The 144,179-nt window shown below is 45.5% G+C and overlaps 1 protein-coding gene across 1 annotated transcript; it reads left to right on the top strand.

The window, feature by feature from the left end:
• The first annotated feature begins 26,108 nt into the window (after positions 1 to 26,108).
• BRINP1 (BMP/retinoic acid inducible neural specific 1) lies at positions 26,109 to 91,916 on the top strand. Its single transcript, XM_077836064.1, has 7 exons — positions 26,109 to 26,326; positions 57,189 to 57,379; positions 66,814 to 66,983; positions 68,386 to 68,491; positions 79,143 to 79,379; positions 83,722 to 83,944; positions 90,776 to 91,916. The coding sequence occupies exons 1-7, from the start codon at positions 26,109 to 26,111 to the stop codon at positions 91,914 to 91,916; spliced, it is 2,286 nt and encodes a 761-aa protein (XP_077692190.1).
• Positions 91,917 to 144,179: the final 52,263 nt, after the last annotated feature.

Genomic DNA, 144,179 nt, shown 5'->3' with positions numbered 1-144,179 from the left:
GTCTGTATGTGCGGGGGGAGAGGACCATAGATCTGGGGAGGGTTTTGTCCGTCCCGTCGTCTCCCCGCCCCGGGCTGGGGATTTTTTATGTATTGATGAGCCGCTCAGTTGTGAAGGCTGCTTGCACTTCTGCCTGGTAAAGGAGCATAAGTTTGCTTTTCCCAGGCCATAGGGGATCTGGGGAGGTCAAGTGAGAGAGCACTTCCACACCATTACATCATCATCGCCGACAGGTCCCTCACCGATTCCATGTTTTGGAGGAGCCATGAAGAGTCTGGGGGCGTGGGAGGTGTCCCTCGATACAATACTGGGTGGGGGGGGGGGGGGCCGCAGGAGCCCTGGAGAAGAGAAAAGAAACTGCAGACCAAATGTTGACGATCTTCATGGATGAATTTAGCCTTGTGATTGGCATCTGGAGTCGATGCTCTGGATATTAGCCTGGCTTTCCATCTGGGTTTATTGTAATAATTCCTTAATGGGAGTTAAGCTGCTTTCAGGAGAGTTACAGAGGAGGGGGGGGGGGGTTGGCAAGTGGAAAGAAGATAATCAAGGTTTTGGAGCAAGAAATATGCAGGTCTTTTTTTTAAATATCTGGCCTAGTTTCTAGTGATTCTCTCTCTCAAACGCCTCCCCCCCCACACACACACCTCACAAAACTTGGTCTCTTTCCCTCCCTCTTACTTGTACACAAACCACACACCATCTTGGACGCACACAACTCCCCACCCCATGCACACGCATACAATCTTGGTCTCTCTCTCTCTCTCACAAACACACAGACAATCTTGGAGTCACACAATCTCCCACCCCCATTCTTGGTCTCCTGCACCCATCTACACACACATCACTTTCTCTGTGTTGCCATTCACACTGTCTGTGCAAATCAAATCTCCAGGCAGGTTTGGTGTCCCCTTCCTCTGCGCCGCCCTCCCCCCCCCCCCCCGCCTTTGCACATCTCTTGGTAAGCAACTCCCTTTGAAAGCACACTGTTCTGCTTTGGATTATCTTCCAGGCATTGATTTGGGGGTTGTCTGCCTCCACAGCCCATGGCCACTCAGCAGAAAATGCTTTGCATGACTTGTTGTGTTTTACTGCTCTTTGCATGGCCCCGGGACTTGGTGATTACTTCACCCGAGCAAAGACAGACAGGCTTCAGCCAAGGTGGGTGCAGCATGAATTGTCTCCCAGGAGAGGGAACCATCTGCACCCTTCAGACTTCGGGCTAGAGACTGTCGGGATAGTTTGCAGAAATCACACATGCCCTGTTATAGTTGTGTATATCGCTTTGTGTGTGTGTGTGTGTGTGTGTGTGTGTGTGAGTGAGTGAGTGAGTGTGAGTGAGAGAGAGAGAGAGAGAGAGAGAATATCTCTGTGTATGTCCACAAGACACACATAGTTTTCAAAGGTCCCACTTTACTCTAGTTCTACTTATTGGGGTCAGAGCAAAACCCTCCAGTCTTTGCAGCACAATCCCTCACCAACAGTCCTTTGCTTTGCTGCCCCCCTGGTTCAGGGATGAACACACTGGTATGGTGCTTGAGGGGAAGATGTCGTCACTGGTTTAAGATGCACTAACCACACCACCCCTCCTCCCTCCTCTCTCTTCCAAGGGCCTAGTTAGGAGATTGTGTAATCTCCCTAAGGGCAGGACTCTAATGAGGCCAGCTGACTGTCCTGGTAAAACTTCTGATTTCAGGGACACATTGAGAGGGTACTGTTACTTCTAAAAGCTGGTTCCAAGCGGGATTGTGAAAGGTTTATCCATGATCTCCCCTCCTGCCTGCCTCCCCCACATGTTTAATATCTTGGAAGTATGTATCGGGCCAAATAGAACAGAGATGGCATTCTGCTTCTGGTGAATGTTATGTGGAACTGACCATGACCACTGTGGGTTATTACTGAGATGGTCTTTATAACACAAATCTTGCTGTCCGCACTCAGTCAAAACTCCCATTGCCTTCCCCGAGAACATGGCTCCGAAGAATTGGGCTCAGAGAAAAACTGTCTGTGTTGTTGTGTCTCTCTGCCCTACTGAGACATCCGTTTGGATTTCCAGATGTGACCCAGACATATACACTTGTATAGTCACATATGATGCAAAGGCATGAAAAATCAGATTTGGGGTTGAGAAAATCAAAACTCCTAGATTTATGTCAAATATCAGCAAATAAATTTAAAAAGAAACTCTGAAGGGATGGGAGGGTAAATAAATAAACAAACAAACAAGTAAACCAATACAAGTCCCTCGATGAGAAATTAGAGAAGCGCATCAATGTTTCGGGGGGGGGGGGGGGAAGCATGCAGCAACGTACGTGTATGATATCTAATGTCCTTTGTGTGTGTATGTGAGAAACAAATGCATATACAATTTAAAACCTTTCTGGTAACACTGATATTTCCTAGCTCAGAGACTCTGCACTAGTATCTTCATTTACACAGGGAATCAGTGTCACAGGATGGAATTGTGGCTCCCAGAAGGGGGCGCTCTGACTCCATTTCAGTTGTGGGAATGCTTTGCAAAGCAGGAGGTCAGCTGGATCCACAGCAGCTAGGTTCCCAGACAGGTTAGGTGTACAGCATTTGCCTAGAATAGGTTTGGTGGGATGCACGCAAAGACCTGCATGTACTGCCCTTCTCGGTGACATTTTCGCTCCTCACACAGTTGTAGCCAGTAGCTAATAATAATAGCAGGTGATAATAATAAATCACGACATATACACTGTCTTTAGTCTGAAAGGATCCCAGGTGCACTACCAGGCTCTGGGCCAAACCCTTTGTTGGTGTAAATCAGCAGCCCTCAGCTGAAATCAATGGGGTTATGATGAGGATCCGGCCCTGTGCATAAAGGAATCCCTTACCCAGTGCTGAAATGCAGCCACTTCTGGGATGGAGGCCAACAGCCAATCTGGGCCAGAAACACTACAGCTTTTAAGAGGGGGAGTGAAAAAAAAATAGCTTCTCACATTGAAAGGGCAGGGGCGAATTTAGGGATACGGAATATAATCACCCATAGCTGGGAATGTCCAGGACCCTGGGGACTGGTTAACAGCTCTATTCTTGCAAAACTGGGGTAGGATCTTAATTACATTAAGCAGTAAGGACCTTGTGTCAGATCATCCCAGACCATGCAGCGGCTCCTGGGCATTCAGAAGTTGAGCTGGCTTTCTTTTCGGAGGGGGGAAGATCATGGTAGGGAAGGTCCTGTCCGGGAGTGGTTCATGGTGCAAAACCTGGTCCACTGGTTTTATTTATCATCTGAAAGATGGCTTCTCCCATGAGCACCATAGCGATGCACTGATTGGTTCAGAGTTGGCTCAGAGAAAAGGGCACGTCCTATTGAGTCCCACATGCCACTTCCTGCCGTGTCCTGAGTTTTCTGTGGAGGTCTCCAGTGTGGCTATTTATGGGCCCAGCGTTGCTTTGCTTATGAGATCTAAGAAGAACACATCCCTGTTTGGCATGGCTGCCGGTTGTAACTTTGGTGGTGGGGACCCTTGGGGTTCCCCTGTTGAGATTGAATCTAGTTTATATTTTGCCCTTGTGTGCGGGGTTAGAGTGAGTTAATCTGATGACTTCAGTTTGGTATATGAGAGTGAGAAATAGCCACTGACATCATCTTTAGACACGACAGTCTGGGCTCTTCCCTTTTAATCAGGGAAGAGAGTCAATATAATTAGAAAAAAGAAAGAAAGAAGGTCCTGATTCACTGCCCACTGAAGTCAGGGGAAGGACTCCCATTGACTTCAGTGGGCACTGGATCAGAGCCTAAGTGAGGACAGAATAATCTGTGACACGTTTCTGTGAACAGTGGCTGGGGCTACAGACTGGGATCTCCTTGCTGCATGGTTGGAGGGGTTTTAATACAACGTATCTGCCCCTTTGCACCTTCCCTTTACAATAAACAGCTTTTCATGCACTGACGAAGCAAGTGATGGAGCAGAAATCTCATGAAGCAGAACCAAAGGACGGGGGGGGGCACATTTTTTATTTGTTCAAATGGAGCACGTGCAGTAGACAGAACTTAGTGTTGTCTATCAGGTGTAGCGGGCAGGTGATTGGGCTTAGATATGGAACAGTTTTATTGAGGGATCTAGACCTCTGATCCTTCTGAGAAAGATGTTGAGTGATGATGCCAGGTCAGTGTCTGCAGCACAACTGTGCTGACAGGGCGATGTTGACTAGAGCAGTGGTTCTCAAAGCCGGTCTGCTGCGTGTTCAGGGAAAGCCCCTGGCGCACCGGGCTGGTTTGTTTACCTGCCACGTCCGCATGTTCGGCCGATCGTGGCTCCCACTGGCCGCAGGTCGCTGCTCCAGGCCAATGGGGGCTGCAGAAAGGGAGGCCAGCACATCCCTCGCCCCACACTGCTTCCCGCAGCCCCCCTTGGCCTGGAGTGGCGAACTGCAGCCAGCGGGAGCCGCGATTGGCCGAACCTGCAGACGTGGCAGGTAAACAAACCAGCCCGGTGCGCCAAGGGCTTTCCCTGAACAAGCAGCGGACTGGCTTTGAGAACCACTGGACTAGAGCACTGCTCCAGTCGGATCACACAGAAAATGGAGCCCTGGCAGGTGTTGATTCTAAGGCCCCAGTACTTCAATTCTTATTCACAGGGTTGGTTCCATTGACTTCAAAGAAACAACTAATTTAAGAGCTGCTGGATTGACCTTATGATAGTAATGGGAGTGGTAGTTGGTGCTGGCTGCAGGACACTGTCCAGACCAGCTCTGACGGCTGGTCTCCAGACAATGAATGGTTAGATGGGGTTCAGGCTGTGTGCTCTTGTTCAGACATGTATCATTGTTGCATACGGTTTATAATGGTGAGATAAATACTCTACAGAGTACAGAAGCCCAGACATTAAGAGGACTGTTACTGCTTCCTACTGCCAGGCAAACGCTGGGTGCTGTTGTCTGGACAGGCTGTAGTGTCGGGCACTGGTTACTGCAGCACGAATGTTAATAGTGACCCTCGTGTATTGATGCAGCGTCTTTCATCTCAAAGGGTCACAGGATGCTCTACAAATCATGGCACCCACCCCTGGATTATTGCGAAGCCAACCTGGGGTGAAACGTAGCAGCTGTTTAGCAGCTCCCCAACAGCCTGAGAGCAGAAGTAAAAGAGGGCCCTGTGCCTAAATGAAACTCGAGAAATACAAGAGAGTAATTTCATCTGGCTTTTTTTGTTTAAAAGTGAAACATAATATGTGAGCGGAGAAAGAAACATCGTTCATACTCGCATGCTGACCTGCACTCTCCAGCTGGGATGCTCAGTCTCTGCTTTGCAGAGAGCCTCCCATGCCATGCAGCTCGCACAAAACCGGCGGATCTTATCAGCGCTAGGCCAACTCCGCTTTGAAATCAGGCAGAGTAAGAGCAGCACTGGCCATCAGGTAACAACATTCAATGCTCTCCCTTAGAGCTTGTGATGTGTTTGGTGCGGTTCCGAGGACAAAGCGTCCTCTTTTGCATGCTGTTTCATCGGAACTAGTGCAAGCTGAAGCCTTGTAGGTCTGACAAGTATTAGTGTTGGTTGCACTTTTATAAGTAGGCCCAGTACAGCCAATAGGTGTAGCATAGAGAATATACAGTACAGGGCTAGAATCTTAGCTGGTGTCATGGAGCCACAGGACAGGGCTAGCCTTAGGAGCAGGCCATTAGGGTAGCCACTCAAGAAATCCCTGTTTTTGGCTGGAGTGAGAGTTATGCCTGATAGGTCAGTTCTATTTATTTATTGCATCTTTTGGTTGGGTGGGGGTGGGTCACTGAAAACTCTTTTTGCTCCCTGGTTAACAAAATCTCTAGTGCTGGCCCAGCCAGGGGAGCATTGCCAACTTACACCAGCTGACGATCTGTCCCTTAGGGTTTGATTTGGACTGAGTATCACTCTGACCCCCCATTCTGAAATCTGCAATTGTGTTGGACCTTAATGATTCCGGGTGAAGTTATGCGTGAGCCCAAGTGATGTCATTGAGATGTCTACATACCCGCACTGGGACTGCATGTGAGGTTGGAAGACATACCACTGACATCAGGTACTGACCTCTGCAGCTGTATGGCCCTGCACACTGTGGGTGCTCACCATGGTGGGGAGGCTGGGTTTTAAAAACCTTACCCTAAATGTGCTGTAATTACAAGGGCAGCCAGTGTGCGTCAATCACGCTTGCAGAGGGACAGAAGAACAAACCAAGGCAGCTCGTAGAGTATTTCAGAGTCAGGGCTAGAAAGGTGTAAGGAATGGAAACGAGTCTAAGAAGTAGGCAAAGAGATTAATTGTAATGCAGGTTGAGTATTGAGATTGCAGGGCAGGTATGGACACTGGGAGAAGCAGGTACGAATGATGCCACCTTAGGACAGAAACAGCAGTGGGAAGGCTGTGAGTGCTGGTATTGCAGCATCATTATCAACACATTACTTCTCTTTAGAGCATGTAACAACGCTGAGAAAGTAAGTGAAACAGCAGAAGCAAGAGAGATCCATATGTGGAATGTAGAAAGAGGTGCTGACGATGTGTAGAAATTCCATTGATTCTTTGCATCAGTCTGTACTGTGAGAGACTTGTAAATATCGAGGGGGGCACTTTTTTACTGGCAATTGTGGGGTAACTAGCGGCTGAAGTATACATGAAATGCCCTGAGACAATGAAGGGCAGTAGCTTGCAACAATTGGATAGTAGTCATGGTAAAATTGTAAAAAGAAATAAAATATGAAATCACAGCAATGCTGCGGAGTGTGTATAATGTATCCTTCAGAGCACAGCTGTTCCTGGAGCTGCTGGCATGGAGTCAAATCCTACCTCTGATTTGCTTAAACAAATATATATATATATATATATATCCCGTTGGTTTCACCATTTCTATGCCCAGAAACCGTGATAACATGTGGCCCTGGGCGTGCATCTTCCTAAAGACAGTCTAGGAAATTACAGAGTGATGAGTTACACCCAAGTTCCAGGCAAACTGACTGAGGATATTTTTTAAGGAGAAAATAACCCAGCACTTGGATAAGTCATAAGGTTTTGGGTCTAACTAGCACCTCTGGTTAAAGGGTAAATGGTGCCTTTCAACCCTTTTAGAAAATTTTGACAATGTTCATAAAATAGTGGATAAAAAGGGACCTGCTGATTATAATTTATCGGATTTCCTCTCAGATGTCTTTTGAAAAGGTCCCTCTTTAGAGAAGTGAATCCCTCCTGTGAATTAAAAGGTAGGCAATTATTAAGGAGAATTAAGGGGTCATCAGGAACAGTTGCTGCTCAGAAGGATGGAAGTTAATAATGGGGAAACCCATTGGTCGATATTGGATATTGGATATTGGTCGATATCAGTACCTTTGTCTGTGATTTGGAGGAGGACGTGAGTAGCAAGTGGGTGATGATGGAAAAGGCTAGTTAAAAGCAAGGACGTTGCGGGGCAATTTATGAAGAATCTGATCAAACCAAAGGATTAATATGACATTTTACTTGGAGGAATATAAAGTTAATGGACTTTGGGGAAAATAATCTTAACTTGCAGGATCCTCTGAGGAAAAAAGACTTTTGTCCTAGCTTAAAGGGAGCCTCTTAAACTGAGGCACTGAAACTGCATAGTAGAGTGCACAATGATAAGTATTGCTCACTGCACGGGTATTCAGACAGGCCCTGATTCAGCAAAGTACTTATGCAGCTGCTCTGTCCCCATGCATCAAAGGTCCACCTTTAGGGATGAACTTAAGTCCCACTGACTTGAACAGGTGCTTCAGTGCTTTCCTGAACCCGGAACCCCGTGCTGACTAAAGGTGCAGTGCTGCAGACAGATCCATGCAGGCAGACCTCTGGCTCCTATGCAGAGCCCAACAGACTTCACGAGGAGTTGATTGCAGGGTCAAGGCCCAGAGAAAGTCCCCATGCCCTAGCATGTGCTAGGTTCAATGTCAACCCTGTAGAAGAGCCACTGGAGTTCCGTTTCTTTGGTTGTTCCAAAATCCTGGTCAGGAAGGGGGAAAGGAAATTCCCCAGGGCATTATAAAGACCTGCACATCCTCATTGATAGAATCAATGGAGATGGATGGCAGCTTATAGGAGGATACTGAGGCATTAAAAGAAAGGGTAGAAAATAACAGAAAATATATTACAACTGAATGATACTAATGTGTTTTCAAACTGCTTTACAAATATTAACCAATTAAAAAGGAAAGAGACTGAACATAATGGGTTATTTAGTCTGGAAAAAGAATGGCATTGAGGTACATGATATACAGTTATTTGAAGGACGCGGCAGAAAGCAATCAGAAATATTTGTACTCTGTGATGCGACAAGAATTAGGGGACATATATCAAAGAGCACAAGATTTAAAACAAATAAAAAGGAAATATATTTTTTCAGTGAATAGTTGAGCTACATAATGCTCTGCTGCAGGGGGTCATTGTGTGTGGCTAGATTTGAAATGTAAAGGTTGGGTTATGGCAATTAATAGCATTTGCAACTCTGCAATCGAAGAGAATGATAATCAAATCTCATGTTTCAGAGCATGAACTGATCATCTTCTGGGGTTAGGAAGGAATTTGTCTCTTTGCACAGAGCATTCCACAGCTGGTAAGGGACTTGATACTGCTCCCATTGAAGTCAAAGGGAGATTAGGAATCAACATCTCTGAGTAAATGCTCTGTGCATTATAGGAAGGTTTCAGCCACTGAAACAGGCAGGATACCAGGCCGCATGGACCAGCAGTCTGATCTGATGTGACCGCTCCCATGTTACTATGTGAGACACGCTCATTGATTTCAATGGGGATTGGAGCAGGTCCTAAAATGGGAGCTCCTAAGTAGCTGTAATGAGCCTGAGCTGCAAATTTCAAATCCATGGTATCATTATTATTATTTGTATCACGGTAAAGACCTCAGAGGTGGGCACGGTACCTACACATGCTGCTGGACACATACACATAGAAACAGACAGCCCCTGCCATGAAGAGGTTACAGCCTGAACAGACAAGACAGACAAGAAATGGGGGAAAGGGTCTGCTGCCACCCTTCTTTTACAAATGAGGACGGACATAAGAGAGAGCTCAAGGGCTTGATCAAACTCCCTTTCAAGTTCAATAAAAGTCTTTCCACTGACTTTAATGGGCATTGGATCTGGCTGCCTGGGACAGATTTTCTAAAGAGTGTTCAGCATGCTGGGGTGTCACTGTGGGAATGACACGGTTCTTGAAAGTCTGTCCCTGAGATCTCTAAAAGAGTGAGCTCTAAGTGTCTTGCCCGAGGTCACAGAGGGAGTCAGTGGCAGAGTCACATCTCCAGACTCTCAGTGTAGAGCCTTAAAAAGACTCTCTTTCCTCTCCTCAGAGCCGAAATCCAGGGGATCCTTTGGATCTGGGATTTCGGATTGGGCCCACCACTACTCACAGATGCCTCTATATATAGCGGTTTTGCCTTTGTCACTGCAACTGTTTTAAGGCAAGTGCGAATGGTTACACTGCAAAGGTGGCACCACGCATCACGTGTATTAAAAAGATACACAGACATGCAATCAGCTGTAGAGACAGCAACAGCAATGAGGGAACCAGGGAAGAAGGCAGGGTAACTTTTCAGAGCAGGTGGAAAGGATGAAAGGGAAGCAGCTGCAAAGAACGCGTGAGCTCTAGATGGAATAATCAGCCGACAGGAGACGTGTGATCTGGGGGATCTGACAGGTAGAACATGGAGTTCATTGGCAAGGCAGGTGTAAATGCTGAGATAAGCTGCCGTTTAGGGGTGAATGACTACTCAGCTTATAGGATAAGAAAAAAGGGGGAGATGCGATGGGCATGTGCAAAACCCACGATAAGGTATTATGTAGGTTTGAACGATTACTGTGTTTATAGAGGCTTGGATGGAAAGGGGAGGGTGGAGGGAAGGTGTGAATGGGGAAAGCTTTCCTCATGCAAAATTAATAGGAGAGATTCAGGCAAGAAAGTGGGTAGACTGGCGTCTACCTGCATTACAGGAAGCTTGTTTTCAGGTGATGGAGGCTGGGGGTAGAAGGGAGGGAGGATTTACAGACAGGGATGGTAGGAATGGGAATCTGTGCAATTATGCATTGTTGTTTTTCTTGAAGGACTGGTACAAATGTAGTGACTGCAGACTGGGAGGTGGGGGGCAGATTCAGATTTCAATCACATGGAGGGTAAAGCGGGAGTAACTCCATAGGCTTCAGAGACATTATTGTGGACTCACCCCCAAACAAATGAAATCAGAAGTTTGCCCCTTGTCTCGGTGACTGGGATGTTTAAAGACTGATGGGGCCTTAGAGGAAAGTATAACTTCTTGACTTCGTATACCACTCCAGGGAACCTAACTGAAATATACTAAAGGGCCAAGGGAGGGATTCATGCCTCACCCTGGCTGCTGATCAGCGAATGCCCTGAAGCATGAGGCTGGATGGCCCTTAAACATTTAGGTGAGGGATAGATACTGTGAAATGACTCTCATCTTGGTCATCACTGGAGATCAAACCCTGGCACTCCAGAGCTAAGAGCTTGGGCTGCTGCTAAAGGATTAAGGCCCAGATCCTTAAATATATTTAGATGCCTAACCCTCCTCGCTGGGAACCACAGCAGGCTCATGCGCTGTGTGGATCAGGCACAGCTGGGGAGGCCTAGCCCACTGAATGGTGGGTAACACCTGTAAATACTATTCTTACCCCTATGCTAGTCTTATCCATAGGTGTCCAGGCCTTCATTTGGAATACTCTTTGACTCAGCGATGTCTGATTGCTGAAAGCAGGGAGGCACCAACCCTCTTTGCTTCATCTCAAACCCACTCACCCATCACAAGTTCCGATTTTTTTCTTGAATCCCAATATTCTTGGCCTCGTGTGCCATTGGGGAGAGGGTGGGACAAAAGAGACAGGGGAAGAAAGAGACAGACGCCAGTGAAAACATCGGGTGGAAAAGGAAGCAGAGATTGGTGCCGAACAGGAAAGGAATTCAGAGGGAAAGGAAAGAGCAGAGATGGAAAAGGGGGCAAATTCTAATGAAAAGCTCCTTTGAATTTGAATTCTAGCTCACTTTTATTGTGGTTTTCCTATCCCACAGAGAAGGCACTGGCCTAGGTAGATTTCTTTTTTAAATTGACTCACCCTTGGATAATAAACATAGGGTTAAATTACAGGGGAGAGTAGGTTCATGAACTCAACAGCTCAACAGATTCACAGAGCTTCAGTCTCCCTGCAATTCCCCAGGCCTGGCAATGAGTTTTTACAGGCTGTTTTTATTATCTATTTTATCACAGTGCCTAGCAACCCCACCTAAGATGGGGGCACCAGAATGCTATACCCTGTACAAACACACAGCGAGAGACAGTCCCTGCCCAGAATTGCTGACACTCTAAATAGGCAAGACAGACAACAGGTGGGAGAGGAACAGAAACACAGCGGAGAGGAAGTGATTTGCCCAAGGCAACGCAGCAGGTCAGTGGCAGAGTCACAAAAAGGGTACTTGTTTTTACTGACTCCCAGGCTTGTGCCCTCTCTACTGAACCACAGGCTAATTATATGCACTTTCTATCATCCTTCACTCCTCCCTTTCATCCACTTTCTCTCCATTCATTCTTATCACTGCCTGTCCCCCCTCTCTCGCTACCTTTCATCCTGTTTTCCACTCCCGCTTTCCTCTCTTCACTCTCTCCTCCTCCTCTCCCCTCCTTTAGATGCTCATTAATGCTCTAGCATGTGTTAATAATGAGCCTTAACCAGTACCATCTAAGATGCATCAAGGAATGGGCCGAGGTGGATAAAGTGGGAGAGAGGGAGGGGATGGAAGAGGAGAAGGAAACTGATTTGTGGGTGGCACTTAACTTATTTTAGTGTCTGGCCCTGGATTCCAGCGGAGGATCTGTGGTAAGAACTGGGACCCAGTCATATACTTGGAAGCTGGTACAGCACAGCATCGCGTGTCACAATGGAAGCAGCTGAATCCAAATTTAATAAGAAAGGAGCAGATTTATGGACTTTGGCTGTGGCTGGAAAGCTGGGGGGATTTATCTCCTGGGGGCAGACAGCCGACAAAGAGGAAGCAAGGGTTCAAATGAAGCATGAGGCAATGCAAGACTTTTTTTAATGAGGTGGGAGAGGGGAAAGGAGAACATATATTATCTATGCAGTGAAAAGATCTAGAACTTGGCTACAATGTAAGTCCGGGATTTTAGTCATCTGTGCGGGTTTCTGCATGGGAACTTCTTCCAATACTAGAATAAAATCAGACGTGAGTGTGAATATTCAATCAGACACAGGGGTTACAGTGCTCTCTGCACACTGGGTTTTTGCATGCTGGTGGGAATTAGACTACCATCTGGTTTGCACAATGTACACCAAAGGATTAGTACCTGAATCCAAGACATTGCTCTAATTCCTGCTGACTTTCTGAAGTTCTGCAAAATTACTTTTTGTTCATTGTTATTTGGCTAATAGATTGCTATGGACAAAAGGACGTAAATGTTGGGATGAGGAACATCTATGGGGCAGGCAGGGAAAAGGGCTGGCCGATTAAGATATTTTCGCTGCTGTTAGCGACCTGTAAAACTGAGCTGTAAAAATATCCGATGGGATGTAGGAAGGCTGGAGGCAAGCACCTGCTCTAGGACTTAGAGTGCTGGAAAGAAGGTTTTACTCAAACGGGGAAACGCTGGGCTACAATGGAAGTCTCAATGTGACCTTAACAACGGTAGTGTTCATCATTAGCAAAAAGCTATAATCCATAGTGCCAGGCCATCTGCAGCAGTGGTAGACCAAATGAGGATGGGGGCGGGGAGAGAATCTACATGCCAAGGTGGAGTTTAAGCATATGTGTGGGGTGATTTATTTTGGAACTAGACATGATTGGCCAGAAGGCCCTGCCTCTCGAAGAGCCAAACATACAGAGAGGCTGCAGCCTGCAATCCCAAAGTAACCAAAATATTAAAGGGTGTATGTCATGCACTATAAAGGGTAAGCAAGTGCCGTGGGTTTCCCCTGGCTTGTAGAGAGCACCAGCCAATCCATCCTTCCTGGTTAGCAAAGCAGAGGTGCAGATGTCTGTGCTGGGTGCCATGTAAACCTAGGGTTGCCAGGTGTCTGAGTGAGTGAGGGCGGGGAGAGCGAGCAACAGAGGGAGTGGGGGATGGAGTGAGCAGGGGCGGGGCCTTGGGGAAAGGTGAGTCAGGGAGGGGCCTCAGAGGGGGAGCAAGGGTGTTCAGTTTTGGCAACCCTATGTAAATCCTTCCTTGCCAAAGACTGGGATCCTAGGAGCCTCAAGGTAAGAGGGAGCCCTTGCAACCTCTTTGGCCCTCCTGGTACTGTATGATGTGCCGTGGGGAGGAGGAGTGTGGCCATGGCAACCTCCTTTGCTCTGTATAGCCAAACCCCTCCATGTCTCTATACCGATGCCTCGCTTGCCTTTGTCACCCCAGAGATCTCCGTGCCTGATCGCAGCTGTCTCCTGTGTGCTGTGGGAAGAAGGGATGCTCTGTGTTCCCTCTAGTGCATCCACGCAGCGTCATGCACAATTTAGCCCTTCATGTTGCCTTAGTGCCCTTTCTTTGTATACATTGTGCTATACACTTTCATTTAAGATGGAGTCCCTGTTCACACACAATTCAAGCCCTGCACTCAGATGCTGGCAGCCTGATGGCACATCGATCTCAGTCCTGAGACCTCGGTGCCCTCAATCTCTTATTGAATCACAGTGAACACACAGGAACTGTTTGGGATATTTTCCTCCATGAAGACAAAGAATAAAGACAGTTTCCTTGTTACCACCTCTGCTTTGAGCTGTTGCTCTCTCTTTCACTTATGCCTCTCTGCTGTATTTGTTTTCAGCCCCATACTCCCCTCCACCATACACAGACCGGGTGGTATAAATTTCACATGTATCTGCACTGCAGGCAAACAATCATGACACGGAGATTAAACAAAGACATCATTTGTGATAAAGACACCAGGTAAAATTTGTAAGAGAAACTAAGTCCTATTGAAAGTCAATGGGATTTAGGATCCTAAATCACTTAGACTTCTGACAGTGTTACCCACACATTTTCACACGGCATGTGAAAATGAACATGATACTGAGTGGTCAAGCATACTTCGCCCTAGACAAAGGATACTGAGGATATGGTTCATGCCCAAGGAGTTTACAATGAAGGTGGATTACAAAATAGAATTTCCTTTCTGCAGGAAATTCTGACATTTAACCAAAAATTCATTCCAAGTCAGAACAATATTTCTAGATTTCTCACAGAACAAAAATTCTGAAAATGAAAATTTTTGATTTGGCACCATGGAAATGTTTCATTTGGATAATGTCAAAACACTATAATAGTGTAAAATCGTGTATAAATATAATCTACTATTAATATTTTAATATGACATGAAAGTCCAAATGAAATGTTTTGACATTATCAAAACAAAAAGAAAGACTAAATATTTTGTTTTGATATTTTTCCCCATAGAAAATTTCACTGAAATTGACACATTTCAATTTTGAGAAAAATGCATTTTCAAAAAGAAAAACTCTTTCACTGCTTTTTTTTTTTTATTTTTTGACCAGCTTTACTTACAGTCTATCTAAACAGACAAACAACACAGCACAGACAATGAAATGCTCCAGGTGGCCTGATGATGGATTTATCCCACAGCAAAGCAGTTTCAAAGAAGGGACCCACCCACTGAGTCCCCCACACTCAGAACCCCCTGCCGAGTTCTATCCCCCCCCCCACACCCAGACTCCTCTCTGCAGAGCTCCAGCCACCTTTACCTGGACCCCCTGCAGAGTCCCATTACTGTTGCACTTAGAATTCTCCAACAAGCTCCTGTGCATCCAGATCCCCCTCCCCCACACCCGGATCCCCCCCTGAGCTGCCTGTACCCAGATTGCCCCACAGAGAACCCTCTCAACCCACACCTGCATCCCCCTACACTAAGCCACTCCACACTTGGATCCTGCCTTGCTGAGCCTGCCTGCGCACACCTGGTGCACCTGTCACAGAGGGGAAGGGCACTGGTGTGTTTCTAGGACAGGCCCAGTCCTTGTGCTGTGTCAGGGTTGGGTGCAGCCTCAGCGCTGAGTCCGTATCCCAGGGGTCAGCTGTGCAGTGATCTCCCACCTCTGTGCAGCCAGTGGCCTGTGCTCCTCACTGCCATGCTGGAGTCTCTAAATTTGGCAATGTACAGAATTTTGCAAAATTTTTAAATATTGTGCACAGATTTTTTTTGTGTGTGCAGAATTTTTACTTTTTTGGCGCAGAATGCCCTCAGGAGTAGAAAAGTGACAGATACATATTTTGCTAGTAATTAAATAATCCTCTGCCAGTCCTGGGTTTATTCAAACTTTTGATTTAATTTAGGATGAGGTTTAATACAATATTCCACTGTATTCTTGCAGTTAGATCTCAACCAAGTCCCACTGACTTTAATAACCTTTATTCCAGACTCTATAATACTAGAAGCAGAAATTTAGGCAGTGCAGACTTGTGGCTAGAGCAGGGACCTGGCAATCAAGATTCCTGGGCTTCTAGTCCATAATCTGCCACTGGATTTGTGTTACTTTGGGCAAGTGGCTAAGGCCAATTTTTTCAAACCTGGGTGTCTAATGCAAGGCACCTCTATCAGTATGTAGGCACCTAAATAAGTGGCCTGAATTTCAGAGGTTCTGAGAATCTGGAGCTCCCGGGGAAGCCAGTGTTGTGGGCCCCGACTCACCCTTATCAGCATTTACTCCCTCCAGTGGGATTATTCCCATGAGTAAGCGATCATCAATGAAAAAGGGCTCCACATTGCATTCCACTGTGTTTCTGTTTCTTCATCTGTAAAATGGGGATAACTGATACACACACACATTATTCTTGTGCGGCTTCTATCTCTTGCTATCTAGCACCTCACCATCTTTAATGCATTTATCCTCCCAGGACCCTGGGAAGTAGAGCAGGGAATTGGGGCGCAGAGAGGCTAAGTGACTTAGGCGAGGCCACACTGGAAATCTGTGGCAGAGCATGGAACTGAATCCAAATCTCCTGAGGCCTAGTCCGGTTCCCTGTTTATTAGATCACCCATCCTACACCCCTACTTACCCATCTTACAGGAGTGTTGTGATGCTTGATATACAAGACATCATGACTCTTGCAAGCATCATATTCAACACTGATCAGTTACCAAGGGGAACATTAAACACATGCCAATGACCCTCACTAGCCTGGTCTCCGTGATCTGAAATATTTCTGTGTTCTTTCTGCAAAGGGCTCAATCAAAGACCGAATTAAGCTTTCTCAGCTTGTTTTCAGTACCCTGACAGGAATGTTGCACGCAGGGCAAAGACAGTGGCTGGCAGAGCCCATGAGTCTAAATTCATATGAAGACTTTATAGCCAGTGCAAATGATTCAGTCATCCCGTGAAATAGCACAGACGGATCAGCCCTGGGCCAGAATTCGCATCAGCCAGCAGTCCAGACTCCTCTTCCCCACCCCTCCACGTCTATCTCTGGGTTCATTTGGCGTTTTCCAGTGTGTATAGTGACAGAACCTGATGTCCTTAGGAAGCGGTGAGTGAAACAGGGCTTTTAATCCCAGCAGCCTGGGCTGTCATTATCCAAACAGCAGGAGCGCTATCTGGAGAAGTGATGGGCTGTGGACTTCAACCCTTTGTGCTCCTGACCCAGAGCTGAGAAGAGAGGAAAGATTCTGGTGATTGCTTAGCTAGGTAGCCTACCGGGAAGGTAGAGCTGATTTCTGGGAGATCAGGAAGCTCTTGTATTTAAAGGGATCATCGATTTATTCCAAACCCTTGGGACGCTAATATTAGTGGTGTCATTGTACAGTCCCCAACTGCTCTGGGGCAGGGACCATGTCTTTGTGTCTGTGCAGCAACGAACACTAGGACCCTAGAAATGTCACTATGAATATCAGGCTCAAGACAATGTTTGCAGCTTTCATATTGTTCATTTTGGAGCAGATATTCAATTCTCACTGCTGGGTGCAATTCCAGGTCTGTTTTTCCTCTTTCTACACCCACTCCCCATGTGGTTGCAATGGAATGGTGTGCAAAAGGACAGAGTATTTTTCTTTTGAGAATATCCAGATCAAGCATGATAGTGGAAGCCAAAACCTCTTGAGCTCTAATCTGGGCTGTAACATAGTTTCTGTGTGACCTTGGGCAAATCACTTATATACACTCTGTGCCTCAGTTTCCCCAGCTGAATAGTGTGAAATAGTGACACAGTTTTACCTAGCTCATGGTGTATGGCTAATAGAGTTGGGCAGGAACCAGGTTTTCCATCTGGTGGGAAATTCCACAATTTCATTTTATTTTTTCCATTTGAAAATGGAACAAAAGCAAAAAAAAAAAAAATAAATAAAATAACCTGAAATTTCCAGCGAAAGAAAATTCTGAAAAAACCCCAAACATTTTGTATTGATCATAACATTTTGTTTCAATAAAATTGAAATTTTTCATTCTGATTTTGACTTTTTAAGATGTTTATATGGCATAATATAAAACTTAAAACATTGAAACCAAAAGTGCTTTTGAAACAGCAAATTGAAACGGATGGGTCTGGAATACTATACCCTTGGAGTGGAGATCCTCGGGTTTATTAATGCAAACCTCGGTTTGAACCAAAAGCATGGCCTTGCATTCACAATTGCTGTAAAAGCAATGAATGCCAGATGTACAGAAAAAGATCTTGGCCAATTACCTTCTCTTGGGGCATAGGCACGTCACAATGGATTTCTCCTACAAGGCTCCCACTGTGCTTTACACTCTAGCATATTTATACCTTTTTCACATTAGAGCAACCATCTAATCAATTATTAAGCAGTGTGTCTTGTGTAACTTCAGTTTATATAACTTTTGCTGTCTATGCTATTTTCATGTTACCTTACTCCACACAGCGACCTTCCTTGCTTTAAATATGGTGACTTTTTGTCAGCACCTTTTGTGTATTTATTGTACTGGTTAACTTCCTCTTATCTTTGCCATTTAACACAATACAAAACATCACCTTCATCCTACATAGCAAATGAATTTAGCAAGCAATGGTCATGCTAAGCAAAAAATAGGCTGAAAGCATTTAGGTTAGCGTAAGTATTGACTTGGTCTGCCCAGACCCATTCACTGTACATGACCCACACTTATGATATTTCCAACAAAACATTCCATTGCATTCTCATCGGAATGCTTCTTTCTTTCTTTCTACTGGAATTTTGTCAAAATTCACACATTTCTGTGAAACATTTTTGCTTTCGACAAATTGGCATTTTGTCATGAAAAAAAAAAGTTTAATCAGAAAATGTCCAATCAGCTGCAGTAATGAGGCTAAGTTAATTTTGGAACAGCAGCATGAGGGAAAGATAATCTAATGGCCAGAGCACTGGACTGGGACTCAGTGACCTAGTTCAATTCCTGGCTCAGTCACTGGATCCCTGTGTGACCTTGGACAAGTCACAATGGGCATGTCTACACTAGAAATGCAGCTGCAGCCGCACCACTGTAGAGTTGTAGCGTAGAAATGACAGTGATGGAAGGGGTTCTTCTGTCACTGCAGTAAATTCAGCCCCTCAACAGGCAGCAGCTACACTGACTGAAGAATTCTTCCACCAACCTAGTGGTGTCTATACCGGGGCTTAGGCAGCTTAACTGAGTCTCTTTGGGGTGTCAATTTGTCACACCCCTGAGTGACATAGTTAGGTTGTTCTAAGTTTTATGTATAGACCAGGCCTTAGTCTCTCTGTGTCTCAGTTTCCCATCTGTAAAATGGACTACTTCTCTACCTCACAGGGATGTTGTGAGGATAAAATCCATTAATGTTTGTGAGACAGATACTCTGTTGATGTATGGGCACATGAGTGCCTAGATAGATGTTGAAAAATCCTATGTAAATACTAGCTATTATTATTTTGGTGTAATTTAACTTATCATGAAGGAGAGGACTAGATAATATTTTAGATAATAATTTCACATTATTATTAATAATTTCAGGTTCAGAACAATGTTTGATTGAAAACCACCTAGACCATACTTTTGTGAGGCTCAGAAAAGTTTGGTTAACTTCATGTTATTATTATCTGTTTTCATTTTATCCCTGCCACTTCACTTCCTGGCTCTCTCTGGCACCAGAAACAGAAGAGCCGAAATACTGGATGCAAGGTTGTTGTCGGAGTCTTTCCAACCCAGATGGAAGTAGGAAGTACCACAGTTCTTGCAAAAAAGGAATATTCCCATGTGGTTGCCAGCCCAGCATTGCAGAGCTAACTGGCTGAGCAGTGGAACTGTTGGAACTTATCTGAATGGAACTTCTGAGACCTTTGAGCTTCACCTAGAACAGATGAGTGTGCCTGGTGTCAATCCCCACTTCCAGAATATAAGTAATTGGTGTCTCCTGGGATTTCACATTTGTAACTATGGTGCACACCACAGAGACTCAGAAATTCACGGCAACAGCTGGGCTGCACCTTCCATCCTTTTACAGTAGAACCTCAGAATTACGAACACCAGGGGAATGGAGGTTGTTCGTAACTCTGAAATGTTCGTAACTCTGAACAAAACGCTGTGCTTGTTTTTTCAAAAGTTTACAACTGAACATTGACTTCATAGAGCTTCGAAACTTTACTATGCAGAAGAAAAGTGCTGCTTTCCCGTTTTTTTACTAGTTTACGTTTAACACAGTCCTGTACTGTATTTTTTTTTTTTTATCTCTGCTGCTGCCTGTTGTGTACTTTCGGTTCCAAAAGAGGTGTGTGGTTAACTCGTCAGTTTGTAACTCTGGGGTTCTACTGTACTCCAAGTGCACTGATCCCCAATCATTTGAGATATAGGGACATCTGATACTTACCTAGGGGGTGTAGGATAAAGAGTGGAGCAGCTCCAGTTGAGGGCAGTGGCATGCATTTACACCTGCCATTATACTGAGGGTGTGATCCTGCAAGGTGTGGCCCCTATCTAGCAAAGCGCTTAAGCACATGCTTAAATTTAAACACAGGGGTAGTTCAGTAGGACTTCAATGGGGTGAGTGCCATGCTTAAAGTTAAGCATGGGCTTAGCCTGTTTGCTGAATTGGGGCCAGAGTGTTTAGCCCCTTGCAGGATCTAGCCCTAACGTCTCCCGTGACTGTGTCCTTTGCTAATTTATCAGCATCCTATCGCAAGCAGTGAAGTTGCTGCAGCACAGAAGTATTTCAGATACAAATAGCATTTGTTATTCCCTTCCCTCTGGTAAAGTGCAGCAGGCAAAACACCTCGCTCAACCTGCCAAGAACCAAATGTGGGACACAAGGAAAAATTATTGGTGCATGAAGCTTAAAGAGATACGGGACTCATTCCTTTCCTGCAAACAATGTGTTCTGTAATTTCTCTTTCTTGAGGCTGCTTTTCTGATGGCAATAGTTTACAACAAGGAGCATGAGGGAACACTGGGTATGTGTGAAGGATCTCTCTAATTTATCGAATATAAGGGATACATGGGAGGTGAAGAGATTAGAATAAGGGCCTTGTTGGTATTCCAAAGAGGATTACAGCTGGTGTTTGGGAGTCAGGATTCTTGTTTCCCCGCTGCAACTGTCATCTTTGGCAAGTCAATGTCCCTCTGCAAAATAGGGGTAACAACAGTTTTGTTCTCTGTAAAATCTAATCACCCATATCTATCTCACATGGTGTCTGAATACCTTACAACCGTTATCTTCGGAGCAGTCAAGTACACACCCGACTTTTCGCTGTCTTTATTTCAGAAACAAAGGGGGATAGCGGTGCTTAGCTACCTCCCCAAGGCATTGAGAGCTTCCGTTTATGTCTGAAATGCAATTCCAACTCCTTGGATCAAAGCCGCTGACTTATGGCAGAATATAATTAGCAAACGTGCAGCTATTGGTCCTGATGACATTAAATGTAAACTCATGCATAGGTAACTTCCATGTCACACAAAGCATTGGCCTCTTTTTGCTACACAACCTCAGTGTTCTAAAAGAAAGAGAATTACAAGGCAGGGAACAAATTTTAAACATTCAGGCCTGAATTCTCATGTTCACGAAGACCGCTTTATACCACTCTGGCAGTGCAAAGGGACTGAAATTTGGGTGTAAATTTACACTAATTTAAAGGCAAGTTTACATTAGCAAAATGGTGTGATGGATCTTTGCTGGAATTGGGAAGTGGGCCCTCGACATGCTGTTCATGCCATGTTGACCGTTCATCTTAACTCTGATCAGTGTCCCACTCACCTTCCATTCAGATTCATTAAGGAACATTATTCTGGCACATTGTGCCTGTTCACATTGGATATATGAATTTATAAGGGCCTGGGATCAGACCGCTGGGCCAGGATGTTCTTGACTGAATACATTTGCCATATTATAAACAGGGATCACTGGTTCTTTGTGTTAACTATTATTGTGCCAGTTACTATTAAGTATTTATATTACAGCAGTGCATAGAGATCCCAACTGACTGCAGGGCTGTATTTTGCTAAGTGAGGTACAAACATACAGCAAGAGACAGTCCCTGCCCCAAAGAGATTACAGTCTAAACAGGCCAGGCAGGTAAACCACAAGCCCATCCTTCGTTCTAAGGCATTATTATTGTGTCAGATGTTATTTTTGATTAGATTTGGGATTTGGACCCAAGGGCTATAAATCTGGGGACATGCCTCCCCCCTTCTGACCCCTACCCAATTTCTGCAAAGTCTCTGGGATGGTTCCAGGATTGGGGTAGCTCCAGAACGCCATATAACACATTAATTTGAGACTTGGGGTTGTTAGCAGTTAGATTTAATAGACCTCGCAATATTGCCTTTAACACAAAATAATCCCACTTAGTAGGTTTTTATGGCTTCCGCAGGGACCAGCCCTGTAGTGTGTATTAATGTTTAATATCAAGCAACATCTTTTCAGCAGCTATGGGGAGAAAAGACACTAATAAAAAATTTAACTTGATTGTGATATAATTGTCTAGACTGGTGGTGAAAGTCATGTTATTTCTTCTTCCTTTGCCCCTACTTCTGCTCCTTGCTCTGAATGCTTTTTCTTCTAGCCTACTTCTAGAACCCAGATTTGCCCACTTCTTCCTACTGTCTGGGGGGATATCGTCCACATGATGATTAAGGGCTGGCAACTGATGATTGTTTGGATGAAGATATGTATGCAGGGTTAGGAATCACCCAAGTTTTTTTCATCATTACCCCAAGACTGACCTTAAACATGGTGGAGGGCAGATACTCATTCTGTGTGTGTTCCTGTCTTTGATCTGAGGTGAACAGAGACAACCAAAATACCGTACAACTCCACATCTGAGATAGTAGATGGGTGATTTGGCTGAGGACTATTACAGGCATTCCACCTAGCATTCCACAATGGACATGAGCTGGAGAGGGGATTGGAGGTCAGATATCACTCCACTTTAATACAAAAAGCCCATTCTCCCAGCACAGTAGGAATTCAGTAGAAAGAAGAGGGCTTAAAGAACTGATCCAGGGAGGCTGACAAATGAGGTAGTTACTGGGGGGTTCAAGAACCAAACAACAGGCATAGTTAGGTCTATGCATGTAGTACAGCTGATCATTAGCGGAGACTGATGCTGATACTTATCTAATGGAGAAGGAGGGTGAACTTACCACTTTTCATTGTGTGATGGAAGTGTATCATTTGTGCTCATAATCTGAGAAACAGAGGTGTGGCCTGAACAGATGACTAGAAGCTAGGCACTCTGTCCTGAGTTCTAATCCTGACTCTGAACCCAGGATCAGAAGATACCTAAGAACGTACGAGTTCTTCTCATCCAGCCTCAGACATTTACTCCCTCTATGGCACTGGGCAAATCATTCATCTGTCTTTATTCTTACTATTAATTATTATTGTGTGCAGAACCCAAAGCAGCCCATCAGGATCAGGGCCCCATTGTGCTTGGTGCTGTGAAAACATCTCAGAAGCCATGATCCCTGCCTCAGAGCACCTACAAATAGTTAAGCAAAAGGAGGAAGAGATTATGTTTGAAAAAAAACCCAAAACAATATGTTGCCATTTTTATTGAAATTTTTTTGGGGGGGGAGAAAGAATTTTTGAATTTGAAATGGAAAAAATTGAATTTGAAATTTTCAACCAGCTCTATTTACATTCTGGGAAGAAACAGGAGAGGAAAAAGGAAGAAGGAAGAGAGGAAGAAAGGGGAACACAAAGTGGTACAGAGTACGTCCTGTTGGGGCTGTATTATTATTACCATCTTTATTTTAACCACTTCCTACATTCTGTTTATTAATTTGTCTCATTCCTGCCTATTTATTTTAACCTCTGCCTATTTCTGTATTTTTTTTTCTGTTAAACATCTGCCTATAGTGTTTCTGTGAGATTTTATTGAAACCTCTTTTTCCATTTTTATATACATTGGTGTAGCTGCCTACCCAAAGACTGTACCCAACTGCTCTTGGTAACTCTGTTGCTTCTCCCTACCTCCACCTCTGTTTCTCTATCTGCCTTGTTTCAGAGTAACAGCCGTGTTAGTCTGTATTCGCAAAAAGAAAAGGAGTACTTGTGGCACCTTAGAGACTAACCAATTTATTTGAGCATAAGCTTTCGTGAGCTACAGCTCACTTCATCTGATGCAGTGAGCTGTAGCTCACGAAAGCTTATGCTCAAATAAATTGGTTAGTCTCTAAGGTGCCACAAGTACTCCTTTTCTATCTGCCTTGATTTCCCCATGCTCACCTACCTGACAGGAGTGTCCTGAGCTGTGTGGAAAGTGTTTGTAAGATTACACATGTTAAAGATAACCATAATATTCATAGAATCATAGACTATCAGGGTTGGAAGGGACCTCAGCAGGTCATCTAGTCCAACCCCCTGCTCAAAGCAGGACCAACCCCAACTAAATCATCCCATGATATTGAGCAGCAGCGTGGTCTAGTGGCGAGGCTAGTGGCCATGAGACTTGGGTTCTGGTCCTAGCCGTGCCACTGACCTTTTGTGGGACCGTTAGTCACTTCACCTCTCGCTCTGTGCCTGTGTCTCCTCTTCCACCCTTTGATTGACTCGTTGATGTAGCTTGCCAGCTCTGGCACATGGACTGCCTGTTGCTATTGGTTTGTGCAAAGCCTAACGCTAGCTGTCTCAGGACGGCTATGGAGCGCATCACTGTAGTATCGGAGAGCTTTACGCTCAACACCTTTGTGAGGCAGGGAAGATTTAGCCCCATTCTGCAGACGAGGAATTGGGGGCACAAAGTAGTTAAAGTGACTTGTCTAAAGTCACACAATGAGTCAGTGGCCGAGGCAGGAATTGATTGCAGGTCTCCAGTCCAGTGACTTAACCTTCCTCCTCACTGAGGCCCTCTCGGTACTACCACAAGACAATTAATAGTAATATTCCCCCACAGTAGCTGGAGGGAGGTTAAAACCTGTCTAGTGGAGAAAGCTAACAGAGACTGTTCTAGGGTGATATTCATGGCCTCTCTTATATTTAATGCCTTCATTTTTCATGTGGAGTAACTTTAGCCGGTTGGGAATTGTTCAACAGAACATTTTCAACAGGCTACGCGGGTTGTTTAGCTTTCTAAAGTGCCACGGAGCTCGCTTTCAGCAGCACATCCATATGCTGTGCACCTGGGCAGACTCCCACATACTCCCGTCACACGCTCCCCGCCACCAACGCCCAGGCACGCTCTGGATTTTGCTGCACCTGCGCAAACACATGCCCCCTCACAATCACATGCTGTAGCCTCATGTCACTCTCACACACGCCTTCCCGACAGAAATCCATATTCACACACACGCACACGCTTTGTGTGTGTGTGTCTCTCTCTCTCTCACACACACACACACACTCTGGGAGTTGTACCTGTACACGACACACATGCCCCACTCATATACAGCCCCACTCACACATACCCCTCTTCCCACAAATCCTTATACAGCCAGAATTTAGAAAAGAAGACTTTGTCAGTAATGAATAGATAATTGATACAATCTGGGACCCTGCTGTGCCCTCCTCCCTTGTATTTTTGTCACAAAACAGAAGGGTAAGGACCATCCCTGCAGTGTTCCTAATAAGCCCATTCACCGTCCACTAATGTAAAGCCAAGTATCACCTGGTAGGGGGCATAGCGCCAACGGTGTGAGTGGGGAGGCACGGTGTGAGTGGGGAGGCAGCATGATCTAATGGCGAGAGCACGGGGAAGGGAGTCGCAAGTTCTGCCACTGACCTGCTGTAAGACTTTGGCAAGGCACTTCATCCCCTTATGCCTCTGTTTTCCCTCCCACTCATTCTGTGTCTTGCCTAGACTTCAGGCTCTTCAGGCAGAGCTGTCCTTTACTATAGGCACGTGCAATGCCTAGCACAATGGGGCCTTGACCTTAGTGGAAGCCTCTTTGTGCTACTTTAACATAAATAACAAAATAATGGTTAATTTACGCCCACTCCTCAAAGGCCTAGTCTGTCAAGCCAGCTGCCTGGTGTGATCTTTATCCCTCAAAGTTCTGCAGGATTTCTTTTTTTGTTGTTTCTGAAAACTATATAATTATTATTTTATTTCTCTTTTTTTGGCATGACTTTAAAGTAAGAGCTCAGGTTGCATGGAGTGTGGATTACAGATCATCGGAGATAGATGAAAGCAGAAGACACATTTATCTGGCACCGCATTAAAGGGATGATAAACATGTAATTGAAGCCCAGGGTACAGCCACCTTGTGTATCTGGCCTCCTCTCCCCACTGCGACATTGCAGAGAACTTCCCTGAGAGAAGTAACTGGGGGGAACAGGGTGTGGAGCGTTTGGGTCCTGACCTAGCTGTTTCACAGGGTAATGCATGCTCTGAGAGAAGGGATAAAAGCCCCATAGATGTACATATCAAACAATGAAATATGATCAGATACCCAGAACCACAATACAAGTAGCCCCAGGGCATTTAAAACCTGGTTTAAAGTTTGTTTTCATGTTGTGCCACATACTTGAAAAAATTAACAGCAACAAAAAACATGTCTATGATTACATGTGTAACCATTTTTCTTTCTTCTCTCTCTTTTTTCTTCTATTTCTTTCCTCTGTTCTTGCTCTCCTCTCTCTCTTTCTTTCTTCTTCCCCTCCCTTCCTCTCTTCCTCCACAGGACTCCATAGAATGGAGCAAGAATGAGAGGAAAAAGGCAGACAGAAAAGCATGAACTGGAGGCTTGTTGAGTTCCTCTACTTCCTGTTTATATGGGACCATATAATAGTACAGCCCTCCCACCAGGAACCAGCTGTTATCAACCAACATGTCTCCAAGGAATTTGATTGGCTTATTTCAGACAGGGGGCCTTTCCACCACTCGCGGAGCTACTTATCCTTTGTGGAAAGACATCGTCAAGGATTTACAACCAGATATAAAATATACAGGTATGTTGATTTTTTACAGAGCTCATAGCTTTGCAGCCAGTGGGAACTCTGAGGGGTATGGTAGACGCTGGTCATTGGTTGAGAACCGCCAATGTCCTCCTTCAGTCTGGGAGTGCTTCTAGACTATCTGCTGCCTTTCATTAACAATGACAGCTGCTTCAAAGACTCAGGTACGGTAGAGGTAAAACTGTGATGTAAGCGATGAAGGTGTGTGGGTACCATGGTGATTACCACAGCATAAAACATAAAAAAGGTAGAGAGACAGACAGGAGGTCAGGGGAGAACCTGTCTGATGTGCATGTGAATGTGTCATATATGGGCAAAGATTAAATACATGGACGCACAAATGAGCACATCAAAATGCATTTAGCACTGCGCACACGAACTTGAGTACAAATCTATATGCACACCCAGCCCTCTGCCTACTGTACATGCATTCACAAGATGACATATCAATGTATACCAGGGATCAGCAACCTCTGGCACGCGGCCCACCAGGGAAATCCGTTGGCAGGCCGGGATGGGTTGTTTACCTGCAGCGTCCGCAGGTTCGGCAATTGCAGCTCCCACTGGCCGCGATTCACCGTTCCAGGCCAATGGGACTTGCGGGAAGCGGTGGCCAGCACATCCCTCGGCCCACGCCGCTTCCCGCAGCCCCCATTGACCCGGAACAGCGAACCATTGCCTGTCAGGTTCACTCCCTCTGGGGCATCTGGCATCGGCCACTGTCGGTAGACAGGATACTGGGCTGGATGGACCTTTGGTCTGACCCAGTCTGGCCGTTCTTATGTTCTAATACCCACAATAAAATACACATAGACAAGTACAGGAGAAATGTGCCATGTATTCTGACATTATTTTATATACTGCCTGTCCATACAGATTTGATCCACAAAACACTTTGTGGAGTTAAATAATGGCGTTAAATGGGGGCATGGGGTTAACAGCGGAATGAGGGAGGTATTAAGAGGTACCTAACAAAGGGATACAAGTTATGCTTTCAAATTAGATAGGAAATGAGATGGAAATTCATTAAGGGATCATGAGAGACAAGAAAGCCCTTTGCAGATGGCAGAGATTGCAGAGGAGAAGGCTTTCATACCTAGAGCAGTGAGATAGTGTGACTGGGTTGATGAGAAGTGGCAGGGTGGAGAGTAGCCAGAGAATCTCAGTTATATACTCCAACAAATCCATAAAGGATTAAGGAAGCTGAGAGTAGTTTCAAACCAGACCCTAAAATGCATAGGGGAAACAGTAATGGATCTGTTTGTCTGTGATGTGTCTAAGGCATCTGCCACCATAGTGTCCCAAAGGATGGGGATGCTTCTTTGTACATGTGAGGAGGTGGGCATTACATTCTGCAGCTGCTGGAATCTAGAGAGCTGGGATGATGTCATGATTCACAAGACAGAGAAAACCTGAGGTGGGTCAGAGAGTTCAGAGCTAGGGGATAATGCCAAGGGTATGGGCAATGGAGGTAGTTGGACAGTGTGAGTCAAGAAAGGACATGGAAGAGTTGGAGTTGTGGATGAGTCTTCTCCCCTTGCCCAAATATCAGACTCAAATCACCCAAAGGACAAGCTCTTCAGAATGAGCAATAATAGTAAATCACTATAGAGCATGCAGGACACTGAGCTCTGGAATTCCGCCCTCTGGTTTAGGTTAGGAGCCGATAAAGAAGCTGAGCTCTTTTGAAAATCTAGGCATCTGTGTCAAAACTGGAGTTGCCGGGAGCGGCTCCCTTTTGAAAATCTGACCCCTGGGCCTTGATCCTGCTCCCACTCAAGGCACCGGGAAAAAAACCAAAACCCCAAACCAATCTGCCATTGATTTGAATGGGGCAGAATCAAGCTTTATTTAGATATTCAGCTGGGTACTGAGGACTTTTTAAAAATCTGGTTCCAATTGTGGGTGCTGAGCACTAGAAAGTCAGGTCCATATTTCCAAATCCTCAGCAGGTGTGAATCAGTGTGGCCCTTTTAAATTCAGTGGAGCTATGCCAGTTTATAACAGGTGAATATCTGGCTCATAGCTCTCAAACCATCCCAACCATAGTGTGTTGTTAGCATTAGGGGTGGGCAAATCTCATGTTGTGGGTTCCACAATCTACTGCACACGTCGGCAAAGCAAGCTGGAGTTCACAAACTATCTAATTCCTGTTAAAAACAAGTTTCCTCCTCAAGGGTGATTCTTGATCACCCTTTGTATTCATCTAGCTAAAGAGAAGCCAGTGCTCTGCATTAAGGATAGCGAAGCCACCCTGAGAATCTGGGGTAGAACAGGGGAGTGTCCTGTATGTGGAGTGCTGAGTTTTTATTGGAATCTTCCCCCTTTGTGCTTTGTTTCACAGACACTGTGTGTTTGTTGCTCAGGCTCTCTGCACCTTTCATACACTGGGTCTTGCCATGTGCTTTGCCCTCTCTGCTCCTTTTCCCACCGCATCTCCAAAGCCTGGTGTCGCTAGAATTCGAATCAGCCATTCCGACCGGTGAATTTTGAGTGGGTTCGAAATGAGGCAAAAAAGAGCTCACCCGTCCCTAATTGGAACACTGTAACTTGTTTAGTGGCGATTTCCCCAGAGTGTCTTGCTGTGAGGAAACATGGACACAGCACATTAGAACCGTGTCATTTACATTGAAAACCCTCAGAGATAAAGCCACTGGCAATGTTACGCAGCAACGTCAAGCAAAACACAGGATTTTCTAGCGTGTACAGCCAGCCTCACAAAAAACCCAGCCCCTTGTTTGCCCCTTTCCTGCCACAGCTGAAGTTCAGGCATTTACTATCAGGCCAAGCGCCTTACTCCAGTTGACAAAGGCATCCAAGGCAAAAGGACTCTTTCCCTTCTGCAGAGTTCCTATGGAACTGAGCGGCCACTGATATTCTTTCCATAGAATGTTTAAACCAGGCTCTAGAATTCTACCTTGGCGACATAATTCTCTATTCCATTCTGTCTCTCTTTATTATATTCTACAGGATTTTAGGGTAATTTCCTTAGAACCCTGAAAAGATTATTTTGCTTGTACCCCTTAGTTGAGGTCTGGATCTCATATTTGGTCTTGAGAGGTAGAGAGAAGATACGGAGAGCTGTTTTGTATTGAGTGTTGAGTCTTGGACAGTATAGATCAAACCAAGAGATGAAGAATGAGTATTATTCTGACTCAACTCTTATAATGAGGCTGGTTTATGATGGCAGTTGAGGATGGAAAATGTAAGCTGTGATAATGTGGATGCGATGGCGGTGCTGGATTGTGGGCTGTCTGCATAGTCATCTAGGTGGAAGGGCACATGGTACTGGAAGCACAGTTTAATGGCTAAAGCTCAGGAGTAAGAAAAATCTGAGTTCTGTTTGTGGTTCTGCCACACATTCACCATGTGGCCTTGGACAAGTCACTTCACTGCTCTATGCCTCCGTTTCCACGCCTGTAGAATGGAAATAATACTTGCCTACTTCCTAGAGCCATTCCAAGGCATTATTCATTAATGTCTGTAAAATGTTCCGAGATCTTTGGATGTCCAGTGCTATAGAAAAACAAAGAACAATTCTTTTACAGAGTGGCTAATAAAGGACTAGCTTGATAGGGAAGGGAGGGGCATAATTGGGAGAGGAAACGTGGAATTTCCAAATGCATTTATTTATTTCAGTTCCTGAAGAAAAAAGAAAAAAAAGTGTCCATTCTAACCTCTAGACACGTTATCATCTATTAAAATCACATACATCACTGTACAATAAACACTGGCAAATTAAATGGGTGACAATACAAAGCTATTTTGTTACATAAGCTAGTTACAAAGAGGGCACCAAGTATATGGAAAAAGAAATGCAGGATTAATTGTGGGTTACAGTGAACAGATTAATTAGAGCTGGTCAGGAGGATGAAAGCCAATAAATAAATAAATATATAAATTTGAAAAAAGAATTCCTAATTTTTATTGAAATTTCAAAATTCATTTTTTTAAAATGTAAATATTTCAGCCACCCTTTATATTCAACATGTGATTCGCAAATAGTTTATAAAGAGTTGATAAATGAGTCATAGATGCCACACGCTAATGCAGACACTAACGTGTGTGTGTGAGCAATGGTTATAAGCACATCAACAGACGGTGTTATATATATGGATATAAAGCAGGGTTATAAGCAATCTGTAGACTCTATAACAATCAACTAACCATTATAATATCTATGAATAATGCATTCACCCTTTATTGACTATTTATAAATGCCCTCAGTATGAAATACGATCAAAATTTCAACCAGCTATATATTATAATATTAATAAGACATATCAATGATATGTAGACAGTCAGTTCATCCGAGATATTCCATAGCTCTTCAAATAGTTTAATTGTCAACCTGAGATGGGCCAGAAAATCATTCCAGTTCTCATAAGAGGACATCTACATGCCCATTCTGGCCCCTTTACTCTGGGTAAAAGGCCTGGAGAGGCATAAATGTGTCCTAAAAATCCCTGGGAGCATTGTGGGTGCTCAACAACTCTGAAATCTGATAGGAATTCCTGGCCCATTCATTTGGTCATGTCACTCCTCTTTTTGAATCCCTTCACTGTCTATTGCATCACATTTAAACTACTGGTCATCTCCTTCAAGACTCTGTATAAGTTTTATCCTCCTTTGGGTTGAGTTACACGTTGGTCTCCCTGACACCTGCCCTGCTCATATTCCTATCCTTGTGAGCCCATCTGCCAATCTCTCCATCAATCCCCTCCATTCCTTTCTCCACACAGCCCTGCGTGCATGGTCCGACATCCCTGCAGTCATCCCCAAAGTCCTAACCCCTTTACTCTATGTCCTTCTTAAAACCCACTTCTGCTGTGCTTTCTATAGAGCGTCTTGCGAATTTGTACAGAAAATCCCTTTTATTGCTCCACATCCCTGACGTCTGTCTACTTGTCTGTGCAGCCATCTTCAGACAGTCAATTCCTTGGGACGGGGGCTGTCTGCCTCTTCTTATATGTCAGAAAAGTCTCTAGCTCATGATGAGTTGCTACCACAAACAAACAGAACAATCATCAACTCCCTGGGTCTCTTTGGGTGAATCACCTCACCGCCCTCTGACTCAGTTTCCCCATCTGTATGTAACCCCAGTATAACTCTGGCCCTCTCTAGTTGTGGCTGTCCACAGAGAGAGAGCTTGATAAGCCTGCGAAAGACTTGCCTAACAGAACAGGGTATTTTAAAATGAGAGGTCCCACGTTCAGTCCCCACAGCTGTTGACCCTCTGCATGGTAAAGGGTTAACAAAACCCAACTCTGTGATGCAATGTGAGCTCCGTGGGTGACAGGTGCCATATGAGTGAGGTAGCATTAATTTTATCCTTAATTTTCAGCCTGGAGTGTGGGTTTATGTGCCTGGACGGCAGTGACAGGGATGTGATGTCTGCTCCATGTCCGTTCAGAGGGATAGCCACCATTTTCTAGCCAAACACTGAGAACTTGATTCACATTTACACTGAAGCCCCTTTATGCCACTCTTGATATGTAAAGGGACTTTAAAGTGAGCATAAATGTAACATAGTCCCACTTTTAGTCCCTTTATGATGCCAGAGAGGTGTAAAGAGGCCAGAGTGTAAATGAGAATCAGGTGCTAATTCTTGAAAAGGGGTGTGTGTGTGTGTGTGTGTGAGTGAGAGAGAGAGAGAGAACAAAATCCAAAGCTAAAATCTTCTCCATTCAGAGTGTGCCCATTCCCAGTGCCACTTCACCAGGCTATTGTTAGATTTCATTTTCCTTCTCATTCACAAACCATCTGGATTTGCAGAAATCATTAAATAAAGACTGCAGAACAGAGCGTCTGCATGCCAGGGAGGAGATTCACACCCCAGGCCAGTCTGCAAAATAACACTTGTCAAGTCAGACACCTTCCCCCCATCCCCTCGGCTTTTTTTTTTTTCTTTTTTCTTTTAGCAACTTCCCTATCATGTAAGCAACTGTGGCCTTTCTTCCCACTAAGAAAGCTGCAGAGAAGATAAAGCTGTTGTTCTACATTGGGAGCATTTATCAGCATTAGCAGAGAGGTGCCCACTATTGGCTACTCGCCCCATCCCAGCCCAGGTCTAATTACCCACTTCACACTGTAGACTGTGTCCTGTATCACTTACCTAACCTCATAGACTCCTTGCCCAGTACAATACCGCACAATGTGCGAGACTCGGCTGGGAATTCTCTGAATTTGAAAGGAAATCGACTTTACAGTGACCTTTTAGACCCCAAAACAAAATATGGACACTCCCCAAATGGATCCTTTAGAAAATAACCCACTACCTACCAATTAGCTGCCTTCTCAAATTACAGGTTAGGAGTTTGGTGCAGTCTCTTTATGGCCTCTGTGACACAACTGGGACTCGTATCCCTAACTATGCCTTATCTTAAAGTCTCTCTGTCTCTCACTTATACCCCACGGCAGGCTTTCTGTCCAACTGTAGTAGCTTAGATGCCAGTAACATCTGAAGGAATATTACCAAGACTCCTCTCCACCGCATTCAGGAAATTCACCGCATTCTTTCCTCTTATATAAATGGACAGGCTCCATGATATTTTTTATTCTCTGCTTTGGTTTGGTTTTTTAGTCACACTGCCATTCTGGGGATAGCAAGTAAGTTTTCATACGAGGGTTTTACTTTCTCGGCGTAAAGGAGACATCATCTTTTATGTTTCTACGCTGGAGGTGAGGTTTTTTTCAGAAGTAATGTAGCAGCTAAAGGACAGAAGGAGAAGAGATGAGAAGAAGATCTTGTTGACTGTGTGGAATAAGCAATGGGATGCTACAGAGCACTGCATGTAAAAGAGTGAAATTTACATAGTTTACATTATGCATGTAAACTAGCGATGTACATTGCTTTGTAATCAGTAAACACCTTGTAAATAAATATGTGTAAACCAAGAATTTAAATCAATTTACATAATGTGTGTAAACAATGAAACCTTCCAGTGTTCTCCTCAATGTAAACGTTAATCTGAAAATGACACTAACACAAGTTTAGGCAACTTTATGAGAGAGGCAATTTACATTCCCATCTCACTGCTCTCACACTGCAGCTTGGCAAAGATGACACATTCAAGAGACCGGCGTAAACCAACCAACCAATTACATCACGTAGTTACTCGTTTTCCCACAACCTTCATTTTTCATGCAGTTCAGGGACCAGTGTTGTTACAGTCCCTGCATAATGAATCTCCATGCATATGGATAACTGTTCATATATTTGCATAAAGGAGAACAAAGGCAGGGATGGAGGATGATGGGGCTTGCTGGGGCCTGTATAATACTCTGCAAAATCCTGTGGTTGCTGGGTCATACAGCCAAGGAATTTGGCCTTCATCTGGGTTTGATGAACAGCTGTTCTGGCTCCATTTGGATTCAGATGGTCAGGGTTTCAGAATATCAGTGGCAGCTGTGATATCAGACATTCCATCTCATCTTTAATAATCTTGAGGGGCGCTGACTGATGAAAGCATAAACTGCAAAAAATTAATAAACTTAGAAATCGTTCCAGGCTAACATCTTAGATCCAACCATCTCTCCAAACTTTGGGGAAGGTCACGTCCTCCTTTGAATTTAGCAGCTCAAACCCATGTCTTCAGGGGGGTGGCACAAGCAGCATAGGAAAGGAGTTTTAATCGCTGAGCCCTCTGCCAAGAGATACCACATGTTCTTGGGCCTAGAAGGGAATTCTGTCCCCTTTCATTTCTCACCTGACTGAGTCCCTTTCTTATGGAGCGATGAGGGATCCAGTCTTCTCTACGTGCATCAAATTTGGAGATTATTCACAGTGCTCCACCCACTGGTCCCCTCCGCACTGCTCCATAGTGGACCTCTCTCAGACTCAGCTGGGCCTTCCATGTTCATCACAGATGTCTGAAGGCAGGCAGACTGAGGCCTCGTGACTTATGAGCAGTTTAAAGGTTAACAAGCCAAGGAGAAGCCATCACTCAACCTTGTGGGTAGGCTTTTAATGCCACTTGTAAAACAGGCAGATGCTTATTTCTGCAGAAGCAGTTATGTAAAAAAGGAGTCATCAGCTGTTTGATGCAAGGAATCATTTTGTTCTGCCACCAGTAGCACATAGGGGGATGCCATGACTGTACCTGTTATCACTTTTTCTATTTTGGGATTCCCCCCTTATAATTTTTTCCCCTGTGTTTCAAGTCCTATTTCTTCTTCTTTTATTCTGTCTGACTGCCGCCCACTGACCTCTGTAAGTGCAGCAAGATAAGCCCCACTGCAACAGCCATCGGAAACATCCACGCTGATTTCCCATGCTCATCTTACAGACCCACTGTTGGACAAGGCAAGTTCAGTCAGAAACCAAGGGCCGGTCTCCTGAAAAAGCATGATTGCAAGAAGGTATAAGGGAATCAGTACTCCCTGGAGACAGAGCAGGATGGAGAGGGATTTTGGTAACAGGGATTCCTCTGCAGGCAATGAGAGATCCATTACATCCTCCTTCGGGGCAGGTCGTGCAATGTGCAGTGGTTTGTGTGTGCAAACAGGGGATGGCATGCAGCTGCCTGCACCTCTCTTAAGGAGCTGATTATACAGGTATATCAGGGCTTCTGCAGCCGGCAGTGGCAAAGGTGTCATCTCTGGATGGCAGCGCAGGTGATGCCAAGTATCTGATGCCAGGATCATGCTTCAGGGCCGTTATTTGTTGGTGACCATGCTCTGTAACTGATTGCGCACTGGCATCTCTCTCTCTCTCCAGCCCTCGGAGACTATTTCCCATACATCTCGCTTCACAGAGCTCCATCCGGACACAGTCATTTACAATAAAATATTTACAGGAAGCTGCAATGAGGCCGACTTCACTGGGGAGTCATTTGTGCTGGTTAAATAACTTCTCCCATCAGGTGAGACGTGTGGATGGGGGAGGAAAAGTCAGAGCTGACAGATCTCAGCGCATTTGCATTCCCAGAGCCTGCCTGGTATGGAATCAGACTGCAGTGCAGTGCAGACTGCAGGGGGGATGCTAGGTCCTTCCAGCTGTCCTGGCTGAGGATCCAACCACACTGTTTAATGGAGAAGAGATGACCCCATCTTCATCCGATCTCTTCCTTGACCTGCTCCTGCTTGCTCTTGGTAGGTATTCCTCATGGTCTTGAATAAGGGATAGCTCAGTGGTTTGAGCACTGGCCTGCTAAACCCAGGGTTGTGAGTTCAATCCTTGAGGGGGCCATTTAGGGATCGGGGCAAAAATTGGGGATTAGCCCTGCTTTGAGCAGGGGGTTGGACTAGGTGACCTCCTGAGGTCCCTTCCAACCCTGATACTCTATGATTCTATGAAATGAAGGCAGCAGTGAACAGGGCCAGATTAAGGGAATGGGATTGTCAAAAGTGCCTGATGGATTTAGAAGCACAATCCCACTGAAAACATGCCATAGTGCGTGCAGGCCGACGGTCCCTGCTCCTGGAGTTTCAGGATGACATCAGAATCCAAGCTTCCATTAAATGAACAAACCCAAGCTCTATGTATCTAGTGCTTGTAGTAGCAAAGGAAAAGTTGAAAACATCACCCAGGCAGCGAAGTCTGCCTGAGTCTGCAGGCAGGGCCCAGCAGAGGGAGGAGCAGCAACCTCTAGAACCAGCAGGGAAGCTATCTGGCCCCAAACCCTCCACCAGAGCAGACCAAGCCTCCAACTGTCCTGGATGCTCCCCCTTCTGCTGCTTGTGTGTGTGTGTGGGGGAAAATGTGGGCCCCGTGACCACTCCTGCAGCTGCTGGAGTGGGCAGAGCGCCTGCCACTGGTCAGCATTCTGCTGGACTTCCCATGCATGACTGTGACTCCTCCAACTGGTGAATAACTGTCGGGGGTGGTGGGGAATGAAGCCAATGAAAATGAAGGTGAATATCAGAGAGGGAAACCGAAGGGAAAAAAACAAACCAGCCTCTCTTCCTAATAGAACCACAGGGTTAGACGGGACATCTAGTCTACCCCCCTGCCAAGATGCAGGGTATGTTGTGCCTAAACCATCCAAGACAGGTGGCTATCCAGCTTCTTTTTGAAACCATTGCCTCTTGTCCTGCTCTCTGTGGCAAGAGAGAACAATTTTGCTCCATTTTTTTAATGGCAGCCTTTCAGGTATTTGAAGACCGCTATCATGTCCCCCCTTAATTTCCTCTTTTCCAAACTAAACATACCTGTAATAGAGAGCCTCTTGGATCCCTCTGCTAAGGGAAGCCATTTAAAAGCAGTCTGGATAAAGCACTTGAGAATATACTTTAGGGAACAATCCTGCCTTGGCCAGGAGTAGGGAGGGGAATGTACTCCACGTCCAATAGGCCTTTTCCATCTTTCATGTGGATTCACTCACACACCGGATTTCTTATCTTCAAACTGCTCAGCTCTGTCTGGAGGAGTGTGGTGTGATGGCTGCCAACCAGCTCCCCTTGAGCAACCCACCCAGTGGGGGCACAGTCAGCCCAAGGGGGAGTGCTTACCGCACAGCTCCCCACACTTTGCCATAGCATTCAGCCTCTAAGCACAACCCTACCCCACCTGTCACTGGTTCTCAGACTGCTGTGCTGGGCCAAAGGGCCTTTGCTAATACAGCTTCTGCTAAGGTTTTGCCATTCTTTAGAGATCCCAGCCTCTGCCGGGACCCTAATCAATTCTTAAGGGCTAAACGGTGCCTGTTAGGCCCAGCCCATGGTAAGGGGTAAAGTGGAGGTCCACAGCTCTATTCTGCCTCCTGGAACTCCCTAGCTGCATAGGAAGGGGACTGACTTGTTTTGCCCCTGGAAGGGCTACAGCATATTCTCCTCACTGCCTGCTAATCAGGGGTCAAAGAAGTGTTGGAGAGGTGGCTCCCCCTTCTCCCAGCCATCCCGTTCAGGAAGGTCTTCTTCCCAAGGCAGAAGCCTCTAGGAACCAGCCCCTGGATTCTCCCAAACTCAAGGGATGCTATTCTGGGCAGGACTTCTGGGGAAGAGAAAAGGTTCCTGTATGTCACGGCCACCATCTTGGCCAATGCACCAGGGATCAAAGCGGGGATCTTCTGAGCTGAAAGCAAGAGCTGCTACAGCTTGAGCTAAAGAGCCAGACTCTGTAGCCAACAGCTGTGACTGACTCGCAGAGGAAGACACACAGCACACATGGACCAATCGGTTACACTTACTCCTCCCCTGTCCCCCACCACTGCATGGAGGTGTAAGGAAAGACCAACCACAATTCAACCCTATTTGCGGGTGAGAAGGTAAATTTGGACAGTTGTTTTTCAGTCATGCATCCAGCACAGCTTGTTTCCATTTTTTTCTCTCTTTCTGTTTCCTTCCCACTCAGCAAATGAGAGCCCCTCTGCTGAGTATTCAGCATTAAATATTTCAGTATTGGCTTCCAGCTCTTGAGCAATACCAAAAAGAACATTACTTTTTACTTCCCTCCAAATGTCTGGGTTCTCCTTGGGGAGTCCGCACTGCTAGTCTGATCAGCACTAATAAGAGAGCTGTGGGGAGAGAGGGAAATATAAGTTGCAGGGTTGAGAGGGAAAGGAAGGAGGTTTGTTCGGTTCATCCCTTGTTCAAGCCGAATGAATAATCCCTAAACGAATATAATGTACTCCTTGCATTTTGCATCTTGTTTTTCATTAGCAGAATGTGGAATTCTGAGATTTATTCACGAGGCAAAATGACATGCCAATTTCTGTGCAGTTATGTTTCTTTCTCGATGAAAGGTAAGCATTTGATATCTGGTATAATGAACCAACACAACACAGATTTCAGCGTTGCCAATTTTTGAAATTTTATTGAGATTCTCATTATGCCTGGTGTTTTTCTGGAAGCCCCAGCACCTGGAGTCCTGTGATTTTGTGAGAATCTCAGATAAGTTATTTTTGAAGTAGGTTTCTAGCCCTCATGGTTGCAGAGAAAAAACTTGAAAATGTGGCCCCAAAATGTTCAGAAAGCTGGAAGCAAGTAAAACCCCAACATATATTGTCTTTCACAAATGTCATGAATTTTAAGTGAATCCCATGTTTTTTTTAACTCTTGATGCTGGTGATACTGCTAGAACGCTTATGATGCCATTTTTTGTTACCTGGTTGGATGCCTTACATAAACTAACAAAGCCAGTGAAGATTCCAAATTTTGAATATTGCACGCGAACATACAATTCAATCGCAATTGTAAATGCCTCAGAGGAGCACTGTCTTGCTTTGTGTTTGCGCAGCACCTCGCCCAGTTGTGGCTTCACCTTTATCAAGTATGCTACTGCAACATAAATATTACATAAAATTATATGCATATAAATAATAAAAGTAACAACATCAATGATATTGATCATAATATTGGTAATAGTTTGAGTTGAAAAGTAGCCTTTTGGTAAGCATTTGTACTAGTAAAGCTCAGTTGCTCGAATGTGCATGAAAAAGCAAACCCACAGAACAACATCCACATAAAATTAAACATTTATTTATTCTAGCAACTTCCAACCCACCATAGTATTTTGCACCAAACGGTCACATTATCATGGGGACACATAAAAATACTCTAGCCCATCTAGCTAACTCCCAAAGCAAGTCACATCAACCAGTCAATTTCAGATGAACCTGAGGCTGCTACATGATCTTGGATGAACACCAGGTTAGGCTGAGCTTTGTAAAGAAGTGATGTAAAGAGCTGCACAAAGGAAGCCATCTGCATTCAGAACTCGTTTTATCGGTCCTGCAAAACCCAGGAACTATGCTACATGTTTCTGAGCACCATCTACTGGCACCTTAGCTATTTTCTAATTATTTACATATATACAGACACAAGATCACTCCTGTAACAAGCTTCATTTTGAGTTTTTGGATTTCTTCCTATCCCAAACTCAAAGCAACCATTAGAGTTGTGAATACTAGGGAAGGAAGGCTAGTCTTGTGGTCGGCTAAGGCACTGGACTGAGAGTCTGAAGTCTCAGTTCAACTCCTAGGTCAGCCAAAACTCCCTGTCTGATCTAGGACAAAAAAAAATCTAGCCTGCATGTCAGTTCCTCATCTGTAAAATGAGGATGATATATCTCTACCTCCAAGGGATGCTTGTGAGGATAAACTCATTGTTGTTTGGGAGATGCTATGATTGTGCAAACAATGTATACTGGTCAATAGAAATAAAACCAAAGAACATTTTCTCATGAGATAATGTGGATGCAGGGGTCCAGGAAGTGACTCGTCAGATTTTTCTGGATATTCTCATATAACAACAGAGGGATTCAGGGTGTGACAATGTTATGGCAGGACAAACTCCCACAGGCTCATGGTCTTGCAGGATGGGTGGACTTGGTGGGTCTCCAGTTCCTTCCATGGGTGCAAGAACACATCTACCATCTACACTATGATATGGACTAATTGTTGCCATTTTTAAGGCAATTGCTTAAAAGTTAAAATATCTTCATCATATCTTTTATTAAACGCACAGCTAGACCTTTCTGTTGAAACCATCCTGATTAGTGATCATATCTTGTGCAACGGCAGGTCTACCTTGGAAGGTGATGTTGGCTTTTTGAACTCATTTATTATGTATGTGGCCACTGCCCTCTTCTGAACAGAATAGGAACTGCTCAGCTGTGTGTCAGAGGCTCTATAGCTGCTAAGAGTGAAGGCACATTCTCTGTACTTTGGAACACTGTGCACTGTGTCATCGCTGTGAAGTTCCAGCTGGACATGGTGAGGGAACGTGACGTTCTAGGTGGCTGCAGAGTTCTTGTACTATTTTCACAATTGCAGCTGGATGGAACATTTTCAGCTAAATCACATTTTGTCAAGACGTGCTGTTTCATGAGAACCGAAATGTTTTGCAGAGATGTACTGGTTCCAATGAAGTTGTCACTGGAAATGGTTTTGAAAACGTTCTGGTCACGTCTGACGCGACGCAGATAGGGAGTGAGCACTGAAAACAGCTGTTTCAACAACATTTCCAAAAAATGTTTTTGTTCCAATGCAGAATGAAAACAAATGACAAAACCTTGAAAGTTGCTGCGAACCAAAATTGTCATCCTCTGGACAGCACCAGTCACAATCGATATTTGAACTCTTTGCTTGCCAGACTCTCAAGCTTTGTCTAGCTATGGTAATAGGCAATAACCCATCCAGAGTGCATGTGTATGCTGCCCTCTACTGGGTGGAATTGGAACTGCTTAGCCCCATTAGGCCCTGAGCTGTTAACAGTATAAACTCCAGAGCTAAAAGACCTAAACAGAGGGCACTCTCTGCTTCCTCTGTTGGGGAAAAGGGGAAAAGCCAGCTCTGGCCAGCTTCATTCACCTGAATTATACTATTGTTTACCCATAATTCCACCTTTTGTTGCTTTGGTTGCAGTGTGTTTCTGTTTTGATGTGTAGGTGTGATAATAGATTATCATCATTACTATACTCGGGAAATGGAACTCGAATAGTAGGGGCCCATGCTTTGGCCACCAGAGGATCTGCATCTATCCTTGATTTCATCCTGAACTTAGAATCATAGAATATCAGGGTTGGAAGGGACCTCAGGAGGTCATCTAGTCCAACCCCCTGCTCAAAGCAGGACCAATCCCCAATTAAATCATCCCAGCCAGGGCTTTGTCAAGCCTGACCTTAAAAACTTCTATGGAAGGAGATTCTACCACCTCCCTAGGTAATGCATTCCAGTGTTTCACCACCCTCCTAGTGAAACGGTTTTTCCTAATATCCAACCTAAACCTCCCCCACTGCAACTTGAGACCATTACTCCTTGTCCTGTCATCTTCTACCACTGAGAATAGTCTAGAGCCATCCTCTTTGGAACCCCCTTTTAGGTAGTTGAAAGCAGCTATCAAATCCCCCATCATTCTTCTCTTCTGCAGACTAAACAATCCCAGTTCCCTCAGCCTCTCCTCATAAGTCATGTGTTCCAGACCCCTAATCATTTTTGTTGCCAAAAGAATATCAGGGTTGGAAGGGACCTCAGGAGGTCATCTAGTCCCCAGATCCCAAATGGCCCCCTCAAGGATTGAACTCACAACCCTGGGTTTAGCAAGCCAATGCTCAAACCACTGAGCTATCCCATCCCCCTTCAGCACTGCCAACACATCCATCCTCTGGCATAGGCGCTAGCGCGTGGACAAGGAGGAATAGTCTATGCAGGGACCACTAGGACCAGTTCAGCACCCAGTATAGGCTGGGGCTACCCTAATTTACACGTCGTTGCAAAGGCCCCTATAGGTCATTAGGGGGATGTAAAATGGTACAACCCCCTAGTGGCCTCAAGCCACCTCACTTGGCCCATCTCTCTGCATCCAGAACTGTCCTGGACATAGCACTCTGCTGTGGTGTTCTCCAGGATGGGACTCACACCTGCACGCTGGTCCACTTCCGACAGCCAGCCTAGCTGGTGCAAAGAGGCCATGGTGGAGATGTTCCATGGTATGCAGCATTGGTATGAAGTCACATAGGTAAGCCACAGATTTGTTATCATAAAGGGCAGCGGGGTATGTGCACGAGGGGGCTGGAGTGTAAAGAATCAGTCAGCATGTATAGATATTTTTAATGGCTCTATGCTGCCTCCTCTTCTGTCTGTGCTAGTGGAAATCCTTCTCATAGCATGAGAGATTTTATTCAATTTTTAAGAGCTCTTCATTTTTCATTTGGGAAGGAAAGTTGGAGCTGCTTCCAATCTGCAATCAATCCGCTGACATAGTGGAAGAGATGCAAGGAAACTCTCTTGCTTTGTGGGTCCTTTATCTTCCTTGTGAGCTCACAGAAGTTAATATATTTCTGAATGGGGGAGAAAGAGAGCCAGAACATGCAGCCAGCACACCGCCTGCCTAAACCCTGCAAACAGCCTTGTTGTTAGCGCTAACCCTACAAAAAGTCTTCAGAACAACAACACACACTGTGGGCTTGTAGAGAAAGGAAGCAAATCACATGTAAATTTACATACAACCAGATAGTTAACGGTATTTAAGAACCTAAAGACGCAGAGGGATTTGTTTTTATTGTGTCATTGTTTTCATGTATTCCTCCATCTGTTTGAATCCATCTGGTGTCTCTTGTTTTATATTTAGTTTGTCAGCTTTTTGGGGTAGGGACTATGTGTGTGTTCCATGTTTGGTCAGGACCAAGCACGATGGGGTCCTGGTCCGGGACTAGGACTCCTAGATGCTATGGTCATACAAATAATTAATAATAATAGTAATTTTCAGAAGTGCCCATGTGCCTACATTGTATATCTTTCAATGGGAATTAGGTGCACTTGAAAACCTCACTTAGGCACCTATCTGCATCTTTAGGTGCCTAAATTTCTTTAAAATCTGGCCCTTAGGAAATTGATCTTCCACTTTTGTTTTAAAAAATGACAGCCATCACTTCATCAGCATGTGCACGATGTGTTGCTGTCCTAGCCAAACTCCCAAATAAGAGAAATATTAAGGGCTGGACTCCACTTTTGGAGAATTGTAAACCCTTCAGGCCATGAAGATGTCTCCTTTCTGTGTCTGTACAGCGCTCATCACAATGAGACTCCACTCCCAAATAGAACCTTTGGGCACTACCGTAATATAAATATTTACTCCTAATAATATCAATAAATCACTAGTGACATACTCATCCAGAAAGGAATAATAACAAGCACTTCTGTAACTAGGCTTGGAAGGATTAGATTTTTGCCGGCAAATGTCGGTAAATGTCAATTTCACCGTGCAAGCAGAACCTGACAAAATAGATATAGTTCCATTGATAATAATGAAAATTTACAGAGAGAGATCAAGTAAGAAAACATTCTCCTTGAGAATTTATTGCATTCTGATTTAAGGATCTTTACTTTGTATATTTTGATATGTGATGTTGACAGTTTGTGTTTTAACCATTACAATGCGGTAACTTTCTGAATCTCAATGTCTACTGACATTTGATAATTATTGCCTGACCCTCTTCTCCCCCAGTAAATGCCCACAACTGTGAAAATTTAAATAAATACAAATTGGAAAAACATGCTTAAAATCCAAAATTGTGAAAACTTAAATAATAAAACAAAGCTTTAAAATAAACACTGATATTATCCACTGAAATTATTTAAAAAAAATAGAATTCAGACAAGCCTATCTATAAGATCTTTCATCTGAGGATCTCAAAGCACTTAACAAGTGTTAATTAAGCCTTCTAATGATAGCTGAGGGAAGAATTTTTAAATGAATAATTTACTAGTAAAATATAATGAAATTCATCATATTTATTATTCATGGATATATTAGTCAAAAAATAGCAGCTTGGTTGTATTGCTAGGTAAATCATTTATAATGTGCATATATTCCTCAAACAATTTATACAAAACTATTTTGAAATGTGTGGAATAAGCTATTCACTGATGATTATTAACCAGCTTAACTCACAACCCCCCTGTGAAGCAGGGAAGTATTAGGTTATAAATTCTTTGAGGCTGGCACTGTCTTTTTATTCTGTGTTTGAATAGTGCCTGGCACAGTGGGGTTCTGATCCATGAGTGGGTCCCCCTTTAAGTACTACAACAAAACAATAACAATTAATTATTAATTATTATTATTTTATATAAGGTTTAATTTAGGTTGAGAGATGTCAGATGACTTGCCCATAGTCACACAGAAATTAAGTGGCAGAGCCAAAAGAGGACACAAGAATTGTTATTTCCATTTTCCTGATCTAACTACTAGACCACACTCTCCTTGCAGAGCCAAGAAGAGAACCCAGGTGTCCTGGCTCCCCATCACCTACCCAATCACACTCATCTCTCAGAGCCAGAGAGAGAACCTGGGAATCCTGACTCCCAGTCCCTTTCTAGATCCCTTTCCTTCTGTTTCCTGTGATGGCAAACTCCTGTAAGCTGGTATCGTTTGAAAGGTCCATCGTCAGAGAGAGCACAAGGCTCACAAGCCTTCTGACTTCCACTGACATTCGTGTCCAGCGATCCCAGAAGGCCTTTCATGCCTTTACCGGTGTCAAATATCACAGCCTCTCCCTCGGGTTTTCCTAGGAAAGCTAATGCTGAATTACCCAGCCTCCTCCCACTCAATAAAAAGCGTTTATAACCCTGTAAATTCCAACATATCAGCAGCTTGTTACGAAGAGAAAAGGTCATTGGGAGGAAAAAAAAAGTGTGTCATTCTCTCGGAAATTCCGGCTTAATATGTACGAGGGAGTCAGCACTGGAAAAATCTCTCTTGATATGATAAAGTCTCATAATAGAAAATGTTGCTGCGATACAGGGCTCGTTTCCTCAGATAAGTATTTAATATAGATCACTAAAGATTAATCGAGTACAGAATAGAGTCTGTCCTAGGGTTGGTGTAAAGAAAACATCTTCTCGTTAATTTATTATGGAGCCTGAAATGAGAAAAAAACCCATGGAGAGAAATGCAGGGTGCAGTTTCCATAGAGAAACAGAGCCTCACACGAGAATTTATTTAGTGTGTAGGCAGCAGCCTTCCCATGACCAGCTCAACCATGGAGTTTGCCTCATGGAAAATCCCAGTAGGAAGAAGTATGCATGTAGAAGAACAAGTCCACAGACTCAGAGTCTTACTGGGAATAGTTTGTCTGTTTCCTGATGATTCCTGCTTTTCCAGAACTGGGAAAGGGCCAGGTAGAAATCTCTTCAACATGGTCCAGACAAGTTCTCATTTAATGGACTTTCTAGTACATCTAAGAATTTTATACTATAAGGATGACTCTCAGCCCAGGTCCAGGAGGTCAGTGTATGGGAGATATCATCAGCATTTCTCTCTGTTGATACTTTCACATTAATAAAAGCAACAGCTTCTAGGCTAGGAGTGGCCAAAGCGGTGGACCATAGACAAAATGCATCCATGGAGCTCTACAATACAGCTTGCACCCTCTATCAAACACCTCTGGGTCCCTGCACTCATGCTCCATTTTGAGCCAAATGGCTCCACCACACTACATGCAAAGATATGTAGTTTACATGAGCCACGGCTCTGTATTAAAGATGAGAATATGTCCAATTGGTTCCATTTGATGGAAATTAGGGGCCACCTTTGATTTCCTGGCAAGCTGCTAGCAAAACTCTCGCTTAGGCACAGTTGAAGCACCTTGGTCTGTCCCCCAGGAAGGGGGGGGGGTCATTCATGTTAGAGTAACGTAGCAGCAAAAACCAGGTGCCAGGGAAGGGGGTCTTGGCTGGATCTTAAAGGCTTGTTCTACTTTTAGACTGAAGTGTATAAAGGCTTTTCACTGGCCGTTTCCTCAGGGAGTTGTATACAACAAGTGGGGCTCATTTCACTGGTGGCTGCACTCTCTGGCCTCCTCTTGGACTACCTAGGCAGGGAAGGAAGAATCTAGTGCCCTATGAGTGAGGGACAAGCCTTCTGTGTAACATGGAGTGCGGCTGAATTTAGTTGGAGTGACAAATACCGTGGAATACTACTTTATTTCCTATAGCATCTTTCATACAAACCGCATCCCTGACCACTCTGCAGCACTGACTAGGGCACTCGCAGCGATAAATCATCAACAACAGCAGAGGGAACACCGGGGGGGGACGACACATACGATTTCAGCTGAGATTGAAATGAGATGCGGGATCAGCGAGATGTGGAGAGACACGTGAAGGGTGATTCCGAATGGCCGGATCTCCTGAGGTGAAGCATCTCGCACTAACAACGTGTGAAGGGGGAGGAAGGTGGTACTTAGACGAGGAGCCGGCATGGGGGAAAGGAGCAGAGATCTGATCAAGATTGGTGAGGGAGAAAGAAGAGGAGCATGAACATTGGAGAACCCTCTTGGAATGCACATAGCCTGGGCAGGAGAATTAGCTTTGCTGTGGAGAGAGAGACTTTGTCCGAGTGCCATCGAGCCTGTTCGTCGGTCCGTGTCCAGTAGCTTACTAGGTGTTGCTTCCTCTGCTCTCTTGATTTGGCTTTTCCACTAGACAGAATGTTCTGGAAATGTTTGTGTCAAACATCCCACAGAAAACTATCCTGCACACACAGTTCTCCTTCAGGAGGGAGGAGGAAGAGAGCTTGAACCATAAGAGAAGGATGTTAGTCATGTTGCACAATGCGCTGCCGGAAGGGGATCAGATACTAGGATGATGAGGGTGGCATGAAAAGAAAAGAGAAGAGAAGAGATGAGAATAGCTTGTGTTGACATACACAGTGTAACCAACACAAGAGGATCCCCCCCACCCCAAGATGCCTACTATTCCTAGCTGTTCTCACAAGGCAACAGAAGTCCTTTCTCTGTAGTTCCCCTTCCTTTTGGTTTCAGAAGGATCAAACTATGTGCAGGATTAGCTGACTCCACCTCTCACAGCTGATCATGTGAGCCTTGACTTACCCACGTTGACTTCTCCTATAATCACCTCAGTGCCTTTTACCCCACTGCCCATTGTGAATGGCACTCTCTCCCTTTTCAACCTTGTCAGGTCACTATTAGGGCTGGTTGGAATCTTTTCACATTTTGCGGGGCAAGGCAGGGGAAGGAATGAAAAAGAAACCTGTGTATTGTCTCCCACCTCCACCCCCTCCCCCTTTTAAAGACCAACTCTAATCACTACCCTTTCCTCCAAATCTCTCCTCAGGACCTAGTTCTGCCATGATGCCCATAAGAAACTGGTCAGGGTAGGGTGAAGGGATGGCAGGCACACGGAGGTGTATTGATTGTAATATATACTGCACATTTGGGCTGTATCCCTCTCCTCTCCCATGTGGGCTGCTAGGCTGCTTGATTTCTTAGGCCCCTATACTGCAGACGACAACAACTCAGGGGGACTGTATGGAGGCCCGTTGGCTTCAGCATGGCTACGTGTTAGAGTTGCAGTCCACCCACGTGACCTCACTTGCCAGATCGGGGACTTAGATCATAAGCTCTTGGAGGCAGGAAATGTGTCTTTCTCTCTGCAGACAGCACCTAGCACATTATGGCTGCTACCAGAATACAAATAACAAACAAACAGATGATAACGATACACTCTAGCTCAACCCCAAAGAGTTCTGTTCAATGCAGGCATCACTGGGTGAAATTCTGTGGCTGAGGTTATGCAGAAGATCAGAGTAGGTCATCACAATGGTCCCTTCTGTCATTAAAATCTGTTAATCTAACAGTAAGATGGCGAGGAGAGAAAACTGATTACTGATATGTGGAAAACCACCCCTGGGATGATATGGAGCTGATAAAGTGGTACTTGTTCACCCCACACAACATTTGCTCAACTAGCTCCTGTTAGAGATGGTATCATATAACCTCTAAAAGTCCCTTAGCACCTTGCATGCCTATGCTGTGTTCTTGCCCTCCCTTTAGTGCTCCCACTGGAGTGAGTCACAGCTATAATCCATGGACATGAAAATGATTTTATAATAAGATTTAAATGCAGCCCGGGTACAGTGCTAAACAAAATCGGAAAACAATCAGTCTGAGAAACTCAGCTCCGCCGATCAGTGTGTGACTCAAAATGGTTCAATGCTCAGGAAGATTGAGGCTCTAAACACAGCCACCACCTGCCCTTTAAAGTACTGGCATCCATAGGAAAGCAGACAGACAGACAGATGGAGAGATGAGAAAGACAGAGCACCTGATACTGCTCCTATTGAAAGTCAATAGGCATTTTGGCATCAACTACAACTGGAGCAGGATCGGAGTCAGAAACACACTCTCAATGCTGGATTCTGGGGTGATTGCATGACAGAAGCAACTAGAGATGGGTAAATACCCCAGCAGCCAGATTTGTTAGGGATTTGGTTATGAGGAAGTAAGGCAGAGAGGTCTATTTATTATTGTGAATCTTGTGAGAGTTGGTGTTGTTTGTTTTCGCTTTTAAGCCCCAGCTCCTGGAGTCATGTGTTTCTGCTTCTTAGCTTTCATAATAATAATCTGTTTCTCAAAGCTGCAGAGAAAAGCCTTAAAAAAGGATCCCTAAAAGGCTCAAAATCCAGAAGGGAAATAAAAAGAACCCAAAATGTGTTATATTTTTTGTAAATCTCATGATTTTTTGGGGCCTGACTCATGGTTTTTGACCACATGGGGTTGGGAATACTGCTGTGCATAGAGACCGCTCAGCAGCATACTTCTCTCTGGGTAGCCTGCCCAGCTACGTGGGTGGGCATATGGGTAGGAGGAGGCAGAACCATAATTGTCTCTGTTCTGCCCTCTTTGGGTCACCACTCACCCCTTGTGAGTAGTGAGCGATCAGTAGTGGTGCTCTCCTTAGCAGAGAGATCAGCAATGCTTTTCCTTTAGCCCTTATGCAGTGTCGAGGCCAAAGCCCCATGCAAGCAAGGAAAGATCCTGTACAAGCGCTGGGGGAAAATGTTATCCTGCCTCTTTAAACCCCAAACCAAGCACAGCAGGGCTTTCTTCAGCTACTCAACAGCATGAAGTGGCTGACTCCAGCCCAGCCCAACCCAAATGTCTGAAATATGGGTCATTTAGCAGGGGAAAAGGTGCCCCCAGCCCACCCTGTCTCAAGACCATTTCCCACTAACAAACATAACCCCCAGCACCACATTGCTGCACATCCCCTTATAGCGTGCTGGGTGAGGCGGGGTGTGTAATTGCCTAATTAATTGCTCCCAACTGGCCCAACCCTGCTCACATATGCAAAGCCCAGCAATCAGGGTAGGTAACTGTGCTCATTCCTCTAGCAGAAGCAGATGGTTCACTCTGCCCGCTGCACAGGGCCTGTACTTCCTATCACAGTGGGACAGCTTCACATACTGCTTGTGATCCTGCTGCCCTTTCAGATTCTCTGCATTTGCACACCTGTGGTGAAATCCTGCCCTCCTCCCTGGCTCCCCCCATTGAGGCCAATGGGAATTTTGCCATTGAGTTCAATGGGGATGGATTTGACTCCTGGATATCAGTGCGGGTGGTTGGTTTTTTTTCCTTTACAGCTGAAATGACCAAATTGATTCATGTAAAGAGGCGCTTGTGGGGCTTTGTGTGCACAGTCTGCTAGCTTGCATTTTGCATGCACTGCAATTCCAGTGCAAGGAGCATTGGAAAACTTTGCCTTTAACCTCCTTGTGCCTCAGTTTATTCACCTGCAAAATGGGTATTATAATATCTCTCTGCCATCACAACGATACCAAAAGACTCAGCTGGTTAATAACGGTTTCAGAGTAGTTTTCTGTATCGTTAAAAAGAAAAGGAGGACTTGTGGCACCTTAGAGACTAACAAATTTATTTGAGCATAAGCTTTCGAGAGCTACAGCTCACTTCATCGGATGCTTATGCTCCGATAAATTGGTTAGTCTCTAAGGTGCCACAAGTACTCCTTTTCTTTTTGCTGGTTAATAATTTGCGATCCTCAGATGAAGGGCACTTGTGATGGCTAAAATATCATGAAATATCTATTCATAAAAATACATATATAAAGATGAAGAGAAACAAATATAGGGCACTATAAATTCATATTGAATCAGCTGTAAGTAACTCTGTCTCACACCCTAACCTCACAAAATCCCCCCTCCACTCCCTGAACACAAGAACAGGATGGGATCAATATAGCTTCCCCAAAGGAAGTGGTTTGCGTTTCATTAGACTGATTTCTCAGCTTCTGGGGTGGTTTTTGGGGTTTTTTTTTTGGTGGCAACTGAATACTGGTGTGCATTTGCATCACCTCTTCCTCGCGTACATAGAAAAACAAGTCCAGCACCTTTCCACTGGCAGAACTCCAGCAGATTCTGCTTCACGCTCTTCTGGAGCTTGCACACTGCTGCCTAATCATCCCATGAGAACTGGGATTCTTGAGTTACAGCTGAATGCTGGTTTTAAAGGGACCTTGTTACAGCTGTCATCTGCCTCTGTCCACCCTTAACTGCACTGGGCTGTATCATCATTTCACTTGGATCAGTAGGAAAAATATAGGAAGCATTGTGGCCTGATGAATAGAGCAATGAGCTGGCTATGAAGAGATGTGGGTAGGTTCTATTCCTGGCTCCACCATGTCTGTGTTACTTAGAGCAAATGGTTTCATCTCTCTGTGCCTCAGTTTCCCCCATCAAATAGACTTCATGAGCCTTTTTCCATTGATTTGAAGTGGCTTGATTTTTCAGAAAGTTCTGAGCACCTACGCTTGGAAATCCAGTTCCTTTAAGGTGTGTCACGCTACTAACCCCAAAATGGAGACAGCCACAAACATGCAACCTTTTGAAATGTCAGGGCTCTGAAGGAAAAACTGATCTTTGCTGAAATGTAATTTTGAATCAATAATTGGGGGAATGCCAAGTTTTCTTTGCTAAAGGGAGGACTGTGTTGGGAGTGAAATTGGGCCAGCAGTGAACAGAGGAGGAGAATTCCAGTTTGTGGCAACTTTTTTGCAAGGTTTCAAAATTTGGGTTTTGTTCCATATTGGAACAATCCCGGAAACCTTTAAAATGTTTCCCCCCCAAGCTAAATTGTATCAAAACGCCCATTTTTGGATCGAAATCTGAGCTTTTCGATTCCCATAGGTGTGTGCCGCATGGTGGCCATGGGGCTGGCCTGGGATGTGGGAACCTCTGGCTCAAGTCAAAGTTTTTCATTCCAGATCACTCCAGAACGATGCTGCAAACAGCTGAATGGCTGTTAGCAGTAATAGGAACTATTTGCAAAAATTACCCAGTGCGGACAAGGATATGGTGAAGGTTGGAGTTAGAAAGGGTAAATCCAGTGCTGCTGGGAATGAAAGGTGCACAAAGAATATCACATAAAAACAGGAGGGGACAAGTTGACAAGTTTAAATAGCCCACAAGGTGATCTCGCTATAACCAGATCCCTGTAGTCAGAGAGAATGGATTCCAGCAAAATTTGCCAGATCCAGGTGGTGTAATTCAGTGTACCTTTGTTGATGTCCATGGAGCTTTGACAGGTTTGCACCACCTGAGGATCTGGCATCCCCAAAAGCTACACGAAATGTGTTCCAGCAGATTGATACATTTTCTGCCATGCGACCTAGCACCTTCTGTTCTTCCTGTTTCCTTTCAAACAAAAATGGGGACTCAGCCAAGGGACAACACATTTTAACTAACTTTTAAAGCTGTGCAGCCAAATTTCCAAAAGCGGCTTCTAATTCTCACTGTCCCTCAATATTTGGGTGTCTAGTTTAGGACACTGCATGGCCCCTGGGTTTTCAGAAGGGCTGAGCACCCCCCATTGACATCACTTGGAGCTATGGAGCACTTTTTGTGGTCAGGCCTATTGACGGCGTCTCAAATTGGGCACCCCCAAAAATGGAGACACAAAATCAGTGGCTGCTTTGAAAACATGTGGCCGTCTGTCCTGGGAGTTTTGCCATTGTCTTCAGTTGGAGGAAGATTCAGTATCCTTGAAGAAGACTTGAGCATCTGGAACCCACAGTCTAGTTTAGTACGTATACAGCCCTCGTTTTTGAGAGCCTCGCAGTCATCAGTAGATTTTACCCCTGTGAAGTAGGGGGAAATGATCCCCATTTTACTGATATGCACCTGAACCACAGAGCAGATTACATGACTTAGTCAAGGTCACATTAGAAATCTGAGCTGGGAACCAAACCCTTGTCTTCTGCCTCTCATCCTAATGCCCTATCCACTAAATCATCCTTCCTACCCTCCCTAGGCTTTAGCTCAATAATAAAAAAAAATGTATTCCATTTTCTTCTCTTTTTTTTTTAAATTGATCTTTCCAGCACCCAATAATTACGTCTCACGCATAAACAGAGCGAGACCCACTCGCTGTCCAAACACACAGCACTAGACTCGGAGTCATGCTTGTTTGATTGTGTTTTAATTTAGTGCTGGAACAATCCACTTACCGAGGTTCTCTCAAGGTCACACAAAATCTACCCAAGTTTGAAGCCATTTATTTCTCATCCCTGTTTGCAAAATCCATGTTGTTCTTGGCACCCCCCTACCCCCCCCAAAAAAAAAAGAAATGCTGTTTTTCGGCAAAATATGAGTGAGAGAAAAACAAAACAACAACAAAAAAAGGTTCCTAAAAGTGAAATCCAAGAGACGGCGGAAGAATTGCCCAGGGAAATAGGAGGGCTTGCTGCTTGAAACACTTAAGACTAGACTAGACACAGGGCTGGAGAACACACCACTGACGGGGGGCAATCCTCTCTTGGCCAGGGTTAATGGGGGATAGACTAGATAATTTAGTGTGTGGGGGGGAACTGTAGGGGGGGTGGGGGTTCCTTCAAAGGTTTATAATTCTGTGGCAGCAGCCAGCCCTCACTTGCAGCCTTGCCCTGCAGAACACCCCAACAGTAACAAACTGCTGTTTACTGCCCTGATCAGTAGCTCTAACATCAGTCTGGCTAGTTAGCTGTCATGTATCTGTCTGTCTCTCTAGCTGGCAAGTGAACTCCATCTATCATGCCTGATCACTTTCGGCTTGCACTCTTTTTCTTTGTGAATGTTGCTCTGGAATTCCACTCTTTTATTTATTTATTTATTTTGGTGTGCTAATCTGAGCTGTATTGTGTATCTATGACAGAGCCAGGTTGAAGCTGTGGGCTGAATGTTCCAAGAAGACAAGGGGTATGTCTACACTGCAGATATAAACTCATCGCCGGCCCGTGCCAGCTTACTTGGGCTTGCAGCACTTGGGCTGCAGGGCTGTTTCACTGCTGTGTAGACGTCTGGGCTCGGGCTGGAGGCTGGGCTCTAGGATCCTGTGAGGTTCTAGAGCAACTCCTGTGGGAACTTAATTCCCTTCTGCCCCTTTGAAAATCGCAGCCTTTAATGGCCCAACACTGTCATGGAGGGAGGAGAGGCCATTCTGCAGAGGAAATCCCGAACAAACTGCTCAGCCTGGATTTGTCCTGGGCATTTTGGAGAGGGGCAGCTGGAAAAGCACCTCTACCACCCTTTGAAAGGGGGCAGGGAGACCCCTCACTCTGTGTTAGGGCAGCTTGGTGGGTGGGTGCCATGGTCCTGTTGGGATCCTGCCCCTCATCGGAGCCTTTGGGGATATCTACTGCCTGCAGGAATCTCAAGGAGTCTTGCACTCAAGAGCCAGGAGAACTATGAGTGTATCCAGCCCTGGATCAAGGGCATGAGGCCAGGGACAAAAAGCATGGTCTTGGGTAAAGACATTGGACTGGAACACAGGAGACCTCGGGGTGTATTCCTGGCTGTGCCACAACCTCTGTGAGTGACCTCGGGCAACTCAATGAGACTTTCTGTGCCTCAGTTCCCCATCTGTCCTATGGGGCTGATAAAACTTCCTACACCGTAGGGCTGCCACAAGGATGCATGCAGTAATGCTTGTGAGGTGCTTGGACACTGTGGAGACAGGGGGCAGATAAGCACCTCCACAGAGGTCTCTCACCTACGCACGCAGAACTGTACAATCTGGCTCTTAGAAAGTCAAACCTTTGGAGCAGGGTATTTGGCTCATTCCCTTGATCACACTAATGTCACCCAGTAAATAACAACAGCAATGCTGAGGTGTTGGGGGGCACAGGAGGCTGGCTGGTAACTGCAAGTCCTGGGTTGGGGTTGTGTGGGAGGGGCACAGGCTGACAGCTCATCAGCTGTGGGCAGCATGCAGCAGCTGGTGGCTTTTAAGCCGTGCTTTAAAAGGAGAGGGGGAGTGAGCAAGCTGGAAGGGAGGCGGGGAGTTCAACCTGGCTACGGTGACAGCTCCAAAAGGAGTCATTCTGCCCTTAGCCCATGTGCTGGGCCACGTTGCTGGAGCATATGCTGGGCATGGGATCCCCTTGCTGTCCTGCAGGGCCCATAGGCAGCAATACCCACTGGGAGGAGGAGAGGGAGGTGAGGAAGTGGCCTAGTTAGCGTGGTACTTCTGGGCGTCGTTGTGAACCTTTCTGCTCTGTTTCTTTCACATATTCAGTCCCGCTCCTTGGTTGCTGCATTTCTCTTTGGTTTCAAATCACGGTCTCCAAGGTCTGCACTGGACTTGTTTCTCCACTTATGTCCTTTGGTCGCCCTGGCGGTTTGAGGATGGAGAATTTAATTTGCTCCGACGGCCTCTCCTTTTCAGACTCCTCTCCCCAGATAGAGATGTACGTGCCCTTGTATTCTCCTATCTGTAGAGACTCAGTGGGAGCTCTGGGTGATGTCCCCAGACTGTGCTTTCAACTCTGTTTCCCTCCTCAGCATTTTTCCGTTTTGTTTTTCCCCTGGAGGGAATGTACCACTAACGAGTGTCAAGATCATCCCCAGCAACTCCCTCCATCTCTCTGACACACAGTGTGGACTGCTAACTCATTAGTGCTAGCTCAGAAGGGGTGATTCCTATCTATCTATCTCGTTACTGGGACAGAGAGGAAGGCCTGATGTATGAGTGTCTGCCGCCCCCTAGGCAGCAGTATGTAGACTGTCCCTCCTTACTGGCTCTCCCCTCCCTTTCCCACATCAGGCATTAGCATCTCTTTCACATGGACTCACAACAGCCTTCCATGGCTTTTGCTAGTTCTGTCTGCCCCACTGAGTTATACTTAGGCTACCCTTGAAAACAACTCAGTTGCATCAGCTAGTGCAGGCTCACGTGAGTGGCCTGAGCTGCGCGAGGCATCTTGCATGGCTATTGCAGGCTCCAGGGGCCTGATCCAAGCTCACTGATGTCCGTGGGGTCAGATCAGGCACCACATTCATAGCACATCACACCAATATGCCACTGTGAGCGGCGTGAGCACATGATGTCGTCCCCCCACGACAGAAAGGATGTGGACAAATTGGAGAGAGTCCAGCGGAGGGCAACAAAAATGATTAGGGGGCTGGAGCACATGACTTACGGGGAGAGGCCGAGGGAACTGGGGTTATTTAGTCTGCAGAAGAGGAGAGCAAGGGGGGATTTGATCGTAGCCTTCAATTACCTGAAAGGGGGTTCCAAAGAGGATGGAGCTTGGCTGTTCTCAGTGGTGGCAGATGACAGAACAAGGAGCAATGGTTTCAAGTTGCAGTGGGGGAGTTCTAGGTTGGATATTAGGAAAAACTATTTCACTAGGAGGGTGGTGAAGCACTGGAGTGAGTTATCTAGGGAGGTGGTGGAATCTCCATCCATAGAGGTTTTTAAGGCCTGGCTTGACAAAGCCCTGCTGGGATGATTTAGTTGGGGATTGGTCCATGCATTGAACATCTGTACATTTCAGGGGGCTATTCAAGGCACTCATTATTTGTAAATAGTTTTGGAACCAAGAATCTGACTCCCAATGTGTCCCATCATAGGCATAACCGATCCATTGGGTTGTTCTCGTTACTGGTTGCTGGGAGGAAACACTCCAAGTCTGGTGGCAGACTATTTCCAGTGAAAGGACCCTGTTTCTGGGATCTGCTCTTTCCAGAGCCTGAGTATAGTGAGTTTCAGGGCGCACTGGGAATGGAATTTCTGCTTAGCTTTTTCAAAGTCTGAGGATTAACAAGTGGGAATTAGCTCTGGAGTTTGCATTTTGACTTAAAAGGCTGGTATGTTGCTGATATTATTGCTGTAAGTCCCCCTGGTGAGTGGTGATGGGACCCAGTCAAAATAAACACATGCGTAATTACATTCATTAAAATAATCTAAAAGGCAGCAAGGCCATGTGGCTAGAGAGCCAGACTGGGAGCCAAGAGTCGCAGGTTCTGATCATGGCTTTGCCGCTGAATGTACTAAATCATCTCCCGGCAAGTCAGTTTCTCCACCTGTACGGGGGGATGCCAATGCTTATTGAGACAGAAAGTGCCACACAGTGTTATTCCTAAAAAGAAAGGGAGGACTTGTGGCACCTTAGAGACTAACCAATTTATTTGAGCATGAGCTTTCGTGAGCTACAGCTCACTTCATCAGATGCATACCGTGGAAACTGCAGCAGACTTTATATACACACAGAGAATATGAAACAATACCTCCTCCCACCCCACTGTCCTGCTGGTAATAGCTTATCTAAAGTGATCATCAAGTTGGGCCATTTCCAGCACAAATCAGGTTTTCTCACCCTCCACCCCCCCACACAAATTCACTCTCCTGCTGGCGATAGCCCATCCAAAGTGACAACTCTCTACACAATGTGCATGATAATCAAGTTGGGCCATTTCTTGCACAAATCCAGGTTCTCTCACCCCCCTCACCCCCCTCCCAAAAACCACACATTTCTGAAACAAGTGTTATTCCTGTTATTTAAATGAATGCTTTATCTGATTTACTGGAATAAATGAACGAAAAGGAACTGCAGCCTGTGACTCATTTGGACATGGCAACATATTGCCTAAGATAGTGCTGTGCATATTGCAGGACAGTTCTAAATCCTGGTTTTCTTCTTCGGCCTTCTCCAAGATTTTGCAAAAGAGGTTAGTAATGGCGGGTGCCTCGGTTTTTGGCTGCCCAACTTGACACACCCAAAAGGGGCCTGATTTTCAGAGGGCAGGTGCTGAGCAGGTGCTGTCCATGTTGTTGTTCAAGGATCACATTGCCCTGCACTCTAGGGGCTGGAAAATCAGGACGTCACGAGCAACCTTGTGCCCTCCAACTTTTTAGCTGGGTTTTGCACAGTCAGAGAGTTTAGATAGGATGGAAACAATTTGACATGGGAATGCCAGACTGGATCAGAACCAAGAGCTGTCTGCTCCAGTATCCTGTCTCTAATAGTGGCCCAAACTAGCTCCTTTAGAGGAAGGTGTAGGAGCGCTGCGGTAGGCAGATGTGGGATACTCTGACCCCTACAAAGGGACAGCCATACTTCTGGGAGCTCATCTGAAATTTACTTCTGAACTTGTTGAGGTTCCCGCAGCAGCAGCTCAGACCCTGATCCTTAAGGTGCGTTGGCATTGTGCAATAATTTCTTGCTTCTCCTCTTCTTCCTCCCACTCCTAGGTCTAGCCTCAGAGCCTCACCTGTGTATCTATGTGGGGATGTCCTCCCGTATTTTCCCCTTTGCCCTCATCTTCCCCCTTCTTTGGTGGTTCTCCCCTCCTGTCCAGACTCAGAGCCTCACCTGTGTTGTGTTCCTGTGTTGTCACATAGGGAGTTTGCCCGTTGGAAGGTGAGGAACACAGCCATCGAACGGAGAGACCTGCTCCGCAATCCAGTGCCCCTGATGCCTGAATTCCAGAGGAGCATCCGCTTGCTGGGCAGGAGACCCACCACGCAACAGTTCATTGATACCATCATCAAAAAGTACGGCACGCACATCCTCATCTCTGCCACCCTAGGAGGTAGGTGGCAACTGGGGTATTTTCGTACGCAGCTCACTGTAACAGTGGGGAGAAGGGATGAAGCATGCTCTTCCAGCTCTGTGTCACTTTAAATGTAAGAGAGACTAGGTGGGCAAGGTAAATATCTTTTATTGGTCCAACTTCTGTTGGTGGAAGGTGCAAGCGTTTGAGCTACACAGAGCTCTTCTTCAGACCCGGGGAAGGATGTAGGCCAGTTCGTATGGTGGTGAGTCAGGGCTGTCACATTTCCCCCCTGAAGCCCCATACTCTCCTGCAGATCTGCTCAGAAGCCCAGGCTAACTCTGAATGGCCCCTTTGGCTTATGAAGCAGAGTGTGTGGGGGTGGGTGTCGGTAGATGTGATACGTATGCCTGGTGTGACAATGTACTGTGTATTGGTGTGTGTGACATGAGCGCAGGTGTGCTTTGTTTGACAATAGCATGGTGGAGTGTTTCTGTGAGCTGCGTTTACACATACTTGATGTGAGAATGGTGTGCGTTTATATGATGTGTGCGCACATGTCCGTGTCAGGTTTTGAGTGCATACAGGATGTGTGTAGTGTGGGCAGTCATGCCTAGTGGTCAGAACAGAGGTGGTCAGGCCAGGAACAGTGCCCAAGCTCAGAGCTGGGGTCAAGGACCAAGCGTCAGAGCTAAGGGTCAGAGCCCAGGGTCAGGAACCAAGCAGGGAAGCAGGGATGCACTGGACTGGGCAGGATAGGAACGAGGCTGGGAACAAGTAGGAGCAGGGCTGGAGCAGTGCTCGGAGCAGGGCAGGCGCAGTAGTGATTGCATTCATGGGTGTGTGGGTTGAGCAGCCAGAGATCAGTTGTTGCTGTTGGACCAAAGTGCTTGTTGACTTCCTCGGCCAATAGATGGGGTGTCAATCATCCAGCTCTGTTGTGCTCATAGGCTGCCCAGAGACTGGGCAGGCACAACTGCAAGTCCTCATCCCTGACAATATACATGTGTCTACACTCCTGCTGAGGGCTCAGATGGAAGGCCTTGGAAATATTTTGCAGCCCTAGTGATGCCCGGAGTTAAACTGAGTAGCACAAGTGCTCTCGGCTGAGGCAAACCCACTGCCATAGCTCACCCTTGTGCCAGGACAAGGCATTGCAAGGGGTTCTTCTACTCCAGTATCCCCTTATCCATCATTCTGGTTCTGCAACCGTCTGCATCTTCTGTGGCCCGGCCCTCCAGCCAGATCAGCTTTCAGCTCAGTCCACTTCCGGGGGTAACAGAAAAGTCCAAACAGAAAACTCAGAATCTAATGGCCTTTATGCCAGGCCTTTGGCCCCCATCTGGATGAATGGACTATAAGGTGGATAGAAAGCTGGCTCGATCATCGGGCTCAATGGGTAGTGATCAACAGCTCCATGTCTAGTTGGCAACCAGCATCATGCAGAGTGCCCCAGGGGTCTGTCCTGGTACCGGTTTTGTTCAACATCTTCATTAATGATCTGGATGATGGGATGGATTGCACCCTCAGCAAGTTTGCAGATGACACTAAGCTGGGGGGAAAGGTAGATACGCTGGACGGTAGGGATAAGGTCCAGAGTGACCTAGACAAATTGGAGGATTGGGCCAAAATAAATCTGATGAGGTTCAACAAGGACAAGTGCAGAGTCCTGCACTTAGGACGGAAGAATCCCATGCACCGCTACAGGCTGGGGACCAACTGGCTAAGCGGCAGTTCTGCAGAAAAGGACCTGGGAATTGCAGTGGATGAGAAGCTGGATATAAGTCAACTGTGTGCCCTTGTTGCCAAGAAGGCTAACGGCATAGTGGGCTGCATTTGTAGGAGCATTGCTAGCAGATCGAGGGAAGTGGTTATTCCCCTCTATTCGGCACTGGTGAGGCCACATCTGGAGTATTACGTCCAGTTTTGGTCCCCCCCACTACAGAAAGGATGTGGACAAATTGGAGAGAGTCCAGCAGAGGGCAACGAACATGATTAGGGGGCTGAGGCACATGACTTATGAGGAGAGGCTGACGGAACTGGGGTTATTTAGTCTGCAGAAGAGAAGAGTGAGGAGGGATTTGATAGCAGCCTTCAACTATCTGAATGGAGGTTCCAAGAGGATGGAGCTCGGCTGTTCTCAGTGTTGGCAGATGACAGAACAAGGAGCCATGGTCTCAGGTGACAGTGAGGGAGGTCTAGGTTGGATATTAGGAAACTATTTTACTAGGAGGGTGGTGAAGCACTGGAATGGGTTACCTAAGGAGGTGGTAGAATTTCCATCCATAGAGGTTTTTAAGGCCCAGCTTGACAGAGCCCTAGCTGGGATGATTTAGTTGCGTTGGTCCTGCTCTGAGCAGGGGGTTGGACTAGATGACCTCCTGAGGTCTCTTCCAATCCTCATCTTCTCTGATTCTATGATCTGGGACTTACCTGTCTTTGTCTTTCAGTCCTGAAGCCTGTAGTAGGACCCAGGACAGACCTCTTCTCTTGGTTTTCCAGCCCAGGGACACCATGTTAGGCAGCTAAGGGTTGATCCTTCTAATCCATCACTGCTTCCTTGGGATGCTCCTATTTTGTCCTTAGCTCTTTCAGGGCTGAGGTCTCCACTACTGTCACTCCATCTCCTCCTGCAGCTTCTTCCCAGCCTGCCGCTGAGGAGTCGCTTCCAGGCCACTGCCAGTCTCTCTGGCAGCAGATAGATTGTAATTCAGAAAGTCCCCTCTGTCTCTCTTTAAGGCCGGGCTCCCCTAGCTCTCCTCCCTGGAGCTAGGGTGGTAACTTCGGCTAGCTGTAGAGCTTTAGCAAGCTTCTCCTTCAGCAGGCCCCTTCCTCCAATTAGTCCTCAGGCTCAGCAGGCCAGCCTTCTCCTGCTGCTGTCAGCCATACTATGAAGGAGAAGGCAGCATATATGCTGATCCCCTTCCTAAAGCTCATCCCAATTGGCTGGGAGCAAGAGGAGCCTGGCTGCACCCACCCTGCAAAGCTCCTGATCACAAGCCCTTAAAGAAACAAACAGGATTTCCTCCCAAAATACGACTTACTTCTAGGACCACTTTCTTTCTACCAGTATCTCCTATTTCCTAGGTCCTCGTGTATTTCAGACCTCCCAAGATCTTAAAAGGCAGAGCCACACGATGTGGGTGAACTGAGCCCTATGTCTTACTACTTTTAAGAGGACAGAGTACTCCGTGTGGCGTTAGGTACTTCTATGTGTGAGAGAATCACAGTATGGCTCTATGAGGATGCAAATACCAATATCTGAGTATGTGAGTTTTAAGACGATGTGGATATGCTGCAGGTTTGAGAGGGTGCCTATGGGCATGTGTGTCTGATGCCTGTGTGATGATAATCATTCCAGGGTAAATATGGTAAAGCCAAACTCCAAATAAGTGCACAGGCAGCATTTGAAAGAACCATGTGAATTGGATATTCTGCCTGGGTGATTTTCTCTCTTGGAATGGACAGAATAGCAGCCTGGCTGATATAGTGTCTATAATACCATTCCCGCCTAACCTTCACACCCTGCCTTGTTTCTTGAAACCAGATGCTCTCTCTTTCTCTGAAACAAACTGAATACAGAAGGAAAACAATCTTCTCCCACAGGAGGAACTCACTGGACTTGGAAAAATCTTAGAGTGCTCTGTGAAGTGGCATACCAAGGCATTAGGCAGGGATGATATTTTTAAGGTCAGGCTTGGCAAAGCCCTGGATGGGATGATTTAGTTGGGGATTGGTCCTGCTTTGAGCAGGGGGTTGGACTAGATGACCTCCTGAGGTCCCTTCCAACCCTGATATTCTATGATCCTATGATGGAGACACTGATGGGGAACACAGACAGAGAGGCCTGAACTGGATGCAACAGGTAAAGGAAAAATATGGGCCACATTTAAGAAAAAAAGAATGATAATTAAATTCAATGCAAATATATACCCAGGGACTGCAGACAGGTCTTGGTATGGGCAACATATGCCAGTAGATCAATAAGATGGAGAACTGCAGGTGCAGTCACCAATTTGCATGCCCGGTTACTGGAGCTGGGTAGAAAATGTCAAACATTTAGAAAATGAAAAACGGAAGTAAATTTCTCATGGACATTTTTTTTGCTTCTGTTTGTCTATTTATCACCTGTAGCGGTTGTCCGTTTTGCACACAGAGCTAAATAGCATGTATGGCATGTATCTGTAGTTGCACTGAGAATACTGCAGTGACAAAGAAGGTATCTTATCTTAAAGTTTTGTGACGCTGTTCATCACCATATTCTCTGAGCACCTTCCACATAAAATAGATTGCCAATAGCGAAACCCTTAGTGAAATTCCGAGGGTTTCTGGCTCTTGTTCCTCTGAGGGCTACGGAAAGCTCTTTAAACACGCTGTAAATGAGCAGCTCTGTAGACAAGATTAGATCGATTCGCATGCCTGCCTGCATATTTTTCATGCACAACTTAGGTGCCAGATCCTCAGATGGGGTAAACTGGTGTAGGTCCATTGAAGTCATGAAGTCCGAGCCATTATTGAATGCAGACCTAAAAGAATCCTTAGTCCAAAACTGCCTGTTCAATGCATCCAATCAAATTCCACCTGCCTCCCTCCCCCAAACCACATGAAATGCACGTGCTTAAGTGATTTGCTGGATAGGGATGATGGGTTGAATCAGGGCCTAAAAGAACTCTGTACAGAGAGAACTCATTTCTTTTGAGGAAATGTCTCCTTGGAATCATATTTTACACAGTGCAAGGCAGTGAAGGAAGAAACCATTGAGGCGAATGGAGTTTTATTTGCAAAAAGAAAAGGAGGACTTGTGGCACCTTAGAGACTAACAAATTAATTGGTTAGTCTCTAAGGTGCCACAAGTCCTCCTTTTCTTTTTGCGAATACAGACTAACACGGCTGCTACTCTGAAACCTGGAGTTTTATTTGTGGTTTTATTTTTCTTCCCATTGGAAGCCTTTTTCTCTTCCACATCCCTGGAAATTCCAAATAGCAAAGACCTTCAACGGTGAAATATATTTTTAATTTCACCCGGGTGAAGTTGTGAATTATTCACAGTGGCTTGTTCCATCTCCTGTTTTTACAACACGACATTTTTAAATATCCAGAGGCTTGTAAGGAGAGCTGGTGTTGGACAGAAGTGCGAAGTGTTCCATCATCCCAGAACAGTGGGGGTGGGGCAGGCAGGGCAAGAGGAATGAAGGATTCATCTTGACAGTGATCGTGATGAAGATAAAGCAGCTTTAGCCCCGCTGCATGGTGCATGGAGTGGGACATGTTCCGCTCAGAGTTTGCAGGCTCATCCAGATCCCTGTGACATCCAATCGATCGTCACTTAGGAGTTGCTTTTCCCCTAACTCTCTAAAGACCTCGGACCACATAAAAAAGCAGCTACCCAGAGAATTGTGCTTTTTATTAATTCAAATCTCAGCCTGACATTTAACCAGCTAAAGAACGAGAGACAAATGTGCACGACTCCCTTTTTGCGTAGCAGCTGTTTTGCGTAGCAGCTGGGCTCAGGGAGGTCTAAGAGATGGAGCAGGCCATCCTGCATCCACCACTGTTGCTGTCGAGACACCTTCCACAAGAGGAGGCTTTCTGATGCCTTTCTGTTGCAGAGCAGCTTGTTTCCCCTGGAGCCTGATAGAGAGCCAGCCCTGCTCCAGTTTAGTTCTGACAAAGGGATTGGTGCAGGGTCATTTCTAGGGCATACACACTCAGGGATGGAGTACACAGAGCCGAGAGCTAATTTGCAGGGAAAGCCCTGAAGGGAAGACAACTTTGAACATAGCATCCGCTTAATAAACGAGAAATTAAGACTTAATAATGCAGCAAAAGTCTATTAACCCCTCTTGATCTATGGGCTGCTTTCGCTGGCTCTCTTTCCGTGGGGATGCTGTGCTTTTCCCAGTCTTAGGCCCATGCACGCAGCGTGGGTTTCAAGCAGCGGTCTCTCCCTGCCCTCTCCTGCCATCGTACTTCACGTCTCAGGAACGCTGCTTGTCTCCCCGGATGTGCACTGAATGAAGCACGTAGAGGGTTTTCTTTTTTCCCCTCATCCTCCCCGTGGTGAGACTGAAACACTTCGGAGGGGCAAATGACAACTTCTTTGGAACTAGAACACAGATCTCCAGGTGCCGTAAAAGCTTTGGGTTCTCCAACTACTGTCTAGGTGCTAGCTTCATATAGCCTCCTTACATGCAGGTCTGGGACCCTTGTTCCTACCCCTCAGCTCTGTCAATGTAGATGCCATTTTTGGCTCAGTATTTAACATTCTAGCCGCTTTGGTTACTGTCCAGTAGCTTTAACGGGTGGGGATTTAACCCCCAGGACTTTTTGCTTTCTGCCTGGTCTCTATGGCCTGCGTCTACACGACAAGTGAGCAGTGTGAGTCCCCCACTCGTGTACACATATTTGTGCTGCCTCATGAGTGGTAGTGTGACCACAGATCGCCGGGTAGCCATCATAGCATGGTAGCCGTAGCAGAGGCAAGGCTGAGCCGTGTCGAGTACAAATCTGCCTCCGACCAGCGGCTATACACTCAGCATGGCTTGGTTGTTCCTCCAGTGCCACGCCCCACCCTTCTGGAGCTACACGGACGTCTACATTCACCCTACCTCGACGACAGCGGTGCCAGGGCACGTCTACACTTAGAACGCTGGTGCGGCTCTCCCACGGTAGCGCTTCTGGGAAGACGTATTACGCTGACAGGAGAGCTTCTCCCGGCCGTGTGGTGAATCCACCTCCACGACAGATGGTGGCTATGTCGCGGGGAGAAGCCCTCCCATCACCATAGCCCTGTTACACCGGGGGTTAGGCTGATAGAACTACATCGCTCGGGGGCGGGGGGGGGGGGATATTTCACCCTCCTGATGGTTGTAGTTATACCGGGGTAAGTTCAGAGTGTAGACCTGCCCCGAGTACATGTACAAGAGCAGCCCCCATTCAAAGCGTTGTCCCAGCTAAGCATTCCACCAGTGATTGTTGAACCAGGGGCTGACATAGGCCATGATCTTTCTGCATGGGAAGCAAAAAAACAAGGTGCGGGCTTTGCTAAAGAACACAAGGGAGTTCCCAAATCCTACTGGAACTCAATAGGAGCTGGGTGTCTAACTGCCATCTAGGCGATACCGTCCAGGGCCCCCATTACTATGTATAGTAATCTAGTCTGAAATGGACACAGAAGATCGCATTGATCTCTGGTGCAACTCCACTGAGTTCAGCGGAGTTGCATCAAGGATACATTTGGCCCAAGCTACAGCCTTTATTGCCTATTAATCACATTTTCCCACAAGCACCTTTGCATTTCCTCCCAAGCTTCCCCCCTCATACAGAGGAACTCCCTGTAAAAATCCACAAAGTCACTACTTTATCTTCCTTCAAAGCTCTCCTGAAAACTCATATGTGGTGTGAAGCCAGCAAAACATTTGACAGCAGCTAAGCAGCTGGTGTGCTGTGACCGCTGCTTAACATGCTTATCATATTCATCTCATTACCTTGTGTTTCCCCCGTCTGTTTGTTTTATCCACCTGTTGTCTCCCATCATATGCTTAGATTGTAAACCCTTTGGGGCAGGAAACATCTTCTCCGTTTTGTGTGTGTGTACAAGGCCTAACACGGTGAAGCCTCAATCCCCAGCTTGGGCCTCTAGGTATCGCTGTCAACACGTTAATTATTGATTATTATTGTTGTTATTATTTAGAGCTGGTCAGAATCTGGGGGTTTTCCCCCATGGAAAATTTTGAGGAAAACAATGTTTTTGGTCGGAACTTTCCATCGAAAATTTTGACTTCCTGGCAAAAAAAATCAAAATATTTTCATTTGAAAATGCCACAGCTTGCCTCATGGGAGTTGTAGTTGGATGCTGGAAGCTCCCATTCTCTGTCGCTTAGGTTGGGTTCCCTGGTCAGACTGTTTGCCATGATGCACCACAGTCTCGTCTCCTGGTGAGGGGACAGGGGTGTGTCATGGGAGACCCCTGGCCATGGTGCATCCTGGGATATGTGGGTCAGCTAGTGAGTCTGGCCCATAGAGAATAAGGACATGAGAAAACTGAATTACAATTCCCATTAGGCACCGCGGTAGTATTGCTAAATCAAAATATTCTGGACTCTGGTTTTTAAATGAAAAATTTGGAGACACATTTCATATACCTTTTTGATGTTGTCAAATCAAAGTTTGTCACAGAAAGTGTCTGCTTCCCACAGAAAAAATCAGTTTTTTCCTCTAAAAAATCAAATGTCCCTAAAGTAAAATAGTTATCCATCAAAACAGCGGTGATGCATTTTTTTTTCGTACAACCCTATTATTACAATGATCAGCAGCAGCATAAATATCAGTTCATCTGTTGGATACACAGGTTGGATTACAGCAGGTGCTACTTACTTCCACCCTAATTAAACTTTGATTCTTCTCTCAAAGCTAACTACATAAAAATGGCCCCTTCTGCTCCGCATGTACATTCAAAATCAGATTTCCTGACCTTAGTGAGGAAAATATGTTGGTTTTGCCTGTCACTCCTTTCAGCCTTGCAGAGCTCAGACAGAGTCAGCTAGATTGTATTCCGGCTCAGATATCATCATGAATAGATTTTTTTTAAAGTAAACTGTGGTTATAAACTTTGTTCTTCATCTTTCTTTTCTTTTCATTGAGAATGTTGCTATTGTTCATTAATGTTTGTTGCCTCTTGGGACTCTAACTTCTGTACTTCCTGATTCTCTGTCATTGCCAGGGCAACAGTGCTCTCATTAATACCGAGCCTGATTTACCCACACTCCTTTGTCCTGTTCAATACCTTTTCCCTTGCTCTTGTACCCACACAGCATGCTTCACCTGTGCTCTCCAGGACTGCAGGAAGAGCAGAGTCATCATTTATGCTACTTCTCTTTGCTTTTTTTCTGCTTGTCATCTCATCCCTCCTACTTCCCATACTTCTCAACCACTCATCTTGCATAGTCACTGGATGCCAGATCGTTACAAATGACACTCGTTTACCCTTTCAGCACAGACCCATTCACTCGTGAGCTAAATGTAACTTAAACTATCCTTTATGCCATTGAATTAAGATAATAGACTTCCATGAGATTTGCATCTTCTTCCACGAAGTCTAAATATTGGTCCTATGCAAATCACTCCAAATGTATCCCCACAATGACAGGCCTTGTTGTTGTTATTGTTCTATATAATGGGCTAGTTTCTCCATTGGTGTAAATCAGCATTGACTTTAGTGAAGTTATTCCAATTTACAGCAGCTGGGAATTTGGACCATTGGCCTCAATGGCGCTGTACTCAGATTTTGAATCTGGCCCATTGCACAGAAGAATGGGACTGGCTTTGTTGCACAAGGGCATCGCCAGGGGTGCAGAGATCTCAGAGTTTGCATGGTACAGGTTCAGCATGTGATACCATAGGTACCTCTGCACATTGCCCTGTGCGGTAGCAGCAAACCTTCCAATGTAGCAATCTGTTTCCCTTCACTGCAGGGGAGGAGGCCTTGACCATGTACATGGACAAAAGCCGACTTGACAGGAAGTCAGGAAACGCTACCCAAAGCGTTGAGGCACTGCACCAGCTTGCTTCCTCCTACTTTGTAGACCGTGATGGCACCATGAGGAGACTCCATGAGATCCAGATCTCTACCGGAGCAATCAAGGTATTGCTTCTGCTGCTATGGAGATTCCAGGGAGAGAACTGGAGCGGGGAATGACAGCCATCCCGATGCAAGAGGGATGCTAGTCAGGGCTCGGCCTTTAATAGGGTATAATTGGTTTCATTGCTGGGTAGACACCAGCAATTGCAATGTGGCATTCTTCACAAGAAAAGGCAAGTTATTACACTGTGCTACTGATGTTAGATGGGAAAAGTAATTCTCTTGTGTCCCTCATTTCACATAGGCACAGACCATTCCGGCATGAAGGTGATTTTGGGAAGGGGACACCCAGTGTGGCATTGATGTTAAGGAGATCATGGTCCTTGCAGTGTAGCAGTGATATTGGGGAGGGCATGGCCATGGCAGGTCAGCAACGACAATGGAAATGGGCAAGCAGTTCTGTAGTGGCAGGAATATTAGACAGCATCATGCCACCCTTGTATGTCTTCCACCGCAGGTATCAGTACAGTCTCTATTGAACAGCTCTCAGGTGAATTGACTACAAGGGAATGAGAAAAGCCTACAATGAGGCTTTACAAAGGCTTCCAGAATGAAATGGTCAGAGATAGAGAGCTGGAGGGGGAGTGGGGGAAGCTACTGGGAGGAGAATACAAAGGAAAGGAAAACGGATCCACAAACAACAGCCTTCTCCTTTGAAAGCACTCAGCCTCCACTGGGGAGGGATTCCATTGTCAGGGAACGTGCTGCAAGGAAGGCAGGCGGGATGAAGCCATCACTCTCAGCCACTGCTGAAAGGCTCCGGCTTGTGTTATTGTTCTGTGGTGTCTCCTGGCCCTGCCTATTCCCTCAAGGATGGGAAACTGGATTGAGATATTGAAGCCCTGACAGCAGATAACCACTCTTTGTGAATTCAGAAAGGACAGGTCTCCTCTGCAGATAGACACCAACAATAACAACAGCTATGCTACAAGCAGCAGGAGGATTTTCTGTCTCTCCGTTTATCCATAGTACGTGCTTGTGTGGTGAGGGGCACGACATCACTCACCCTATCTGGTTCTCAATCCATGTGCTCTAGATTGCCATGGAGAGACAATGGGATAATTCCTCTCCTGGCTTTTGGTCTAAGACAACAGAGATCCCCCATGGATCAACCTGCAGGCCTCCCTTCACCAGGCCCAGATTCAGATGCAATAACATAAAACATGGGACAGTTTGCACCTGGACAGAGTCTGGAAGGTAGCTCTTTTTTCAAGTTTGCGTTTCTAACCTGGCCCTGTCTGTCCACTGGGGATATTTGGCTTTCACCCACATCATGTAGGTTGTATCTTGGTGAGGGTGGGGTGGGTGAGGGTGTCCGTCAATCAGTGGAGATGTCAGGGGCTGGACCGTCCTGGAAATGCTGCAAACAAATGGCATGTTTCCTTTTTCTGGCATCCGGCTCTAGGTAACAGAAACTCGGACTGGCCCCCTGGGCTGTAACAGCTACGACAATCTGGACTCTGTGAGTTCTGTCCTTCTGCAAAGCACTGAGAGCAAACTCCACCTGCAAGGTAGGAAACAGAAGAAAGAGTGAATGTGAGGGGCGGGGGGGAGCCATGATAAGAGAAAATTAAAGCTCATACCTCCTCCTCCTTCTTCTTCCTCTCCTAGTGTTTGTTACACTCACTTGCCTTGTCTTCAGTTAGACAGTAAGCTCCTTCGAGCAGGGACAGTGTCTTCCTATGTATATATACAGCGCCTAGCACAGCGGGACCCAGATCCTGACTGAGGGCCAGAACTGCAAAGGCATTCAGGTGCCTAAAGATGTGTCTAGGAACATAGTGAAATTTCCAAAAGTGCCTAAATAATGTAAGTGTCTGAATCCCATTGGCTTCCAATGGGAGTTAGACACCTAATCTGCTCAGGTGCTTTGGTAAATCCTACTAGGTGCCTAGATGCATCTTTAGGTGCCTAAAGGCTTTTGCCATTTTGGCCCTGAGTCCTATGCATGCTACTGCAGTTCGAATAGTAAAGAGTAACAATGGTTGAAACAGGGAGAAGGAGAAAGAGAGAAGGACTAAAAGAGAGAGAGATTTATAGCAGGGCTATGGACCTGACCCAAAGCCCTCTGAAGTCAATGGGAGTTTTTCTGCTGACTTCGCTGGTCTTTGGATTGGTCCCTATATCATTACACCTGTGCTCTGTGATTTGTATTGGCTGCCTACTGGTTTCCAGACAGATTTTAAGGTTTTAACCTATCTAAACTTGGCCTTGCAACTCTCTCCACTTGTCTGAAGTAGTCTGAGTCTGTTGGCATTCAGAACAAGCTGTGAGGCTCAGCTACTTCTTTTTGGTGGTGGTGGGGGTAAGGGGGCTTGGGAAAGGTGAGAGGACTGAATGAGGATGGAATATTAGGCCTACTGAGATTAACTTTTTGGTTAGTGTCTTGAGTACAGAGGTGAATCTATGCTGCTGGGTTTGTTATTCATATTGACTGTGTTCTAAAACAAAGCCAAAGGCACCAGAGAATAAATGGGCACGGTGCTTTTTTACTGTTGTATATACATCAATGTAAAGAAATACCAACATAGCCACTGATATTTAAGTAACATACTGGCCAAATGTCCCTTTGTCCCTCTCTGGTGGCTGATCAGAGGTGTGTGAGTCAGCCACAGTTACTACCTAGTATACCTAATCCTTTGATAGACAAGTGATAGACACCTGTATTTTGGAGCTAGAGGTCATGGGCCAAGTACATTAATTAATTAAATGACCAGTCCTGATTCCAGTGAAGTCAACAGGAGTCTTTCAATTGACCTCAATGGAGCAGAAAATGTATTGTGCATGAACTTTTTGTCATTATACTCAATGTTTAACAAAATAGGAAATATGAATTTTAACAGTTCACTTTGTCCAATTTTTATATAGATTTAAATTTAAATTTTGCAGAAGAACAGGCTATATTATGGTTTTGTTTTCAGTAGAAATTGGCAAGCATTATTTTAATTTTAGTGAAACATAGGATGTTTCACAGAAATTGGGCTTAATTTACTAAGTCATATTGTGGATTTTTTAAAAAATGTTTTCTTTAAAAATAATAGCCATGTTGCTTTAAATGTATTGGTGATCACTGAAATGTACCTTCCCATAACTTATATAGATAGTAATATATAATGTGGGGCTTCGTATATATACTATAGGGATGATCACTAATCAAAACCCATAGATAGATAGATAGATAGATAGATAGATAGATAGATAGATAGATAGATAGATAGATAGATAGATAGATCAATCTAAGGACCTGATCCAAAGACTGGAAGAATGGAAAGGCTCCCATTGACTTCAAAGAACTTGGGATCAGGCCCCAATGAACAATAAGGCTTAAAGTCATCCAATAATTAAGGGTGGGATTTTCAAAGACATTGGCTGAAAACCAATGGGGGCATATTGTCCTCTGGCCCTTTTGAAAATACCAGGGAAGGGGTTATCCTAGTTTTTTGTAAGTAATTTTCTCTAGATTTATAGTAAGGTCTTAGATTTGACCAATTACTCTGATTTCACGATAATGTGTCCAATCTTCAGATTTGTATACCTTTAGCAGATACCTCTGCTGTACAATAAATTATGATGGATTAGGATATGTATGACCAACCAAGGGAAGGGAAAGAGGGAAGTCTTGCATTGCTATTAGAGCTGGCCAAGAATTTTCCAACAAAGCGTTTCGTTCTTGTTGATATTTTTTTTTATGGAAAATGAAGTTTCCACAGAATCTTGTTGTTGACATTTTTTTTATTTTCCCAGTGGAAAATAGAAAGAAATATCTCATTTTGACATTTCCAATTCATAGTTATTGGGAACTTTATATTCGATAAAAAAATTAACATTTCAAATGTTTGTCCCTATTTGGGCCAAAAGAAAAAGGAATACCATAATTTCCTGTATGTCAGAAATTCTGATTTTTGCTTTTCACTTGATCAGAATTAGGGTTAGCTATAATGGGAGGAGAGCTTCCAAGTGGGGTTTGAAGGGACAATGCAACCAGGGGAAATAAAGACAGAAACAGAATGTCAATGAAAGAGAATTTGGAAATGGGAACTTCACCATTGCTTTCATGGAGCTGACTCAATGGGAGGGGGGAGAGAGTGAATGAAGAAAGAGTAAGAGAGAGAGAGAATAAAAATCAAAGGGAAAGAGAGAAGGAGGACACAGTGTGTGAGAGGGAAGGGGGAAGAGATAGAAAGAAAGTTTCCCCTTCCCACTCCTTCAGTAAGTCCCCATGATTATCAGGATCTGAATCAGTCTCTGGCAAAAAAGAATGGGGATGGTGGGAGTTTGTCTGGCTGAGAAACTCAGAAAACTGCACCCTTTCTGACCATCCCGGTAGTCACTGCTATTCAGAAAGCCAAGGTTGGGCAGCACCATGGAAGCTAAAAAGAGAAAGCCAAAGAGCAGAGAGAAACAATGGAAGTGGGGGGCACCTGGAAAGATGCGAGCTTTGTAGTGTCTTGTTGCCCTGAACAGTCTCTGCACACTTCCAGTAAAAAAGCATTTTAAAAAAAGTTTTAGGAACAAAATGAACCCTAACAATGCAGTTGGTCCATTACTAGATGTAGATGGTAGAATTATCAGTAATAATGCAGAAAAATAAGAAGTGTTCAATAAATATTTCTATTCTGTATTTGGGGAAAACCAGCTGATGTAGTCTCATCATACGGGGATGACAACATGCTTTCCATTCCACTAGTAGCTCGAGAGGAGGTTAAACAGAAGCTACTAAAATGGGCCCTGGTCTACACGGTGGGGGGATAGATCTAAGTTATGCAACTTCAGCTACGTGAATAATGTAGCTGAAGTCGACATACTTAGATTGACTTACCGTGGTGTCTTCACCATGGTGAGTCGACTGCTGTCGCTCCCCCATCGACTCCGCCTGCACCTCTCGCAGCGGTGGAGTACAGGAGTTGATGGGAGAGTGCTCAGGGGTCGATTTATCGTGTCTAGTCTAGACACGATAAATCGATCCCTGCTGGATTGATTGCTGCCCGCCAATCTGGCGGGTAGTGTAGACATACCCAGGTCCAGAGAACTTGGATTCAAGAGTTTTAGAAGAGCTGGCTGAAGAACTCTCTGAACTGATAATGTTGATTTTTAATACATCTTGGAGTACTGGGGAAGTTCCAGAAGACTGGAAGAAAGATATGTTGTGCCAATTTTTTAAAAGGGTAAACAGGATGACCCAGGTAATTATAGGCCTGTCAGCCTGACATTGCTCTCTGGCAAGATAACGGAGTGGCTGACATGGGACTCAATTCGTAAAGAATTAAAAGGAGGGCAATGTAATTAATGCAAATCAACACGGGCTAATGGAAAATAGATCCTGTCAAATTAACTTGATATATTTGTTTGATGAGATTACACGTTTGGTTGATAAAGGTAATAGTGTTGATGTAATATACTTAGGCTTTTGTAAGGTGCTTGACTTGGTACTGCATGACTTTTCGATTGAAGAATTAGAGAAATATAAAATTAACATGGTGCACATTAAATGGATCAAAAACTGGCTAACTGATAGGTCTCAAAATGTAACTGTAAACAGGAAATCATAATTGAGTGGCTCTGTTTCCAGTGAGATCCTGCGTTCTTGGCCCTATGGTATTTCACATTTTTTACCAATGACCTGGAAGAGACCATAAAATCATCACTCATAAAGCTTTCAGATGACACAAAAATTGGGGGAATGGTAAATAATGAAGAGGACAAGTCACTGACACAAAGAGATCTGGATCACTTGGTAAACTCGATGCAAGCAATGTGCATTTGTATATGGCTAAATGTAAATGTATACATCTAGGAACAAAGAATGTAGGCCATGCTTACAGAATGGGGGACTCTATCTTGTGAAGCAGTGACTCTGAAAAGAAAGATTTGGGAGTCGAGGTGGATAATCAGCTGAACATGAGTCTCAATTTGATGCTGTGGCCAACAGAGCTAATGCAATCCTGGGATGCATAAACAGGGGAATCTTGCATCGGAGTTGAGAGGTTATTTTACCTCTGCATTCGGCATTGGTGTGACCACTGCTGGAATACTGTGTCCAGTTCTGGTGCCACAATTCAAGAAGGGTGTTGATAAATTGGAGAGGATTGAAGAGCCACAAGAATTATTAAAGGATTAGAAAACGGGCCTTATAATGATAGACTCAAGGAGCTCAACCTATTTAGCTTAACAAAGAGAATGTTAAGGGGTGACTTGATTACAGTCTATAACTACCTACATGGGAAAAATATTTATTCAATCTAGCAGAGAAAGGTACAGCATGATCCAAAGGCTGGAAGTGGAAGCTAGACAAATTCAGACTGGGACTAAAATGTACATTTTTAATGGTGAGCGTAATTAATCATTGAAACAATTTACCAAAGGTCATGGTGGATTCTCCATCACTTACAATTTTTAAATCCAGATTTGAACAGATCTGCCCTAGGACTTATTTGGGGGAAGTTCTCTGGCCTGTGTTATGCAGGAAGTCACACTAGACGATCACAGTGATCCCTTCTGGCCTTAGTATCTATGAATACTGAATACAGTCTCACTCAGACTCCCATAATCCCTAGAAAGAGAGATGGGGGAGGGGAGGAAAAGGGGGAGATGGTTGGGGGAGACTGTGATGGTCCAAATGGAAAGGGAGGAACAGAGGGAAGGGGAACGAAAGAGAGAAGAGGGTAGTGGTTGAGAGGGAGAGGACAGGAGAAGGCTGACAGAAAGAGAAGAGGAAAGGTTGAGAGTCCAGACAGGGAAGGAGGAAGGTACTGGTTTCAATGGAAGGACAGACAAGTGCTCGCTCCTGGGATGCGTCTCAGCTGTGTGAACTGGCGCAGAGAAGACTCATGGTGAGAATAACAAGCTAACCAGCACACACAGTTTACATGCTACAACACAGGGCAAACCCAACACCGGCCAACCCAGAGCTAAGGGAAAGGCTCAAGGGCAGGGAGGAATGGTCTTCTTTTAATAAAGCAAAGTGACCTTTAAAGCTACACCTTAATGTTATCCACCCAATCTGGAGGGCGGTTTGCTGAATAATTATTTAGGTTCTTTTCTCTCCTCTCCAGCTGCTTTGTGAGAGCTCACTAAGAATTAGTCACAGGGCTGCAGGTAATGAATCGTGACTTAGTCTACTCTGATCTGATTAGCAGCCAAGCATGAGCCGCTGACAGAAATCTGTGTTCCTGCCATCATGTCGCTCTGCTCGGAGGCCAGTTCAATAAAAGAACAGTGTCTTCATGACAGAGAGGATTTCTGATTCCCAACCAGCTGGCTGCAGCCAGACCTTGACTGAAGCCTCCACGTGAGAGCGTCCCATTCTCAAGGAAGTGCCCGAGCCCCTGGCAGTCATAGGCCCAAGATGTAATGTTCAGATCCAGAGCCAACATGCCTCAAAGGTCATAGGAAGGCTTTGATTAGGCCCTTTACAAGATATAAGGGTCAGCTGCAAGATTTAGAACTGGATCTAAATGTCCTCAAACATCAGAGTGTCTGAGTCTAGGCCTGATCCTACCTGGAATGAGTAGAAGCATTCACTGATGAAAGAGCATGTGTGTGCGTGGATGGGTGTCAGAATGTATGCATTCATGTGTGTCCGCATTCTTATCTCTTTGGCGGGCTCTACGCATTCTTGCCCAGCTTCCTTGCAGGCTGTAAGGGGTTGAGCACTGGCTGATTCTGTTACCGATTGGAAAGGAATTGGCTGCTGGAGGTGTTTGGCTCTGTGTGGCAATGCTGGAGATTGCAAGCAGAACTGGCCAGAAAATGGAATTTTCATTCTGTGGGAAATTCTGACATTTCAAAATTGGTTTTCATTCCGAAACGGATCCAGAATTTCTAAATTTCCAGCAAAACAAAAAGTTTCCCAGACCATTCATTTTGGAAATATCAAAATGCTTTTCTTTGATAGCGTCAAATCTTTTCGCTTCAATATGGGAACCATGTTTCCTTTTGATAACATCAGCACAGTAACCCAAAACACTATTATATTATATTTGTGTATTATATCTATTCAAATATTTAATATAGGGGAAAAGTCAAGACAAAAGGAGTTGAAATGAAAAAGTTGAAATGAAACATTTCAGCATCACCTTAATGAAATGAGAAAGTCAAAACAATTCATTTACATTTTCTCCCCATCCACGCATTTCCCACAACACATTTGGATCTCAGCAAAACTGCATTTTTCAAGAGAAAACTGTTCCATCAACATTTTTGTCACTCAGCTCTAATTGCGGGGCTCTGTGAAGGTGCCTGCATTGTTGCAATATGCTTTTTAGATATGTCCAGGCCAAGGCCAAAACACCTCTCCAGGAACCCCTTCCAGATGAATTCAGGTCCCTTCCCACACCAGCTCCCATATCCTTTCTCTGCTCCCTCCAGATTTTAAAGAGGGCCTTTGCACTTCCGTGTGTCAGACATTCGGCCTGTGATAGATCCTGACCAATGGGTTACCATCTAAGGTGTGCAGTCTCCCAGAAGCCTGGTGGGTGAGAAAGCACAGGTGTGCATACCTGTCTCTGGTCTCAGTGCACCTCTGCGTGTTTACGTGTGCATGTGAACAGGAGTGTAGGGGTGTGTGATTATATTCCTACAACCTTAACATTCAACCTCCCCTATCCGGGATTTCCTAGCCTGGAGGATAATCTTTGTGCATTGCAGGGAGTTCCCGTAGAAAGGCAAACACCTTCAGCAGGATGGGTGGAATTTTTAAGCTGCAGAGCTGTATTTCTTGTGTCCAAGTCCGCGTTTTGGAAATGCATGCATCTGAGTGCATGAGCCAGCCAACCATTTAAACGTGTGCTCATCTTTAAGCCACATTAGTAGTTGCATTGAAATCAATAGGACGGCTCATGTGTTTAAATGCAAATACATACTTAAGTGCCTTGATAGATTGAGTCTTAGGCCAACTTTTAATCAGGCCTGTACTCACTAAGCGCCCTTTACACCACACTGACATCGTGAAGGGGCCTGTAGAAGGGTGAATTGACTGCTGGTGAACCCCTCATGGCTGGGTGTGTGGCTTTCCTCATCCAGCACACACTCACGGCTGGGCGTGGGTCCCTCTCACCTAGCACCCCCTGCCGATGGTTGCTCTGGCCCTGCAATGGTTTCTCTTCTTGTCACTCAGTCCTCAGCCAGGGTCAGCCACAGGAGCTTGCTTCGTTCCTGTGTCCTCCAGATACCTTCCCTCCCCCCGTCAGATTTCCTTCTCGCCATGCAGGGCCTCCCTGTTTCCTCAGGTCTCTCTACTTCCACAAAAGTGACTGCAGAATTCTTCACTCTCTGCCTTCTGCTCCACACTGCTTCTCTTTGTACCACTCCCCAGCTAGGCTTCATCTTTAATTAAGTCTGGCCTACCCTCTAGGAGCAACCGGGTGGGTTAATTGGCCTGTCAGGCCCACATTAACCCTTTCACCACCTGTGTGTGGTAGGGACCCCAGCACCTGGTCTTAAACTGAGTGTAAATGAGTTTACACAGTGTAAAGCATTCTTAGTGTAAATGAGCATTAGGACCTGCTAGTGAGCATTTGTGAGGATGCACATATTTCTATGGGTGTGTGTAACTATAGGCGCGTGCATGTATTGTATATGCGGGGGTGTTTGTTTGAAAAGTATTTCTGCATGTTTGGCCATGCAGTATACGTTGTGTACATGCATGGGGATGTGTACGAGTGTACATTTGTGGTCTGTAAGTGAGGGGGAGATGAGTGTCAATCAGAAGTGCGCACCATGTGTCTAGCTATGTGTGCATATGTACAGGGTGGTTCCCCACAGGTTAGCTGGGTTGTTATGCATGGGAAAGCAATCCCCATTAGCTGGGATGGGGAAGCATGTTGGTGCTGCTGTCCAACTAAGGTTAAAAAAGAAAGTTTGGTGAACTGAAAAGCATAACAATATTTTAGGCTTTGCATGGGATCTCAGATGCCAGGACAGGCCATTCCGGTAGAGTGTAGACAAAGCACTGAGTCAAATCCATGGAACCTAGATCATTCCTTTAGGGTCCATGGAAGGTGATAAGTCCAGCTCATGGCTAGCTATTGCCCCAGGCCCTCAGTGAATCTAGGAGCCCTCAGGGTCTCAAAGATCTTTCTCCAGATGCTTTGAAAGTCTTAAAGTCCTTAGCCGCTCCGTGCTCACTTTCTATTGCCAAGGCAAGTGGAGTAAAGTCTTGGAGCCTGGCAACTGGAGATCTTCGCCTACCTCCAGTACTGAGGTTTGAAAAGGAAATTTCCTTCTATAGATGGATAAGATGATAGAGCAGGGCAAAATCCAGCAAGGTGCTGAGCACCTGCAATCCCTTTTGGAGTCAAAAGGAGGAGTCCTGAGGTTTTTCTTGAGACCCATCCCAGGAGAGATCAGTAGGACATGCAGGGGCTCACCCTCTTTTTGTATTTGCCCCATTGTCTGATGGAGCTCCCCCTGACACCCACACCAACCCTGATTCTTGCAGAGAAGTAGTCACGAAGGACGTGGTTTTCAGAGGTGTGGAGAACCCATAATTTCCAGGGTAATCGATGGTGGCTACAAATGCTCAGTGCCTCTGAAAACCAGGCCCCAAACCCTTTCCTCATGCATGTGTCCCAAATATTACCTCTGGCTGAAGACAGCACTATATTTATTCTGCCCGGCAGCTGCCACTGCTCTGCGCTTGATTGAGAATTAGGTCAGACAATTGGACAGCTCACTGCCAGTGGACATGGCGTTCTGCATAAACCATGTCTTGTGCACAAGGGGGTAAGAAAAGGAGGTCTGGGATGTCCCCTGTGCCTTGGTTATTCCCCAGTACCTGAGCTATTCCGTCCTGCACCAGAGAAGGGAAGAGCGTCCATTAAAACGAGCACTGATGTGGGTTCTCAGGAGCTCCCAACCACCTTTCTATCACCGAGAGTGCAAATGACTCATCCCAAAGACGGGGGCTGAACTCCTGAATGGGATCACAGCCCTCCTGCCCTTTCTCCACAGTTTCATCCTGTGAATTATTGTCTTATTTTCATTCCACTCCAATGAGCTGTCAGCGATGGATACTGTAATTCAGAGCAATAGAAACACAAACAGATCGGTAATTGACCCGTGTGCCTTCATTACACTGGAGTTCAGCACTGCTGTTCAAGCCATAAACTCCTTTATCTGCCAGTCTGAAATCCCTGGGCCTTTTATGAGGAAAGGCGATCAGGCCAGGCTCCTTCACTCATAGTTATTGTTCTCCCCTGCCTCATGCATTGCAGAAACTGACACAGTCTGACAAGCAGAACTTATCAGGTACAAGGAAACAGCTGTGAATCCTGTCGGGCCCCAGGCCGTCTGCAGGGAGTCCACAGACTTGGGCTTTAACAGGAGAGCACAGAAAAATATCTAGAGTGTGTGTGCACGCATTTGTGTGTGTGTGTGGAAACGGGTACGTATGTAGGGCTAGATTCTCAGGATTTGTAAAGTGTCAAAGCTACATTGAGGTCAGTGGAACTATGCCAGTCTCCATTAGTAAGAATGTGGCACATACTCAGTGGGACGTCCTTCATTCCGTCTTTCTTGCCTAGGTCCGACATTTCCGCACCATGAGAGATATTTAGTTTCCAACAAAACAGGTCGGAACGGCATAACGCTCATTATGGGTGAACTAATGCTCGGTGGATGAGGCTGAAAAAATCCATCCTAAAGGCCAGCACTGTGTCCCAGAGTGGAGCATACTGTAGTGGAGTCTGGGGTTGAGTTGAATAGAGACAACCTCCCCCCAGTGTGGGATAGAGGGGACTCTGGAGTTGGGGTACAGAGGCAGCCCCTCCCAGGCAGCTCTGTGAGGCTACAGGTTTTTAGCAGGCTTTTTCTAGCACCTAATAGTATAACAATGTCATTTTCACCTACAGGACTCCCTCCTTATGTCTCTTCTTGCAGTGCATACTGTTGTGTATTTTCCAAGGCTTTTGAGACGATACCCCACGCCATGACCTCCTTAAGGCCAGCAGATGCAATCAGATCTCAGCTCACCAGTTGCAAAGCGCTTGAGGCATAAATCTTGTACCCCAAATTCCTTGCTCATGATAACTAGGGAAGAAATCTTATAGCAACTTTTAATGCCTCTGTGTCACCTTCCCAAGCTGTTAATGAAACAGGTTTAAAAAAAGGAACGGCAACCCAAAGCATTTATTTTCACATTCCCTGCTCTTGTCTCCGCGCCAGGTCTCCAGATCATCTTCCCTCAGTATTTACAGGAGAAATTTGTTCAGTCTGCGTTGAGTTACATCATGTGCAATGGAGAGGGAGAGTATGTGTGTCGGAACAGCCAGTGTGGCTGCCAGTGTGCTGAAGAATTCCCACAATGCAACTGTCCCATCACCGACATTCAGATCATGGAGTACACGCTGGCAAACATGGGCAAGTCCTGGACGGAAGCTTATAAAGATCTGGAGAATTCAGGTAACCAGGGAAAAGGGCTGTTTTCCAGCTTCTGTGGTTTTGTTGTTGTTCTTTTAAGAATGAGAAGAGCAAGAGCTGTTAGGAAAATGGGTTTCTCTTCCAGAAAACATTTTGACCTTTCATTAAATGCTCCCCACCCACACTGGAAAAAACGAAATATTTTTGGTCTCATATCTAGAAGATTTTGTTTTTCAAATGTTCATTTTTTTGGACAAAAATTGGAATATTTTCATGTAAAGCAGACACTTTTCATGAAGAACGTTGTTTCGTAGAAAACCCAATGTTCTATCCAAAACCAGTTTTGATGGAAAATTTTCTATTGGCCCTGCTAGCATTCCAAATGGTCTATTTCATCGTTAAACAGGAGCGATATTTAGCTTCATTATAGATTAGCCACAATGTAAATGGTGCAGAACATATCTTTAGCTCTCCTGGAATTACACACTCCTTATCGGTGTACTGGCAGCTCATGTGCATATATCACAGGGCAGATTAAGGCCCTCTGTGACAGAGGTGTGCTGTGGGGAGATGTGGCGGGGGGGTGGGGGGGGGAGAGGGGGAGCTCTATCTGAGTGCTGGTGTCTGGTGGCCTGAAGTTCCTGATTTTTATGTGGTTTAGTCTGGTTGTTTTATTGGTGTTTTGTCTGCATGATGCTGGTGTAACATAGATCTGAATTGGGCCCCTTATTAGGCTTTCATAAAGCATAATGCTTTCAGGGGCTCTGGGTAGGATGCCGGGGCATTGGCCCTTGTTACACCTGTGGGGAAGGTACAATAAATGCTCCACCCAGCAGTCACTAGAGGGGTGGAGTTACTGCTCCTGCCCCTGCCTGGACACACCCCTTTTAAAGTGGGAATTAATCCATGAAGTGCTCACTGGTCCCCTCCTCCCCACACTGCATGCACTTGTTAGTGCAGCCAAATTATACCTGCCTCCAGCGTGGGAATGCAAGTTGTCAGGAAGGGACTGCCCTCCTAGGGTCTTTCCTTTTGGGGTTGTGTGACATGACATGCACCCAAAGCAAATTTGGAGCACACTTGGCTTTTGGCCAGCTCTGCTGGGGGTTTGAAATGAATGGTGTTTCATGCAATTTGGTGCTTAAGTCGTAACTGCTCTATTCAGGCTCTGAATTGACAAATGTTCCTTTGTCCAATGAGGAAATGGTGCAAGGCCTTGGATAAAATGCTTTTTATGAAAACTGCCCTGGGCTTGGGGGAGGGGGGGAGGGAGGGCCTTCACAGCATCACAGCCACACTTCTCAGCTGGTCCTTTGTTACTCATTGTTTTGTAGGCTCCTGACCCTTTGATGGTCTAACCTAGGTGCCCTATAGTGGGCCTCAAATGATCTGCCAAGGGCTCATCTATAGTTCAGAGCCTGGAAAGTGTGCTCACTGCTGCTCCAAGTGGTTCTGCTCCCACACTGATTTTATACCGAGGAACCATTGAGCCAGAACCTCAGCTGGTGCAAATCAGCATGGTCAATGGAGCTATGCCAATTTACATTTCCCAAGGAGCTGACCCAGTGACTTAAATGGAGTTGTTCCTGATTTAAATTGGTATAAGAGGAGAATCAGAATCTCACATCCTAACCATTGTTGTCATTAAAGACCCCAGACATTTTTTGAAAGTGTAGAGGTGTTAAAACTGGTCTGAATTGGTATGTTGTGTAGCAGTGTGCACTTAAACTGCTGCCATGTTCCTTCCCAGAGGTGGATGCCTTTCAATGATGGCTGAAGTGACACCTATTTGTACTTTGTATATCAAATTGGTACATTTCAGTCATCAATTTGTTACATTCCATATAAAGTATTCCTTGAAATGGAAAGTGACATTAAATCTAAGGTTTAATTAGCATTTTGCTTCACTGTGTTAATAAAACTTCCTTATTTAGTTGGTCTTCATCCATGGAAAAAACATTTTGATGAAAATCTCCAATATTATCCCTTAGGCCTTCTTAACCAAAATGGGAACAGGGAACTGTGAATTTAAGATGCACATGAGCTTATGGCAGTGGAGTGCAACTCAAAAAATCTACCCTCAGTTCCTGCTTCTGCCACAGATTCCCTGTGTGATCTCACAAAGTCATGTGAGAGCAGATCCTCAGTCGGTGAAAACTGGTGTGGTTTCTTTAAAGCCAATGAAACTATACTGATTTACACCAGCTGAGAGTATCCCCCATAATTGCTGTATGCCTTAGTTTCCCATCTGCAAAATGGGCATAATAACACAGCCTATTTCTATCTTGTCTAATTAGTAGAGCTGGACAATTTTCCTTCAAAACTGTTTTGGATGAAAAATTGGGTTTTGAGTAAATGTGGAGAGAGGGGGCATGTAACAGTGTCTGCTTTCCTTGGAAAATTTCAACTTTTCATTGAAAGACTGAACACCTGAAAACCACAAAAATGTTGGCTGAAATCTAAACAAAAATTATTTGGAAATGTTACCATAGTGCCTCATGGGAGTTGTAGTTCAGGTACCTTATTCCTCCATTCTCCTCTCTAGGCTGGGCTCTCCAGCCAGACAACATCTCCCATGATGAACCAGAGCTGTGGAACTCCCATGATACACTGGGTAGCTCAAAAGGGAAGACTGTGGTACATTGTGGGAGATTTTCTGTGGGGGAGGGAGGAATAAAATTCCAACCAGCTCTTCAACTTAGAATGCAAACTGTTTGAAGCAGGGTTTTTCTATTATGTGTGTGCAGTGCCTGGCACAAAGGGGTACCAACCCCAGCTGGAGTTTCTAGGTGCCATTTTAATACATATAAATATTAACTAAGAAACTGGTCTTCTTAAAGTCAACCTTAGCTTTTGGCACCAACACCCTGCAGCTTTTATTTTGCTGGCTTTGTTTTTCTCGAGTCTTGTGCTGCTGGTATCAGCATACACACAAAGAACTCAAATTTCAACCCCTCGTCTCTACAAAATCATGGCACATCCATCATCAGAGAGAAAAGAGCTCGGCCTTTCACACAAGCCGTCTTTGGAGGAAATTGATTTGTAAGGGGCGGGAAGCAAAAGCAGAGCTTTTATTGCTAAAAGGTACTAGGTATAATCAGTGTGGTCCACAGAAGCAATTATACATGATGATAGTTTCAGAGGACAGGGGAATGGGAGGGAGTCATTTTAGGGGGAGGAGGAGAAAGGGACTGAATGCCACATTATAAATTGAGTGGAATGCAGATGACTAAAAAAGAAAATCTCCCAGCTGCCTTTGGGGAAGGATGTAGGAAACCATATGTCCTATGGGCTTTATAGTGTAGTGGTAGTGATTATTTTTTATTAGGTGCTCAGATTGTATGGTGATGAATATCTATCTACCTCCCTAACTACCTACTCGGCTAATACATAGACTTTCTCTATTAGGCTGCTAGATTTGAGTTAGAGGTTGAACAATAGGAAACGTACAGTGGGGAAAAAATATTGATTATAGTTAAGGTCAGGTTTGGATGATTTAGTAGGTGATTGGTCCTGCTTTGAGCAGGGGTTGGACTAGATGACCTCCTGAGGTCCCTTCCAATCCTGATATTCTATGATTTGATGATCAAAAAGGAACAATTTTTCATTTATTTGAAAAATTTCAAGAAAATCTCTATAGAAAAGTTTTGATTTAGAAAATGTTTGCTTCTCGGATTTTTTGCTCTTTGCTTTTTTCCCTCCCTCTCTCTTCTCCCTCCCCTTTTTTGATTTTGCCACCAAAAGAGAGAAAGGAAAGGAGGAATACATGAAAACAATAAACTGAAAGACAGAAAAAAGTGATGACATTTTTCATTTTCTGGTGTGGTGGGGCAAAAAATGGAAAATTTCAAACAAACCAAATTCGTTCATGAAAATTTCTGGATTTGAAAGAAAGGCCATTTTTAAATTGAAACATTTTTCACTTGAACATTTTTTAAACAGCTCTAATCTCCACATTTTATCTAGTGGAATCCCCCATCCCATATAACTAGGGCCTTGCCGGGAGCCCTTCCCATTTAGCAGTGGCAGGGTGGGTACAATCCCACAATGCCTTTGGTGACCCGCCCAGGTTAAGATCCCATGCCCTGGAGTATTAATTCTCCATCTATGTCCTGCTGCTGCAAGTATAAATGGAAAATATCTCACCCATAACATGCATTGGCTACAAATCCCCCCTTATAATAGCAATGACAACCACAGAATTAGGGGGCTTCCTGGAGGATAATGACAAACCTGAGGATTAATGCTCATCAGCTTGCTTCAGCTGGTCATTAAGGCCCTACTGCACCTTGGCTGTCATTGCTTCAGTAGCTAGTATTAGGTCTTGTGCCCCAAGTATAGCATGAGTCACTCAAAGCCTGTCACTTTGGTTGTGTGTTCCTAGATGAGTTTAAATCCTTCATGAAAAGGCTACCTAACAACCACTTTCTGACCATCGGGAGCATCCACCAGCACTGGGGCAATGACTGGGATCTTCAGAACCGATACAAACTCCTGCAGAGCTCCATGGAAGCCCAACGGCAGAAGATCCAACGCACTGCCCGCAAACTCTTTGGCCTCAGTGTCCGGTGCCGGCACAACCCTAACCACCAGCTGCCTAGAGAAAGGTATTTTTACCCCCACCTCCTGTGTCCATGGCAGGTGCCCCTGCTGATGGCCTCAGTGAGGAGCACAGTGTGGGAGTTGTTTTGTTTTATTTTTTGAATACTTGGTGCCTCTTTCTTTTACAAAGCTCAGAGCAATGCAGAGCAAAACTGTGGACCTGGAGTGACTCAGACCTGGTGACAGAGCTACAAATGAGAGCGTGAAAGAAGGAGAGAGGCATGCTCAGAGTTATTGAGGAAATGGGTGTCCAGTCACAGCTATAGCAGCTGTCGCTACTCTATAGTAATGGCTGACTCCTCCCAGCCTTTCCAGGCGGCGGGCTTTAGAGCTGTCTCCCACCATCTTTGGAGTTCTGTCTCCATGGTTTCAATGAACATTTCTCACCCTGTCCTAGCTCTTGTCTGGAACTGAGGAGCGATGCTTGAAACCCTGGAAATAATGAGGCCTGGCGTCTTCCAAGTCTCTCTGGGAGAGGATGGGCCAAGTTAGCATTTGTAGATGAACTGCTTTTTTTCATCAGCTTAATCAGCTGTCTGTTCTATTTCGAGAGATAATTAATTGGCTAACTAGAGGCTCTTGTCACTATTTTATCCATAGGGCAACGAGCATTTTGAGTTTTCACTTAGCCATATACAGTCAGTGTAATGCTTCCAGGTCCTTAAGGCATCTTTAATCACAGAGGATTTTTGTGCAGGTGGACGATATCCCAATGAGGACACCAGGGATAGTTCAAGGTTAAAGGATTTTTATTTTCTTCTGGAGAACATTTTCAAACCGACCCATCTAGACGGTTGGCTAAGTCGTTACAAACAAACCTGGCTTACGCAGAAGTAACATAGACATTCATATATTATCTTTGAATCATGCATCATCACCACCACCACCACAAGCAGAAAACAATACCTAGCAAATATGCAGCCAACTGTGCTGATACAAAGCTTTTATATAAATATGTCGTTAGCATTTCGCTTCTATTTTAAAAAGCCAGCCAGGCAGAAAGGGAGCCTCCAACAAGCACTATAAAAGCTGGGTGAGGGAGGATGAAATGGATGCTGGCAGCTGAATTTTTAACTGACTGATGTGTTTGATTTGTTTAAGTCAACACCACCAGGCATATTATCATTTCCACTCTTATGTGTCATTCCGCATTTGTACTAAGTTGGGGGGACTGGCTCGGTAGACAGATGTGGAGAGAGAGGTATGTATTTCAGTGCTCTTTTTATTGGGGCTAGGAAACATTCTAATTTTCTAATTGTACACAGTTCATAGAGACAGATGCTTATCATTCATGCCACTGGCTTTGAAAGGATGGAAGGGTTATACTAACAGCATGTCTCTCTCTCTTTCTCTCTCTCGTGCACAAAAGCATTATAGAAAAGTACATTGTATATTCAATAGCAACCTAAAGGAGAGAGAAATAGAATTGCCATTCACTGCCCTCCTTCCAGAAGAGGAAGTGTTTCCAAGAAAAAGAGAGGGTAGAGATTTTTGTAATTGGAATGATACCACTCTGATCTTTGTCAATAGTGGAGAAAAAGAAAGAAAGAAAGAAAGAAAGAAAGAAAGAAAGAAAGAAAGAGCAAATGTGTAAAGATTTGCATTAATCTGCTGTTTCTTAAAAGTACATTGTCCATGTCAGGTTCATAGGTTTTAAAAAAGAAATGACTCCTTAATTCTTGTAGCCTATATTAAACCATGTAGTAATGTATTTAAAATTGAAAACTGAATGGGCACACGTAAGTTTATTTTAAAACTTTAGAGTTAATACATAGTACACACAGAGGACCATCCATCCCGGATGCTGGCCTTATTGTCATTAACGAAGAATACATTTCACAGTCTTTAAGAATGAAAATAGTCGCACATACTTTCACTTCACTATGGCATCAAGCCATCATGGCAACTATCACTTGATGAGAAAGAAGGGGCTGATTCACAAAAATATTCAAATCCTCTGTCCCCTTTATTTGTCAATGAAATGTTGACACAAATGTGTAATCAAATGTTTAATTTCACATTGTAACTAGCGCACATAGCTACCATCCCACATTTCCCCCAGACCTGTCCTTCAGCCTTGCCCAAAGAAAGTGTTTCCAGAGGGTCAACAAATCTGAACTCTTTTAAACCAGAGGGAGGGGAGCGAATTATTCCAAAGCAAAGGCCCCTCAAAGAGACCACTCTGCCTGCAGCTCCCTTTCATCTCTGGTGATGGGTCGTTCACTGGTCTCAACTGCAGCCAGGTGACACAAATAGACAGAACTGACAGAAATGTAAAGAGCTAATGCATGCACCATGCATGTTGTGTGTAGTTTGTATTTTGCATTTCATAGGGCTTGAAGAGCAAGCACTAGACGAGTCAGTTTATTGTCCCTCTCATTTTCTGGTTCTAATGTGCCAGCACAATGTGTTTAGTGTTCACAGCATTGCAGAGGGATTGTTTGAATCTGACAACAAAAAAACATGGAAATTTAACCCCCACTTCTAACCTTCTGGGGGGGGAGGGAGCAAGAGACACCCATCCAAAACATATTGGTTTCCTCTGACATTTGCTTTCAGATGGTGTCTGTCTTTCTTGATTGTTTCTACATCTGTCTATCCAATCTCTCTCTCTCTCATTGCACCTCTTTCTTTCATGTCTATAGCTTGTCCCTAGGCACGCTCTGGGTTTTGCTTCTTATTTTATTTATTTATCTATCTATCTATATATCTGCAGCTATCAGCAGATGGTATTTTTTCCCCTGTCCTGCTTGCATCTCCGTACTGCTGAGACACAGAAAACACTGTACCATCATCTGCTCCCTTCCCATTACTGCTTCATAATGCTGATTTGGGGAAGAGGAAAATTGCTAGTTTCCAGATCTTGGCTGAGATGCCTTTCCTGTTCTTCACAGCTTCCTCTTGGATGGGATGCTCAGAGAAAAAGTGGGTGGGAAGAAGGGCAGTCTGCATTTGTACAATCCAAACAGCATCGAGGCTGGACTAGGACATAGGCCTGTTTCCCACACAATGGCAATTACAGAATCAGATCACGGTCATATTTCTCTAATTCCTATCAGGTCAACTCTTACTATTCTGGCTTATTTCTGTTTATCTTTTGTGTGTGTGTGTGGCAGCTATAAATTGGGCTTTTCATTGCAGTGAGCCATTTGCAGCCCAGACGAATATCCGTGTAGAGCATCTTCTGAAATGTGCTTGGTCACACATAACCAACCTCCTGCCCCTCTTAGTCTCTTGCACTCACTAGAGTGGTTTGACAGCAATCTAATTCCACCGACTTCAGTGGAGTTACTCCTGATTTACACCAGTGTAAGTGAGCTCAGAATTAGACACAAAGGGCCTGATCCCACATTCTGTTCAACCAGCTTTACATCACTGCAATGCTAATTAAGTCAGTGGAGTTACCTCCATGTAAAGCCAGTGTAAAGGACAAGAGAATCAGGCCATATATTTATGTGCACAGGGAATCTCTGAGTGCATGATGCACATGGAAGGCCAAATTCAGGCCTGGCATAAGGAAATCAATAGAGCTGTGCTTACACCAGAGCTAAAACGGGCCCCTGATGTTAAGGTAGGTATAGGCATATGTAGCTGTTAAATCATGTGTAGTGTATTTCTCTCTATTATTTGAAGATAAGAGTGTGCATGGTGGTTATTTAAGTCTATGTACAGTGTATGTGTTTATATATTTACAAAACCCAGAGACATAGTCTGACATTTATGTTGGCACATAGCGTGAGTGCATGTGTTGCTCTACAAACACCATAACTGCCCAATCAACTTGCAATGAACCCCACCTCTACACATACACCCACTACATAAACTATATTCTCACCCATAGCCCTGGCGTGGTTCCTATGTCCGTGCAGCCCTTTGGCCTCTCAATTCCTCTTCCTTACTCATGTGTTAGTGGCTCGTGCTGCATGATGGGTATCACTGGGGCTGAGGAGTCATTGATACTTAGCTTCAGCAGAAGCCCCTTCCTCTCTCTTCATTGTCAGATCAAATTCACTCCGCCAGTTACTCTTTACCAACCTGCCAAGAGGCTGGTTTCAGCTTCTTCTCCAGTGGGCAAATTTCTTCCTGCTCTGTGGGGCTGAGTGGCCATCACTGCCAGTGCCGCTTTATTGCAGGATGCGTCTCCATAGCAAGATATATGCCTACGAGTGTTACTCGAGACAGATCAGCTTTATCCCTCTTCTGGCACCGAGGCCGGTGCAAGGGCAGAGGGGAGACAGCTTACGGCACTGCACGCACACAGAATTGCTGGGCAGAAGAACACTCTCGCCGTACCCCTAGCCTGGAATGCTCCCTACACCAGGAGTCCTCAGAGGGCAGCACAGAGCTGGTGAAGCCAGCTGTGCACTGGGGTCAGTGTAAAACCTGGATCGGATTCGCTTTCCTTTGCCTGTTCCCAAAAGGGTCACTCCCTGGAGCCTTGCCCCACCTTTTAGCACAGAGCAGGGACACAATTCAGGACACGAACCGCATCCGCTTTCCATCTATATGGCCCCGGTCCCTTGCGAAGAGCAATAAATGTGTTCTCCCAGCAAGCCTAGGGAAGGAATGCCCCCACGGTACAGACAGGGAACGGAGATGCAAAGAGATGTATGACAGAGCCAAGACTTGAACGCCTGTCTTTCAAGCCCCAGCCTGGTGCCTCATCCCTGAGTTCGTCTTGCTGCCCGTGGGCTCCTCTGTTATAACTGTCATGGTGGAAATTGCAGTGTAGGTGGGAGCTTGGAATGTCTCTTTAAGACACCATAGCTGCTGTGAGCCTGGCAACCTGTGATTTCCCATTGTTGCCATTGAGCGGGGAGTTCCATCACAGGAACCTCGTGCTTCATCAATGAGCCTTTCACCCAGGCAGACAAAAAAACAATTTGGCAGATAGGCGGGTTGTTTTATTTCCCATGCACATGCTCTAATGCTGCAGTTTTATATTTAGATTGCCATGTACAGCAGAAGCAATGAATTGTGCTTCCTTGAGGGGAAGGTGATCCACCTATATTGTAGTCAGGGGGTCAAATGCTTAGAGCACTTTAGGACAAGGGGGACATGGATGCTGACTCCTTCCCTGACTCGAGCATAGTGTCCTACTTTCCAGTCAGGACAAGAAAGTGACGTTTTAGATGTCAATGTCTTGTTTCCAAGTTCCCTAGCCTCTCTCTGCCTTTTCCCACTCTCAGGACAGTTCTGGTTAGCTGTTATGGGGGGGAGAGACCCTGGCAGCTTCATGCCAAGTGAGGAATGTGCTAATGGTCCCTTCACACTTCTCAGCCTTCAGCATTTTCCTATTAAATCATTTCGCTTCCCTGTCCCTCTCAGTTTGAGCCTTTCACTCAGTTTCTTTCTGCTTTATATCCCCACCCCCCTTGCATGGTTCTCTTTTCTACCCCCCTTCTTTTTCTCCTTTTGTCAGTTTCTCTCTTTCCATTTGCCTTTTCTCTCCTCTGTTTTATTTCACACTCCTCCTTAACCTCTCCCTCCTTCCCTCTCTGCTTCTAATTCTTTTCCACATCTCTCCCCTCTTCCTTATTTATATCTTCCCTTCCATTTCTCTGTCTCCTCCACCCCTCTCTCCCTCACCCCTCCCTTCTCTTCTCTTCCTTGAGTCCTTTTGCTGTTCTTTGCTGCTGTATCATTTAATGCCTTCTTTGATACAGCTCACAGCTTAATGATTCTTCGGCGGTCAGGCTATGCAGGTGCCATGAATTTCACTAATCCAGCTCTGAGAGCCTCTGTCCATAATCACTCCTCCTGTTCTGCAGGGACTGAATCCTAATTTGTCATTAGCCAGTCCTCTCACTACAGCCCAATCAAGAACGTTTTTTGCCCAGAGGAGACAATGAAGTATTCATTAGTGAGGGGGGAGGGGCAGCTGCGCAAGGAGTTCTGGGGAGGGCTGGTTAGAAAGGAGGTACTAAGCGGTGGTCAGTCAGAAAGACAACATTACGGGGTGTTGGAGAAGCCATATATGGGGTTATGGTCTTGGTCATTAAGGGGGATTCCAGGGGTGGAATACATGGAGGCTGTTGTATCTATATAGCACTACGGGGTGGGGGGACAGTGAGAAAGAGGAGGTCCCTGTGGGCAGTAGTGGCTAGTTATGAACTGAGGGTACTGCAATATGGAGTAATAGGGGCAGGTACTGAAACTGTGGGCACTTAAGGATGAGGGCATTATAGCAGGACTATGACCACACACCCAAGCCTCTGGCTTCTTTTCTGGCATCACTCACCTGTGCACCATCAGCTGATCAAGGGTCCAGAGGGGTTTGCCTCATTACATTGTGAGCTTTTTTTTTTTTTTTTTGAAAAGGGAGGGATAGCAAGGGGCTGGTTAGGAGGATGCCCTGAGTCACTGCCCAGTCTCAGCCTAGAGAAGCTGTTATAACCTGCAGCAGTTGGTAATGATCCCCAAGGAACCAGCTGCCAGCTGGGGATAGTGAAAGGGGCCTTTCCCTGCAACCCCTTGTTGGGCTTGTCAGTTCCACTCCCACTAATGACTCATGGACACTGGTGAACCCCCAGCAAGAAATTGAGGCCAGCTGGTCTTTCTTTTGCATGGTCTGTGCAGCGCAAAGGGAGTGATGCAGGATAGGGAATCTGCCCCAGAGCTATTTCTTAAAGGGCATTTATCCTCCAGTGGAGGAGGAGGCTAATTCTCCACCTGGAAGGAGATTGGACCAGGATGTATCAAATGCCAGACGCCAGAATATGCAGCTTCTGAAACCCTGCCTCACAGACCCACCCCACCCTTAATAGGGGCGCAGCTTCAATTGTAAGAGCCCATCTGTAGCCTTGAGGCTAAAGTTCTCGTTTTCCTGTTTGCAGGACAATACAGCAGTGGCTTACCCGGGTTCAGTCCCTGCTCTACTGCAATGAGAATGGGTTCTGGGGGACCTTCCTGGAGAGCCAACGGAGCTGCGTGTGCCACGGCAGCACCACCCTGTGCCAACGCCCCATCCCGTGCATCATTGGGGGCAACAACAGCTGCGCCATGTGTAGTCTGGCCAACATCTCCCTCTGCGGCTCGTGCAACAAGGGCTACAAGCTGTACCGGGGCCGCTGCGAGCCGCAGAACGTGGACTCGGAGCGCAGTGAGCAGTTCATCAGCTTTGAGACAGACTTGGATTTCCAGGATCTGGAGCTGAAGTATCTGCTGCAGAAAATGGACTCGCGCCTCTACGTGCACACCACCTTCATCAGCAACGAGATCCGCCTGGACACCTTCTTCGACCCCAGGTGGCGCAAGCGCATGTCCCTCACCCTGAAGAGCAACAAGAACCGGATGGACTTTATCCACATGGTGATCGGCATCTCCATGCGCCTATGCCAGATGCGCAACAGCAGCCTGGACCCTATGTTCTTTGTCTACGTCAACCCCTTCAGCGGGAGCCACTCGGAGGGCTGGAACATGCCCTTCGGGGAATTCGGCTACCCGCGCTGGGAGAAAATCCGCCTCCAGAACAGCCAGTGCTACAACTGGACCTTGCTGCTGGGCAACCGATGGAAAACCTTTTTTGAGACTGTCCACATCTACCTACGCAGCCGTACTCGGCTGCCCTCCCTGCTGCGCAACGAGACGGGCCAAGGGCCCGTGGACCTCTCTGACCCCAGCAAGCGTCAGTTCTACATCAAGATCTCGGACGTGCAGGTCTACGGCTACAGCCTGCGTTTCAACGCCGACCTGCTGCGCAGTGCTGTGCAGCAGGTCAACCAGTCGTACACCCAAGGTGGGCAGTTCTACTCCTCGTCCTCCGTCATGCTCCTGCTGCTGGACATTCGGGACCGAATCAACAGACTGGCCCCCCCCGTGGCGCCGGGTAAGCCCCAGCTGGATCTGTTCTCCTGTATGCTCAAGCACCGCCTGAAATTGACCAACAGCGAGATCATCCGCGTGAACCATGCACTAGACCTGTACAACACCGAGATCCTCAAACAGTCGGACCAGATGACAGCCAAACTCTGCTAACCCAGACTCTTCTGTGGACACATCAGTAACTGATCCTTTCACTGTATTAAAAAAAAATGAAAAGAAAAAGGAAACAAGGAAAGGGGAAAGAAAAGAAAAGAAAATTTGTAAAATGTAATTAATATACGGAAAAAAGGGGGGAGGGGGAAGAGGAAATTCTTCATTTGTTGGAAACTAAACCCGTTCTAGCAGCTGTATAAAACTGCCAGGCATGTTTGTTATTTCTATAATCCATCATAAATGGGTCACATCTTATTCTCTCTCGACCTTGAGGGTGTTGCTTGTTAGGACTCAGGTGCTGCAAAAATAAATCCGAGGGAGGATCAGAGCTGGGGGAGGGACGTTTCTGTAATGAATTGTAAAGATTTCTGCTATGCAGGTGCCAAGACAAACCAACCAACCAAGAATTATATTTAAATGTAAAAGAACTGCCATTATTTCTAGTGGGAGTAAATGGCCAAAAGATAAAAGATATTTCTTCTGTTGAGGTTTATACCAGCTTGATGTTTAATTATTCACCCCTCCTGTGATGAACTTTGTCTCTGGAAGGGAGGTGATGGCAGTCCTTTGAGAGTAATAGCTATGGCTTGCATGCACAAGGAGGCGGGAAGGACTACATTTTCCAAAGAGACTAGGAATTGGGGTGTCTCCATCTTCGGGCGCCCAACTTGAAATATCTTACCAGTGGGCCGGTGCTCAGCACTGTCTGAAAATCAGCCCCTTTGAAGGACCAGGACCTCTACTGGGGCAAATCCCCAGCTGAGCCAAATGGTCAGAGCTCCATTGACACCATTGATCAAAGCTCCATTGAAGTCAATGGATCTATGACAATTTACCCCAGCTATACAACTGCAGCTACACAAATGCAAGTGTCTCGAGTCAAGCACCAAAGAACAGAGACACTCAAAATCATTAGTCACTTTGGAAAATATACAAGTTGAGTTTTTTTCACATATACGATACACACAATCGCGCACACACAAACATACACAGTCCCTTTTTTGTCCCCCCTTCTCTCTACAGACAATATCCAGGTTTCGTCTGCAGACACTAAACTCTTTGCCCCATGAGAAAGAGACAGATTGTTGCAAACTGTCATCAAAGTGACCTCAACATTTGAAAAAAAGAAGAAGAAGAAGAAGAACAGAACAGACCAATCTCCCAAAATCACAACAGCAAAACAGAAGTAAAATAGGTTGAATTATCAAAATGTAACTAGGCTGGGTAAAGTTTTGCACTGGGAATATATATTTCTATTGTTTTTCAAAAATCCCACAGAGCAGATAATTGAAGACTCAGGGCACAATCCACAACCCACTGAAGATGGGGTGGGGGAGACTGATTTCAACAGGTTTTGGTGAGGAATCACAAAAAAATAAGGCGGTGTAGTGCCTAACAGGAGAAATACAGCTACTTGACCTGGTCACTTTAGGCAATAAAGCAGTATCTTCGAACAAGCTGGAATTGAGACCTAGAGACAGACCTGAACCTAAACCGTGGTTCCTGAGCTGCTTTGTGTTTTAATATTTCAGCTCAAAAAAGTTCAGATTTGGACCCTGAACCCTGAAATCCAGAAGTGTTTGGATCTACGGTTTTGGATAGGCCCACAGCAAAGATATGGGGTTAAATTTTGTAACGTAGGTGTTTTTGAAAATTTTATCCATGGAGTGCATTGACACCAGGCATCAAGTTGGACAATTAAATCTGGATTCAGACTCAGAGTTCAGTTTGCAGTGTTTTGGTTCAGGCTCATCTCTACTGTGCGCCAAAGTGGAGGGGAGAGGATTAGCTAACCTTGAAAGAAACATACACTTATTTAGAGAAACCCACAAACAAACTAGCTAGGGAGGGGCTATAACCAAACTACTCTGAGCTGCTACCAAGAGAAGAAAGAGTAAAATCCTGCGGTCAGCCCAAGCTGTGTGTATGATGGGGAGTCAGTTACATTTGTGACTTCTCTTGTGTTTGTTTCCATGCCTATACCTGCCAGGGAACATGCTCACATTAGAAAGCAGTCATTTTTAAGCAAATAATGGAGAGTATTCATAAGAAGCAAATTTCACATTTGTAATTATGAGTATTTGCAGTGGAAACTGTGTTTCTAAAAATTACATCCACCCAGTCAAGGATCAGGAACATACCATGTAATCTACCCGACCAATCAAAAGAGTTGAAAGTTAAGAATGATAGTAATATATTTAAAATACCAAATATTGTTCTTGAACAACCTACAGACCAAGAAGGATTCACTGATATGATTTGGTGTATCATCTGGAATAGTGAAATTTGCTATCAGAAAAAGAAATTAAATTCATCAGATAATTATTCCTTAGGAATTATTCACCCAGGTCTAGTCATCAATAGCAAGAGGAGTTGCCACTCAACCAGAAATCCATCAGCAGACCCATTTTTCCAAAGCCTGTCCTGTGTTTGTTTGCAGAACAATTAGGACATACATACCTCTCCTAGTGACTTCCTGGGGTGCTCGATTTCTGTAGTTTTATTTACGTTAGGCGGAAACTGGTGGTACCAAAGTGGGAACTTTAGCGTAGACATGGCACTGGCAGCCACCAGAGTTTTCAATCACTGTTTTCTAGACCTGCTCTAAGCAAATTTAGAGAACTCAAGGGTTAAAATGTCAGTCACTGATGACCACTAGCACTTCAGCAATTGCTACTACTGTTGAAGTTGGACCCTGGGTAGCGAAAAAGGAAAGTTTTATTTGGAAAAAAGTCTAACATAGACGCCCCTTGGTGTCCAAAACTTATTTAATGAGGCATGATGTTATTACATGGTATCATTATGCAATGCCACATCAATACAGTGTGGAATCTTTCTCTGGCATCAACACGGAATGATGTCGCAGCATGGCAGCGTGTCATTGCATCATGAAATGAAGACAAAATGTTGTGGATCAATTATTTTGTCCTTCAGGATAAAAAAAATTACAACTCTCTGGTAGCTCAGCCAACATATTGGGCTTAAACCAAGTCTCAGACTCACAAGAAAAAGAAATAAACACAGGTTGGGTTCCTGAGAGAAGAATTGATAGAGATGGCACTTACACCATGTTTTGCTCTCCTAGGGCAGGTGGGTCCAGGGGCAGGCACTGTTTATGCAGCAAGGAAGATTTCATGCTCTGTTTTACTAATGGGAAATATGCCTGGTTTTGTACAGTGTTTTGTGCTCTCTGTTTCCTCTACTCGGCTCCATATGCTCCATGAAGAAGCACATATGACAATCTCATCCAGCGTCCAGGAAAAGCTGGTTGTACTGGCCCATGTTTAGGTCCTTTGCTCTGCAAGCTGTGAAAGGTGTAGAGGCATGTCACATCTCCTAGGTGGTGGCAGAGGGAGAAAGTGTCCTGTATCCCTCTCGAGGGGCCCAAATCAGTACTCAAAGCAGCACTGATTGGCTTTGGAGAGAACCATGTCCAACCCCCATTCCTTGGCCGGAAGTAGGCTCACCATGACACAAGGTCTAGGAGGGAAGGGTCACTAATGGGGAAGAAATAGGGGTACTCCAGAAGGTCCCTCCACCCAGAAAACTAGACGCACCCAACGTGTCTGACTGCACAAGTGTGACATTGTTGTAGCCATATCCTCAGCTACCTCTCCCTTCGCTGTAGGGAATTAGGGGCCAAGCTTTAAGGCTACATCTAGTCTAGCCTCTCCATTGAACGCAGTGCAGGATTGCCCCTTACGATATATTCCCTAGTGCTTAATTTTCCCTTGTATTACAATAGGGATCCAAAGTAAAAACAAAAGCAAAACCTCCCCTTCTCGGAGGCAAAGCATGGAAGGAACCAAGCTTGATGGGTCTTCATTACACTCCCTCCAGCAATGAGTGGGGGGGTGGGGAGAGCACTGCTGAAACCCATTGCTCCTGGACAGAGGGGAGGATCTGCCACAAGCTTGCTGGGAAACTTTGTAAATTCAATTACAGCCTTGCCAGCCTGATGTGGCGGCAAGCGGGTAACGTCAGCATGTCTCATTCGTATGCTGATGCTCAGGCACTGGGAGCACGCAGAATGCCCGTTTGGATCAGGGCTCGGAGCAAAGCATGGGGTTGCCATGGAAACGAGGGGAGGCCATTAATTAGCTATCAAATGAAATCACCGGGCAGAGTCTGGACCTTCACATCTCTGCCCTCACGAGAGGCAAAGGACATGACCCTCGTCACCCCGCCAGCCAGTCTCCCCTCAGCAATTTCAAGGGCAACCGGAGCAAGGCATAAGACCTGGAGCAAAACAGCTTTTTGCAAAGGTGGGGTAAGAACAGATGGATGAGGGAGAATGAGAGCAGGGAACACAGGGTGGAAACCTTCCTGCCAGTGTCCAATTTTATTCCTGTAAAATGTGTGCAAAGGGCCTGCTGCTGTTTCAGTCAACAGCCGTTTTGCCATTGATTTCAGTGGGGTCAGGATCAGGCACAAATCATGAGAGTGGGGCTCTTAGTAGCTGGGTGCATAATGCTGGTTCTTGTGTGGCTGAGCTGACACCAGTGCTCTGATGCCAATGTCCCTTCGTGCTCTTGCTCCCAGGCCCAGTGGCCGGTTTTCCCCCTGGAAGCCAATGATGGAACCTTCTCTCCCTCAAAGGGTCCAGGAAATCTGAGAGAGGAATAAGAGTTTATTGTTCAGTTACCACCCTTCATTCCTACCTACTGAGCCATCATCCACCTTCAGGACAATTTGTTTGTGCATGTCCTTGTGACAGCTGCACTGGTCTTAAGTGCTGTGTTTCACTGCCATCACAAACAGGCCGCTCCTTTCACCCACTTGCCGAAAACCACTTACGAGAGCATTCTGCAGATGGTGCCTGGTGCACAGGGGACCATCAGCTAATTCTCCACTCCCGCTACTAGAAAAGTGATGCAAGCTGTTTACTCCTGTCTCACACTAATGCATTTTTCTTGATGAATCCACCCCTTGGTGGTTGGTGAAAAAGGAAAAATGGCACAGGCCATAGACACTGCTGCCTGGTGCCTGAAAGCTGAGAATCACGAGGGTTGATCTGGAATGGGTCCAGCTGGAAGGTGGAGGATTAGGAAATAAATTGGAAAATAATTTCATTACATTTCAGAGTTGTGCAAGGCTCAACATGGACCCATTTATTGGTTTCCCTAACAGTTTCTGCCATAATTTTTGCCAATCATCTTTTTCATTTTTTTTCTTTATCAAAAAACTGCCTTTTTGTACCAAAAACCAGATTTTTTTTTTAAAAAAAGTGGGAAATGATTTAAATGGAAAAATGAGTGAAAAAAAATATAACGGGAAATTTCACAACCTCCGTCCCAGAGAGTTTTGATAATGCTGAGATGTTTTGATGAAAAGGTTGGTGCTTCAGAAAGGGCCATTTAAAAAAATGTAAGCACCCTTCCCCTCCCATTTCTGTGTGAAAAACATCAATCAGCTCTCTTAGGAAACCAAACCAGCACCTGCCCCTTGAATATCTGGGGCAGCGTTCAGAAATAGAGGCGTTAGGTCAGGAACAGAAAATGTAATCAGTAGGGCCACTTTCTCCTGATTTATTTTCTGAGTGAGCTTTGTGCTAGTAGAGTGTTATATTGAATGCCCAAAAGACCTTTTGTTTATGCACCGAAGATAAGGTTCTGTCTGGGCAGCAACAATACAAACTTCCCCACACGCCAGCCTGCCAACGTTCCTGAATCCTGACCTGTCAGGGTGAGACGGATGGTCAGTCTCCATGCTCCATTCCATCGTTGGCCTCTCAGCTGAGTGCCAGCAAGGATTCCAGTTAATGCCCTGTGGGTTTTATGATGTGGACTCCTGTTGGCTGTGGGCTGGATTTAGACCACCAATGGATTATAGCAGGGTGGTGAACCCTCAGTCTTTTTCAGCCTGGGCTGGACCGGTACTTGGGAAGAAATGGAGACGCATGGGGATACACACCCAACCAGAGATACTTCCTCAAAAACCTTCCAGTCCAGAGTCCCCCATGCACAGAGGAGCCATGCAATAGCTGGGGTCCAGATCCTATTCTCATTGACTTCACTCAGACCGGGATTTGACCCAGGCCATTTGATGTCAGGGATGAAAACTCAGCACCTTCCATTTACAAAGAAGTCATGGAAACACCGGGTGTTTGAGGCATGGTATCTAATTCCATCCATCGAAGGAGTTGTTCAGGGACCAGGAGTTTCTTCTCATCACCTGCCCGCCTGGGAATTCATCCATTGTTCTGGGTTATAAAGTTCTTGCCATGTTAAATTGCCCCAGTGCATAGGTCAGAAGTCAGTCCACATGGTCCCGTGGCACTAGGCTCATCCCATTTCCTCCTTTTCTCCCTGTAGTCTTCCTCTTTACCCATCTCTCTCTCTCTTCCTGTCTGTCTTACTTCTTTCATCCCTGTCTCACTCCCTCCTCCCTTTCTCTCTCAAAAACACAAACAGCAGTTTAAGAGATGGGGAATCCAAGGTGGAGGTGGCTCAAGGAGTGAGAACACCCTGGATGAGGGAGGTCTGGCCACTAGTGTATAGTCATCAGGGATGGCACTGGTCAGAAAAGGAAGCTCTTGCTGTAGGGGGCTTTCATGTGTAGGGGGCTGGTACCAAGCTTGCCCAGGGCAATGGAAGGAGTGGGAAGAAAGAGAAGAAGTAACAGTGAGATTGTAAATTCAGGTCAGAGATGAGTCTACCCATCTCTCATATGCCAAGGGCCAGGTTCTCAGTTGCACTAAGGAAAAACAGGAGGTATTTTTCAATCGTATTATCTCAGTTGAGTTAGCTTAATGCAACCGAGAAACCTTGACAAGACACAAGTCAACTCATCTGAAGACATGTTAGCTGGATGGACTTTAGACTAGGGGGAAAATATAATCTTTGTGCCCAGTGTAAAGGGGGGGCCTTAAAGTGGGTTTAAATATAATTTAACCGGATCTGGTCAAAAATCAGAAAAGGATTTCACAGAAATGCTTGAAATTTCAAAATTCTTTCCACTTTGCAGTGTCCAAATTGGCCCCCTTTCTCCTTTTTTGTGAAATTTTCTAAGATTTCTTTTTAAATAAATTTTTTTATTGTTGTCCTGTTCAAAAATTTTCATTTACCAGAATTCAGGTTTTCAGCAAGAAAATGGGGTTTCCAGTAACAATAAATAAAGAAAATAAATAAATAAAATGGAAACCTATTATAATAAAAATCTTGGTTAAAAAGAAACAGAAAATTTCACAAGAGATGGGAAAATTTCAGCTGCAACAATTTTTGGGGCAAAAAATGTTCCGTTTTTATTAAAAGACCATTTTTTGGCAGAAAACCTTTTCATGCAAGTATTGTAGTGAAATATCTGAGTGAAAATGAGAATCAGGGCCAGTAACGTAATGGAGAGTAGAAATCTGTCTGGTCCCACCTGGTACCTAAATGTTCCAGGTGGGAAAGATGGCTGCTGGGTATGTTATGGAATAACAGTAATAAAATCATTATTAATTAATAATTGGTCATTCACTGTAACATTCACTAAGTAGGGAAAAGAAGGTGTGGGGTCTGTTAACAGCATGTGAGAACAAATCAGAGGTACAGTTGGTTGGAAAATAGAATTTCTGTTCCATGGGAAATTCTGACATTTCAAAGTTTCTTCTAGTTTCATCCACAGATTTTCAGCCAGCTCTAATGAAGTGGTTTTCTTATCAGAGTTTCAGAGCAAATGTGTGACTTGCACACTCCTCTTTGGTAGCTTGGCTACCTATGTTCTGAACACCCTCCACCCACACCATCGACAGGGTTGGTTTCTGGAAGTGGGAAAAAAAGCCCAGCCTGGGCTCAAGAGCACAAACATGTCTCAGTGGCTAAGCTCTGCAAATAGAAGAGAGGTTTGTACGGAGTGGAACTGAAAGTCGACAAACTGAGGGGCACTGGCGTGAGAGGAAGTGCTGCTAAAGAACCCTGGGGCTGGCAAATTCAAGAGGCAAAGATGCAAAGCATGTCCAGACAGACAGAAATTATTCTTACTATTGTTATATTACAGTAGCACCTAGAGACCACAATGGAGTTCAGGGCTATACAGTCGCATAATTCATAAGATCTTACAGTCTAGACAGACATGACCAACAAAGGATTATCACCCCCATTTTGCAGTTAGGGAATACGGACACCAGGTCAGTTAAGTGGCTTGCCCATCATACACAGGGAGTTTGCACAAAGCCAGGAATGGAACTTTCATGTCTTCAGACCCCATCCAGTGCTTCAATCCCCAAGACCAAACTCTGAAAAGACAGCAAGCTTTCGTCTACCTTCTCTGACAAACCCGAGTGTCGGGATCGGTCCCATTTCGCAGCAAGTTGCTTAGCAACATATGGAAAGCAGCAAAGAGCTTTGCCATGGCATTAATTGCTGCTGTTGCAGTCCTGTGACAAACCAAACTTTCATTTACAATCCTGACTCCTGCCCAAGGGACTGAAGAGCTGGGGGTCAGGGGGAAGTCTTTGCTGGTTCTGGTAGAGGGAGAAAACACAACAGAAATTCGCAACAAATAAAGAAAGACTTATTCCAGTTTTGTTTTTGGAAATAGGGGACCAAACCTTGAACTCAGTTACAACCTGGTTACTGGAGTACAACTCCAGGCACTGTAGTGCATGGAGGTGTAACTAAAGCTGGGACGCGGCTCTGTGTTTTTAGTAATGACATGGCACCAATTAAATATTATTTTGTCATGCACAAAGGGTCAGGAATGCCCTAAACTGCAAAATTCAGACCTGGATTTGAAACCTGGATTCAGACCTTTCCTTTAAGGCATTAGGATCCAGGGTTTTGTTTTGATTCATTAACCAAGCAGGGGCCAAAGACCTGAATCTGGGTTTTGATTTGGATTCTGACCCTCCCATGAAAGCTAAGATGGAGTTTGAACCCAGGATTTTCATCCAGGTTTCATTTCTGTTCATTATGGCTCTAATTTGGATCTTGCACCAGTGAAAAATCTACTAATTTCAACTGGGTTAAATCCTAATTTACAATAGTGCATTTGAGAGCAGGATCAAGCCTTTTGTCTGAGGAAGAACTGTTCCATACTATTAGCCTAATTAATTAGTTAATTTGTTCATCAAGGGTATTTACAAACACATGACTGAAAGCCATCACAAACTGAAAGTAACTACACTAGGGGGGAAAAAAGGACTCTATACAAACAGGAATGAAGGAATTGCCACAACAGCTCAAACCACTGGCCTGTCTTCTAGTATCATATTTCTGACAGTCTACCATGATAGATGCCTCAGAGGAAGGCACAGGAAACTCTGTACAGGACAATTTTGGAATTACTTGCCCATGGTGTATTTCTTCCTAACCTGTCTCATTTAGTGGCGGGCTTATCCCCTGAAGCATGTGGGTTTTACATCTCTTCTTAAATATAATGTCCTGTCTAATGTAGCTTGAATACTCTCACTGTCCATAGACATGCCTAGGTCAGATACTTGAAGTCCAAAACATAAAAAAAATAGCCTTTCATAGATACCCAAGGCCAATGTTGTAAAGGTTGGGCCCTGACCCTGGCCAAGTTAGGACTGAAAGAGACACATTTCCCTGTCCTCGCTTCAGTCAGAACTGGCCTCTGATAGAAGCAGCCAGCCATTTTTTAATTTAGCCTACTGGGCCTGGATTGGTTTCTACCTGCACCCAGCCCTTCTAGGCTCTGGAGGACCAACTCTCTTTGGTTCTGCCAGCATCTGATCATGGGAAGTCTCTCAAGGCAAGCCTTGGAGGTCCAAACTTGCTGCTCTTCCCTTACACCAGGTCACCTTCTGATAGTGGGGTGTGCCAGGGCATCTGGGCCACAGGCAAGGGACAGCAAACACCTGGCACACCTCATCACAGCCTATTTCGAATCCTGCTAACTTCTTATCCTCAATGCTGTCTTGTGGCAGTGATTTCTACAGTTTAATTATGTACTATTTAAAAAAGAAATTTTCCTTCAATCAGTTTTACATGTGTTGTATTTCATTTTAATTGACTATTCCCTTTTTCTTGTAATAACAAGAAAGAATAGATAGGGGCACCCGATTTGCCTTCTCTATGCCATTCATTCATTTGTATACCTGTATCATATACCTTTCTTCATTTCTTCTCTATATACAAACCAGTCCCAGTGTTTTCCATCTCTTTTCATGTGGAAACCTAATCATTTTCATTGCCCACCCTGTGGTGGTTTCACATGCACCTTCATTGCTGAGGTGAAGACTGCTGAAAAAAGTTCAGTGCAAGCCGACAGCTCACTCAGGAAATTGCCTATGTAGATAAGAAAGCCCTGCAGTTTGCTCTGAAAGTCAAGATAATTGGGCTTAGGCGGATCACTTCAGGGCTCAGGCCTGCAAGGTGCTGAGCACTCTGGCCCCAATCCAGCAAAGCATTAAGCACCTGCTTAACTTTAAGCACAGGGAAAGCAGAGAGTTCTGCCTATGCTTAAGTGCTTTTCCAGATCAGGGCCAGAGTGCTCAGCCCCTTGTAGGTCTGAGCCCTCTATGAATTCCTATGCCTCGAGAGCCCAGAGTTTAAAATTGGGCCCGTTAGCATGAGTATCCCTGCTAATCTCAACTGGTGGGACAGTGCATAACGAGATGAAACTCCAAGGCAGCCAGGACCCAAAGCATATAGGGCTTTATAGACCAAGACAGACACTTTGCATTGCACCCAGAAACAAGCTGGTAGCCAGTGAACTTTACAGAGCATGTGCACGGTATTACTAATAATTTCATTATGGTTATTTGTATTGCAGAAGTACCAAGGGACCTCAGTCATAGGCCAGGACCCCGTTGTGCTAGGTGCGGTATGGACACATAAGAAAACAAAGTCTCTGCCTCGAGTTGCCGCTTAGAACAGCATTAACAAAGGGGCAGCTGCCTTCTGCATTAGCTGAGTGGTTTTCCAGGGCAGTGTCATATAAATATCTTGCAGCAGCCCCAGTAAAATGGGAAAAATAAGGGGGTCTGTCAATGATATTAAAGGTCAGTGGGTTTATGGGGACCAAACCTCTGGGACTCATTGTGATAGACACTCAACATACACATAGTGAGAGACAATCCCTGCTCCAAGGAATATATAATCTAGACATGTAATGGGATGGGAAACTTGCTTAAAGAGCTGTAGGTGGGGGAAAAAAAGAGGTCTCCTTTTTTAAGTCCCCTTATCCAATGGACCACCCTGCTTTTCTGCATTTACAGCTAAAGGAGCTAAGGTCATATAGTGAAATCAGGTCTCATGCCTCAGGGTGCAAGCTGATCCTGTGGAGGGGGGGGGTTAAGGAAGGCATTTCTCTACACACTTCCTATTTCTCTGAAACATCAGGTACTGGCCATTACCAGTGGCAGGATATCGGGCCTGGCAACTCCTACGTTCCGGTGTTCTTCTGTAAAACTGAAATGCCATCTTCCCCAATCATTATGCGTCACACATCAATCGGTTGTTCATTAACGTCCCTGACCTGAATCTGTCACTTTACAATGAACTCCTTTAGGATTCAGGGTTTACTGCCAGATAAATGCTTTATTATACATGGAAGCCTATAATAAGCTGATTAACCCCCCCCCCCCTTTTGAAGACTTAATATGTACTTTTCTGACATCAGATAAGTACAGAATAAAACTGAAATATCATCCAAAATACCATATGCCGAGAATCCTGTCACTATAAAAAGCACATAACACACTATACACTCTTGTGCACTGACTTGGCTGCCTACGGGGGAATCCATCCTGGCCTTTTTTGATGCTTTAAAAGCATTGGGCCATATTCTGACGTGCTCTGCATTGTTGGTGCAATGTGCACCTATCCCCAAGTAGAAATGGTAGGAAAACAAAATTTATTTTCTGCAACATTTTGATATTGCCTTTTGACTGAAATAGGAATGCAAAGTTCAAATTTCAAAATATACCGCAAAACAGACTTCAGAGGGGCCAGGATTTCACCTTATGTGTATCCTGACTATGGAATAAGACCTAGGTAGTGCTCAATGGTGAAAGTTTCATGTGGTTTAGGATGGACTGTGTACTGGTGCGTACGATCAGTGCCCGGCATAATAGGGCCTCAATCTGGGTTGGGACCAAAACACACTTAATTAATGAATTAAGGAGACAGACTCAGATAGCCAAGAGCAAAATGATTCTCTCCATACTTCTTGGCTTTGATATTAAACTAATCTCTCTAGGATCAGCAACAGGATGATGATCCCATGGAATATTTTAAAGCAAGGCTTTCAAAACTATAACTCAACTTTAAAAGGGCAGCTATTTTTAAAGGCGCGTGTCTGATTTGTTGACTGTACCAGAGCTTTATAAGGTATCTGGTGCAATCAGCAAACAAAAGGATCAGGTTGTTCCTCTTAATCAAAGCTCACTGTATAAATCAGCTATTGGATCTTTCCCTTGTTCCAGGCTCTGCCCAGCACAGGTGGATTTATGAGCCATGTTCCTCTCTCTAGGTACGGCTTGCTCCATCCTAATTAGTGCAGACCAGCGGAGTTAAGGCGATCAAGGGACACTTTAGATGCAATTTTATCATCAAAGTTTAAAAGGCAATGAGGCCCCAACTTCTTTTCTCTGTGTGCAAACGTCTTCCTTTTGTACAATGATCAATAGCACTTTCCCGAGAGGAGGTGGGCAAAGCACCTTTTACAGCTGATAATTGTGTGGGAGCCAAATCCTTTCTAATAAAATCTTTTAAAATCTTTATCAAATTTCCACTGTAAAACCAACTTTTCTGGGAGGCCTATAATTATTGAGAGACACAGAGGAGACGAGTGTTATTAGCCTCTTTCACATAAACAGGAATAATTCAAACCAGGGACCTGAACGACAGGAATATGGAAAACGAAACCAGAGCTAAAAAAATGAAGAAGGATCAATTTCTTTAAGGAAAAAAAAATACATTTTATATTAGCCAAACCATAAAGCAAACACACATTCTGTGATTTCCCAGAGGTCTTCATGTTGATTCTGTTTGTAAAACCCACATCTCTATACACTGTATACCCAACCCAGTCTTTGCAATAGACATTGTATATTCAGACGGCAAGATATCCCAAGAGATTTGTTCCCCCTGCTGCTGCTTCTCCTTCTCTTTCTCATGTTTGAAAGTCCAATATTTATTATTTGGCATCTTCTTTATTTTTCTTTGATCCTCTGAAGAAAGAAAAATCAATTCCCATCTCCCCCACCTATGCATGGTTCCAAGAGCAAAGACTCCTTGGTCCTGAAACAAGCGCCAAGGGAAGTTGGAGGCAACACACAGCACTGGCAGCATGACAAGGATAGGGCACTCGAGGCAGCAGACCGTATCAGGAACATGAATGAGACACGAAAGGGTTAACCGCTTTCCGAAGCTGCTAGATAACATTGCACTGACTTTTAGGTGCTTTCAGCCAATGAACTGTTGCTCTGTGGGTGTTATAATGCTCTTTCATATTTCACTGATTGAGTGTCTTGTCACTTGACATCCTCTGGGGGAGCTCAGTGAGTGGAATCTCATCTCGAAGTAGAATTAGTTCCAGCCTACTCACGTAGTTGAATTTAGCCCTTTAAAAATGGCTTTAAAAATATTTCTGTCAGATCCTCAGCTGACATAATTTGGCAGAGCTTGGCAGAGTTATGCCAAATTACACCAGCTGAGGATCTGACCCATTATATTAATACTAAGACTAGAAAAAGCATAGTATACATTGTGCCATCTATGAGACGTACTGTAATGTTGTCTGTATTTTTGTTATGCTAATTGCCACTAGGTGGCCAATGTGAGAATAGCTATGTACCGTTAGAAGTCACAAGGCTCTGTGGGGGTTGGCAGTGGAAAGAAGTTTTCCCAAGATGGAGGCTGATTAGTTTTTTATGTGAATGGGTACTGGAATGAAATCTCTCTTTCTCCCACCCCACTCCCCCCCGCCCCAGTCCTAATCTGTGTTGTGTCTCCATATACTACAAGTACATATAGAGATTTCATCTGCAAAGTTGGTATTAAGATATTTTCTCATTAATGGAATGGTGCATAGTTATGCAGAGGTGGTAAATCTGTGTAAGCCATCTTTTAGATTCATCACCAGCTGAGGGTGTTCTCCTTTAGCTCAATTGATCAGGGCTAGTATTTTGGGACCTGAAAGATGAAGGTTCTAGTTCTGGCCCCTCACTAAGGTGGGCTTGAAGTAGTGGTCCAGTGGTCAGGGCCTTGTGTGTGGGAGACTCAGGTTCAATTCTCTCCTCTGTTGCAGCTTTCTTGGGTGACCTTGGGCAAGTCACTTAACCTCTGTTTCCCCATCTGTAAAAAACAGGGATAATACTTCCATACCTCACAGGGATGTTGTGAGGATAAATACATTAGAAAGACTGTGAAGAGCTTAGAAGTCTACTGATAAAAGTTCTCTATAAGAAATAGGGAGCATAATAATTAAAGCAGCTTGGGATATTGGTGGGGGGTTGGGAGGAATGCTACTATCTCCTTTTCAGCTCTAATAATAACTGTCTTCTGCCTCCAGCATGGGGATTTGTTACACATGATTCTGATGGAGGTAAACCAGGGATGAATTAGGTTTAGTCTGAAAATCTGCAGGTCTCCTAGAAGCCCAAGACCACTCTAGGCTCCTGTTCTACGCCTGTGACAATGCAGCCCCGCCCCATCCTCAGACCCCGCCTGTAGCAGGCACTTGGCCCAGAGGAGGTTAGGGGTTGGTTTCATTTTTTGCTATTATAATTATTAATTATTGTTCTAATTGTGTTAATTATTGATTTCTACTGTAGTTGGGGAGAGGGAATGAGCCATAGCGGCTGATAGTGGCTGCTTCTCCAGTGTCTGATCCAGAAGGGACGGGCAGGGGGGAGGGCACTCAGGGTCACGTGCCTCCACTCCCCAGAGTTGTTGCTTGGCTCGTGCTGAGCATGCTCACATGGACTGAGAGTGCTCAGTAACATATGCTGAAGCTGCTACCCTCAATCTGCCCCCCCCCCAACCTCTCCCCCCCCCCCACACACACTCTGGGCAGTTACGGGTTATCTCTGGTCTGATCCTAAAAAGTGCTGAGTACCTCCTGAAAGGTGCAAAGCTTCAATTCCTATTGACGTTGGCATCTTTTAGGAAGGTGCAAGACACCTCCCAGAATGGGTTCTGCACTGTGCGAAGCCCTTGGGAGTCGACTGGCTTGTATTAACAGAGAGTCAGTGAAAGCAACTACACCCTGTACGAACACAGAGACTCAGCCACAACCCGAGGTGCTTCAGTGAGAGTCGCTTCCATCCTGCAGTATTCCTGTCACCCGCTCAGAGCTCCCCTTCCCTCCCCACCTCAGAAATACTTCAGATGGCCTTGAAATCCCCTCAACAGGAGAAGCAGCCATTAGCCTGCAGATTTGCCAGCTCCTTGGAACTTAACCTCTGGCCTCTTTTCACACATGTCTGCCCATGGAGACTCAACTCTCTCTCATTCTCTAAGTGCTGAGGTGAAAGGAGAGAAGCTGAATGTCAAATCTCTTTCACAGCTTCATGCTAGAGCTTAGCCAGTTGAAGTTCCCCTCAGGGGAAGAGGTATGGGTGGAAGTTGGGGAGAGGAAGGAATCACTCCACGGAGAGCTGACTTGAAAGCAGCAAGGGAACACCGGCCTGGGACCATTCACAACTCCTGTTAAAGCTGCTGCAGTCTGTACTCAGAGCAGTGCTTATCCCCCCACAGAGTGCAAGGAGGTTTCATAAAAGTGCTCTAAGACTACCTCAATAGCAAAAGTTAAAAATAAGTAATATCCATCTATTTGTCCATCCCAAATCCTATCTATGTCTCATCTCCCTCTCCTGGGTCCTAAGTACTTAAAAACAGACTCTCTCTTTCTCATTCTTCCTTCCCAGCCTCTAGGAGAAATAGCTTGATTAGTTTACAGGGCTTTTTAGTTTTGTCTGTGTGTAGAACTATGATGAAGTACTGAACTTTTCATGTAGTTCTAAGAACAGATAGATGGTCCCAGGTAGATCATTCTTATTTCTTCCTGGAGGGAGTTACTTACTTGATGTATACCTATTGAGTAAGTTCTGGCTAATGCAGAACCATTCCCTCTTGATCAACAGTTTCGTTGGTTTTGTGGAATGTGATTATCAAGAGACGCTGTGGTCATAGAGAGAGAGAGACACTCACTCGTGCATGTTTGGGCTTTGACTATGGGAAACTGGCATTGAACTGGACTTTGGGGAACCAGTGCACAGAGGGGAGCATTGAGGTGATGTGTCTGCAACCAGTGTTGCTCAGCTGACTAACTGATACATTTTACACTGATTAGAGATTTTTCAAGGTGTAGCTTCTTTCCTAAATTTTATACAACATCCAAGCCTAGAGGTCACAAGTGCATGGGCCACCATGGCTAGGTCAGTGACTGAAAAGAAGGATTCAGCCTTCTGGCCTGTCACAGAGGGAAGAGGGATTATTTTTTTTTAACATCCAGTCACCCTGAGGAGTCCAAAGGGACCCCCAAAGTTATGGATCAATTAAACTATGTGAGGACATATCCCCTTGATAGTGGGGGATTTTGTATAGGAGGTGACTTCTCTGAAGCAGTTCCCTCTTCTTAACAGTATCACCTCCATCTTACTTGACTTCAGCTGCTCTTCACCCAGGCGCTGATTTCAGCCGCACATTATGAAAGCTGGAAAATGGCATGGCTCCCATGGGATGAGGAGGAGGAGGAGGTGTCACCTGCATAATGCTGGCACTGCAGTTTCTGCCGTCTCATCAGCTCTCCCAATGGCTTCAACTAGGTGTCAAATAACGTCAGGGAGAGGAAGGAGCCTTGTGGGACTCCACACGTGACGACTTTGCAGGAGCAACTACCCAGGCAGACCCCCGGGGTCTCGTTTGAAAGGAAGGACCTGAGCTTCTTCACCCTCTGTTGGAGGTAGGCCAGTACGTGGCAAGCAACAGTATAAAATGCTGCAATAGGGACCAGCAGGGTGAGCACAGATATGTCTTTTTGCGTAATAATTTTGCTCTCCCCACTTTCGCAGTCAGGGACGCAGACCCAGCAGCATCTCCGAGCTGCAAGCACTGCCTTCTGAAAGGACTTGGCAGTGCATTCTGCCCTACTCACAGTTTCAATATTCTATTCCCAAGCTTAATTATTAATCTTATCCCCCAAAGTGCAGCCATGATGAAGTTGAAGCGCATCGAGGTATTTTTAAATGTAAGTGATGTCGCAATGTTTAAGGGATGCATATTGCCTCTGTTTCTTCTGACTAGATCTCTCCACTGGGCACCCTGTCAGAGAGTGTACAATGAAGAGACTCAAATGCATCCATCTCCTTTCCACTTTCCCCTCTCTCTTCCTGGCTCAGTCACTTCTGTTTTGTTCTCTCTATGTTATTACCTTTCATCTGTTGATTTCTCTCTGCATCTCAGTTTCCTCTTTGTTGCTGTCTTTGGGTCTTATCCAAAATGCATTGAAAACAACAGGAGCCTTCCTGTTGACTTGAATGGGATCAGTCCCCTGGCCTATGACATGCCCCTTCCCAGTGCAAAAACATCCTCAGAACCATGGCTTTGAAACCTTGAAAACCCCACCTCACCATCCCTTCTAGGGACAAGGGACAAGGGTGGCAGGTCTCTGTAGGAGGCAGGAGGTGGCCATGTAACCACATGGATAGCCTGAAATGTGCAGGGAAATCCCATGAATCTTGGGGCATCTATACAGCAATTAACCCTTCCACGCTATTCCTTGGGCCCCTGGTGTGTTAAGATCAATGCCTATCATTCTGACCACTACCCTCTCATGGTTTCCTCAGACTCTCCGGCCAGTCTCTCTGTATCCATCCATTCTTCTGGCACCGTGGCTCACTGAGGAGTAGAGCTGATCCAACTGCTTGTAGCAAATACCTTACGGCGTGTGACAAATGGAGCCTTGCACACATTGTCCATACTGCTTCCCCAGAACCGTGGCCAGTAGCCCTTGTGCAGAGGCTGCAGAAGGGCTGTTCAACACCCGGACCCCATAACTCAATAGGGAGTGAGGGTGGCATTCAAACTGCTGAAAGTTCAGCTTTTGGACCATGAAACCATTCCCTTGTGCGTGGAGGAACACTATGATGGGCCTTGCACTGGAAAAGAAGGCCACCCTACTGGAAACCAAGGAGCCTGAATGGCTGAAATAGAAGGGACCAGTCCAGGCTTAGCTTTGAGCGTCATACAAGACAGTGAGAGATAGGATTGTTGTTATGGTCAAGTTACAATAGGAGCTAGTGACACTGGCAGCAAAGTGCATTGGGTGAATAACACCCCCTGAAGATGGTAGTAGTGTTACCAACGGGCTGCTGCCTTGTGGGACATCAATGCATCACTGCCAAGCTTCCCTCCTCCCTACCAACACTGCTAGACTCTGCGCCAGGGGGCCCCACCTTGTTCTATCCACAGACGTGCAAATGAATGCCCCAAACCAACTGGCAGCCCTAGGCTCTGTGTGGCCTGCTGGGCTGCAGGGAATTTGTTGAGAGACACCTGGACTCTTCCAAGTAGGGTCAGATTACGCACAGGTCCCATTGAACTTCAGATCTGGATCCTGCCCCACTGTGGTTTCAGGGTCCAAGGGGATTTAGTTCCATTAGGTTGGGAGGCACCACTGGAGATAATGGGTTCCAGGTGGTGGCAATTTTGGTGGGGGCCCCAGCTGCCCTCTGTTGCCTCTTGTGAATTGAGCACACTACCCTGGTATACACTATGGGGCATGATCTGAGACCCTCAACCTCCCCCAAGAGGAGGACAGGCCAAGCACTGAGGCAGGTAGCCCCAACAGTGCCATAGCAGGGTGTGGCAGCCGAGGTTCTTGCACCTCCTTATAGGAAGGGAGAAAAGACAATCCCCATACCCCCTCCACACCTGAATGGTGGTGGGCGGACGCAGCATGAGCTACCTCTGTCCAGACCCTCCTCCAAGTCCTCTCTTCTTTCTCTTCTGGAGACCCTTTGTCTCCCCCCAGGGACTCTGGGTAACCACACGCCCTACAATGCTTCCTTCCCACTGAGCAGCAGTCTCCTATCCCCATCACCTAGGGGCAGTGTTTCCGAAAGCCTTGCCTTGCTGTCACTGACAGTCCCCTCACACCCACAGGAAGTGAGCGTGGGCCACAATCCTTCCAGCTTTCTCCCATGCTGCCCCTCATGCCTGGGAGAAGCCCCCCAGAAACACCTGCAAAACTAACCTACTATCCTCTTTCAAATCTTCCTTTGCTGAGAGGCCTATAAAAATCCTTGAGGAGGCTAGGCTGCTGGTGTGCTAAGATCAATGCCTGTTTCCTTGTACTCTCCTGCCAGTCTGTCTGTATCCATCCATTGTCTCTTGTGTTGTCCTTAGATTGTAAGTTCTTTGAGGTAAGGACTGTCTTTTTGTTCGGTGTCTGTACAGAGTCCAGTGTAATGGGGTCCTGGACTATGACTGGGTCTCCTAGGTGCTACCAGTTTGAGTCACCTGTCCGTACTTGATGCATCAGGGTCTGCATGTGGGAGCACCCATCCCAGTGCTTAGCAAGAGCATGGGGGCAAAATCAGTGCTTTGGTGACTGAAGTCTAGGGCTGCTTGCAGGCTTTTCATTTCTAGAATGCCACACAGCAGGGAGGATGATGGACCTCTCTCTGTCCTGCACCAGCACATTCATTTACAAAACTGACCTGAAGACAAATACATACAAGCTTTTCTTGACTTCCCCCGGTATCTTGGAGGCAGGACTCCAGATTTTAACCATATGACATGGCACAATAAGCCTTACAATAAAAGCCAAACAATGCAGTTGCATCCCCCCTGGGGCTTAAAACCTTGATCTTTGTTTGTCAGAGTTTTCCCAGGAGGTTGTCAGATGGACCTGTAAGCAAGACTGAATGAGGAATTTCAACTTCCCTGGAGCAAAGTCAATGGCACAATGGGCTTTTAAACCATTTGTCTTCTGCTCCTGGGGTGAAAGGAGTTCTAAGCTGGATGTAATCACAAGTGAACTGAGTTTAGTGGTCTCAACTGGACATCTGTCTGCAGCACAAAATCACCAGTTTGGCATGATGCAGCATGATCAGAAGTGGGCAGAGATTCAGAGATGCAAGAAGGAAAGACTGGGGTATGTCAAGGGGGCTGTGTGTGGAAATTTACACATCTCCTGTCTGTACTATCTCTGAGTCCCACATCAACACTATTAACTTTTCACTTAACGGTAAATGAACACTGCAAATTCATCAGATATCCCCTAAAATTAATAAAACAAACACAAAGATATAGTTGAAGCTGTCAGAAAATTCACTCAGGATCAACTAGATTCTCCCTGCTAAGATAATACAATATACTGCTAAATTCTTTCACTCAGGAGGGAATAAGGGATATTTGAGCATAAATGTATTATCCACAATAGCACAGCCTACTCCCCTGTGGATAATACTATTAGTCATACATTTCAAATTAAAAAGCATATGCTTTTTGTCTTTCAAATAAAAGGGAGGGCTGCCCACTTCCCTCACCTGACTAAAAACAAAAGCTTTTAAAATGATAAAACAGCATCCGTTTGATAAAAACAGCCATCTGCACCTGATTTAGCTAAGTGTTAGGACTTCAAAACAAATCACTGGTTTGGGAAAAAATTAAATACAAGCAAAGTGGTTTGTTGAAAATGATTGTTTTGCATAACCATTCACACTACTCCTAATCCTGACCCTTAACCCCAGCCCTGAATGTGGAGGATTCATTTAAACAACATCAGATCTTATGAGTTAATAAGGCAGGGATGGGGGGCGGGGGTGGGGGTGTGGGGAGGGAGGAAGTAATATATTTTTTTAGGTGAGTAGCTCTCAGTTATTTGTACACTTTCAAAATGTTATGAAAATACACCCAGGTCTTCAAGTACCAGATTTCCATAACTCAGCGTGATATTAACAAACATCAGACTCCATCAATGATTTGTTCAGCATGTGTCCTTAAAGCGTGTAATTAAGATAACACAAGATAACATCGGCCACAAAAAAATGCCACTGTAGTTTTCTGAGTAAGCTGCATTGAGATCGACCCTTTGAGGTCAGGACATGGCAGCGTCATGGGACCAGTGAAAATGCTGTGCTGATAATGCTATAAGGTGATATGAACAATGTGCTCAGAACAATCACAGCTAGTATAGCCTGAACAGAAGAAAGATAGGGCAGGTAGGAAAATACTTCTATAGGAATAGCTGGGCAGACCCTTATGGGAAAGTCCTCAAGAATTATAACCTTTCCTTAGAATTTTTAAATCAATCAGGGATAGGATTCTCATTTAAATTCCACAGGATATTAACCTTATTGGTTTAATTCCTGTTCAGTTCTATAAGACTCTTCCATAAAGAATGTGTGTGTATCAAGTGCTGGTGGGGGTAGGATGGCGTGTAATAATCAAATAGCAATCACTATTTTGGTATGCACTTTTAAATATCAATCTGATGCCCTTATACGTCTATAGGACCCTTTCCGAGTTTGGGCCTATATACGGCACTTTATAGCCAAAGATCTCAAAGTACTTTTAGTACACATTTATGGCTGTGCGTGCCTCTTTGTTCGGCAATCTCTTTTCATCTGTGCAAAGCGATATGTTTTCGTACTTGTGAGAGCATGGCTGTGAGTGTGTTTGCGCTGCATGGTTTTGGTGTTACTGCATCTGGTTTTTCCATGTGGGATAAGCGTGTTTGCAATATTGGGTATGCTGCTGTTCATGGATGGGGTTCGCTGTGGCTGTACAAGAGAATTTTCTGCACTGCCTGATGAAGAGAATTTCTTTTCCACTGGAATTTGCTATCCCTCTGGGGAAACTTGCCACACTCCCCCTCTGTTCTAGAGAGACAGAAATCATAGTTTCAAGTGGCATCAGGGGAGAGCTTAAAAAAAACCCAACCAAATCCTCGACTATAGGATGCAATGGCAGGAGGTTCTCTGAGCTAATAACCTCCCTTCCCCAACGCCATCCCCACTGTCTGGCATAAAAAGTAAACCAATTTGTCACTGCCTCTGCATGATGCCAGGATAAAAGTATGTACTGTTCCCATTCCTTTGCCAGAGGTCACTGGATACAGTCTCTCAAAGATTGTCTGGAGGAAAACAAATGAGTGCTAACAGAATAAATTGCAAGGGGAAGATGCTCTGTCGTGACTCATAAGGACAGGGGCAGGGCGGGGGGACGGCTTTCGGAAAAAGGCTGCATACAGTTCATCCAGCACGAGACTGCTTTCATCAGTTTGCAGGAAGATCACTGGCTTCAAGGGCAGATGGATAATACGTGTTTCGCTAAGGCTGATAGTGAGATAGAGAGTATGTTTGAATGTACTGAAATGGCAATTAAGCAAAGTAGTGTCCTTGAGCAGCTGCTGAGGGTTAGGCAACTCAGAGTTTGACAGCACTTCACTCTTTCCCACCTGGCTTTCAGGAGACACAGAGAACGCCCCATTGGAGGAGCTGATAAGACCTGAGCATACGTCTGGGGACACTATTCTTCCCACAGACTCAGTAGGTCTCAGCTTTAAAACCCAGGTGCTGACCTTGACATGTTCTATTTGCTAACCCCTCATCACAGCAGCAGATGGAACTGTTCTGCGTGTGGGAACCTTGACTTGCTCCATGTATCAACCCCCCCAAGCCTGTTTTTTTTCAGGATTGCTGTGCTGCTAAAAGGACACGTTTAGCTTCATGGGATGCAAAAGTGGGGTCCTGCTTTCGATGCTCTGAGCAGCACAGGGGATGGTTTCTTTGAGCACAGTGCTACCTCCACTTACCTGCGCTCTGTTCCATGACATTACCGTGCACCCAAGCTGTTGGTTGACCGGAGGTCTCCGAAGAACAGGAGAGAAATGATAGTGTAATGTCCACCATCACCACAGATTGAACCCGGGACCTCCAGCGCTATGAGCATGAGAATCTCAAAATCTTGACCTAAAGATCCAAGCTCTGTGTCCGCAGCAGTAACAGACTTGGATCAGACACAGATGGGCTCTGTAACCAGGCAGACAAGACCAGAGAGTTACAATAGTTTCCTTTAAGAATGAAACACCTGCCTGCTAAGTCCAAAATTTCCACATGGAACCAATATTCATGTTTGAGCTCATCCCCTGGACAGCAGAGTGGTACCTATGTGCTGAAACGGAATTGCTATTTCAGAGCAAATGGTTTCTTGGGCTAATTCTGCTCTTTCTCTTTGCAAATTGTCCATCGACAATTGAAAGTATTTGTGATTTGGAATTGTTTGTCAGCTATTTTCCAGGGATTATTTTTGGTCCATAGATTATTTGGATTGTCTGCTTTTTGGGGCAGGAACTACCTTTTCCCCCTGTGTTGGGACATCATCTAGCAACACTGTCCTGGGCTATAACGGGGGCTCCTAGTTTCTACCTCAATGCAAATAATAAAGCAGCAGCTCCCCTGTGGGCAGCTCATGAATATTCAGTATCCTCAATTCAAATTGTGTTGGTTAGCACCAATATAACACGTAGATCATGTCGTATCTGTCTTTTCTCCTGATTGGATGAGCATTACTCTTTTGAAGCAGGTTTTCAGTGCAAATATCCTGGTTTACAAACAAAACTCATTTCCTACCAATATTTTCTAATCGTCACTTAAAATTTGCTGTTTCAGTCATCGTTACTGCCAGAAAACTCACTCGTAGAAATATTGGTAGAAAGAGGGCACAAAAGGAGTGTGGACAGTTTCAATATGAATTGTGCCAGTATTTCTTGAAGATGTTTTGAAGTATTCTCTCATCTTTCCTTTGTTCCTTCCGCTGAACGCCTTGGCCCGTTGACCTGGCCTAACAATCTCACAGCCATCCCTGGCTCTTTAGCAGACCACCAAGCTGACACTTGCAGAGTCAAGGTGACATTTTATCACTCAGACAAAAATACTTTTACCTTTAGGGGAAGAAATAAATATTTGAACACCATTCTGCTAGAGGCCATTGTTAACATTGCTGCACTCGGAGAAGCCATTGTAGAGCATAGAGGTCATTTGTGCAAAAATGTTATTGTACAGTATAAGGAGCAAAGGCCACAGGGTTTTATTTTGGCCACACTAGGTTAAATGGAATCCATTCTGATTTGCACTAGTGAGAGCAGAATCTCGCCCACAGATTGGTCTTCTTTTATATCTCCTTGTACCAAGTTGGTGAGATCCGAGGAAACCAGATACCAGAGGGAAAGGGTGGAGTCCTCCCATTCCACACACATCCTCCATTATGTCCATAAAGACAATGAATAGGATTTGCCTTGATGTCACTACAACCACTCAGGTATCTATCTGTTCACACCAGGCACCTCTTTAAGGCTCATCCAGTCTCATGGCGGGGAAAGATCTCATCAGAGTGAAATTCACCTCCGGACAGTTAATGGAAACAAGAAAACATCTTATATGCAGAACAGTGTGTCTAACAGCTCAGATGACCCAAATATAACTCAGACCGAAATTCACTCAAAAAGGGTGAGTTTCATCTGCATGAAACCATCAGCCCAGGTTTGGTTTACCACAACACCTATGCTCCTCTGCCTGCACAATGAACTGAGTTATGGGTTATTCAGGTATTATGGCCCCTTAAGATCCAGGGCCAATTCCTCAGATGCTGTAAATCAGTGAATCTCTATTAAAGTCAATGGAACACCAGGTGAGGGTCTGGCACCTAAACTCAGTTGTCCCTAGGCCATAAGCATGTTTTAAATCAACTGGTTCCAGTATCCATTGCAGGCTCCCTTCTTCTGGAAAGGACATTCTTCAGAGTTGGTCTAGATAATACTCAGTCCTACCTCAGTGCAAAGGATCGGACTAGATGACCTACTGGGGTCCCATCCGGTCCTTTATTTCAATGATTCTGTGATTCCCTCTACCTTTGATTTAGTTACTATGCCTGCAGCATTTTCGATTTTACCTCTCTCTCCCTCCTTTGTTTTCCTATTGATATTTGTAAGTGAGAAAGGGAACAAAAATGAATGAGCAAGGGTGGGGGGAACCCCATTACTTTATTTTTTTTCAAATTAAATCAGGGGCACCAGTTCTGTAGGAACAAAACAAAAATGATTTAGGGGTATGAAACGGCTTCCATATGAGGAGAGATTAATAAGACTGGGACTTTTCAGCTTGGAAAAGAGACGACTCATGGGGGATATGATTGAGGTCTATAAAATCATGAATGGTGTAGAAAAAGTAAATAAGGAAGTATTATTTACTCCTTCTCATAACACAAGATCTAGGGGGCACCAAATGAAATAGGCAGCAGGTTTAAAACAAACAAAAGGAAGTATTTTTCACACAAGGCACAGGCAACCTGTGGAACTCTTTGCCAGAGGATGTTGTGAAGGTCAAGACTATAACAGGGTTCTAAAGAGAACTGGCTAAATTCATGAAGGATAGGTCAACGAGTGGCTATTAGCCAGGATGGGCAGGGGTGGTGTCTCTAGCCTCTGTTACCAGAAGCTGGGAATGAGTAATAGGGAATGGATCACTTGATGATTACCTGTTCTGTTCTGTTCATTCCCTCTGGGGCACCTGGCATTGGCCACTATTGGAAGACAGGAAACTGAGCTAGATGGACCTTTGGTCTGACCCAGTATGGCCATTCTTATGTTCTAACTCATTGATTTTAATTTGGATGGGGAGTGAAAGAGTTGGCAATAAGATCCCCAAAGGCACAGGGACAGCGATGTTTGAGTGAGCGCAGCATCGAGGAAGGGGAAAGTACAGTCACATAGGCCTAGCTGTGTGTTTTCCTGCCACTTCCATCATCCACCCTAAGCAGCTTCGGCATCTCCAAGCAGTGGAGACAATAGGATGGAGAGCACGTTTACACTGCAAAGAGAAACCTGCAGCACTGAGTCTAAGAGCTTGAATCAGTTGACTCAGGGCTGGGGCTGTGGGGATGAAAATAGCAGTGTAGACGTTTGGGCTCAGGCTGGAGCCCAGCATCTGAGAATCTCTCCCCTCACTGGGTTTCATAGCCTGGGCTCCAGCCTGAGCTTGAACATCCACACTGCTATTTTTATCCCCACCCGCCCCGCTCTGCAAGCCTGAGTCAGTTGACCAAGTTCTGAGAGTCACTGTTGTGGTTTGTCTTTGCAGTGTAGACACACCCAGCAAGACTAGTATTGAGCTTCCTCATTTCTCAATCATTACGAGTTTTCAGACTCCTGAGGGTAAATATCTCCATGTCATGGGGTGGACATGAGGTATATAATTCCTGATAGGCGACTAACTGTCAGCCCAGCACCCGTCCTTTTGGAAAACTGGAGGCCTTTCAAAATAATTTGGATTGGTTTTGCCTTATTCCCTCAATGAGACACTTAAGGGCCAGATCCTCAGCTGCTATAAATTAGCATAGCCCGACTGAAGTCAGTGGAGCTATACCAATTTGCACCAGCTGAGGACCTGGCCCTGCAAACTTACCCTCGGAAGAACTGGAAGAAACAGGCCTGGAGCACAAAGGCCTGGAGCCAAAACCATCTGCATCTGAAACTTCTGGCTCTGCACCCAAGCCCCCAACATTCAAGACGCACAGCATCCTAAACCATCTGCAGCTGGGAACAGCTGGATCTAAAACCATCTGGCTCTAGGAAACTCCTGATCTCCAAGACTTCTGGACCTGCAAATGTCTTGGCTCAGGAAATGATCTCTGAGCATTTCTGGGGGCGGTGTGCGTTCCTGGTGGCAAATGAGACGAAATCGTTTCATTAGCTAAACCTAAAATTGATAGATTACACTGTGAGAATCAGAACTGGTGCCAGCACACACAACAACACGCAGTAAAGAAAAGGCCAGATGGCACCATCTCATCTAGCCTCTCTTGGACCTCGTGACCCTGTCTTGGCTCCTACTTGCACACCAGAATCAGTTCCAGCACATACGTACATGTGTGCGCACAGCCCCACCCCCATGCGAAGTTGCAAGGAAAGAACCAGTAAATAAGTGTCTATGCAGCCCTTCTACCTCAATGGGAGGAACTTAATACTGGGAAGACACGATATTCAGTCACACACCAGAACCAACATATGCAGACAAAGGACAGAGCGGAGAGGGAGGGACTCAGCCAGCTGGAGTTTAGTCCAATTCACAACATCAATGGGAAGGAACTGACGGGAGCCGTAAATGACACAAACCCAACATGACAGTCACAGCTGGATTGTCTTCCTCGCTGAGCCTCCTTTCCTCCGTGCGGAGTGCTGACATAAGCGTCTCCTGCCTCCCTGGATGCCAGACTCCTCCCTGATGTACCCCTCCCCCAATGCAAGAATCCAGATCCAAACAAGCCTGTTTTTTTTATGCTAACTGGCCCTTCTCAGAGCAGACGTCTATGCCCACTTGACAGTGACTTTTGCCGAACCACCCAGGCACTAGCAACTGCAGGCCTCCGCTGACCTTGGGCGACTCCTTCTCCTTTCCAATCCCGTTATCGCAGTCTGCTGGATTGCCTGCTGCAGTGAAACTCCCTTAATGTCAAGCAGAAAAAATGGATAGCACTGAAATGCAGGGAAATGAATTCCAAGGCTATTATAATGGAAATAGTTTAACTTCAGTCAACTTTAGCATTAAATCCTTAATAGGAGGCTGTGGTATCTATGGGATGCCTCCTCGTCATTTCTTCTTCTGGAGCACGGCATGCTATTAACGCTTCCCCCGCCGAGACACGTTCAACCTCCCATTTCACGCTGGGTGTTTGTGTGTTGGAGGCAGCGCTGCTCTGCACACTCTCCTGGATCCCTGCAGAATATTATTAATGCTCTTTGGTGTGAGCCATATTCCCCTCCCCTTCGAATTTTACCGGGTGGGGAAAGAAGGTGTTCTAATAGCTTATGCTGTATAGGATGCTACATCTCAACTGTCTCCTCCTGCAGCTGTACATGGCATTAACTCTTCATGCCCTGTGACTCATTTTCATTCCCCTCTTTGTACGTGCGCCGCTCTGCACAACCAATATGTGCATTACTCCGGTGCGTTACTTCGCGTTTGAATGGAGATTAATTAATCCAAGCAAATAGTTAGTAACGTGGTGTGTGGGGGTGTGCGTGTGTGAAGTTTTATTTATTCTTCAAGACTTCGATTCTCGCAAAGGCATAGGGTGTATTTCAGTGTAGCCCTGAACCCTGTGCGGTTGTTTACACCAGTGCAAGGTGATTGCAAAAGTTGCCAAATCAGGGTTGTAGCAGTTTCCAGTGACGTCACTCCCACTTTGCATCAGCGTTCACAGCTATACAAGGTGCAGGGCAGTGGAGATTTGGGCCTGTGGTGTCTTTCTGTAGTGTCCAAAGGATTCATAAAACAGAAGAGCCACTTTATCAGCTGCGTCCCCTGTCACCTGCACCTAAATGCACTAGCTAAATTTGTAAGCACCTCTCATTGAAAGTGCCCGTGCTCCTATTTACATGCACAGCTGGCCATTTTACCAGTGCCAACAGATGCTGGGTGTACATTCACAGCCTGACCCAAAGCCCATTGAAATAAAGGAAAAGACCCTCATTGACTGACATCAGTGGACAAGGAAAGGACCAATGTAAATTTGGCCCTGTGTTTTTATTTAAATTGTTGGGAGGGGAGGAGGCTGAATCCCAGTATTTTGCATTCACTTGAAATTAACCTTTACATAACATGATGTTCCCTGAAGCTTTCTGTGAAGGAGCTGGAGATAGTGATGGAGAGAAGATTGAAACAGAGAGAGAGAGTGTGCCCAGTGAGACCAGACAAGAACATAGTGTCCTGGAAAGATCCCTGTGGGGCTTTGGGAAGACCAAAGGAAACACAGTCCCTGAAAATTCCATGTCAGGTTTCATCCCAAACCTAGCCCATTATGGAGCAGGACACTTGAGATACCTCAGCCTTTACCCAGGCCAGGCCCCTCTTCACTCTCACATTGCCAAAGCCCTTCTGCCCATCCCTATATGACAAGCCCCTTTTGCCTGATCTCCTGGCTTTCAGCTCCTACAGCGTCCCATCCTCAGACACACATCCCCTTGGACATGATCAAACCCTCTCCTGCATGGAACTCCCCATGCTAGCCTCTTCCTCTGACAATAAGTACTCTAGCCCTGTATTCAGTGGGGACAATCTCTCCCCCTAGCTAGATGGTGTAACAGGGCTCAGGCAGAGTATCATGCAAACGTTGACCTTAGCTTGGCCCCAGAATACACAGTGGGTTGTGTTTCAAGGACTGCCCAAACACCACAAAATCCAGACTGTATCCAGAGTAGGGGTGAAACAGACATGGGTCTTTACCCTTCTTCTTGCTACAGGCCAGCAAAAACTATTAGTGAGTTATCCTCGGGGACTGGGGGAGTCTTGAGACCTCTCCCTGTTTCAGGCTAGCTCACCTCCCACTGGGCATCTGGGAAAGTCAGATGGAGTTAGACGACTCTCCTCCCCCTCTATGGAAGCTGACACTCTCTGACATGGTCCCCAGACAGCTTAGGGAGAGTACGTCTGACCCTATGTGTGAGTGTGATGCTCAGTAGATCCACAGGATGCCTGGGCCCCAGACAGAGAGGATTAAGCTGCACCGAGATACAGCTTTTGGGCTAACTCCAGGGATTTCTCAGAGGTATCAGGGGATGGTAGTAATTAAAGCTTAGGCTCCTTGCTACAGCTCCCATCTGTGCTGATTGCTCCTTCATTTCCATACCTTCCCACTTGGCCCCCAGATCTATCGTCGAACAGTCGTCTCTCTCTGGAGACATGAGCCTGACAGCACCCAATGACGAACGGCTGATCCCGTAAATCACAGAGCTCTTAAACCTATCCTCATCCCCTCCAAACACATCCCTTCACTCTGGATGATGCTGTGAGCTCTTCGCAAATCTTTCAGTTGCCTGGTTACCAGGTTAATATTGATGACAAACGCTGGATGACAGTGGGTTGAAAAGTGCTGCGTCCAACATCCAGTCTCTAGCTTTCCTCATGGCCAGCCTCTTGCCTCTAGTCTCCCCAACACTGTCTTCAGACTCTTCTGTTCCCGGTAGGTTCCCTGTTCCCAGCAGCTGGCTTCTTGCTTCATGTGTTGAGTCAAGTAATTTCTGTGGTCTCCACCTTCCTCTGCTTGAACAGCTGATCACAGTATCACAGACGAGATCACTGCCAAACACTGCAGGTCCCAGCTGTCTAGGTCCCAGTTGTCTCATGGCAGGAAGGTTCTCCTGGAGCACCTGGTTTCATTTTCTCCCCTGCTGCTGTCTCATGGTACCCAACACTATGGGCTCCTACTCCTGAGCAAGGCTTGCCTTTTATCTGTGTCTGTACAGCACCTAGAACAGGCGGGCTCCAGTCCTCATTGGGTCCCTCGTCACTACTGTAATATAAATGAATAGTAATAATGATAGTTAGTCTTGGAAGGCTTAGATTTTTATCAGTTAATGTCGGTAAACATTGATTTCACTGCACACACCCAAACTGATGAAAAAAAATGTTTCCAGTAATGATAATCAACATGTATAGGTAGGCGAAATAAGGAGAATGCTGCTTGAGAACTTACTAGAGTTTAATTTAAGGTTCTGTACTTTTTATATTTTGACATGCCATGTTGACACTTTGTGTTTTAATGGTTGTAAAGCATTCACTGTTTGATCTCAACATCGATGGTCATTAAATAATTATTGTCTGATTTCTTTTTCTTGTCTTGCGCTCCCCATAATTTCTTGCAACTCTGAAAATTGAAATCAGTAAAATGTGAAGAAAATGCTTAAAAATAAATGTCTATATAATTCATAAAAAGAAAAGAAAAGAAAATGGAATTCTGCCAAGCCCGATCGTAATATACATGTCCCACAGCTTCTGACAGGCAGCTATCAGCCCCAAGACTCTATTCCCATGTAACTTATTCTTAGGCTGTAAGCTTTTGGGAGCAAGGTCATCTTTTTGTTCTGTGTTTGTACAGCACAATGGGGTCCTGGTCCATGACTGAGGCTCCTAGGTGATACTACATTACAAATACTAAAATAAAACTCTAACATCCAAAGTCCTTTCTGTCCTGTACTGGAAGAAGATTCTCTGTTCCACTAATCTTCAGTGCCCTTCTGTCCATTTGTCTCTTGATGGGTCAGGGGTCAGTGATATATGTGTCTCTGTTTCTCTAACTGCAGCCCTCCTGCCAACACAGAATGGCCAATCCCTCTATTTCTCATCTTTAAAGACTTCTCTGCCCTACCCTGGAAGGATGCTGCCCCCCTGCCCAATGACAAAATGAACCCTCTGCTACCCTCAACTGTCTCATGTTCAGACTTGCTCTGCAGGCCATAGTGGCTGGGTGGAGAGGGTTATCTTCTTGAGAGTTATGAAATAGGAGGCTGTCCAGCTAGAGTGTAAATTGACCAGAATATATTTCATTCTCCCAGTGTCGGATCCCCAAGCTTTTGGATGAATATGTGCTTAACTATTTATAATTGACCTTTGCACAAAAGAACATGAAATTTTTATAGCCCAAAGCTTCATTTATTAACTTTACTGAAGTGTAAAATATTGCTGTTTGCTATAAATTTATACCAGGACAAACAATATATATGCTAATTAGTGGCTGTGCAGCCATTCGGGTGAATATCTGCTCGCTGGTCATTTTCAACAGACAAAAGAGAAGATGGAATAGACAAATGACAATTGAGTCGTTTGATACTCAATTCAAACAGTGAAGTCTGAAGTGGTGAATTAATGGCATTCATTATAACTAGTCCATTTCCTTTTCCTTTCCTTTATAAATTAGTCCAGGTAACACGCTGTGTCCCTGAGAGAGCCGTTCGTAGGCAACCTGCTGAGATGCACCTGCAAAACCTGCCACTGAGGAGATCTTTGTATTACTCCTTTACTCTGTTTTTCACCTTCCTTGTCTCCACCCATCCCTCTTTTCTTTCATCCCTTTCCCCTTTGTCTACATCTATCCCTTTTTTGTTTACTTTTATCCATTTCTTCCCTTATCTACTTCCATCCTTCTTTTTTCTTTCCTTTTCTTCCTTCATCTCTTTCCATCCTTCTTTCCTTTCCTTATCTTGTCAACTACTCGCTTCCCCTCTTTACACCACATGTGGACCAAACCAATCTTTTTATACCTTGGTCTAAACCAATGGAGCAGACTCCTAAAGAACTTCAAAAAACCCATACCAGGATAGAAAACAGTGCAGAGAAATACAAGTGCAAAATGTACAATATCATGCTGATAAATTGGCCGTTTCAGTTTTGACAGGCAGCCAGCAAACATAGGGAGATAGGACTGGGAGAGACCTCCTGGGTTACTGAGTCCAGTCCCCTGCTATTACAGGTTTCAGAGTAACAGCCGTGTTAGTCTGTATTTGCAAAAAGAAAAGGAGTACTTGTGGCACCTTAGAGACTAACCAATTTATTTGAGCATAAGCTTTCGCGAGCTACAGCTCACTTCATCGGATGCATACTGTGGAAAGTACAGAAGATGTTTTTATACACACAAAGCATGAAAAAATGGGTGATTATCACTACAAAAGGTTTTCTCTCCCCCCACCCCACTCTCCTGCTGGTAATAGCTTATGTAAAGTGATCACTCTCCTTACAATGTGTATGATAATCAAGGTGGGCCATTTCCAGCACAAATCCAGGTTTTCTCCCCCCCCAACACCCCCCCCAAAAAACACTCTCCTGTTGGTAATAGCTTATCTAAAGTGATCACTCTCCTTACAATATGTATGATAATCAAGGTGGGCCATTTCCACCACAAATCCAGAGTTTAACAAGAACGTCTGAGGAAGGGGGGGGGAGGGGGGAAGGAAAAAACAAGGGGAAATAGGTTACCTTGCATAATGACTTAGCCACTCCCAGTCTCTATTCAAGCCTAAGTTAATTGTATCCAATTTGCAAATGAATTCCAATTCAGCAGTCTCTCGCTGGAGTCTGGATTTGAAGTTTTTCTGTTGTAATATTGCAACTTTCATGTCTGTAATCGTGTGACCAGAGAGATTGAAGTGTTCTCCGACTGGTTTATGAATGTTATCATTCTTGACATCTGATTTGTGTCCATTTCTTCTTTTACGTAGAGACTGTCCAGTTTGACCAATGTACATGGCAGAGGGGCATTGCTGGCACATGATGGCATATATCACATTGGTGGATGTGCAGGTGAACGAGCCTCTGATAGTGTGGCTGATGTTATTAGGCCCTGTGATGGTATCCCCTGAATAGATATGTGGGCACAGTTGGCAACGGGCTTTGTTGCAAGGATAGGTTCCTGGGTTAGTGGTTCTATTGTGTGGTATCCACCATGATTTCAACAATTTCCATCTCACCATCAACCTCAGCCTGGTCCAGTCCACACAAGAGATCCACTTCCTGGACACTACAGTGCTAATAAACGATGGTCACATAAACACCACCCTATACCGGAAACCTACTGACCGCTATTCCTACCTACATGCCTCCAGCTTTCACCCTGACCACACCACATGATCCATCGTCTACAGCCAAGCTCTGCGATACAACCGCATTTGCTCCAACCCCTCAGACAGAGACAAACACCTACAAGATCTCTGTCAAGCATTCTTACAACTACAGTACCCACCTGCAGAAGTGAAGAAACAGATTGATAGAGCCAGAAGAGTTCCCAGAAGTCACCTACTACAGGACAGACCTAACAAAGAAAATAACAGAACACCACTAGCCGTCACCTTCAGCCCCCAACTAAAACCCCTCCAACGCATTATCAAGGATCTACCACCTATCCTAAAGGATGACCCAACACTCTCACAAATCTTGGGAGACAGGCCAGTCCTTGCCTACAGACAGCCCCCCAACCTGAAGTGAATACTCACCAGCAACCACATACCACACAACAGAACCACTAACCCAGGAAGCTATCCTTGCAACAAAGCCCATTGCCAACTGTGCCCACATATCTATTCAGGGCCTAATATCAGCACAGGGCCTAATAACATCAGCCACACTATCAGAGGCTCATTCACCTGCACATCTACCAATGTGATATATGCCATCATGTGCCAGCAATGCCCCTCTGCCATGTACATTGGTCAAACTGGACAGTCTCTATGTAAAAGAATAAATGGACACAAATCAGATGTCAAGAATTATAACATTCATAAACCAGTCGGAGAACACTTCAATCTCTCTGGTCACACGATTACAGACATGAAAGTTGTGATATTACAACAGAAAAACTTCAAATCCAGACTCCAGCGAGAGACTGCTGAATTGGAATTCATTTGCAAATTGGATACAATTAACTTAGGCTTGAATAGAGACTGGGAGTGGCTAAGTCATTATGCAAGGTAACCTATTTCCCCTTGTTTTTTCCTACCCTCCTCCCCCCCTTCCTCAGACGTTCTTGTTAAACCCTGGATTTGTGGTGGAAATGGCCCACCTTGATTATCATACACATTGTAAGGAGAGTGATCACTTTACATAAGCTATTACCAGCAGGAGAGTGGGGTGGGGGGAGAGAAAACCTTTTGTAGTGATAATCACCCATTTTTTCATGCTTTGTGTGTATATAAAAAGATCTTCTACACTTTCCACAGTATGCATCCGATGAAGTGAGCTGTAGCTCACGAAAGCTTATGCTCAAATAAATTGGTTAGTCTCTAAGGTGCCACAAGTACTCCTTTTCTTTCTGCTATTACAGGCAACCCCATCATATCATCCCATTCATAAACTTATCAGGCCACATCTTAAAACTAGCTAGGTTCTTTGCCCCCCCTACTGCTATTGGGAGGCTGCTCCAGACCCTCCCTCCTTTGATGGTTAGAAACCTTCTTCTAAGCTCCAGCCTCAATTTATTCATGGCCAGTTTATCCCCATTTGTTCTTGGACCAGGATTGTCTTTTAGCTTACATAGCTCTTCTCCCCCCTCCCTCCCGCCCCCACCTGTCCCCGTCCCCCAATGTAATTTTCGACAGCAATTCGATCCCCTCTCAGCCTTGCTGTTTGCTAGACCAAACAAGGCAAGCCCTTTTGGTCTTCTCATGTAATAGAGGCTCTCCATTCCCCAGATCATCCTAGTAGCCCTTCTCTGAACCTGTTCAAGTCTGAATTTATCTTTCTTGAGTCTGAGTGACCAGAACTGTACGCAGTTGTAATGCTTTGTACAATGGCATTAACATTTCTCTATCTCTACTGGAAATACTTTTCCTGATCCATCCTGCGATTGCATTTATCTTTTTCACAGCCCTACCCCATTGGTGGCTCACAGTCATCCTGTGTTGACCAATACACCCAGGTCATTCTCTCCTCTGTCATTTCCAAAGGACGAGTGATAAGGAGAAAAGCTTTTTAGAGAAGGGTATGAGGGTAATATCTCAAATGGTCCAAACTCCATGGCTGCACCTCGAGTCCTGAGACCTCTGTTCCTATGGATTGGTCCCTAAGATCAGCATGTATGTGGAGGTAAGGAGATGGAACCTGGAAAGCAGCATAACAGGTGTGAATACCACTGTTCCAAGAGGGTTATATACCATTGTCCCTCATGTCTGAGGATGGGTAAAGAGCATGTGATGTTATTGCCGGGATGGACACCGAGGCTGGCATGGATCTCAGCTGACACTCACAGAAATCAGCGTTCCTAGAAACCCTCCCAGACACTGTCTACAGGGCATAGCCTAAGCACTGAAGACACACAGTGGGAAGCAGCCAAAATTATAGTTGTGCTCATTGAGAGTGTCATCTGCATGAATCATAGAACAGAGGGAACAGAGCAGCAGCAGATCAAAATATAATTAGGCATCATGTGGAAAGGGAAATAAATTTCCCATGGCTTCAGACACAAGTGATTGCCAGTGTGGCTTGTAAGTATCCCGTGAGCACATCCAAGGCAGGTACTGTCATTTGCTATGGGTTTGGGCAGCACCTAGTGCAGAGGGGCCCTCTCCCGGCTAAGGCTGCTAGGTGCTCCCACGACATAAATACATAATACTGCTTTGGGTCAGCCTGTGACATGCAGGAATTGGGTGGGTGGAGAACGTGGGAAATGTCTGTATTATCTGTATGACTGTTCTGTGTGACTCAGCCTACCCAGTCCTGTTATACGGGAACTGTCTTATTCAAAGGTACACACTCAGCCTTGGTCTCAAAGAATTTAGTTATTTCCAGAGACTCTCTTTGTGCTGAAGTGACCGGGACTGGTGCCTGAGTGTGTACCTTTGAATAAGAGCGTTGTTAAGGATTATCAATAAGTGAATAGGGTGGGCCCAGGCTGAACAATGGGGAGGCTGCAGCCAGGGTGAAACCAGTTTTCTCCCGCTTGTCTGCAGTCAGCTAGGGGAAGGAGAAGAAATTCCCCAATAGCAGAATAAAGAGACTGAGGTGTTGGCACAGCCCTTTAAACCCACAGAGGCTGAGATGTTTTGGGGAGAGGATCAAAGGGGCACGTTTCCTGAGGGAGAGGTAGGGTTGCCGGCATCCAGTTTTTGACCAGAACGCCAGGTCGAAAAGGGACCCTGGCGGCTGCAGTTGGCACCGCTGACTGAGCCATTAAAAGTCTGGTCGGTGGCACAGCAGGTGCCCGGGGCCAAGGCAGGCTCCCTGCCCACCCTAGCTCCGCGCGGCTCCAGAAAACAGCCGCCAGGTCCCTGCAGCCCCGAGACTCATGAGCAGCCAGGGAGGCTCCGTGAGCAATGGGAGCTGCAGGGGTGGCGCGAGGGCAGCACGCAGAGCCTCTCTGGTCACCCATGAGTCTAGAGACTGCAGGGATCTTGCAGCCACTTCCCGGGAGCCGCAATAAGTGGGGCCGGGACCCTGCACCCCAAAACCTCTCCCGCACCCCAACCCCCTGCTGCAGGCCAGAGTCCCCTCCCGCACCTAAACTCCCTCCCAGAGCCCGAACCCCACACCCTCCCAACACCCCAACCCCTGCCCCAGCCCCCTCCTGCACCCAAAACCCCTCATCCCAAGCTCTACCTCAGAGACGACACCCCCATCCAGAGCCTGCACCCCCTCCTGCACTCTGAACCCCTTGGTTCCAGCCTGCAGTCCCCTCCTGCACCCCAAACCCCGCATCCCCAACCCCATCCCAGATCCCACACCCCCAGACTGAGGCTTCACCCCCCGCCCCCGCAACCCAACCCCCTGCCGCAGTCCAGAGCCCCCTCCTGCACCCAAAACCCCTCTTCTCAAGCTCCACCTCAGAGCCCACGCCCCCCAGCCCAGAGCCCACACCCCCACCTCAGAGCAGCCGGAGCCTTCAACCCCCCTCCAACACTCCAACCCCCTGCCCCAGCCCAGTGAAAGTAGGTGAGGATGGGGGAGAACGAGCAACAGAAAGAGAGGCAGATGGAGCAAGTGGGGGCGGGGCCTCGGGAAAGGGGTGTTTGGTTTTGTGCCATTTGAAAGTTGGCAGCCTTCGGGAGAGGGAACACTTTGCCTTGCCTGACCAGCCAAGCTGAAGGACTCTGGCTGCAGAGGTCAGAAAGGAGACTCCATGATTTGGAAGAGAAGCCTGAACTGGAGAAGAGCAGCCCCGGAGAAGGGACCTGGAACCCTGGAAGGACGCTGACCAAATCTCAAAGAATGCTCCAGAGTGGTGAGGAAACGGAGGCAGGGAATGGCATTCAAGTGTTTATTATTTTGCTTAGATTGGTATGTCTCTTGTACAGCCTAAAGTATAGACTGATTGTTTTGCACAGTCTATTTGCTTCAACTACCAAGTGTTCCCAAAGAGTAAATCCTGAGTGCTCACAAATGCAGAGCTCTGGGAAAGGGTGTGTTTAAGTCATTGGGATGCACTGGTTCTGGAGGGGTTAGGGCAGTTGGGTTATGGGGCCCCACTTTCAAGGTGGGGTATCAAGGAGGAAGTGTGCCAGAAAGGCCGGAGATGGTGAATGAAACCTATCCAGGGACCAAAGGGAGCTAAAAGCACATGGGCCCATTGTGTGGGTCCAAACACAGCAGCCTGGTGAGTGTCCAGCAGTGGGAGCTGGACCACGGCTGGGACATGGTGCTAGGCACCACCATGCATGTAAGTAAGAAGCAGAGGGCAAATATAATTTTCACCTGAGGTTCCAGCAAACATCCAGAAGCAAAAGTGCTGAATCAGCATCTACTTGACTCAGCCTCCGCCGTGCCACTTCCAAAGTGAAGCCCACCCACTTTTCACACTCTCTGCTGTGCCTGCAAACCCTCTGGCAGATGTTCTGCGGCCTTGCACCACAACCGCCACCCCGCCAGCTGCCCTTCTGGAGCTGTGGGCCCTGTGCTGTCAGAAGGTAGCAAAGACCCTGTGGATTAGTGCCATCTTGTGGACCTATTGGGCTAGAGCCGTGGTTCTCAACCCACAGCCCGTGGGCCACTTGCTCCCCAGTCAGCACACAGCTGTGGCCTATGTGATATCCTCAGGGCCATACAGATAGTACATGTATGGCATGAGTGTGGCCCCCATAACACATAGAGAGCTGCATATGTGGCCCACAATGGTAAATAGGTTGAGAACCGCTGGGTTAGTAAGAGACACATAGGATTTAAAGATCTGAATCTGGTTTCATCCATTATTAGAGCTCGCTGGGTGTTTTTTTGCAAACAGAAAAATGTCAATATGGAAAAAAAATTCCCATGCGGAGATGTTGGGACATGAACAGTCTGACCTAGTGGGTAGAGCCAAGAAAAGGAACTGGGAGTTGGAGCCAAGGATCAGAGCTGGAGTCAGGGTCTGGGCAACTGTTTCGGGCTGGAGCAGACTGGAGTGGGACAGGAACAAGGCAAGTGCTGGCCTGGAGCAGCGCTTGGAACAAAGTAGGCTCAGGAGAGATTGCAGCAGCTAGTGTAAACGGTGAGCGGCTGGCCACCTGCCGCTGTTGCTTTGCTTAAACGCAGACCTGTTGTCTCCTTGCAGGCAATCAGATGGACCGGCCAAACAGGTGATTCTGCTGCAGCCTACCTGGGCTCATTACCCAGCCTGAGGGCTGAGCCAGCTAGCTCCAGAGTCCCCTGAGGGAACTCCAGCCCATTGCTCCTGATAGACCTGTGAGGTGTAGCCTGATCAGGAGCTCAGCCTATGTGAGAAAATGCAACCCTACAGCACCCAAACTACAATTCTCATGAGGCACCACAGTGGCCCAGGAGGACACATCTTAGGATATAGATATTCAGGCCTGTCTGTAAAGGCCTATACTCTAAGAATGTAGGTATATGTTTATCATTTAGCTAGTAATAGAGGTATACAAGAAAGAATCTGTGTAAGGGCCTTCTCTCACTGTGACAGTCTGAGGCCCTGTTCTTAGGCCAATGCCTTTGGCTAAGCAGCAGAGGCAGCCATAAGCTGGGAAGCGACCTGTCAACTCATCACATTCCAACCTAGTCAATCTAGGGCTGTTGGAAAGGTGATCCGATCTATCACCTCCAGAGAAAGGGAAGTGCCTAGAAGATGTAAAAGAAAATTTAGGTTGATAGTTTTCTGTCTGGTAAGAACTCACTTATCTATGGACACAGCTGGGAAACACTTATGTCTTTATAGATGTCGTTGTGAAATCCTCACTTCTGTATTGTTTTGTCATTATAGTTCCCACTTTGCTATTGTTTATTGGCATGGTCTCTGTCTGGTTCTGTGATTGTTTCTGTCTGCTGTATAATTAATTTTGCTGGGTGTAAACTAATTAAGGTGGTGGGATATGATTAGTTAGCTAATCATGTTACAATATGTTAGGATTGGTTAGTTAAATTTCAGTAGAATGATTGGTTAAGGTATAGCTAAGAATATTACTGTATAAATTAGGGGCAAACAGGAAGTAAGTTGGGATTCAAAAATAAGGAAAAAGGAACTTGGATTTAAGCTTGCTGGAAGTTCACCCCAATAAACATCAAATTGTTTGCACCTTCGGACTTTGGGTATTGTTGCTCTCTGTTCATCCGAGAAGGACCAGGGAAGTGGGAGAGTGAAGGAATAAGCTCTCTAACAACACATATTAATGTCAGCCCAACACAAAACATTCTGACATTTCTAATTTGAAAAGTTTCCAGAATTTATCATTCCACCAAAAGTTTGGGTATTTTGAGTTTTCGTCCGGATTCAGGATGAAAACAACCATTGGCATATTGGCATTTCCCACTGGACAGTTCTATTTTCATCAGCTCCATCCATCCAGTTGTCATAATTGTTCGATAAAAGCATTTCCCTGAAACCGGAGACTCCCTGTTTCCAGGAAAATAATACAAGCCCTGCTGTGAATCTGAATGTTTAAGATAAACATAAGACAAAATAAACAATTACAAAATAGTTATTTTTCTAAAACAAAAATATGAGTCCATCAATCTGGAGTTTACGCAGCTTAAAAAATTAGGTTCATTGAATGATTTTTGGTTCTTCATTTCTTTTCTTTTTCCATTAATTGTAATCGATTGTAAATCAACACAAATAAGCGACTGGAGCCCCAGGGTTTTCCAAATCCTAAAATCTCCAGGCTGCTGAAACCAAAATTTCAGCTTCATTCCCAGTCCAGCAATTTAAGAGGAAAATCGACCGTTTGGTTAAAGCTTGAGTCTGGGATTGAAAGGAAGGGTTATCCAGTGGTGAGGGGCACTTGCCTAGGAGGGCCATATAAGTACCTTAGGTAGACAGTCAGGTGGCTTGGGTCCACTTCTACTCTTTGCTACAGACTGTGTGTGTGTGTGACCTTGGGCAAACTGCTTAATCTCTCTGGGCCTCTGTTCCCTAGAGGTATAATCGTAATAATAGTACTTCTGTTCTCCCACTTTTTGTTTGAATTGTCTATACAGACTGGAAACTCTCCAGGCAGATACTGTCTCTCATTATGTGTATATACAGTACCTGGCACACCTGATCTCAACCAGGGCCTTCAGGTGCTACATGGATATAGATAATAATAACCACACTAACTGGGGCTTGGAGCCTCAACAGTAGCAGCAGCTGTGGTTGGATTTTCTCTTAGTGCAGAACAGCCAGCTCTTTGTATATGAGGGACGTTGTTATTCTCGTCCCAGCTGAGTTGAGGGGTAATTTGGACAAGGTTATTTCTCAGAGCTGAGGGTAGCTCCTTTCCCAGTCTGTGCTATGGCTGAGACTTCAGACAACAGGCACTGAGGTTTGGGCAGGAGCTAGGAGAGAAAGGGCTGGTCTGAGCAGAGATTGCCGGCGTCAGGCTCCCACGGTCTTCAGAGATTATATTTTAAATTGCTGACCGCTAATGGAAACTGTGGGCCAGCTGCTTAGCCTGTGTAACTCCGCTTGACTCCCGTGGAGTTACACCAGCAGAGGATTTACACTGCACAGAGTATGGCCGACCCCAAGTGCCCAAAATCCTGACTCAGTCCCTTCAAAAATCATGAGATTAAAAAAAACTTATGATGTTAAGACAAACATTATTATTCACAGTTCTTTGTCCTTATCTTCTGACTATTGACTCTTTCGGATACATTGGGGTTATGTTTTCAAGGTTTTCTTTGCAATCAGGAGGGCTAGAATTTTACTTTTTGATGTTTTTAAATGAAAGCTGAGAGTCTCATCCAATCACATGACTCCAGGCACTCGGACTTCAAGCAAAAATAGACTAAATTAGGTTGGCAACACTGGTGGAAATATTTGTGATTTGGTCTACAGATGAGTGAATGCAACAGACTTTTTTTTAACTCCCTATACCTGTTTGTTGTGATTGTCATTCTTCTTCAGATATTAGGTGAATTGTATCAAGCGATTTGGGGATAGCAGTTCTCTTCCTAGTGCACAGTTATCCACATCACCACAATCTTCATGGCAGACTCAGCAAAGAGGTGAATGACCAAATGGCAAACGGAGACTCATTTGCTCTCTTACTCCAGCCTGTTCTGAACCTGTTAGCTTGAATTCATTCGGGCTGTCTAGCTGGCACAGTTCAGCAACACTAAATTCACCAATAAGAAAGAAAAAAAAATATCTGCACCTCCCTTTTATTGTTCTAGCAATAAACTGCATTATTCAGATGTTTCTATGGTTAAACATAAACCATGTTTTACGATAAATTTTTATTCTTTTTTTTTAAAGCAAAACCAGTATATCAATGAAGGAATCCTCATAAAAACATTGAGCCAAATTAATCCCTATCATAAAACTCCACTGATTTCAGAGAAACTGGGAATTTGACCCATTGATGTAAACTTTTCCCATTAATTCTGATTCTACAAAGTGCCTGAAAGATCTCCGCCAGCCTTCTCTGCATCGTGCTTCAACTGAAGGGATAAGGGAGGGGAGTTTCCTGGACTCCTCTTCTTCTCTCAATGCTGCTGAATCACACCTAGCTGGGAAACATACCTCTAGGGAGCAAAATGTTTGGGGCCAGCTCCTTAAGGGGTACAGATCAGCATAGCTCCCTCCTTTTCCTTCATTGGGACTATGCCAGTTATACCTGCTGAGGATCTGGCCTATTGCCCTTAGAATGCATCAGACGGCAGGTATTATTTTTCCCCCCACTAGTGCCCTCTTTCTTTTAGGGGGCTTCAGGGTTTTGTTTCCCTTTGGGAACCCACTGAGATTAGACCCTGACCCTATAGTATAGAGTAATGCAGACATTTGCCCCTGTCCCAGAATCAGAGTGTCTAGCTTTCTCCCAAATAATAACAACAACAACGATTCATAATGGAACTGCTCAGCCTGCTTCAGAGCTGGCTGGTGTTTCTGGATCGGATTCAGCACCTAATCTGCCTGGCAGCGGCTTTTGGGTGTTAACTGTTGCAAGTGAAGGAGCTGCTTGCCCTGCCTACTCCCACACAATGGTATTCCTGCCACAGCTAATATTTGAACAATGCGTTTGCCAATTACGTTAATGCAAACAAGTCCCCTTGGTCCCAAGGAAAAGGCAGAACAAACCCACTGTGAAAGAGATAGCAGCCTCCTGACTGCTCCATACAGAATGACAAGGAGGAAAGCATAGAAAAGACAAGAACAGTACTGAACAATGGATCCTGCTGCACCCCATGAATTTTGCCGCAGAAGGTGTATTCTGAATTTGCAGCTCTACAGTGGCCCAGAAAGCTCAATGATGGTGCCTTAAAAAAGTCATTCAGGATAGAAAGTATACTAGAGACCTCTGTTTGTCCTCCCAAACTCCTTACATCCCTTCCTCCTTCTCTCTCTGTGTCATGCTCTTCTCTCTCCTCACCATCTTTGTCCGTCTCTTCAGTGGGGTGCCCATCTCCTCCCTTCACCTTCCCAAAGTATATTATGTAGGGTGTGCTACACTGGCAGAGAAACAGCGCCGCTCAGAGAGCATGAGTGTGTTCACACTCATGTGTTCACACTGTCAGCTGCCTGTGCAATAGCGTGTTCACACTTGTGGCACTTGCAGGGGTATTGGAGCGGTGCACTCTGGGCAGCTATCCCACAGAGCATCTCTTTCTCTTCTGCTGCTAAGAGCTGTGGGAAGGCGGAGGGGGTCATGGGGCATCCTGGGTCCTGTTGTCCCAATGCCCCGTGATGCATTGCTTCGCATCCCAGCAATCCCTGTGCTTCCCTCCACATTTGGCACCATCTTTCAACGGTTTGTGTACTGCACGCTCTGCCTCTTTGGTCTGCAGGAATGGATCCCGCACTGTTGACCAATATTCTGCTCGCTCTCACTAACACGTCACGAGTGGCAGTGGAGTTATTCCTTAAACTACAAAGGCAAGAGGAGTTCGATATTGATCTCGCCACGTGAAGTAGCGACAACATGCACGTCCGGGATGACGAGCAGTGGCTGCAGAACTTTCCGATGAAGAAAGCCACATTCATGGGACTGCGTGATGAGCTCGCCCCAGCCCTGCGGCGCAAGGACACAAGAATGAGAGTTGCCCTGTTGCTGGAGAAGCGCCTGGCGATTGCACTGTGGAAGCTGGATTCTCCAGACTGCTACCAATCGGTCGCTAACCAGTTCAGAGTGGGAAAGTCGACTGTTGGCCTCATGTTGACGGAAGTGTGCAGGGCCATTAATCGCATCCTGCTCCAAAAGACTGTGACTCTGGGCAACGTGCATGACATTGTGGATGGCTTTGCACAAATGGGCTTCCCTAACTGCAGAGGGGCGATAGATGGCATGCATATTCCAATTCTGGCACCAGACCACCTAGCCACCGAGTACATTAATCAGAAGGGGTATTTCTCTGTGGTTCTCCAGGTGCTTGTGGATCACCATGGTGTTTCACGAACACTAACGCAGGCTGGCCCAGAAAGGTGCACGAGGCACACATCTTTTGGAACAGTGGCCTATTCAGGAAAGCTGAACAGAGCTGAGTCACAATCAAAAGTATATTTGCTGGCTTTATACTTGTCCTGATTCCAGATGTACAATATTATTTGGAAGTAGGCAAAATCGAGAGTAGCTAGGCGTCTCAAAAGCATAGAGGAATGGGACTGATGTAACAGGAGGATGCTGCAAGTCAGGGATGAGATGCTGTCCAAGAGTTGTGCATGGATCCCAGACTGGAACAGCAGGGAGTAATGAAGGTTAGGGTTGAGATGTATCAGCAGAATTGTGTGCTAGGCCAGGATGGGAAAGTAGAAAGTATTGCGGGTCAGGACTGAGCTATGGGTGCGTATGGGTCCCAGACTGGAAGAACAGAGTGGCAGGTCACATGAGGAGTAAGATGAAATGGCCGAGCACTGTGGGTGCTGGGTGGGGAGAAGGCTGGGATAGCAGAGAAGTTGCAGGACAGGGGTGAAATACATCAGTTCTGGAACAGAAGAGGCTGCCGGAGAACAGCTGCAAGTTGTGATGGCAGAACTGCAGGGGGCCCGAGGACTAGATGAGCGGGAGGTGCTGCAGAAGAGGATTGAGCAGGATCAGCAGACGCAGAGCTGAGTGGGGAGATTCTAGGGTTGGAATAACAGGGACTGCTTGTCAGGAATGAGGCTTATTTGCAAAGAAGGGAATAGGAGGTGGAGGAGGGCTTAAGTATCATGTCCCCACACTCTGCTAGACTCTAGCCCAGAGGTTCCCAAACTGGGGAGAGATGGAACGTATTCTGGGGTGGGGGGAGTGAGAAGCTTTAGGAAAAAAACGTACTGCACACATTTTACCCACAGCAATGAATAACTAGCAACCTTGATTCCTCCAGACATATGGGGTCCTCAGACGGTGCTGTGCATTTGACTCTAGATGGCACTGGGCATTCTGATGAATTTCTGTTCACCTTGCATAGCATGATACAAACTCATCACCGTCTGTACATTAATCCGTTTGCTACGACGCGGTGTGCACATTTAATTGTAAGCATCGCGCACAATCACAGTTTGGCTTTTGCTCTTATTACAATAGATCGTCGGCTCATTCGTGGAGTTGCTCGGCTCCAGAAAACAGGCGCACCCATCACACTAGTCACAACAGTGTCATGCTAGTAACCAGTATCTCACTTAACATGTATATTACTGTGTAATGGATCTGTTTCAACCAGTGCCTTATTGATTTAATCTTTAGCGAGAGTTGCATGTTTTTTTATCAGCATATGTACTTGTGTGATGGGACGGGGAGGGCGTGTCAACTACTATCGACACTAAGAAGAGGGGGGGCATGATCAAATAAGTTTGAGAACCACTGCAGAACCATCAGCTCTTCAGTATCAGGAGCTCTGGATTCACCCCCAGTTTTTCTAAAAAAAAAATGGATCAAAATATTACTTAGGAGAGCAGACAGAGCTGTATTTCAGTCAGTGTCCCCAGGGGTGAATGCAGACAGGTGGCACATGAATTGCTCCAGATATCACACCAGCAGTGTGAAAATCATCATGCTTTGAGCTGACAGGGATGTGAGAGACTCTTCAGAAGGTGGGGGCAGCAATCCAGACTCTCTCACCGCACCTCAAGACTCCCAACTGCCTTTCAGGACAAGATAACGAACTCCCACCTTGCCCCTCATTTTCCAGATCCTAGCAATGAATCTGGCTCGGTCTTCCCAACAAACTCCACAGAGGCTCATTCCTCACATTGTAAGCCAGAGGTAATTCCGATGAATCCAATGGAATGGTACCAGTGTAAGTGGAGAATCAGGCCCTGTGTTTCTTAACCTCCACTAGACCTTCAGCTTCCTACTCACATCCCTCCAATAAGACCACAGGTTCCTCTGTGCCAATAATCCTTGGCAGACACTTTCTCATGACCCTCCAGCTAACCCTGTACTCCCCCTCCTGAGGCCCCATCATAAAGCACAGCAGCTTGGTTGGCCTCTTGTTTGGATCCCCTCAGCCGTTGAATTAAAAGCTTACTCACTCTGGGGCAGGTACTCAGCAAGAACGCTGAAAATTGGAATTCAGCATCAAGGATCCCTCGGGGCATGGGAAGGTTCTTGGCGGGTCAGGGCTTCAGAGGGAAGGCGTACGGGCCTAGTGGACAGTCAGATGGAAATAGGGGACCCAGGAAGGTCAAAGGAAAGGAAGAAGGGGAGAGGGAAATGGGCATATTCTGCCCAGTAGTGGTTTCTCATTGCTTTGCCTTTCCTGGAAGTTCCCAAAGGCAGGCACGGTGGTACAATGGATGAGGTGGCCACTTTGTGCCTCAGGTTTCCCCATCCATAAAAAGGGGCTAGTGGTACTTATCTTCCTTTGTAAAGAATGCTGAGCTTTAGAGAATGGATTACATGTGCTAAGTGATATTTTTTAAAGTTACAGGAACCCCCCATCCCCACAATACACACACACGCACACTCATACACACAGGCCAAGCTGGTGCTGTTCGCATGAAACGTAAAATATTGCACTACAGGTTTAATGGCCTTTAAAAGTTCCATTCGGAGCTGCTTAGGAGCTCTCTCTCTCCTCATCACTGCACACAGATTTGCTCATAAAGCTGTCACCATTAATCGTCACCCACAGCCACCATAGTTTCGGGGTCATGCTTCAGGGAAGAGTGATGTGGATTTCATTTGGGGGTCTGGCCCATTGCCAGAGTAGCCTTAACTCTGATTCATTTCCCCACATGCAGCATCCTCAGAACTCCAGGTGCTGTGCCTGCCTAGTTACATGGACCAGAAATACTCCTTCCCGCCTTCCCAAAATGCATGGTTTTCTTGTTCTTCTTTCAGCTGCTTCGTCCACCCAAATGTCCATCTGCCTCCAGCCAGTTTCTAAATCAGGGCTGAGGGAACTCTTTTGGCTGCATTCTGAACCCACTCCAAAATCATGGGGTTGGCAGTTCAACTCAAACTCAACCGGTATTGGCTTTGCCTTCCTCTTAGAAGGAGAACTGTGAATCAGGAACAGAGAGAGGGAAGGAGAAATATGCCAGTGAAAGAATGACCACTCTAAAGCCAGTTGAGAGTTGGGGGGATTCTGCTAGCCCCAACGGGGAACATAGGTTGCCCCTTGTTTTAGAACAAAATAAGTTGCTCTTGTTTTCAAAATTGTGTCACCCTTAAAAGATGAAAGGGGAATTACAGGAAGTAAGTGTCACAAACTTGAAGTAAAAAGAATACAAGACATTTGCAAACCCTCCGTCTCCAAGATGTTTACCCATCCCTAATGGAAATTCTTCCTGCCAGTGCCTCAGTACCAGTCCCTCTGTCTAGCCTCATGCCTCAGTCCCACATTTCCGTTTCTCCCCAATAAAATCAATCCCAAACCCCAGTGTTTCAATCCCAGCCTTTCTGTCTTTCCTCTTTGCCTCAGTACAAGCCCGGTGAGGCTCTTCGGTGTCTCTAGATAGCTTTTTTCTCTTCCAGATCTCCAGTTCCACCTCTTCTGTCATTGCCAGTGACCCTCACCACACTCTGCCCCCTTCCCATGCTTCCCATCCCTTTAAGCTTCCTTCTCTTGAGCCTTGTTTGTCAGCAGCACAGGCTCAGACTTTGTCCCACAGCTCACCCATTTTTCCTCTTTCCTGATGTAATCCCCTGATTAGCCCATCTCTCAGGACTTTGTATACTTCCCTCCATCTCTCTTGCTTTCCTGCATTCCAGTCGCACCGTCATAGTCACCCCTTCAACCTAAGCACACGCTTCTTCCACCAGCAGCTCCCTCTTGGCCTAACTTTCTAACTCTGCTGTAGTTCATGGGAGCTCTCCTTCCATCCTCTACCTTCCAGCATAGCCTGATCTGCGAGAGACTATTTAATTTCAGGGGTCCATCAGGCTTGCGGGGCATTGTGCACACCATCTCCGGTGGTTCTCTCTGCGTGGTACTGAACTGTCCCACCCCGCTGTGACCTCTCTCTCTCTCTCAGTGGCCAGTGGACACCCAAAAGACTTGTATGAAAAATTAGGTCAGGACATGGCTGGTCCTCCCATGTAAAAGTGAGCCATTACCTAGGCAGACACCAAAGCGAATCAGCACTTAAGCACCATCGAAGATGGAAAAGCTCTCAAAGAAACACCATAGTCAGGCATTCCACTACAGGAAGGGATTTTCCCTTCAAGGATGTGAATGGAGATGGGGCAAGAGATGGGGAGATATTTATGGAAACGTCACTTAAATTGTAAAAGACCATGATAACCTTTCTGAAGGCCTTTTCAATCAGCACGTAGACTTCAATAGCAGGAATAGAATTCCCTGCTAAACTCAGTGGGACTGATTCTCCTTGCACTTATACAGGTGGAAATCCGGAGTAACTCCATTGGAATCAGTGGGGTAAAGCTACTGTAAATGGGAGGAGAATCAGGCTCTCATATTGGTCTGGACAGGAATTTTGATCAAACCCTACTTAAGCCCAGGGATCCCTATCAGGTCTGGCAGGACTTGTCCATAACCTGTATTGAACACCCCTCCCCCACTGCCATCTCCCCACACACAACCCTCAGTATTAAATCTTCTGGTGGGGGATTCCTTCATAGGGGAAACTGTCCATGAGATTTCCTCCCCACTAGACATGCCTGCTACAAGTTTTCCTGTGGCTGCAGGAGCTGGAGGGAAACTAGCCCCAGGTTTGAGGTTGCAGAGGGGAGGAGCCTGGAGGAGGTAAACATACAAATGCAGTTGAACATTTGAGCGAACGTGTCCTATGTCGCAACTGCAGGATTTCTTGCACCTTCGCGCACCTGGCAGTGAATGAGGAGGAACTCGGCTCTGATCCACTGTGGCCGACTCCCATGCGCCTCTGTCCTTTAGAATCCACAGCCAAGCAGGTGGCCGCCAAGCCTCTCCAGAACCCAGCGGGACATTTAAAAAATTAAAAAGGCTGCCACTTCTCCTTTTATAAGAGCTGTCCCCAGCTAAAGTGCTGCTGTAGTTCACTTCGGGGAAGAGAAGGCTTCGCTGGCTTGGTGACGGCACTATTTCAATTGGCAGTCCTTAGGGAAGTATCCTCCAGCATAATAACACCTCAGCAATGTTACAGCAGCTTTCCCACTGTGGCACAGGGAGGGGATGGGCCTGGCATAGCTTGCCTGCAGCCCTCTGCTGTCGCCCTCTCCAAGTGGCAGTGGCCTTTATGGACTTCTTAGTTTTTGTCTTACCTCGGGGGCAGTTTGCAGGCTGTGAGGAGGAGGGACAAAATGACAGCCATTCCCCAAAAGCATCGGCCGTGCGGAGCACGTGAGGGCACTCATCCCCCACTGCCTACTGCCCGTGTTTTTCCCTCCAGGGGCAGCTAATGGAATGTGCCTGTCACTTGCTGCACCTCAGTCCTCTGGCACCTAAAAGGACCCCAGTCACCTTGGCTCTCTGACTTCCCACTGCTTCCCGGCCTCCAACTTCCTCTGTGAGATCAAAGAGCTCCATAATCCTCCCTCTGTACAGCCCCCAATCCTCCTTCTGTGACTTCACGGAGGCTCCCCACAACCATCCACCCTTCCTGTGATTCCACACAGCCCCACAATCCTCAATCTCTCTGACTTCACACAGCCCCCAATCCATCCTTGTGTGAATGCACACAATCCCCCCCAACCTCAGTCTCTGTGGCTGCACACAGTCCTACCCCCACCCCAGTTCTCTCCCAGTCAGTGTGATCTGATTTCCCAAGGTCCTGAGCACTTACAAGTCTCAGGGCCCACAACAGCTGTGAGTACTCAACCTTTCTCAGACTCAGACTAGGGTCTAGAGCAAAGACATTTAGGCAACTCACTCCCATTGAAATCAGTGAGAGTGAGGCACCTAAGTACCTTTGCGGATGTGGGCCTCGATGTGGTGGTGTGCCTTGTAGAGGCCCACTTTTAAGCTCCTACTTTTGAGATTTGTCCTGTGTTTGTTGCCTACAGCATGATGATTCATGACAGGCATCTGCTATGACCCATCCTTCTCCTCCTCTGAGCCTCTTGCTAAAAAAGACTTCTAGGCAGGAACAGTATCTTACGAGAGAGGAAAAACTAAGAAAACTTCCAGATGTGCATATTACTAGACAAAGCAACTGCATGATCTTATAACTCCCTAGGGTTATATCCCTCATTGTGTTCTGTGTTAACTAAAGGCCCAATCATGCAGTCAGTACCAAGCATAGTAATTACTTAGTGCTGCCAACTCTCACGATTTTATTGAAAGTCTCACAATATTTGTAGTTTTTCTTCAAGCCTCAGCTCCAGGAGACATGTTATTTCGTGAGACTCTCACATCTCTTTCTCTCTTTCTTTTTTTTGTTTTGTTTGTGTTTTTAAAGTTAGTTTCTAGCCCTGCGGGCTGTGGAGAAAAACTTGAAAACCTGAGCCCAGTGTATCCTAAAAAAAATCAAAAACCAGAAGGGAAAAAAGCACCCCCAAAGTATTATTTTTTAATCAATGATTTTTAAGCTAATCTCATGATGTTGGGGGCCTGCCTCATGATTTTGGAGTCGGCAATACTCCTTACTACCATGAGCAGTCCCATTTACTCACAGTAGTAAAAATGACAAGGATAGGAGAATTGAGATGAAAAGACCGGGCCGGAGCCATGGGTCTGATATTCTCCACCTATTTCCAAGAGTGGTGAGGGGAAGCGGCTGTGCAGAACCTTCCTTCCGCCCTTCACCCAGGCTCTGGGTCCAGTTAGGTCCGGCACACCGAAACAAGGAGCACACAGAGGCACAGGCATCCACAACTGGTGGAGAAGCTTTAATGACGATAACTCAGAAGTGCCCGACAGAATGCACCCTGGTCCTCTCCAGGAACTGGAGGATCAAGGACTCTATGATTTTAACTTGATTCCACATCTCACTGTCTTTGGAATTATAAATTTTTCCTCCATTAAGGATATAATCCAATAATTCAAGATAAAATCAAGATAAAATCAATATAATCCAATTATTCAAGATAAAAATCAGATCCATTAGCACTTTTTCCACCTCTCTGGGAACTGAAAGAATGAGAGCTCTATGATTTCAACTTAATGCCACTTCAGGAGACATAATGCATCTCTACTGCCCTGAGCACTGCACAGAAAGGAGCTTGAGTCAAGCCCCACATAAACAAATAAGTAAATAATAACAGCAATCAGTACCTGAGACTAGAGACATTTAATAAAAGCATGAAAATCCATCACAAAACTTTGTAAAAGATAGCCCTGTGGAATAAATTAACCAGGTAGCAGCACAGTAACCTTGAGATAAATGGTTGGGTGGCTTTATTTTTTTTATTTGGGGGAAAAAAAAGATGACACAGTATGATCATATTTATAATAAAAGTCATTGGCATAATAGAATGCTCCCATCACATCAGTATTCATTTTTGCAAATAGAGCACTGACGTTTTATGATATTAACGTGTGTTATAAATGTCATTGATATATTAAGATTTTCAGTCTCTCTAACCAAAAATACAGAGAGAGAGATGAGTGAGGGAGAGATGACTAATTCATTGAGATTAGAAGGAACATTTTCTCACACAATCAAATCAACTTCTTGTCTTCGTAAGCAAGAGGAAACATACACAAGTCCAGTTCTGAGCCTGGAATTCTTGCCACCTGCACGGAGATGACTAATGGGTACTGAGTAATTGCACTTTAATAGGATCTGAGGGTGCTCAGCAGCTCAAAGGAATGGTCCTATGTGTGGGTAACCCAGGGGAAGTACAGCGTATCAATATAATGACACCACAGATGGATCATCACTGGGAACTAGATCCAGGACCTTTAGCTCTGAAGCACAGACCTCTACCACCACAGCTAAAGGACTGAAACTGATCCATCAATTCAGAGCTGAAGTTTGATCCATCAACTCTGTGGCTGATTTTCTCTAAGAATCTTCTTTAAAATATCAAGATATCACCAAGCTATCAGGATACAGGGCTTACCCCAGAGCTAAATTTAGTCTATCAGCTCTGTTCAGGTCTATGTAATGATGCTGTCTGAAACAGCAGCTTTATAGTTGCTATTGAAAGTATATGTTATGTGCGAATTCCTGGATTTGAAAGCCAGGAGGAACGACTGTGATCATCTAGTCTGCCATCCTACAAAACCCAAGCCAGACAAGTTCACCCAGTGATTCCTGCATGGAGCCCAGTAACTTATGGCTGCACTAATGCAGCTCAGTGGAAAGAAACATTCATTGTTTTTATAAG

This window comes from Eretmochelys imbricata, chromosome 16, assembly GCF_965152235.1.
Source record: "Eretmochelys imbricata isolate rEreImb1 chromosome 16, rEreImb1.hap1, whole genome shotgun sequence".
In the NCBI taxonomy this organism is placed as follows: domain Eukaryota; kingdom Metazoa; phylum Chordata; order Testudines; family Cheloniidae; genus Eretmochelys; species Eretmochelys imbricata.
The sequence above is the reverse complement of the archived record's forward strand: the minus strand, read 5'-3'. Positions and strand labels throughout refer to the sequence as shown.

Coding starts and splice junctions, on each gene's coding strand:
- BRINP1 (XM_077836064.1), top strand. CDS start 26,109: ATGAACTGGAGGCTTGTTGAGTTCCTCTACTTCCTGTTTATATGGGAC. Junction 26,327..57,188: donor ACCAGATATAAAATATACAG/GTATGTTGATTT, acceptor GTTGTCACATAG/GGAGTTTGCCCGTTGGAAGG. Junction 79,380..83,721: donor TAAAGATCTGGAGAATTCAG/GTAACCAGGGAA, acceptor GTGTGTTCCTAG/ATGAGTTTAAATCCTTCATG.